At 34.2% G+C, this 144,179-nt stretch overlaps 1 pseudogene; it reads left to right on the forward strand.

The window, feature by feature from the left end:
• The first annotated feature begins 55,338 nt into the window (after window positions 1–55,338).
• LOC122469027 lies at window positions 55,339–55,674 on the forward strand (annotated as a pseudogene).
• The last annotated feature ends 88,505 nt before the right edge of the window (window positions 55,675–144,179 follow it).

The following is a 144,179-nucleotide window of genomic DNA, read 5'->3' on the forward strand; positions in this document are numbered from 1 at the left end:
TGGCTTATTTGTTTTTCAGGTGTGGAGTTTGGTGAGTTCTTTATAGATTTTGGATACTAGCCCTTTGTTGATATGTCATTTGCAATATCTTTTCCCATTCTGTTGGTTTCCTTTTAGTTTTATTGATTGTTTCCTTTGCAGTGCAGAAGCTTTTTATCTTCATGAGGTCCCAATAGTTCATTTTTGCTTTTAATTCCCTTGCCTTTGGGGATGTGTCGAGTAAGAAATTGCTGCGGCTGAGGTCAGAGAGGTTTTCTCCCTGCTTTCTCCTCTAGGGTTTTGATGGTTTCCTGTCTCACATTCAGGTCCTTTATCCATTTTGAGTTTATTTTTGTGAATGGTGTAAGAAAGCGGTCTAGTTTCATTCTTCTGCATGTTGCTGTCCAGATTCTCCCAGAACCATTTGTTAAAGAGACTGTCTTTTTTCCATTGGATGTTCTTCCTGCTTTGTCAAAGATTAGTTGGCCCTACATTTGTGGGTCCAATTCTGGAGTCTGTATTCTATTTCATTAGTCTATGTGTCTGTTTTTGTGCCAATACCATGCTGTCTTGATGATTACAGCTTTGTAGTAGAGCCTAAAGTCTGGGATTGTGATGCCTCCTGCTTTGGTCTTCTTCTTCAGTATTACTTTGGCTATTGGGGGTCTTTTGTGGTTCCATACAAACTTTAGGATTGCTTGTTCTAGCTTCGAGAAGAATGCTGGAGCAATTTTGATTGGGATTGCATTGAATGTGTAGATAGCTTTGGCTAGTATTGACATTTCAACAGTATTTATTCTTCCAATCCATGAGAATGGAATGGTTTTCCATTTCTTTATCTCTTTTTCAATTTCCTTCATAAGCTTTTTAGAGTTTTCAGCATAAAGATCTTTTATATCTTTGGTTGGCTTTATTCTTAGGTATTTTATGATTCTTGGTGCAATTGTGAATGGGATCAGTTTATTTCTCTTTCTGTTGCTTCATTATTAGTGTATAAGAATGCAACTGATTTCTGTACATTGATTTTGTATCCCGCAACTTTGCTGAATTCATTATCAGTTTTAGCAGAGTTTTGTTGGAGTCTATCGGGTTTCCCACGTATAGTATCATGTCATCTGCAAAAGTGAAAGCTTGACTTCATCTTTGCCAATTTTGATGCCTTTGATTTCCTTTTCTTGTCTGATTGCTGATGCTAGAACTTCCAATACTATGTTAAACAACAGTGGTGAGAGACATCCCTGTTGTGTTCCTGATCTCAGGGGGAAAGCTCTCAGTTTTTCCCCACTGAGGATTGTATTAGCTGTGGGCTTTTCATAAATGGCTTTTATGATGTTTAAGTATGTTCCTTCTATCCCTACTTTCTTGAGAGTTTTTATTAAGAAAGGATGCTGAATTTTGTCAAACGCTTTTTCTGCTCGATTGCCAGGATCATATGGTTCTTATCTTTTATTAATGTGATGTATCACATTGATGGATTTGCGAATGTTAAACCAGCCCTGCAGCCCAGGAATGAATCCCACTTGATCATGGTGAATAATTCTTTTTATATGCGGTTGAATTCAATTTGCTAGTATCTTGTTGAGAATTTTTGCATCCATGTTCATCAGGGATATTGGCCTGTAGTGCTCTTTTTTTGCTGGGTATCTGTCTGGTTTAGGACCCAAAGTAATGCTGGCTTCATAGAATGAGTCTGGAAGTTTTCCTTCTCTTTCTATTTTTTGGAACAGCTTGAGAAGGATAGGTATTATCTCTGCTTTATATGTCTGGTAGAATCCCCCAGGGAAGCCATCTGGTCCTGGACTCTTATTTGTTGGGAGATTTTTGATAACTGATTCAATTTCTTCGCTGGTTATGGGTCTTTTCAAATTTTCTATGTCTTCCTGTTTGAGTTTTGGAGTGTGTGGGTGCTTAGGAATTTGTCCATTTCTTCCAGGTTGTCCAGTTTGTTGGTATATAGTTTTCATAGTATTCCCTGATAATGCTTGTATTTCTGAGGGATTGGTTGTAATAATTCCATTTTCATTCATGATTTATCTATTTGGGTCCTCTCCCTTTTCTTTTTGAGAATACTGGCAAGAGGTTTATCAGTTTTGTTTATTTTTTCAAAAAAACAACTCTTGGTTTCATTGATCTGCTCTGCTGTTTTTTTTTTTTATTCTATATTGTTTATTTCTGCTCTTATACTTATTATTTCTCTTCTTCTTCTGGGTTTGAGGTGTCTTTGCTGTTGTCCTTCTATTTCCTTTAGGTGTGCTGTTAGATTTTGTATTTGGGATTTTTCTTGTTTCTTGAGATAGGCCTGGATTGCAATGTATTTTCCTCTCAGGACTGCCTTCACTGCATCCCAAAGCATTTGGATTGTTGTATTTTCATTTTCATTTGTTTCCTATATATTTTTAAATTTCTTCTCTAATTGCCTGGTTGACCCATTCTTTCTTTATTAGGGTGTTCTTTAACCGCCATGATTTTGGAGGTTTTCCAGACTTGTTCCTGTGGTTGATTTTTGTTTCATAGCATTGTGGTCTGAAAGTGTGCATGGTATGATCTCAGTTCTTTTATACTTATGAAGGGCTGTTTTGTGACCCAGTATGTGATCTATATTGGAGAATGTTCCATGTGCACTCGAGAAGAAAGTATATTCTGTTGCTTTGGGATGCAGAGTTCTAAATGTATCTGTCAAGTCCATCTGATCCAATGTATCATTCAGGGCCCTTGTTTCTTGATTTATTCTCTGTCTAGATATTCTATCCATTGTTGTAAGTGGAGTAAGTAAAGTCTCCTGCAATTACCACATTCTTATCCATAAGGTTGCTTATGTTTGTGATTGTTTTATATATTTGGGGGCTCCTGTATTCGGTGCATAGACATTTATAATTGTTAGCTCTTCCTGATGGATAGACCCTGTAATTATTATATAATGCCCTTCTTCATCTCTTGTTGAAGCCTTTAATTTAAAGTCTAGTTTGTCTGATATAAGTATGGCTACTCCAGCTTTCTTTTGACTTCCAGCAGCATGATAGATAGTTCTCCATCCCCTCATGGTATTCTCTTATAGTTGTATCTCTATGGTGTTGATTGTGATCTCTTCTCTTTCATTCATGATATTATCTATTTGGGTCCTTTCTCTTTTCTTTTTGATGAATCTGGCTAGGGATGGATTTATCAATTTTGTTAATTCCTTCAAAGAACCAGCTCTTAGTTTCATTGTTCTGTAGGTTTTTTGTTAGTGTTTCTATGTCATTTATTTCTGCTGTAATCTTTATTATTTCCCTTTTGCTGGCTTTAGGATTTATCGCTATTCCTTTTAAAAAAATTTTTTTTAATGTTTTAATTTATTTTTGAGACAGAGAGAGACAGAGCATGAGCAAGGGAGGGACAGAGAGAGAGGGAGACACAGAATCCGAAGCAGGTCTAGGCTCTGAGCTGTCAGCACAGAGCCCGATGCGGCGCTTGAACTCATGAACTGTGAGATCATGACCTGAGCCGAAGTCGGATGCTTAACCAACTGAGCCACCCAGCGCCCCTATTTGCTATTCCTTTTATAGGTCCTTCAAGTGTAGGTTAGGCTGTGTATTTGGAAACTTCCTTGCTTCTTGAATATAGACCTGAATTGCAATATACTTCCCTCTTAGAACTTCCTTGCTGCATCCCAGAGGTTTGGGACTACTGTGTTTTTATTTTCATTTGTTTCTAGTATTTTTCTTTGTCTTTAATTTCCTGGTTAATCCATTCATTCTTTAGTAGGATATTCTTTAACCTCCATGCATTTGAGGGCTTTCCAAATTTATTTCTAGTGAAAAGCTAGAAACCTCAAGTTTCATAGTGTTGTGATCTGAAAATATGCATCATCTGGTCTCGATCTTTTTATACTTGTTAAGGGCTAATTTGTGACCCAGTATGTGCTCTATTCTGGAGAATGTTTCATGTGCACTTGAGAATGTTTATACTGCTGTTTTAGGATGAAATGTTCTGAATACATCTGTTAATGTATGTCATTCAAATTCAGTCCAGTGTGTCATTCAAATTCATTGTTTCCTTGCTGATTTTCTGCTTAGATGATCTGTTCATTACTGTAAGTGGGGTGTTGAAGTCACCTACTATTATTGTATTATTTTCAATGAGTTTATGTTTGCTATCAGTTGATTTATATATTTGGGTGCTTTCAATGGGGGGATATAATTATTTATAATTTTTAGATATTCTTGATGGATAGAACTCTTAAGTATTATATAATGCCTTTCTTCATCTCTTATTATAGTGTTTGTTTTAAAATCTAGTTTGTCTGATATAAATATGGCTATGCTGGCTTTTTTTGACATTCATTAGTGTAATAGATGGTTCTCCATCCCCTCACTTTCAATCTGCAGGTGCCTTGAAGTCTAAAATGAGTCTCTTATAGGCAGCATATATATGGGTCTTATTTTTTAAATCCTTTCTGATACCCAATGTCTTTTGATTGGAGAATTTAGTCAATTTACATTCAGAGTAATTATTGAAAGATATGAATTTAGTGCCAATATGTTACTTGTAGAATTGGTGTTTCTGGTAATGTTCTCTAGTTCTTTCTCATCTTTGTTGCTTTTTTTTTTTTTACCTTTCCACTCAAAGAGCCCCCTTAAAATTTCTTGTAGGGCTGGTTTAGTGCTGATGAGCTCTAATTTTGTGTGTCTGGGAAAGTTTTTATCTCTCCTTTTATTCTGAATGGCAGCCTTGCTGGATAAAGGATTCTTGGTTGTATATTTTTCCTATTCATCACATTGAATATTTCCTGCCACTCCCTTCTGGTCTGCCAAGTTTCAGTGGACAGATCTTTTGTTAACTTTATGTGCCTACCCTTGTAGGTTAAGGACCTTATGTTCATATCTGCTTTCAGACTTCTCTCTTTATCTTTGTATTTTGCAAGCTTCACTATGATGTCATGGTGTGACCTGTTTTGTTGATTTTTGGGAGGAGTTCAATGTGGCTCTTGGACTTGAATGCCTGTTTCCTTCCCTATAAATTTTAGGATTATTTGTTGTAGTCCTGTAAAAAGTGCTCTTGGTGTTTTGATATGGATTGCATTAAATTTGTAGACTGTTTTGGGTAACATGGGCATTTTAACAATATTTGCCCCTCCAGTGCAAGAGCATGGAATATTTTTCCATTTGTTTGTGCCATTTAAATTTCTTTCTTTCTTTATTTTTTTTGTTTATTTGTTTGTTTGTTTATTTAGAGAGAAAACATGAGAGGGGGAAGGTCAGAGAGAGGAAGAGAAAGAATCCCAAGCAGGCTCCATGCTCAGCCTGGAGCCTGATGCAGGGCTTGATCTCATGACAATGAGATTATGACCTGAGCTAAAATCAAGAGTTAGATGCTTAGCTGACTCAGACACCCAGGCACTCCTTGTTTTCCTGTTTCATTATTTTTTTATATCTATTACCAGTTTTTGACTTGTGGTTACCATTAGGTTTAAGTATAACATCATATCCATATAGCAGTGTATATTAAGTTGATTGTCACTCAAGTTTGAATCCATTCTAAAAGCACTATGTTTTTTACTCCTTCCTCCCTGCCCCTGCCCCCCCCCCCCAACATTTTAGGTGTATAGTGTCATAGTTTACATATTTACATTTTGTGAGTCCTTTGATTGATTTTTATAGATATACTTAATTTTACTGCTTTGGTGCTTCCTACTTTTTTACTTGTTTATGGTCTATCCTTTCCACTCAAAGACTCCCCTTTAACATTTCTTATAGGACTGATTTAGAGATCATGAATTCCTTTACCTTTTGCTTGTCTGGGTTACTCTTAACATTTCCTTCTATTCTGAAAGATACCCTTGTCAGATACAGTATTCTTGGTTGCAGGTTTTTTTTTTTTTTTTTTAATTTTAGTACTTTGATGTATCATGCCATTCCCTCTGGCCTGCAGTGTTTCTGCTGAAAAAGCAGATGATAGCCTTATGGCATTTCCTTTGTATGTAACTGTTTTCTTTTTTTTTCCCCTCTTGCTGCTTTTAAAATTCTCTATGACTACTTTTTGCCATTTAAATTCTATACGTCTTGGTGTGGACCCCCTTCGGTGGATTTTGTTGGGAGGTTCTCTATGCCTTCTGGATCTAGATGTTGGTTTCCTCCCCCAGATAAGGAAGTTTTCAGCTATTATTCCTTCAAATAAATACTCCACCCCCTTTTCTCCCTCTTCCCCTTCTGGGATCCTTATATGAGATTATTATTGTTGGAGTCATTGAGTTTTCTTAATCTATTTTCACTTTTTATTCTCTTTTTTCCTTCTCTCCTGTTCAGTATGATTTCTTTCCATTACTATGTCCTCCAGGTTGCTGATCCATTCTTCTAATTCCTGTAATCTACTACTCATTTCCTGTAGTATATTTTTCAGTTATTTAATTCCTCATCTCTGATTGGTTCTTTTTTCTGTTTTTTTTTAATCTATTTCTTGAGGGTCTCAGAGGTTTTTCACTCTTTTTTTCAATTCTTGTGAGTGTCTTTATGGCTATTACTTTACATTCCCTATCAGATATATTACTTATCTCTGTTTTGTGTAGCTCGCTGGCCATGATTTTGTCCTTTTCTTTCATTTGGGGTAAGTCTTCTGTGTCTTCATTTGGACTACTCTCTGTGTCTGTTTCTATGTGTCAGGAGAGTCAGCTACATTGTCTGCTCTTGGAAGTAGTAGTCTTATAAAGAAGAGGTGCTGTAGTGTCCTGCAGTTGAATGTCTCCTGTTCATCAGAGCCTGACACTTCAGAGGTGTCTTCTAAGTTTGTTGTGTGTGCACTACTGTTGTGGTTGAGCTATGTTTGCCTTTGGTCCAAAGAGAGTCTCTGATGACTCTCTTTGCTTGTTGTGGGCAGGATTTGGTCCTTGTGTTGTTAGTGGACCAGTTTGTGCTGCTTTGGGCTTGAGTTGAATTGGACCAGAGATTTGCCAAAGCTGCAGTGGCACCAAACTATAACACTATCACTCTGTGTTGTCCCTTGTAAAGCTCTCAGTGGGTGGGTAGGGCCTGCAGTCAGACCAGATGCATGCCCCCAGCCTACTGGGGGCGTAGTCAGACTGGTGTATATGGTTATCTTCCCCTATCCCCAGGCAGGAGTCACTTTGGAATGATTCTGGCTCCTATTTGGGCTGCTTGTACAGCCTCATTTGTGTTTGGATGGATTAGCTGAGTGTCGGTCTGTAGGAGAATGAAGGGGCAGGGCATGTGGTGCTAGCAAGTTTTGTGTTGTCTTCTGAGGGAAGGGACCTAGGATGTTTTATAAAACTCCTGCTGCTGGCAGGAGGTGGTGAGTATGCAGGAGAGCACAATGGGAGTGCGTGGTGCCAGCAGAATTTGTGCAGGTTTGCTAGGGGAGGGGAGCTGCGGCTGCCTGAGAAAACTCCTGTCAAGACTGGCTGGATTGGAATGCATGGATCCTCAGAAGTGCCTGAAGCCTGGACACACTGTTAGCAAGCTAGATGGAGAGTGTTTCTTCTGTGCTGCTTCCTGCAGGTGTCTGTGTATCTAGGCTTGGGTGCAGGGGTGGGCCATGGCTCCCACCAGCTTTTTTGTTGTTGGTTAAGTCTCCTAAAGATCTCTGCCCCTCCAGCACATGCTCTGAGATTAGTAAATAAATCTTCCTGTATATCCCAGGTATTTTTCAAACTGCTGCATCTATGCCATATCTCAGTGTGGCTGTTTGTCGTGCTGTCTTTTTAAAAGTGGGGACTCAGTTTCCTATCACCCTCTGGGTCTCCAAGAGCTGAGTCAGCTTTTAAAGTTCTAGGTGTTAAGCTTCACTGATTGTAAGAATTGGTGACATCCAGACCCTCTGGTTTCCAAAGCCAAATGTTATGGGGATTCATCTTCCCAGTGTGGGTTCCCGGTGCCTGGGGTGCCTGGTGTGGGGATCTGTTTCTTTCCCCTTTCTATGTCTGCTGAGTCCCTCCTTTTTGTGGAGAGTCCCATGGATCATTTTGCCTCTTGAACACATTTCTACCTTTCCTACCCTTTTCAACGTAGCCTTTTCTCTACATTTCACAGTGGGGAGTCTGTTCTGTCAGACTATGGGTCATTTTCTAGGTTTACACTGATAGGGGTATTATCTCAGTGTATCCCTGGGATGAAGTGAGCTTAGGACTCCTATTCGGCCATCTTCCCCGGAAATCCCTACAACTTCTAAGTTTTAACTAACATGTAGATGGTACTATTATAAGCAAATCAATACAGATAAAATTTATGTGGAGTGAATATTTTTTAAAGATATTACTGTTCCTGCTTGGTGTTCAATTTAAGGACAACATATTTAAGAAAAACATGTAGTAAGATATCATAATAATATCTCTAAATTTTAAATATGTTACGCTTCATTCAGTTATGCTATATCAAGGAAAGGCATTTTAAAAGTTAAGGTAGAAATTTAAAAGAAATGAGAATACAGCCTAGGTGTTTGATAAATAAAAATGAAAAAAAAATGCAGTGCTTTCCTTCAGAGTTTAGTAGCAGACATACAGAGTTTTGTTTGCTCAAAAAAATGTTTGGAGATATGAGAAAACTAGTAGACATTATATGGCTGCTATTTATTACATAACAGGGATTAGAGAGAATAACATAATGTTATACAATATAAGTAAAAAAATATGATATTTGTTGGGGAAACAAGATAAGAAAGAAGTATTAAGAGAAGGCATGGAAACCCCAAGTGCTCACCATTACACAAAAACACACAGGTGATTTCAACAACCCTTGATCACCCTTCTTATACAGTGAAACTTAAAATGACCTTATTTATGGATCCATAGTGAGATGCCAAGCATTTCTATATTTTGACAGGTGTGGTATAAAAAATCAATTTCCCATTACTTGGGGATTTGGGTGGCCCATGAAGAAGGGTCCAGTACAATCTCACGAGCTGAGAAAGAACACAAAAATTCTAAGTGGGGATAATTTCAAATGCGATCCCTTCCATTAAATTAAGGGAGGAAGACTCAGTGTAGCCAGTGCGTTGTGTAGGTAACCCAAAGTAAAATCCTTGGATCCATTTCAGAGAATCATTCTTGTTGCACCACAAGAAGAAAATTTAGGAAATCAGCACCACTATTTAATTTCTTAAAAATTGTAATTTTCATTACATGCTTCATCTCATTCCTTTTAATTATCTCACAATGGTATAAATGGAAAAAAAAACATGTATGCTTGACTTGATGCACAGCAAGAAAAGGAGTGGCAGATGAGAATGAGTTTCCACTCTGTTGACGTTTTTGCTTGAAGAATTCTGTAGGTGATAATAGGTGGTATCATGATTACAAAAAGGAGTTATCAGATTGAAATTTCCCAATGTAGAAAAGGAGAGTTTACACAGCTTTTCTGTGTTCTAGGACATAGGCCTGAGGCCTTAACTATTGATAGGCCCATTGGATGTTTCCTCATTATGTTTGGAAATAATTGAAATGAGAATCTTGAGATTTAGAAATCTCTTATACTATGAATGAGTTATAAAATAGCTTATATTACATGTCATAATCTATTCTATCCAGAGATAATGAAATATATTGAAAAATGTTAAGATAGAAAACTGAGAAAATTTGTGGAATTTCCTTCATTACTTAGGACTCATTGGAGATATAAAATGAACTAGATATAATTAAGTTAATAGCTGCATTTTGATAAATATATGCATGATTTTTATGTTAAATAACAAAAGAAATGCAAAAATAAATATGATAGAGTCCTTCCTTTAAAGAAGAAAGACGAGACATGTGCCCATATGGGAATTACTTTTATAAAAACTAATTTCTTCAAATGTATTATATTCATGTCATGAAAAGTACCAAAACTCAGAACTGCAGTAAAGAGAAATATGATACATATGTTTTGTGTATAAAATGCAATTTATTCCAGAATCAGAATAGAAAATAAACATAAAGGAAAGCAAAACCATAGAGATCTAGTATTTATATAGAAGCTTTTATGTTAGTGTCTTAAGATTTCTAAAATATTAACTGGGCTCTTTGATAAGAAGGGTTTTATTAACACCACTTTTTCTTTCATAAATGAGGATATCAGATTGTAGACAGTTTGATATAAGGCATTAGAACAGACACTGGCTTAAAATGGTTCAGAAATTTCCTAGCTCAAATGTTGGAGAGATATTTCAATTTACAACATAATAATAATGGCAGGGGTAGAACAAAAGCCTGAAGGAAAGGATAAAGATAGGATAGTTCTGCATTCAATATTAAACTCTAGAGTTAGTCATTTCAAAAGTACCTATTGACTATCTGTTATATCATGTCAGAAAGACATGAATAAGCACAAATATATCATATGAAATATTATATCAAAGATTTGAACAAAAATTATGAAATTGTAGCTGTGATAGTAGCTAATTTTCTTAGATAAATGGAATCTTTTGAGAGGAATTGATCCTTGAAGGGTGAGAACTTGACTTTCAAAAGCCAATGGCTGGATTCTCTGCCTCAGATCTGCTGGCCACAATGAGGCAATCTCGCGGTGCTATTGCCACCAACAGATCGCAATTAGGAAAGCCCATCTCTGGACACATGGCAACCAACAGCCGTGGCAATAATAAAACTCAAGTGGCTGGCTCATGCCCCACTTCATACTTGCTGGTAGTGCTGGATCTGATATGTCCCCAGAGGGACATCTGTAAAGCCAGAGAAGGTGCCAGAAAGGACATGCTAAATCTAAACAGGGCAAGTTCCTGCTAAAATAAAAAAAAAAAAAAACAATTATATAGGACCAAACATCTCCTAACATAATATTTAAATTATACATGATACAATTAAAAATATCTTGTCATACAAAGAACCAAGAAAATCACAAATTAAATGGCAAGAGTTACATTACATACGTGAATCAAATATTAGAACTGACACAGATTTTAAAGGTGAAATCCTGAAATGTATTCAATATGTAGTTATGAATTTATTATCAGTAGAGAAATAGAATTTATAAAAATAAACCAAATGGAAATATTGAATTTAAAAATCATAATAACTAAATTAAAAACTTATTGTAAGGGAACCATAGTACAGTGACAATGATAGTAGAATCTGTAAAGGTGAGGACCAATCAATAAAATATATTCGATTTGAAAATAGAAAAAATAGCCTGAAAAAAAAAAACATACACACACCAAAAAAGGCTCTTAGGGACCAGTGGGAAAATAAAAAAGATTTAATATTTGTATCTTTGGAGTTCAAGAAAGTAAACAGCAAGAATGTAGGGTTGAAAGGTATACAAAGTAATAATGGATGAAAATTTCCCAAATTTGGTGAAAGGTATAAACATATATTCCCAAAGCTAAGTAGAATAAATGCAAAAAACTGCACCAAAACATATCACAATTAAATTTTTGAAAACTAAAGACAAAATATTAAAAGAAGTTAAGGAGAAACAATGCATTACTATAAATAAAGCAAATGAAAATGAATTTCTCATTAAAAATCATGGAGATTGGAAGAAAGTGGAAAAACGTTTTTCAAAAAATAATTTTCCACTGTGAATTCTATGTTCAATGAACAAAATCCTTTATGATGGAAGGTAAAATCAAGATATTACAAATTAGGGAAATTAAGAAATTCACCATTTATAGACCTACTATTAAAGAATAGTTAACTGAAGCTCTCCAAACAAATGAGAATATAACAGAAGAAAGATTGGAACTTTAGAAAATAATGAAGAGAAGGAAATGGGTGAAAATATGGGAAACAGACTATAATTCTTGTGACTCTCTTCAATTGTTTTTGATGCTCACAGCAAAAATTACAACATCCATCCTATCACTCATTATATGTAGAGGAAATTGAGATAATTATATTTAAAGTGGGGAAACTAAATGCACCCTGTAATAAAGAGTCTGACTCATAAGATCTCTCAACAGCTTTCACAAAATCCCTTTATGACTGCCTTCTTTGAGAGGCAGGCAGGAGCCCTGCTTTTATGAACTGCTTTTGCAGGCAATACCTTAACCACGTCCAACTCTATCCAGAACATACGATAACATTGATGGTATCCTTAAATGAGATTTATTTGATACATTCATTCAGTATATACAAACACTAGCAGGGAGCTCACACAAAGGGATGAATCCATACCCTAGACATAGAAGAAGCCTCACCAACTTAGTTCATATTGGACACTGTCAAGAAATGGCTATTTAACCTCTCTGCATCCACAATGTTAAGACAAACCTAATATCTTTTAAGTCTTTTCAGGAACATATTTTTCATTTGAAAAATTTACTTGAGCTCATTTAGGCCTTTACAAATCAGACCACATTGAATGGGAATCCCTACAATAAAAGTCTTTAGAATCTGTCCAAATTTTAATAACACTAACAATCCCATCAGGGTCCACCTGACAGTCCTTTATTATAGAGGCTTTTGAAACTTCCTCTTATATTTCCTAGAGTATCTGTACCCATGATGGCAATAAGTGCTCATGGAATTCTGGTGCAAGACACTGATCTCTTTTTTAAAAAATATTCTTTTAAAGTTTATTTATTTTTGAGATAGAGAGTGAACAGGGGAGGGGCAGAGAGAGAGAGAGAGACACACACAGAATGCAAAGCAGGCTCCAGGCTCTGAGCTGTCAGCACAGAGCCCAACGTGGGGTTCGAACTCACAGACCATGAGATTGTGACCTGAGCTGAAGTCCGGCACCCCTATACACTGCTCTCTTTAGCCCCATGTATCATACCATTTATGAGACAAATGCTGTGTGCATATTGGGCTCTGCCGGGAAAACAGGTTCTGACACACTCTGAACTTATGACTCTGTGTACCAAATGGCTCCTTCTGTCCTGTGTCACGACTGATACACTCTGCAAGCTTTGCGTAGCCACCAATACCTACTTGCTAAAACAAAAATGATATCTACAGAATAAAGTTAAGTATGAGCCCTGTGTTATACTCTATCTATAGGAGTGGGTGGCCACCATTGTCTTCAGTACCTTACCAGATGTTGCACTAGAATAGGTCATCCCTCTCCAGACTTCTTTGAAATCTCGAGAAGTCTTTAGGATCAAGTGGGTGAACAGCAAAAGAGGTAGTAGACTATAGATGATATGTATAAGATATGATGGAGCTTACTGAAGAGCTGCTATGTCCCTAATCAAGGACAAGGCCCAATAGTTAGGACAAATGGTCTACATTTAGAAAGTCCTCTTAACACTGGGTGCCCTGAGAAACAATTAGTCCCACCTGCACTTTCTTAAAAGTTCTTGGGAAGTGTCCACTGATCTTACCATCTGGGCCAGCCAATGACATAAACAACAATTTCTTATCAAAGATTTCTCCCTTTTGGATAATGAACCCTTGGAAACTCTTGTCTCATAGACACCCAAAATATAAGTCTAGGTCATGCATGTCTCTGCACATACTAAAGCCAAAATATGAGACTCCACTAAGATACTACATGCCCCTTCTGGATTCCAGACATTGTTGGTCGTGCCCAACACACACATTTCACTTCACAGAATACATAAACCTGGCTCTTGAACAAGATATTCTGCATTTTCTACAGAAAATTCACCTTCTATAGTTCCTTCCTTCTCTCCCTTCCCTCCTTCTTTCATATTATTTACCAGCCTTGGGATACGAATACGTGCCAAATGGCTTACTGACACAACTTCAAATAAAACATGGTACATTTTAGTCAGCCATCAAACATTAGGCCTGAATGTAGTAAAGAATCAGAATCTATTTTGACGTTTATTAACTAAGAGTGTTTAAGCCCCAACTCTCCCTCTCCTTCTGCTCCACATCTGGGGAAGGTGATGAAAGCCCAGGTACTACATTCTTTGGGAATTTCAAACCATGTAATCCTGGACCATATATAGGAACCTTCAGTAAAAGCCCAGTCAGCATCCTTTCCCTGTTTTCCCAAGTTATCAAGTAATCACTAAAAAACTGTACAAAGTGATACACTAAAAAAAAAAATCTAAAGCAATACAGAATCCTAAAAAAAATAAAAGGATATTGAAGTAACCTGTATGAAGACAAGAAAAGAGGAACAGGGATATGAGAAACAGAGGAAACACACAGAAAACAATAAAATACCAGATGTAAACTCTAACATATCAATGAGTGCTTTAAATGTAAATTATCTAAACACATCACCAATAAAACAGAAATGTACAGAATGGATTTTTTTTTGTAAAAACCCAACTATATGCTTACTGCCAGAAATGTAACCCAAACACAATGACAGAGCTAATGTAAAAAGATGGTAAAATGTGTATCATGCTAACATCAATCAAAAAATAAGCAGGAATCATTTTATAAATATCATTTAAAGTAGGCTACACAGGAAGTATAATTACCAGAGACAAAGAAGAACATTACATTATGAAGATATGCTCATTTCACCAAATGATCCTAAATGTGTATGCACAAAGCAGAGCCTCAAAACAAATGAATAATAATAATAAAAAAAAATAAAATAATAATAATAAAAAATAAAAATAAAAATGGAAGTGAAAGAGGAAATAGACAAATCAACAACAATAGTTGGGGACTTTAGTACCCCATATTCAATTGCACTACTAGAAAGAAAATTAGTAATGATATAGGATAACTGAATAAAACCATCAACTGAAAGGTTTTAATGAACATTTTTGGAAATTTTCACTCCCCCAAATTTAGAATACATGTTATTTGAAAATTCACCATGATAAACTATATCATGGTTCATAATATATACATCAACACATTTATAAAAATTTAAATCATATGGTCTGCATTCTCTGACTATAATGAAACCAAACTAGAAATCAGTAATAGAAAGAAAACAAGAAAATATAAGAAAACGGGATAAATAACACAAAAATTCTAAACACCTGGGATTTAAATAGCATGCTTCTAAATAACCCATAAATCAAAGAATAAGTCCATATATATATATATATATATATATATATTTAAATAGCATGCTTCTAAACAACCCATAAATCAAAGAATAAGTCCATATATATACATATATGAACTTATTCTTTGATTTATGGGTTGTTTAGAAGCATGCTATTTAAATATTTATATTAAATATTAAATATTTATATTTATTTATTTATATTTATTTATATTTATATTAAATATTACATATTTATATTAAATATACAATATATTTAAAGTAAAAAATATATATATAATACATATACATATAAATACATATAAAATATATGTAAAGTAAAATTTTGTCTATCAAATTTGTGGATGCCAGTAAAGCAGTACTAAGAAAAAAATTTATGGCACTAAGTGGTTATATTAGAAAATAAGAAAAGTCTCTAATTGATAATCTACATTCCTATGACATAAAATTAGAAAACAAGAGCAAAATGAACCCAAAGTAAGCAAGAGGAAGGATAATTATAATACAAATTAGAGCAGAAATCAATGAAATTGAAAATAGGAAAACAGTAAATAAAAATCGGTACAATCAAAAGTTAGTTGTTAGAAAAAAATCAATAAAAATTATATACCTCTATCCAGACTGTTAAGATAAAAAGAGATAACACAAATCACCAATATGAGGAATGAAACAGATTTCTCAACCATTAAAAAAATTACAAGGGAACACTATAATTACATACCCACAAATTTGACAACTTTGTAAAATATCACAAACTACTTAATCTTAACCAACATGATATAAACAATGCAGTTTATCATATTAACAAGATGAAGAAGAAAAACTAATATATCAATTGTTACAAAAAAAGCTTTTTATAAAATTTAACATTTTCATTTCATGAAAAAATTAAAACTATTCTCAGCAAGCTAGAGAGAGGAACTACCTCAATTTGACATAAACCATCTATAAAAACCCTAGAGTTAATATCAAATTAATGGTGAAAAAAACTAATTTCCCAAAGATCATCAACAAGGCAATGAAGTCTATTCTCACCATTCTACTTAATATGATACTAGAAGTTCTAAACACTGCACTAAGGCAAGAAAAAGAAACAAATACCCATATAGATTAAAAAGAAAGAAACAATGTTCCCTATTTGCCAATGAAATGATGTCTACATAGAATATCTGAGGAATCTACAACAAAATTACAAAAAATGATAAATGAATTCAAGAAGTTCACAAATACAAGATCAATGCAATAAAACCCCCAAAATTTCAGATGCTGACTAAATGAACATGTGGAAATCAATGGTAAAAACACAACATCACTTAAACTTGCTACTAAGAAAAAAGACATAGTGGGACAGGTGGGTGGCTTAGTCAGTTGAGTGTGCAACTTTGGTTCAGGTCATGATCTCACAGTTCATGAGTTTGAGCCCTACTCTGGGCTCCGTGCTGATAGCCCAGAGCCTGGAGTCTGCTTCAGATTCTGTGTCTCCCTCTCTCTCTGCCATTTACCTGCTTGTGCTCAGTCTCTCTCTTTCAAAAATAAATACACATTAAAAAAAAAGAAAGAAAGAAAAAGACATAGTTATAAAGTTAACAAAACATGTACAGGATCTACATGCTGAAAAATATAAAATATTAATGATGGAAATCAAAGAAGATATAAATAAATAGGTAGACATACTGTGCTCATAGATTGGAAAACTAAATATACTAAAGGTACAAATTCTCAAATTGATATAAAAGGTGTATGTAATTTCTATTAACATCTGAGCAAACATTTTGTAGACAAACTTTTTCCAATATGCACTTAGAAATGCATAAGTCCTAGAATAGGTAAAACAGTCTTCAAAAAGAAGAATAAAGTAGGAGGAATCATTCTATCTGATGCTAACTCTTAACTGTGTAACTAAATTAATCAAGTTAGTTTGTTACTGGTAGAAGCTAGTTTGTTGCTGTGTATCTCTGGATAGACACAGATTAATGGTAGAGCACATATAACCCAGAAATAGGCCCACACAAGTATTTAACAACTGATATTTGACAAGTTGCAAAAGCAATTCAGTGAAATACCGGGAGCCTTTTCAGCAAATGATTTTGTTACCATTAGGTATCCATAGATGAAAAGCAAAAACAAAAACAAAAAACAAGAGCAAAAGCAAAAAAGTGACCTTGAACTAAATCTCCATATTACCTAAAAATTAACTCAAAATCGACCATAGACTTAAAAATAAAACTAAAAAATGTAAATATTTTAGAAAAAAATATGAGAGTGGGTGCCTGGGTGGCTCAGTTAGTTAAGCGTCCGACTTCAGCTCAGGTCAGGATCTCGCGGTCCGTGAGTTTGAGCCCCGCGTTGGGCTCTGGGCTGATGGCTCAGAGCCTGGAGCCTGCTTCGGATTCTTTGTCTCCCTCTCTCTCTGCCCCTCCCCCATTCATGCTCTGTCTCTCTCTGTCTCAAAAAGAAATAAAACGTTAAAAAAAATTTAAAAAAAAAAGAAAAAATATGAGAGAAAAATTTCAAGATATGTAGCTAGGCAGAGTTCTTAAACTTTATACAGAAAGCATAAAAGAGAATGTTGATAAATTGGGCTTTGTCAGAATTAAAAACTCTTGCTTTGCAAAAGACCCTACTAAGAGCATGATAAGACAAGTTAAAGACTGGGAGAAAATATTTTCAAATCTCACAAACTTTTCATTTCAGAGTGGAGCATATTCAGATGGCAAATAACACAGGAAATAATGTTCAACTTCATTCCCCATTTGGCAAATGCAAATGAAAGCCACAACAAGATATATCTCTACATACCTACCACAAAGACTAAAGTAAAAGATAGTGACAACACCAAATGTTGGTAACATTTCAGAGAAACTGGGTCACTCAGATATTGCTAGTGGAATGTCAAGTCATATAGCTACTTTTTTATATATAAAACTAAACATATAATTACCATATGATCAGCAATTTCACTCTTCACATTTATCCCAAGGAATTAAAACTTATTTTTACACAAAAACCTGGACATGAATATTCATAGTAGCTTTATTTGCAGTAGCCAAAAAGTGGAAACAATCCAGAAGTCCTACAACCGGAACAGGAATGACCACTCCTCTCAACTGGGAGATTCCAAACCTAAAAATTTCACTGAAAATAACACATAGTTACAATAGGTCTAAAAATAAAGGAATGATGAAAAATTGGCCTTTTCAAGGGAATTAAGGCTTGGAATAACTAAACAATGTAATTTTCTTTTCATAAAATAAACAAAGACAGTAAATCCTGTCTTTAATTGTCAATAACTTTGCTGAGATCTGCACACTACAAAAAAAAGAAAGTGTTCACTTTCGTTTTAAGATTACATCAGTAAGGTATACTAAACTTTGATTTCTTTGCTAGAAAATTCTCAATGAGATTACAGCAGACATGAATGCTCAGAGTGCAAATTCTCTTCTAAGTCTAAAAGGAGGATCACAATGGGCCAGTGTTGATGAGTAAAAATCTTGTGCTTTTCCACAATGGAAATTGTTGATTGAAGCATTCTTACCCCCAACTTACCCCATCAGTATTCACTCATATTCATTTATTTATCCATTTGCATATTATGTATTTATGACAAATTAGTGAAAAACACAGAAAAAGCCCTGCAGTCGTGGAGCCTATGCCCCAGTGTAGGGGACAGCCAGGATGTTAAATAAATGAGTATAGTATATAGAATGATAGAAGGTTATACATGTGATGGAGAAAAAATAAAACAAGGAAGGGAATAGAGAGTGTGATGAGGAGGAAAAGTTTGCCTTTTAAATAGATGTGGAGGGAAGACCTCATCTTTTCTAGAAAGTGTCATTTGAAAACAGGACTGCACTGCATTGAAGATAGGCTCTGTGACTTTGCGGGAAGTATTATATTTGACTTACCAAAGGCTGTGACAGGAAAGGGAGGCCTTCTTTCAGTCTGCTAAGTATTGGAAACTGTCACACAGCCAGCTGGGGCAACCAGTGCAAGCCAAGATCAGGAGTCCAACTGGAAGGACCTTGAAGACAGTGAATGTCTGGCAGGCACAGACCCAAACCCAGGAGGTTAGAAAGCACAGATATTGTAACTCCAGAGAGAGATGACGTGCTTTAAGTCTAATGACTTCGTGGCAACAGGAAAGGAGCAAACAGGGCGTAAAATCCAAGTGCACAGTCTGAGGTCATCTGCAAGATTTCCAAATAGAGTGGGAAGAAATACAAAACAAAGACCAAATTGAGCAATTTAAGTGCCAGGGATTCAAACTAAGTTGAAAGTGTGTGGTAAGAGGTCAAGTAAAAAAAAGTAGGCATATGTTAGCACACAGTGACAGAGGAAGCAAGTTTCTAAAAATTCAGGCAGGTCCACCAGAGAAGCACAATAGGGTCCTGACAAAGATCTGAGATAGAGATCAGCTGCCCCACCCCTTATATTCAATATGGTAATTGTCCTCTGTGTGTGTGTGTGTGTGTGTGTGTGTGTGCGCGTGCCTGTGTGTGTTGGGGTGGATTAGAGAAAAACACAACCAAATGCTTAGCTTCATGAGAGAATTATAGATGCTTCTTTTTGCAGTGAAATTGACTTGCCATTGTGAGTTAGGAGCTAGGAGTGCATTATACCTTTGATTTATTGCTGTTATTTTATGTATGTCAATTTCTTATTTTTGTATATGTTTAAAAGTGTTTTATATCATTCTTTAATCACAAGTGTCATTTAAGGTATATAGAGAGTAAAGGGGTGCCTGGATGCCTAGGTCAGTTGAGTGTCCAACTTCAGCTCAGGTTGTGATCTCATAGTTTGGGAGTTCGAGCCCCGTGTGGGGCTTCCTGCTGTTAGTGCCGATCCGACTTCAGATCCTCTGTCTCCCTCTCTCTCTCTCTGGCCCTCCACCACTTATGCTGTCTCTCTCAAAAATAAACATAAAAAATATATAGAGAGAGTAAAATATACAGATTTCTGTATATTTACTACTACTATATTCAAACTTAGTATTTCACAGTAAATATTAGATGGAAACCTAGTCCCAAGGAATATAAAGAAATATTATATAAAAACGAGTCTAGCAGTAAAATACACCTGGGAAATATTGAGTTAAATAAGTAATTTGTTGGCTTTTAACTATAGGAACTATAAGATAAATATGTATAATTTAAATGTGTATTTTTATTAATATAATTTCATTAACAATAGTGTTACGGCTTAGAGAAGTTTTAGGTTTACAACAAAATTAAGTATAAAAAACAGAATTCTCCACATATAAACAGTATCCTGTATGGTCAACATAACACACTAGAATGCTACATTTATTACAAACAATGAGCCTATATTGGCATATCATCGCACAAAGTCCATATTACAGTAAAGTTACTTCTGGGTGTTGCACATTCTATGGGTTTTTGACAAATATATAATGGTACATATATCTATCATTATAGTATCCCACAGATTAGTTTCAATGCCCAGAAAACTGTCTGTGCTCCATCTATTCTTTCCTGGCCCCCACCTCTGGCAATCTCTGATCTTTTTACCATATTTATAGTTTTGTCTTTTCTAGAATGTCATATAGTTGGAATCACACAGTGTGTGGCTCCTTTCCCTCAACGATATGTGTTTAAGTTTCCTGCATGTCTGTAGATAGTATAATTGTTTGTTTTTAGCACTGAATTATATTTCATTGTCTGGATGTACCACAGTTTATTCATTCATTCACCTATGGCAGGTGAAGGACATTTTGGTTGCTTCCAAGTCTTGGCAATTATGAATAAAGCTGTTATAAATACTCATGTGTAGGTTTTGTCTTGTAAAATAGTTTATGATCAGGGCTAGCTTTGTTAAAAAGAATAAAACCTTCCAATTTCAAAATAGTTATTCTTCTCTCTCTGCCTCTCAGAAGTCTGAAGGCATTTTTCTCTGATCACCAATGTGAGAATTTGATATTAGAATAATGCTGGATGTAGAATGAGTTAGAAAGCATCCCCTCTGCTTCTGTCTTCTGGAAGAGCTTGTAGAGAATTAATAAAATTTCTTTCCTAAATGTTGGGTAGAATTCACCAATGAACCCATCTAAGACTGGGGCTTTCTTTTTTAGAAGCTTATTTTACTAATTATTGATTTAATTTCCTCAAAAGGTTCATTCAGATAGTCTATTTCTTAGTGTGTAAGTTTTGACAGATTGTGTCTTTCAAGGAATTGGTCCATTTCATTTAGGTTATCACATTTGTGGGCACACGGTTGTTGACCATATTCTTTTTTTTTAAATGTCCATGAGATATGTAGCTATATCCTCCCTTTCACTTCTGATATTGGTAATTTGAGTCTTATTTCTTTTTTCTTAGCTTGACTTGAGTCTTATCAATTTTATTAATCTGTTCATAGAACTAGCTTTTAGTTTCATCGATTTTTTCTAGTGATATCTTGATTTCTTGCTTTCAATTTCATTGAGTTTTGCTCTAATTTTCTTTCTTCCTTTATTTTTTTCTTCTTTTGGATTTAATTTGCTTGCTTTTTTCTAGTTCCCTAAGGGAGAATCTTAGATTATTGATTGAAATCTTTCCTTTTTTCTAATATATGCATTTATTCCTATAAATTTACCTCTAAGCATCACTTTGATATTATGTTAATTCAGTTCCCATAATATATGATCATTTTGAAATAATCTTCCTCTGCAATTTCAAAAATTAATATCCCTAATAATTATGGCCCAGCACATGTCAAACAAATCCCTTATAATTGAAATTGGCAATCTATACTACATTTTCCATGCTGTAAGTTACTGTGGAAAAACAAATGGGTTTCAGTAAGACTAGATCTCATGTCTATCATCAATCTTATGCCACATTATCATAAGCTATAATAACACATAATTTATAAGCTAAAACCATGGAAAGTAACAACTTATCCAAAAGTCTCTTCAGTTGCTTAGATTTAGATCACTTCCTAAATCTGGAAGGAGTAAGCACTATTTTTCCTTCTTTGAAGATTAGGCACTTTCAGTAACACATGAGGATGCATTTTATGTCCAAATACAATGGTATTTATAAAGGTATTTTAAAGTGAGGCTAAAGCTGCATTACATATCCAATATAGGTGCTACCATAAAAACAAACAAAACACAATATAAAGCAAAAACCAACAAAAGCAAATAGCTCCCAGAGCTGTTAAGCTTTCCTAGATTTCCTTTAACTGCAATGTATATTTTGCAAAAATATATATTTTTGAAGTTTTATGGAAGAAGACAGAACTGGTAGCCGGATTTTACTTTCCTTTCCCTTATATCTGTTACCTTAAATCTCAATAGAGTTACCTCTCTCCTAAGACTTGCCTCAGAATCAAATCCAGAGCCCCACTGTCTGTTTTGACACAAGTATTAAAGTTCCAATTTTTTTTTGTATTTAAAGTAACACCAGGAATGGGGTGACTGGGTGGCTCAGTTCACTAAGTGTTAGGCTTTGGTTTTGACTCAGGTCATAATCTCACAGTTCATGGGTTTGAGACCTGCATCAGGCTCCATGCTGGCAGTTTGAAGCCTGCTTGGAATTCTGTCTCTCCCTCTCTTTCTGCCTCTCTCCTTTCTCTCTCTCTCTCTCTCTCTCTCTCTCTCTCTCTCTCTCTCTCCCTCCTTCTCTCTCCTTCTCTCAAAATAAATAAATAAACTTAAAACCAAAAGTAACACCAGACATAGAAAATGCATCCTGTATTATTTTGGACTATTTATTCACAGAGATAGAAAATATATTTATAACATATTAAGTGAGTATAAAAATGATTTGAGGTTCACATTTAATAGCCTGAACTCTAAAACTGTAAACCTTGCCTCATATGGTCAAACCAGTACATAGTTTATATCATTATCTTCTATAATTTCATTTTCTACATTATATTATTTTTGTTTGATGCGACTGAGTAGACTTTTCCTCAGAGTCTACATTTCATTGTACTTTTTCAAGGATGATCAAATTTAAGGTAGGTTTATTAAAAATAAAAGCAGAGGTCACCAATGACTTCTACATTTTAGTCTAATGGGTTTTTTGGTTCTTATTTACCTTACCTGATTCATCAACCATTAATAATATGAACTTACTGAATTTCTTTTCCTCACTGGGTTTCAGGACATAATATTCTCCTTATTTTGGCTTTACATTTATGGATCTCCTTCTATACCTTTCTTGCTGGCTCAAGCTTTTCTGGACCCTTAATGTTAGAATTTCTATAAGGCTCCTATCTTTTAATGTTTATTTATTTTGAGAGAGAGAGAGAAAGAACAAGTGGAGAAGGGACAGAGAGAGAGGGAGAGAGAATCCCAGGTGGGGCCTGATCTTAGGAATTATGAGACCACGAACCAAGCCTAAATTAAGAGTTGGACACCCAACCGACTGAGACACACATTTGCCCCTATAAGGCTCTCTTAATATATATCTTTACATATGTGATTTTACTCACGTTAATAGTTTGTTGTATAGTCATAAGTGACAAATATGTATCCCTTCACCAGACTTTAGTGTAAACTCCAAATATATAAAACAACTATTTCTTTGTAATTTCTACTTGCATGTTTCTAAAATCTCTCCAGATATAAAAAGAGCAACATTAATCTTGGGATAGTTACCCCTACACCAATACCAACCCAGTATCTTTATTCTCAGGTAATGATGGAGTCAATCATGAAGTTTCACAGATCCTTGATGTCTCCTTCTCCCTTCTTCCCCATACTGGTGAAAATTCCTACTTATTTTACCACTTAAGTTTTTCTCAAATTTCTATACTTCTCTAAATTAGTGTTGACACTACCCAAATCCACTGTCAACATCTGATCTGTATCACCTCATTGGTTCCAAGTGGTTTCCCTATATTGAAAGTTGCTCCTGACAAATCTATTCTAGCAGCAAGAGTATGTTTTCAAAACTCAAATGATCATACTTTCTTGCTTATAGCATATCACTGGTTTCACATTGCTTTTAGCACAAAGGCTGATAATTCTTTAACCTGGTCTACAAAACCTTGCATGAGGGGCACCTGGGTGGCCTTATGTCAGTTAACACCTTAGTTAACATCTGACCCTTGATTTCGGCTCATGTCATGATTTGTGCTGAGCATAGGGATTGCTTGGGATTCTCTCGCTCTCCTCCTCTCTCTCTCTGCCACACCCCTGCTCATATTCTCTCTCTCTCTCTCTCTCTCTCTCTCTCTCTCCTAAAATAAATAAATAAACATTTATTTATTTTACCAAAAAAAAATTCATGGAACAAAAAGCCTCAAATAGCTAAAGAAATCTTGAGAAAGAAGAATAAAGCTGGAGGTATTACAATTCCAGGTTTCAACATATACTACAAAACTGTGGTAATCAAAAGGTTATGGTAGTGGCACACACACACATGCACACACACACACACACACACACACACTCAAAACAGTATCCAGATCACTTGAACAGAATAAAAGCCCAGAAATAAATCCATGCTTATATGGTCAATTAATCTATGACAAAGGATACAAAAATATATAATAAAGACAATCTCTTCAATAAATTGTGCTGGGAAAACTGGACATCTACATACAAAAGGTGAAACTGGACCACTTTCTTATACCATACCCAACATTAGACTCAAAATGGATGAAATAACTAAATGTGAAACCTGAAACTATACAAGTCATAGAAGAGAACATAGGCAGTAGTTTCTTTGGCATAGAACTTACTTAGCAACATTTTCCTAGATATCTCTCCCAAGTCAGAGGAAACAAAAACAAGAATAAACTATTGAAACCACATAAAAACAAAAAGCTTTTTCACAGCAAAGGGAATCATCGGAATAATAAAAAGGCAATTTACAGAATGAGAGATTTGCAAATCTGATATATCCAATGAAGATTTAATATCCAAAGTATATAAAGAACTTATGCAACTTAACACACACAGAGACATACACACCAATCCAATTATAAATCAGCAAGGGACCTGAATAGAAATTTTCCAAAGAAGACATAGAGACTGCCAACACACACATGGAAAGATGATTAACATCACTCATCATCAGGGAAATGCAGATCAAACTACAATGAGATATCACCTTCCACCTATCAGAATGGCCAGAATCCAAAAGACAAGAAATAACAAATGTTGGTGAAAATGTGGAGAAAAAGGAGGGTGGAGTGTTGGAGACAATTGGTGGAGAGTGGGAGATACCGGCTTCCAGTTATGGGATGAATAAATCATGGAAATAAAAGGTACAGCATAAGGAATATAGTCAGTGGTATTGTAATAGTGTTGTTGCTGACAGATGGTAGCTTGTGGTGAGCATAGCACAGTAGCATAGTGCAAAGTTGTTGAATCACTATGTTATACACCTAAAACTAAAATAACATTGTGTATCAAGTATACTCAACACAAAAGCAAAAACAAAAGTGAAAATCTTACACCATTTGGCCACTACCCAACTTTTTAGCATCCTTCAAAATCACTCCCTTGCTCTCTATGTCCTGTAACAATGGGTTTCTTTGATTTGTCAAACATGCTATGATTCTACTTACAACATAAGCTTAAAAAATACAGTAAAACCTTGTTTTGAAAGCAGAATTCATTCAGAAAACATGCTTGTAATCCAAAGCACTTGTATATCAAAGTGAATTTCCTCATAAGAAATAATGGAAACTCAGATGATTCGTTCCACAACCCAAAAATATTCATATAAAAATGTTTACAATACTATAATATAATGCAAAATAATAAAGAAAATACAAAATATAAAGAAAAATAAATTAACCTGCATTTACCTTTGAAAACCTTCGTCGCTGGTTTGAGGGAGACAAGAGAAAGGAGATTATTGTGTAGGATGACTTTCGTTATCACTAATAGGCTCACTGCTCTCTATTGGCTCAATGGAATCTTTTTCTTCTCATGCAACTTTAACAAGAAGTCTATCCAATGACCTAGAATGAAGCAAAGCATTCCTAAGCTTACTTTTGTATGGGAAAAGCAAAGGACTGGCCGTTGGCACTTTTAAGTGACAAGAAATACACTAGTGTCAGTTGTGGGCACTTCCCAACGTTCTGAAAAATCACTGAATTCTGCCCAACACCATGGCCTGATACCAAGCATCCGAGCATGGGAGACGATCACCCACAATCTCACAGTGAGTGAGAGAGAGAGAGGGAGAGAGAGAATCTATTGCTTAATTGTGATCATGTGATTTTCAGCATCATGTACTACTCATATTACAAGATATCACTCCTTTATCAAGTTAAATTTATCAGAAATGTTTGTCCATCTTAAGAAACACTCCCAGAAAGTTACTCACAATCCAAGGTTTTACTGCACTTGAATATGGATGACAAGGGAAGTGGATAATAAAACAGGAGTGATGTTACTGCAAAGGTGCTTGGGAATTGGTAAAAAGGTTAACAGCATGGATTGTCAGTTCTAATTTGGAAGGAAGATGACAATCTGTAGTGGGACCTGGGAAGTATACTAGTGTAGAGTATTATACTAGGTTTTGATGTACACAGAGATACCCAGGGACAAACAAAAGCTATCAAGCTACGTTTGCAAAGGGAGACTCCTGTAGATACAGATCTGGCTTCCCTGAATATCCCATAATTGCCTAGAAAGGATGAGTGTGAGGTGACTAATACATCCATCATAAGGAGATGAATATTTGGCATACAAATCAAACAAATCCCGAAATATTCCCATTAGCTTTTGTAAATAATATGGAACAGAGGCCAAGTAAGCTAGATTTAAGTATTTGGTAATAAAAGACTTATATTCTATGAAGTATTCATTGGAAATGTCTGTAGCAAAAATCAACTTCCTTGAGAAATCAGTTGTATCACAGGAAGGTGTGTGTATATTTTGCAGGTTTATAGATAAATGAGTAAGAAAAAGACTGGTTTTAATTTAAGTACTAGAAAATTCCTGGAAAGAAGGAAATGGCTGAAAGAGAAAAGTTTATCATCTCTAAAGGAAAAATAAAAAATAACTCACTGCGATTTGAAAACAATCATGGATGACGTGTTGCTCTCCATTCTCTTTCTGTTAATCCTGTGTGAAAAGAAATATGGAGAAAGAAGACTTTAGAGCAGAGAAACAAAGAAGATGCAGTAATTTTATTTCCACCGATAATGTTTTCCCAAAAGTGGTTTTAGTGGAAGACAAGGTACACGAGCAAAGGACGAATCTATGTCAGTAAAACACAAATAATTTTCTTTTTTTTTTATTTTTTATTTATTTATTTATTTATTTTTTATTTATTTTTTGGCTTTTTTAAATGAAATTTATTGACAAATTGGTTTCCATACAACACCCAGTGCTCATCCCAAAAGGTGCCCTCCTCAATACCCATCACCCACCCTCTCCTCCCTCCCACCCCCCATCAACCCTCAGTTTGTTCTCAGTTTTTAACAGTCTCTTATGCTTTGGCTCTCTCCAATTCTAACCTCTTTTTTTTTTCCTTCCCCTCCCCCATGGGTTCCTGTTAAGTTTCTCAGGATCCACATAAGAGTGAAACCATATGGTATCTGTCTTTCTCTGTATGGCTTATTTCACTTAGCATCACACTCTCCAGTTCCATCCACGTTGCTACAAAAGGCCATATTTCATTTTTTCTCATTGCCACGTAGAATTCCATTGTGTATATAAACCACAATTTCTTTATCCATTCATCAGTTGATGGACATTTAGGCTCTTTCCATAATTTGGCTATTGTTGAGAGTGCTGCTATGAACATTGGGGTACAAGTGCCCCTATGCATCAGTACTCCTGTATCCCTTGGATAAATTCCTAGCAGGGCTATTGCTGGGTCATAGGGTAGGTCTATTTTTAACTTTCTGAGGAACCTCCACACTGCTTTCCAGAGCGGCTGCACCAATTTGCATTCCCACCAACAGTGCAAGAGGGTTCCCATTTCTCCACATCCTCTCCAGCATCTATAGTCTCCTGATTTGTTCATTTTGGCCACTCTGACTGGCGTGAGGTGATACCTGAGTGTGGTTTTGATTTGTATTTCCCTGATAAGGAGCGACGCTGAACATCTTTTCATGTGCCTGTTGGCCATCCGGATGTCTTCTTTAGAGAAGTGTCTATTCATGTTTTCTGCCCATTTCTTCACTGGGTTATTTGTTTTTCGGGTGTGGAGTTTGGTGAGCTCTTTATAGATTTTGGATACTAGCCCTTTGTCCGATATGTCATTTGCGAATATCTTTTCCCATTCCGTTGGTTGCCTTTTAGTTTTGTTGGTTGTTTCCTTTGCTGTGCAGAAGCTTTTTATCTTCATAAGGTCCCAGTAATTCACTTTTGCTTTTAATTCCCTTGCCTTTGGGGATGTGTCGAGTAAGAGATTGCTACGGCTGAGGTCAGAGAGGTCTTTTCCTGCTTTCTCCTCTAAGGTTTTGATGGTTTCCTGTCTCACATTCAGGTCCTTTATCCATTTTGAGTTTATTTTTGTGAATGGTGTGAGAAAATGGTCTAGTTTCAACCTTCTGCATGTTGCTGTCCAGTTCTCCCAGCACCATTTGTTAAAGAGACTGTCTTTTTTCCATTGGATGTTCTTTCCTGCTTTGTCAAAGATGAGTTGGCCATACGTTTGTGGGTCTAGTTCTGGGGTTTCTATTCTATTCCATTGGCCTATGTGTCTGTTTTTGTGCCAATACCATGCTGTCTTGATGATGACAGCTTTGTAGTAGAGGCTAAAGTCTGGGATTGTGATGCCTCCTGCTTTGGTCTTCTTCTTCAAAATTCCTTTGGCTATTCGGGGCCTTTTGTGGTTCCATATGAATTTTAGGATTGCTTGTTCTAGTTTGGAGAAGAATGCTGGTGCAATTTTGATTGGGATTGCATTGAATGTGTAGATAGCTTTGGGTAGTATTGACATTTTGACAATATTTGTTTTTCCAATCCATGAGCAGGGAATGTCTTTCCATTTCTTTAAATCTTCTTCAATTTCCTTCATAAGCTTTCTATAGTTTTCAGCATACAGATCCTTTACATCTTTGGTTAGATTTATTCCTAGGTATTTTATGCTTCTTGGTGCAATTGTGAATGGGATCAGTTTCTTTATTTGTCTTTCTGTTGCTTCATTGTTAGTGTATAAGAATGCAACTGATTTCTGTACATTGATTTTGTATCCTGCAACTTTGCTGAATTCATGTATCAGTTCTAGCAGACTTTTGGTGGAGTCTATCGGATTTTCCATGTATAATATCATGTCATCTGCAAAAAGTGAAAGCTTGACTTCATCTTTGCCAATTTTGATGCCTTTGATTTCCTTTTGTTGTCTGATTGCTGATGCTAGAACTTCCAGCACTATGTTAAACAGCAGCGGTGAGAGTGGGCATCCTTGTCGTGTTCCTGATCTCAGGGAAAAAGCCCTCAGTTTTTCCCCATTGAGGATGATGTTAGCTGTGGGCTTTTCATAAATGGCTTTTATGATCATTAAGTATGTTCCTTCTATCCCGACTTTCTCAAGGGTTTTTATTAAGAAAGATTGCAGAATTTTGTCAAAGGCCTTTTCTGCATCGATTGACAGGATCATATGGTTCTTCTCTTTTTTTTTGTTAATGTGATGTATCATGTTGATTGATTTGCGAATGTTGAACCAGCCCTGCATCCCAGGAATGAATCCCACTTGATCATGGTGAATCCTTCTTTTTATATGCCGTTGAATTCGATTTGCTAGTATCTTATTGAGAATTTTTGCATCCATATTCATCAGGGATATTGGCCTGTAGTTCTCTTTTTTTACTGGGTCTCTGTCTGGTTTAGGAATCAAAGTAATACTGGCTTCATAGAATGAGTCTGGAAGTTTTCCTTCCCTTTCTATTTCTTGGAATAGCTTGAGAAGGATAGGTATTATCTCTGCTTTAAATGTCTGGTAGAACTCCCCTGGGAAGCCATCTGGTCTTGGACTCTTATTTGTTGGGAGATTTTTGATAACCGATTCAATTTCTTCACTGGTTATGGGTCTGTTCAAGCTTTCTATTTCCTCCTGATTGAGTTTTGGAAGAGTGTGGGTGTTCAGGAATTTGTCCATTTCTTCCAGGTTGTCCAATTTGTTGGCATATAATTTTTCATAGTATTCCCTGATAATTGTTTGTATCTCTGAGGGATTGGTTGTAATAATTCCATTTTCATTCATGATTTTATCTATTTGGGTCATCTCCCTTTTCTTTTCGAGAAGCCTGGCTAGAGGTTTGTCAATTTTGTTTATTTTTTCAAAAAACCAACTCTTGGTTTCGTTGATCTGCTCTACAGTTTTTTTAGATTCTATGTTGTTCATTTCTGCTCTGATCTTTATTATTTCTCTTTTTCTGCTGGGTTTAGGCTGCCTTTGCTGTTCTGCTTCTAGTTCCTTTAGGTGTGCTGTTAGATTTTGTATTTGGGATTTTTCTTGTTTCTTGAGATAGGCCTGGATGGCAATGTATTTTCCTCTCAGGACTGCCTTTGCTGCGTCCCAAAGCGTTTGGATTGTTGTATTTTCATTTTCGTTTGTTTCCATATGTTTTTAATTTCTTCTCTAATTGCCTGGTTGACCCACTCATTCGTTAGTAGGGTGTTCTTTAACCTCCATGCTTTTGGAGGTTTTCCAGACTTTTTCCTGTGGTTGATTTCAAGCTTCATAGCATTGTGGTCTGAAAGTAAGCATGGTATAATTTCAATTCTTGTAAACTTATGAAGGGCTGTTTTGTGACCCAGTATATGATCTATCTTGGAGAATGTTCCATGTGCACTCGAGAAGAAAGTATATTCTGTTGCTTTGGGATGCAGAGTTCTAAATATATCTGTCAAGTCCATCTGATCCAATGTCTCATTCAGGGCCCTTGTTTCTTTATTGACCGTGTGTCTAGATGATCTATCCATTTCTGTAAGTGGGGTGTTAAAGTCCCCTGCAATGACCACATTCTTATCAATAAGGTTGCTTATGTTTATGAGTAATTGTTTTATATATTTGGGGGCTCCGGTATTCGGCGCATAGACATTTATAATTGTTAGCTCTTCCTGATGGATAGACCCTGTAACTATTATATAATGTCCTTCTTCATCTCTTGTTACAGCCTTTAATTTAAAGTCTAGTTTGTCTGATATAAGTATGGCTACTCCAGCTTTCTTTTGGCTTCCAGTAGCATGATAAATAGTTCTCCATCCCCTCACTCTCAATCTAAAGGTGTCCTCAGGTCTAAAATGAGTCTCTTGTAGACAGCAAATAGATGGGTCTTGTTTTTTTATCCATTCTGATACCCTATGTCTTTTGGTTGGCGCATTTAATCCATTTACATTCAGTGTTATTATAGAAAGATACGGGTTTAGAGTCATTGTGATGTCTGTATGTTTTATGCTTGTAGTGAAGTCTCTGGGACTTTGTCTCACAGGATCCCCCTTAGGATCTCTTGTAGGGCTGGTTTAGTGGTGACAAATTCCTTCAGTTTTTGTTTGTTTGGGAAGACCTTTATCTCTCCTTCTATTCTAAATGACAGACTTGCTGGATAAAGGATTCTTGGCTGCATATTTTTTCTGTCTAGCACCCTGAAAATCTCGTGCCAATTCTTTCTGGCCTGCCAAGTTTCAAAAGAGAGATCAGTCACGAGTCTTATAGGTCTCCCTTTATATGTGAGGGCACGTTTACCCCTTGCTGCTTTCAGAATTTTCTCTTTATCCTTGTATTTTGCCAGTTTCACTATGATATGTCGTGCAGAAGATCGATTCAAGTTACGTCTGAAGGGAGTTCTCTGTGCCTCTTGGATTTCAATGCCTTTTTCCTTCCCCAGTTCAGGGAAGTTCTCAGCTATGATTTCTTCAAGTACCCCTTCAGCACCTTTCCCTCTCTCTTCCTCCTCTGGGATACCGATTATGCGTATATTATTTCTTTTTAGTGTATCACTTAGTTCTCTAATTTTCCCCTCATACTCCTGGATTTTTTTATCTCTCTTTTTCTCAGCTTCCTCTTTTTCCATAACTTTATCTTCTAGTTCACCTATTCTCTCCTCTGCCTCTTCAAGCCGAGCTGTGGTGGTTTCCATTTTGTTATGCATTTCGTTTAAAGCGTTTTTCAGCTCCTCGTGACTGTTCCTTAGTCCCTTGATCTCTGTAGCAAGAGATTCTCTGCTGTCCTGTATACTGTTTTCAAGCCCAGCGATTAATTTTATGACTATTATTCTAAATTCACTTTCTGTTATATTATTTAAATCCTTTTTGATCAGCTCATTAGCTGTTGTTATTTCCTGGAGATTCTTCTGAGGGGAATTCTTCCGTTTGGTCATTTTGGATAGTCCCTGGAGTGGTGAGGACCTGCAGGGCACTTCCCCTGTGCTGTGGTGTATAACTGGAGTTGGTGGGCGGGGCCACAGTCAGACCTGATGTCTGCCCCCAGCCCACCGCTGGGGCCACAGTCAGACTGGTGTGTGCCTTCTCTTCCCCTCTCCTAGGGGCGGGATTCACTGTGGGGTGGTGTGGCTGTCTGGGCTACTTGCACCCTGCCAGGCTTGTGATGCTGGGGATCTGGCGTATTAGCTGGGGTGGGTAGGCAAGGTGCTCGGGGGCAGGAGGGGCAGGCTTAGATCGCTTCTCCTTAGGTGATCCACTTCAGGAGGGGCCCTGTGGCAGCGGGAGGGAGTCAGATCCGCTGCCGGAGGTTTGGCTCCGCAGAAGCGCAGAGTTGGGTGTTTGCGCGGAGCGAGCAAGTTCCCTGGCAGGAACTGGTTCCCTTTGGGACTTCGGCTGGGGGATGGGCGGGGGAGATGGCGCTGGCGAGCGCCTTTGTTCCCCACCAAACTGAGCTGTGTTGTCAGGGGGCTCAGCAGCTCTCCCTCCCTTTGTCCTCCAGCCTTCCCGCTTTCCGAGCAGAGCTGTTAACTTATGACCTCCCAGATGCTAAGTCGCGCTTGTTGTGGGAACACAGTCCGTCAGGCCCCTCCGCTTTTGCAAGCCAGACTCGGGGGCTCTGCTTGGCCGGCGAGCCGCCCCTCCGCCCCTGCTCCCTCCCGCCAGTCCATGGAGCGCGCACCGCCTCGCCGCCCTTCCTATTCTCTTCCGTGGGCCTCTCGTCTGCGTTTGGCTCCGGCGACTCTGTTCTGCTAATCCTCTGGCGGTGTTCTGGGTTATTTAGGCAGGTGTAGATGGAATCTAAGTGATCAACAGGACGTGCAGTGAGCCCAGCGTCCTCCTAAGCCGCCATCTTGCCTACATTCCACAAATAATTTTCAATAGCAGATATATAATTCCACGAAAAAAGTTTCACACTTTCTACTAAAATGAAGACAATAGTTTTCATTTGAAATTAAATGAGAAGGAATTCAGTCAGCATTTACATAACAATTTAAATAGAGATCAAAGAGAATTATAACTAGGTGTATGGATATGTTTTCTTTAAATATTATTTTCTTGGCCTTTCAAAACTATTGTGTTATTTATTACTATGCTTACCTTTCAGAAATGTGTTTTACTTAAGAGGAAAGAGTTTTAAAATAGTGGATTTTCAAGGACAACTTCTCCATTATTAGGGTTTCTAGTCACCTTGAAGAGATTTCAAAATTAAAAGAAAACAATGGCCAAATTAGACCTTTGAAATTGTTAAGATCATGTATTCCACATAACAATAATTTTGATGTTTATCTTATCGATAATGAACTATTAAAGATCCATTTTGCTAAATCCCACAAAAAATGATGAGTATTAAGTACCAGCCCTCAATATGGGTAAACTTAAAGTGTATCAAATGCAGGATTTATTGTATATCTGGGCTTCTTTAAGGCATTTATTAAAGTATTTAAAATAACATTGTAGACGGGAAGAATGGAGACTAGAATGCATTTCAAAATGTTTCATAGCCTCAAGTAGTGGAACAAGTGTCTCAAGATAAAAGTGAAATTTGAGTTAAAAAAACCTAAAATTTTCTTAAGATTGGAGGGAATGATAGATACATCAACAGGTGTTGATTTAATAAAGACACAGGGATTTTAGTTTATAATAAACTCTATATGAATAAGCTGCATGATATAATGGTATAATTATAATTTAGAGAATAAGGAAGATGCAATTCTTGTCCTACTCCTCATTTGTCAGAACACATTCAAATACTATATTCTGTTCTAGGCACCGCACCTCAAAAGGGAGAGAAACACACTTGAGAATATTCCAGAGTGAGGAACCCAGATAGTTTGCAGTTTGGACAAAACTGTAGCACAGGAAACCATGGTTAAAATGGTTAAGTTAACCATAGTTAAGAACTATAAGGTGGTGGCTTTGGGCTAATTTATTTTCAAGTATACTTTAACAGAATCTTGTAAAGAAGTAATTGCATTATCTGGGAAATATCGTTAAATACATGTTTGTGCTTTGTTTCTGTCTGTGTGTTTGTGTGTAGAGGTACATATTTTGTTTCTTGTTTGAACTGACTTTTTAAAATTAACATCTTTCTTGTTTTACTTTATAAGCCACAATGATAATGCATTGTATTTAAGATACTGAATTCACTTAAAATGGTTAATTATGTAACTACTTGAAAACTATAACTTTACTACTTAAAAACTGCTTACAAACCATGAATAGCTACTCAAAAACATAGTGAAGCACACTGAACAGAGCATTTCTTTAACTTTTTATCATTTACTAAATCCCCCAAATTTGCCTTGCTCACCATAATATATTGCATTATTTCTAGAAACTTGTATTATTATTTTCAAAATATTTAACTTCAGTGTATAAGTAGACTGCATGCTACAAATGTGATGGACCATTATAACCAACAGATTCTATTATACTGAAATCAGAAAGATTGGCTCAAACTGTTGACTAGAAGACTAATGGCTATAGTTGCAAGAATAATTGAAATTAACTTTTATTCAAATATAAAATTCTTATAGTGATGATATATATGATATAGTGAATTATAGTGATGATATATTACCCTTTTATGGCTTTTAAAGGAAAGTATTTAGTGTATATCAGACATTTAGCAATTCAGCATGAAAAAAAAATAAACAATTCCTGCTTTCTACCCTTCAGTGCCCAACCATTCTCTGTAAGAATAATTTTTGTTTCTTTGTTTCACATTTTTATTTCAATTCCAGTTCATTAGCAATAAAGTATAATGTTAGTTTCAGGTGTAGAATTTACTGATTCATCAATTACATATAGTTCATAGTATTCATCATCACAAATGCCCTCCTTAGTACCCATTAATCATTTAACCCATTCCCCCCACCCATCTCCCCTCCAGCAGCCCCCAGTTTGTTTTCTACAGCTAAGAGTCTGCTTTATGATTTGCCTCTCTCTTTTCCCCCTATTTTCATTTGTTTTGTTTCTTAAATTCCACATATTAATGAAATCATGTGATATTTGTTTTTCTCTGAGCTATTTCACCTAGGATAATACTCTTTAGCTCCATCAATGTTGTTGCAAATGACAAGATTTCATTCTTTTTGATGGCTGAGTAATATTCCATTATATATATCACATACTTCCTCTTCTATATCCATTTATAAGTCAATGAACATTTGGGATCCTTCCATAATTTGGCTGTTGTTAATAATGCTGCTGTAAACATCAGGGTGTGTATATCTCTTTGAATCAGTATTTTTGTATCCTTTGAATAAATACCTAGTAGTGCTAGTAGTGGATCACAGAGTAGTTCTATTTTTAACTTTTTAAGGAACCTCCATACTGAGGTTTCCAGAGTGGCTGCACCAGTCTGCATTCCCACCAACAGGGTAAGACTGTTCCCCTATCCCCGCATCCTTGTCAATGCCTGATGTTTCCTGTGTTGTTAGTTTTAGCCATTCTGACAGATATGAGGTGTTATCTCATTGTTGTTTTGATTTGTATTTCCCTGATGATGAGTGATGCTGACCATCTTTTCATGAGTCTATTAGCCATCTGTACATCTTCTTTAAAAAAAAAAAGGCCAATTCATATCTTCTGCCTATCTCTTAACTGAATTATTTGTTTTTTGGGTGTTGAGCTTCAGAATAACTTATTTTTTTTCAATTCTTTCTCTTTTTTGGATTTAATTGTAAATAATTTCTTAGTAAGCCCACTATAAATATTCTCTATTTGTGTTCCATAGAGGATGAAGAAAAGAGCTAATATATACTACCAATCACTACTTCTGCCCCAATTCTCTTGTCAACCTGATTTTTGTTGTTTGTATCATTATTTTTTCTTAAGTTGATTGCACTAATAAATTTTAGCATTATACCGAATCCTCAAGTTTTGGATACATTCACTTCAGAAAGTATCTTAAGGATCCCTACAACTGAAATTAGGAATTTAGAGACCTTCTACTTCAGGCTCTGAATTCTGTGTGTGATGATATTATTTTACATTGTAAAAAGTCTTGTAATATTTACCCTCAGGCAAAAAATAACTAAATCTTTCTAATAAAATATGTAATAAATATCCAATATCTACAATTTTGTCCGTAGCTTGATTCTAAAAAGTTGCAAACGACTTTTATAATATGACTGTATAAGTAGAATTTATTGCTGATTCTTGTAGTGTGAAAGAACTCACGAGAAAAGACAAGTATTCTACCAGTCAGAGGAACATTTTACAATTGTTAAGTTCAAATAGATCTTTCTTAAACTGCATCAATTGCTTAATAAATAGTACCAAAAGGGTACACTTCATTTCTGAACTACGAATTTCTTTTCTTTTTTAAGTTTATTTTGAGAGAAAGAGTGAGTGCACAGGAGTGAGCTGGGGAGCTGTCGGCACGTGGGGCTCAGTCTCAAGAACCACCAGATCATGCCTTGGTGGAAATCAAGAGATGCTGAATTGACTGAGCCACCCAGGCATCCTGAACTATGATTTTCTTATTAAAGAAAATATCTTATATATTGTCTTTATGTGTTCACTAAATTTGCTAATCATGTTTCTTTCTCTTAATGACAGAAGAGATTTGTCTTTTTTCACAAGATCAATATAATTTTTTAGCTTCCTGATCATTATCTCTACATTTTCTATTTTCAACATCAAAAGCTTAAATGATACAAATTGACAAGTTTGGGGAAATGAGCCATCAGCTTTTGGTGAAGGATGAATATGTTTTCTTTTAGAATGTACAAGAATACATATTCTTTTTGGGAGATATTCTATTCAATGCTCTTTGGCTAAATATCCAGCAGGGAAATTATCAGATCGTATGGTATTTTAAATTTTTTGAGGAACCTCCATACTGCTTTCAATAGTAGCTGTGCCAATTTATATTCCCAACAAGCATGCACAGGGATTCCTTTTTCACCACATTTTCACCAACACTTATTAATCCTTGTCTTCTTGATATTAGCCATTCTAATGGGCATAATGTAATGTCTTATTATGGTTTTCATTCGCATTTCCCTGATGATAACTAATGTTGAACCTCTTCCCATGTGTTGTCTGTTGGCCATCTCTGTTTTCTTTGGAAAAATGTCCATGGTATTTTCAATCTATGTATGTCTTATTAATAGTATTTTGAGTATTCGAAGATGTTAAAAGGTAGAAATAAGTATTATGAAAGACAAAGTTTCTCCTTACATTCTCATAAAGGGTATTAAGCCTAATATTGGATTTCATCAAAATTATAAGTTACCTGAATTATCAAGGCCCATGAAATTCAAGTGACTCAGTTTGCTGTATCCTTACAGGATGTAACTACAGACACTTTCCTAATCAACAAACAATAGAAATTTTAACCGACAATATGTACTAATGGATACATTTTATACTATCCAGAGGGTTAGTTTTCAATGCTGAGTTCACATAACTTCCAGGAAACTCCCTTCCCATTTCTAACACTTAAAAACCTTTCATTGTTCTTTCTTAAAGAATTTTTTCACTAGGGAGTGTTTCTCTGACTGCCAGGTTAATAGACTTAAGATGGATGAATTTATTATTTTATTGTTTATTTGTGTTTTGGTGACCTTCATTTTTTAAAATAAATATTGGAGCACTTTTTCACATTTAAATACTAAATGATATATAAAATACTGATAAAGTCTCATATATTAAATCATAATGGTTCGTTTAGCCCTTTTGCCTCTTTGCACTAAACTATGCACTGTATTTCATATGCTCTAATGTAATCATCTGTTTTGAATTATGGAGAAAATGACTGAAGTTTACCTGGATTTGGAACTGGTCCAAGTATTTGACTTGTGCAATCTTACACATTATTTCTTTTTAATTTTAAAAGAGAAGCCGTCCAAAAATGTTTGACTCTTTAGATATAAATGCATAGTTGAAAATAGACATATTATTTCACTGTCCCCAGAAATTATAGCTCAGAATAAATTGTAAGAAGCAAGCACTTTAGCAGTGGGATACTAGGGTAAAACTTGAAAAATACAGATGATAAGTAACCCTTTTATTAAGTGCATATCTAGACCAACTTGACTATGATTGCTTTTATACAGGAAGAACATGGTGTGATAAGTATAATAAGCTTTTCTATAATAGAGATTGACAGATACACATGATAAAGCAACAGAAGTCAAAATCATATGTGACAATCATATTTGTATATAAATAACATTTGGTAAATAGAATTCTTTTAAACTCTCTCAAGCTCAGTTACCTTCTATGTAATAAGAGAATGAATAAAATGCCTCTTACTTTTAACCAATATGAAGATAATTTTAGGTAAAATGTATGTGCAGCACTAGAAACCTGGCACATTTTAAGTTTTCAATTATGCTTGTGTTTCTCTAGGTGTTTTGTTTTTTTTTTTTTCTTTTCTCTCTTAAAATACTTAGGGTGGGATTTTGGGCAGAGAGTAGTGCCTTCTCTTTACTGTTTCTATGCTTCTCTTTGTACCTGTGAGTATCACAGATTCTATTTTAACAAAGAGGAAAAGAGAAGATACAGTTGATCTGAAAACAGAGAGAAGGCCCTAGAAAGAATAGAAGAGAAAAATACCCTAAGTAGTTCTCATAGGAGACGGAAGCAGGCCTCCATCTGTTGACCAGATTCTGAGCCTTTGGATAGGTTCTGTTTACTGGGGCTGATCCCAGAAACATCAGCCAAAGTGGCTGACTATGAGAGCACAGAGAAGGTGGTGAGGGCTCAGGGGGCAACTTTTTTTTTTTTTTTGTGGTGGTGGCTGGAGTGGGGGAGATGTCTGTTCTTTGAATTCCAGGTCAATGAGAATGTCTGGAAAATGGATTCCATCTGGTTACATGACTACATGAAGAAGGGAAGGCTGTCATTGTGTACAGACTGGTGAATCAGACCTAAACAAAACCCAGAGTTAAGGGAAGTAAACTTAGGAGAGAAATTTCAGCTCCATAGTAAATGCCAACTAGTGGGGTAAGCTTCCAATAGGAAGTAAGGGGACAGCAAAAGGGGGAACCTGCCAGAAATGAATTCCAGCTGGAATATTTCAAAGTGACAGATGTGTGAGGCCCTGTGCCACAGCTGGTTTGCTTTTCTAGTTATCATTAGGCAGTTGGACACTCTGGGTGAAACCACTCACTGCACGGACTTCTTGAAGGTTCAGTTAAGGACCTGGACAAGGCTAGGTAATCCATTCAATTCCAGGTAAAATCACCATAAGTATTTTCAAATTAGTAAATTTTATTCTTTTTTTGAAACAGTTACTAAATTACTGTTTCCTAGTTTGTATATATGGTGAGCAATATATTTTCAAAAACTAAAAAAAAAGATTTATTAGTAGAAAATCATTGAATGACATTTGCAGCTTCTTTAAAATTAAAGCTCAAACTATGTTGTAGACATTTATTTATATATAGTTTACAGTCTCTTAAACACTATACACTTAAAAACTAAACAGGACCACTTGTCACAGACTAACTCTAACAAAAAACAAAACAAAAAAACTCGTAAATTTAAACTTTGTGTTCCCCATAAAAAATGTTACTTAGATTCCATCATTAAAATCACAGAAAACAAGATACATTGTTCATCAGATCCACTGGAGTGAGCACATAAGAGATAAAGACTTCCAGGCTAGGAATGAGAAGACTGAGTTGGAGACAATGATTTAACACTTATTATGAGATTGATCATGACAAAATTAGCTAGTCACCCATGGACTCTGATTCTTCATCTGTAAATTATTATCTCTAAACTACTTCCTGCCTAAGATTTGATTGTATAACACTGATCTCCATTTTAAAGTGCTTTGTTCAAACTGAACTATAGCTGAGTATAGCAGTGTATATATTACTGATAGTCTGAATGCTGATTAATTTCTATGGTAGAGACATAAAACAAATAGCAGATTATCCCATTTCCTCAGTAGCAATAGTTTACCAATGTGTTAGGCTAGTTATTGTGTCGTCCTTAACATATTAAAATTGTCTAATTTATCATTAACTCTGATGAAGATAGACATCATTATTTTTAAAGTCCATATTAGGACCAGGAAGGCATAGTGGAGTAAATCATCACAGTGTCACTTGACAATGTTCCATTTTAATCTGTGGTGATTTATACACATATACGAATGTGGAATGTGTGCAGGCACTGATGTATAAGTTAAGTGTTAAGTCATGGGCTGCAGCAGATTGGACTAGCTTGGCCCAAATCTGGAAACCAGATTTACCAGGCAGGGTGTTAACAGATGGGGCTAAAAGTAGGATAACAAATCCCAATTAGCATTTTTGGGTAGACCAAGGATCTGTGGTCATACTCAGGAAGAAATCTGAGCCTGCGTCTTGGGTCTCAGATCAAATCAAGCAGGGGAGAAAAAAATTATATAGACATAAAGTCAAACGGAAATGAGCACAAAAAGAAAGTTAGTTTGAAACTTCAGGCTGGAAACAGGACCAAAAGAAACAAGCAGAATAATCACTGATCAGAGAGAGGGAATTGGTATCTCTGGGGTCATATCTGAGGGTCAAATTCTGAGATATTCAATGTTTCCTTCTGTGAAACCTTTGTATTGGCAGGTATGCTGTACTTCACAGAGTAAAACAGGGCTCTTGGTATTTATAACAGAATATTATAGATTAGCTTGAGTGTTGTGTTCACGGAGAAATCCTTGAGTATCTTCAAGATGTGTGTGCATATATGTGTGCATTTACATGAACACCTTCAACTCATTTTGTGACATGGTGTAAAATAACAGATCATTGAAATTATAAAGATTGCCAGGAACCACTAGATTTTTATTTGGTCACACACTAAGGACTTTCTTTTCTTTGTGTATAATACCTGCTGAGATCCCACGCTGATGACACGAATTAGGAGATGTTGCTCTAACTGTCCAAAAGAAGAAACAGACTTCTGAGGAAGATAAGTAAATTTCTCAAGTTCACATATTTCAGGAAGTCATAGAATCAGATTTTAGATTCCAGTCTGACTCCAGAGTGCGTTGTTCCTAATCTCAACACTGATCTCTGTGTTAGACTGGGCCAACATTATTTTACCCAAATGTTCTCAGATATTGTATTAAATCACTTAATACAGCTGCTAACAAACTATGAATTTAAGTGATTTGAATTTTACTTTGTTTTGCTTATATTCTGGTAAAGGGTCAATAGGAAGCAAAAGGGAGAAAAACTAAGAACTCAGTGAAAGAGCACAAAAGAGGACAGTGTTCTATCAATGCCTAGAGAGTAAGATAAAATATGCTGAAGCAAGAGGGGTGCAGAGAAGAGGAAAAAATTCCCTCTTTTGCCATATTTCCTCTTTTTCTTCCCTCCTGTTCTCCACTCAGAAACTCTGATTTATTACTTCTTACGTAATAAAATTCAGCATCTGTATGGTTAAATTTTGAAAGGAAACAAAATTCAACATGATAGATGAGACCTTATGACTTAGATTCAGTTCTACCCTGTCTGGCTAAAATTGAATTGCTTTGTGCATAGAACAACATCTCCCAACCCCACCCCCTTTCTAATTTTAGGGTAAATGTTTGATATATGCAGGTCTAGAAGCCAAGCAAAACTGTATCTTTATGACAGTTTCTTAAAATTGTGTAACTTATATGCAATTTTCTCTCTATCACTCTTATAACCTGACAGTCGGTTTTACTGACAGTAAGTGTTTTCAAAGTCATAAAATGGGACTTCAGGTTTCAGAGGGAGATTATAATGAAACTAGGAAAATAAAAAGAGTTTATAAACCTCTCCCCCTCAATTACGCTCAGTCCTGGTAAATACCAGAAATATAACTAAAGGCCATTGGTGAGAAATTTAGGTTTACATTTGAGGTACACACGTGGCAATTTCATACTTTGAGCGGTATAGTCTGTACATTCTGAAGAACGCAGAAAGCCTCAACATATAGTGTGCACTAAGCTAGAAAGAGTTAACTAAAGCATTGCCTGATTTGACCCCCTTGTCCTTCCTTTTATTCATTTAGTTAAATGTGTCAGGTAAGTATGTCTCTCGTTGTCCAAATATTCAAGGTTACCATCATGACTCATGATCATTGTCTGGATAAGGACACTATTGTTGTTTTAAAAGCAATGTTAGTGTTCCTGAATAAATAGGGGAACATATTATTAAATTGTGTAATTGAAAAGTTATGGTACAAATTCCAAAGTTGCATAATAAACCACCATTTTTTTAAAATTTACTCCTAATTCACTAGATTATAGGCTTTTTGAGCACAAGGATCACGTGAACCCCTTCTTTAGTGCCTTACAAAGACAAGTATTCAATAAGTGCTTTTGACAATAAAGGTTGTGATAGCTTCTGTTTCTTTTTATTTCTCTCTAATGAAAGTAAGTTTCAAAGTAAGCTTTTATGCATCTGAAATCAGGTCAATTGATAATAATCAGATTGTTGCAGTAACACAAGATTATTCATGCAAAACTATAGGTTTCCCTGTTTTACAAGGCATTTAAAAATGTAGGAACATCATTGGTAAATTATGTCTCTGTGTGAGGTTTTCTCTTAAATTTTTTTAATTTTCCTTTCCCTTTCCTTTCTGTTGTTGGTATGACATCTAATCTTTCCAATACAGTTATTGAGAGCCTATACAACACACTGTGCAAATCCTGAGAATAAAATGGTCATGATCTATGTACATCTCAGGGCAAATCTAAAACAAGAGGTGTCAGGACTGGCAGCAGCTCCTAGGGCTTGGGCAGCACACCTGAGCCCCAGCTGAACCTACAGAAACAGTCCTTTGGTATTAGGACTAAGAGAACAATGTGATAAATACCTAATTTTAATCTTTTAAAATTAATCTTATTTACAATTTACAAAAAAAGACTGTATAGATAAAAATCTTTAGTCATGGTTATATTAGAATTAAATATATTCAAAATAATATCTTCCTTTACTAGGTAACATGTTGTTACGAGAAATGTCATATGAAGATAGGAGAAGGAACAGTTGAAGATGCTTTAAAGTTGCTTATTCCCCTTAACTATTTGTTAGCTTTAAAGTGTATTTAAGAAGACTTGGAAAAAGGATGAAGATTAAACAAAACCGAATGTGAAGAAGAATAGAACTGTGAGACCCTGGTACCATAAAAAACCTTGAATAGCCTTCACAACCTTAATTATTGTTTTAAAATGACCCTGTTGGGGGCGCCTGGGTGACTCAGTTGGTTGAGTGTCTGACTTTGGCTCAGGTCATGATCTCATTGTTCCCAAGTTCAAGCCCCACATTGGGCTCTGTGCTGACAGTTCAGAGCCTGGAGCATGCTTCAGATTCTACGTCTCCCTTTCACTCTGCCCCTTCCCCACTCTCTCTCTCTCCTCTCTCTCTCTCTCTCTCTCTCTCTCTCTCTCTCTCAAAAATAAATAAATATTTAAAAACTAAATAAATAAAATGACCCTATGGATAATGATCTGAACATGAGTTCATCAACACCAATCCTCCTTTCTACTTAAAAGCCTAGTAAATGATATAAAAGATCTTTTTAGAAAAGACTTTTCTGGAATAAACAACAACAACAACAACAAAAACAAAAACAAAAAACCTCTCTACTCATAGATAGTATGAATAATTCTGAAGAAGAAAAAAGAGACAGAGAAAGACACAGAGAGAGAGGGAGAGGCAGAGAGAGAATATGATCTATATATAGGTCAATAAAACCCAGATAAAACCACAGTCAATTACAAATAGTGAATACTGTCGCACAGGTTGGAACAGGTAGGAGTGATGCTCGGGAGCTCTAATTCCACCAGGGGAACACACAAGAAAAGGATCCTGGGGCACTCTTCAGGTGACAGTTTGGGAATAGCACTTGACCATTGAGGGCACTCTTTTATCCTTCTGCTTATATCTCTGGAAAACTGGCTAAACAGACTGCTAGGCTAAAAGTGAAAGTTCAAGTTCTAATTTGGATGCTAGAGAAGCAAAGCAGTGTCCTAGGTAAATACTTAGACCAGGTACAGTGGAACACTTTGGAACCACTATTGCAAAAAATCATTTCTTTCCTCAGTAGCTATCAGAGGGGCCAATAATAAACATGACAGAAGGATGAATGGGATTTGTAGCCAAGAATGTGCCACAAAACATTGAGGAAACCAGCAGAAAATACCCCAAGCAGACCAATCGATGCACAAAGAAAAGAAAGTTGTAGTCAGTATCTTGTAAAGTATGCAGTCAGATCCCTTTCAGGGAAAGACTTGGAGATTGGCATTTTGCTTGTTCCCTCTTCAGCTGCAATGATGTAGTATCTAACACCAAGAACAATTTTTATTTTCTCTCTTTCATGTCCATTATGTAACTATCATTTACTCTTCTTCCTTTTTAAGTGAATCTCTGCTAATGCTTAAAACATACACATGCAATTAACTGTTAATATGTATATTTACTATACCTAAAAAGTTTTAAGTATGAGGAAAATATATTTCTTTCAAGAATACTCACTTATAATCACATTTTGTATACATGGTTGTCAGTCCTCCCATACTTTTAAGACATTATCTTAGTTAAAATAAAAACAAAACAAAATGAAATAGAAATCTATGAATAACTACAAGGATTCGTATTCTTTTATTACAGAGGGCAAAGAATCTCTAGCAAAAATTGTGAAACAGAAATTCCGCTATTAATATATTTCAAAAGGTCATTTATCTGTTACTACCTTACTTTTATTCTATTCTACATAAGCTCTAAATGCTCTTTCTACCTCTTTATGAAATCACTCATTACCAGTTCACTCTGTACTCAATTCTTTCAAAGAGGAAGGAAACTTTTAACATAGTAAGTTACATTTGAATATAAATATATTAACATCCAAGGATTGTTTTTATTTTTATGTTATTTTAAAGTTTGTTTATTTTGACAGAGAGAGAGAGAGGCAAACAGAGGAGAGAGAGAATTTCAAGTAGGTTCTGCACTTCACTGTGGAGCCCGATGTGGGGCTTGAACTCACGAACTGTGAGATCATGACCTGAGCTGAAGAGTCAGACACTTAACACACTAAGCCACCCAGATGCCCCTCAAGGATTGTTGTTAGACATAAAAGTTAAACCATAGTAAAGGAAAGGAATAAAACTTAAACACTGAAGTTTCAGTTAGCAGGAGGTAGTTAAAGGCCTCTGAAATGTATGAAACCCTCAAAATTCATCATAACTTGTCAATTGATGATGATTTATGTAAGTTATGAATTTACTATGAAACCTCTGATTCTAACTTCTTCTGTTTTAAAAAAGTTGGAATTATAATCACGGACGTTCAAAACTTGCTACCGTTTTAAAGGTCAATTAAATATCATTTAATGAGATGTGTTAATAAGAATGTTTCTATACCTAGCCACTATAATGACAGGCTGAGTAATTTTGATGACCTTTTCTGATGAAGCTCGTTGATAAATAGGCAAGATCGATCATGTAGTCAAATCAACCTATACTGATGACTATGACAGGTGCAGTGATTTGAACAAAGAGCTATGGAAACATCTATGCTTACTATCTCAAAGATCCCACTTTATAACTTGTCATTCTCAAGAGGTAAATAACACAGGCTGTTTCTTCCATATTTTTATTAAAGACAGGAGTCCAAGTAGGAAATTAAATTTAGGTTCTTTAAGTGATGAATTGTGTAAACATTTATTACATTTTCATCTTAGTAAGACAGCTAAGCTGACCTATTTTTACAGGGATCATATAAAAGAACATAAGGCAATAATCGTGCATGGATCCAAAGGCTCCATCTGTCTTCATGATCTCTTTTTCCATTGGCTTCATGTGGAACTCACTGGTTGCTAGGGTCGGTAGTGCATATTGAAACTTGATTAAAGTTTTAGATGAAATAGCAAGACCTTTTTATTCTTCACAAACTTGATCCATTTAAGACTTCACAAGCTCTTCCCCAGATGATTAATGCCGCTCGCTCTGCCTGGATGGCAGTGTGCTTCCACAGCTCCACTTTCTACTGTAACAGACAGATTCAGATTGAAATGTATTTCCTAGTTATGTGACTGTGGGCAACTAACCCCATCTCACTGAGCTATATTGTTTTCTGGTCTATAAAATGCTGGTACAGTATACCCCCGAAGTACTTTTGTTAAGATAGTGAATATAAAGCACAGACATAGACCTGGCACATAGTAGGAACTCAACAGATGTCAGTGTCTGCCCCCCCTCACATTATTGCAAAAGCAAATATTGTGTCTAGCTATTAATTTTATTAGAAGCATTTTGATTCACATTTTGATTGATTTGTGGAGCACAAATATTATTATCTTTAGCTTAATGGAAAAATAAAGTCCTGACTCACAAACATGGACTTGTACCTACATTTATTCAGGACAATGGGCTTTTAGCTGGCAGCATAATATTTATGAAGAATTATTCTAGGGAAAAAATTATATTGAAGAGCTGAACTGCTCATTATTTATTTTTTTGTTAATACTTTATTTTTTAAAGAACAATTTTTGTCACTCAGCATCTGGTTATATTTACAATATGTTTCTAGGAGGGAGGACATAGCCATCAATACGTGGATACATTTATTTCCCTAAATTTAAGTTCCCTTTAAAATATGTTACTTTAAATTTCCTCAATTTCATTTCCATTGCACTGTTCCAAGACAACTCTATTATCTTTAATCTAGGTTATTGAATACACAAGCCTAATTGGTCTAAACCATTCCCATTTCTCCTTTAATTTATTTTCAATAGTATTTGAGAGATATATTCCTAAGTGTTATAGGATCATTTCTTCCTGTAAATGATCAAGGGAGTAGATGACGGTAGCACTTCTCCACTTCATCCTGTGTTGCTGTTTGCTGTATTTTAATTAAAGACCATTTCCTTGTGAAGAAAATAAAAGCCCAAATATTTTGCTAATTATTTTAAATTCCATTCTGATCCAGATATTTGATTTTTTCCAGAATATCAGTTCCCATATACCCCTACTTCATATTCCAAGACCAGTTATTAATCTATCTTGAATTCATAGGAAAGAATTAAATACATAGGTGAGAACCAATACACTTATATAAATATGACCAGGCTTTCTCTGGTTGATGAACATCATATCTGTACCTCATTCTATTGCTCATTTTACTTAGTCTGGAGATTGTTTCTTTTCCCTTTCTATGGTATCCCATTAATCTGACAATTGGCAGCTCTAATGTTACTCACCCACATAACTTTTGTGATTCCCTTCCTCGTGAGCAGTTATTCTCACGGCCTGCTCTTGTATCACCAAACTAACAAATATTGCATTCTGCTTTGCATGTATCACTAGATGTTTTCCTGCCTGTTTCTCACTAGAAGACTTTTGTTTGTTTGTTTAGCACCAGGACAATGCCTTAGATGCCACTTTATTTTCATAGTGGTTTGCCTTGTGTTATGAATATATGCAAATAATACAAACAGAAAATGTATGTTGCTGATGTAATGAGGACAATACTAATTTACTTTAATTCAAGGATCTACATCCAAGTAAGTTATTTTGCTTAGGGCCATTTATTTTTCGTAAATCAACAAACACATGAACGTACAACAGAACACGCACAGATTCAGGATAGTTAATCAGTCGCTTAAGTCCCATTATGAACCTGGTCACTCATCTCTGACCATTTTTCTTCTGAAAAAGATATTTTTTTGTCTGTAATTTCAAATACATGACAATGAGATCTCCTTTTAAAGCTCCTTTTTTTCATTCAGTGCTTGTATGAGTTACAGAATAACAGAACCTTCCCTAAATGGTTGGTTAAACATGATAGAAGTTTATTTCTCATTCTGGGAAATCTGGATGTGAATAGCCCATGGCTGGTTTATAATTCTTGGCAGTCATATGGACCCCAGGCTGCTTCCAGCTTTCCTTCTGCCACTGCTAGTGTTTGGTCCCAAAACTCATGGACTGAGAATGATTTCTACCATCACTTCCATGCAGAGCCAGCTATATAATTTCTGGGGCACAGTGCAAAATAAAAACATGGAGTTCCTTTTTCAAAAAACAAGGAAAAGATGCAATGAATGGTACTAAATTATAAAGCTCCTTATTTCTTTTGCAGCTTCTCAGTTTCTCAGCTTCTAAATGAAGAAAAGTAAAAAATTTAAATTATTAGCATGAATTTTACCAGTCACCTTTATATCATGCAGTGCTAGTTTTAGATGCAAATATAAAGACATTTACCTCATATATGTAGTCACCAAAAGGCACAATTCATATTCCACACCTCATACATCCAGAGTGATGGAAATATTGCACAAAGCTAACTCAAATGTTTTTGTTTCATTTTAATATGTGAATAATCTACCAAAAATATGTACCTTCCTTCACCTTACTGATGAAAGGAGAAAGAAGTATGGGTGCCTTACTCTCCTCTTTCCTTCCAAATTATCATTTTCAGCCTGAATGTTTGGGTAACACGAGGAAGCGAGGAAGTGATACAAGTAAGAACGTATAGGATAGGGTTCCATGGTTCTCAGTGCTTCTTAGAATGCTACTATCTTCCTAAATTTGAAGCAAGTTCTTCTACAAATACAAATGTATTTTCTTAGAACTGACAGCATTTCCTGCTTATTCAGTCAAACAGGTAACATGTTTACCCTGAACTCACTTTGCATCTCACTGAGCTCCTACACAGCAGCCACTGAAGGGCGCTAAGAATGCTATGTATGAGGAAACCATGAACATCTGAAACATATATCGCACGCACCGCCTCTGCTCAAACATATCCTTCAATGTCCCACAGGACCTCACTTACAAAACATAAGTTCAAATATAAAATTAAAGATTTTATGAGGACTATACCAGGGAAATTAATCAAGCATATGGCCCTTCTGAGCATCAGATCCTATGTAATCACACTGTTTGAATGGCCATGGAGCCAATCATGTCTCCATATTTCACTTGCAGGAAAGATGGATGAAGAAGCTAAGGGGTGAAGAACCTGTGTCAGATTTCATTAGCTTTTTTCTTTTCTTTACTCTTTTCTTTTCTTTTTTTTTCTTTCTTTCTTCCCTTCCCTTCCTTTCCTTTCCCTTCCCTTTTCTTTTTTCTTTTCTTTTTCTTTCTTTCTTTCTTTCTTTCTTTCTTTCTTTCTTTCTTTCTTTCTTTCTTTCTTTCTTTCTTTCTTTCTTTCTTTCTTTCTTTCTTTCTTTCTCTTTCCCTCATTCTTTGAGAAGCTGTCACTTAACAATTCTATTCAAGTCCACAACTTTGATATGAGGCTACAACTAGCTTCAAGGGAGGCTGGGAAACATAACCTTTATTACAGGTAGCCATGAACTCAACTAAAGGTGATAGGTTTGGAGACAGCTAAGTAACAATCTGTACTTTAAGGTTTCTTATGTCAAGACCCAAAATAGAGGGGAATTGGTCAAATATGATTATACCTTTTTGCTAGAAGTTTGTTTTCTTAATACCTTCTAAAATTTTAGGGCACCTGGGTGACTCAGTTGGTTAAGTGTCCAACTTTGGCTCAGGTCATGATCTCACAGTTCATGAGTTTGAATCCTGCATTGGACTCTGTGCTGACAGTGCGGAGCCTAGAGCCTGCTTCAGATTCTGTGTCTCCCTCTCTCTCTGTTCCTCCCCTGTTCACACTCTGTCTCTTGTTCTCCAAAATAAATAAACATAAATTTTAAATAAATTAAAATTAATTAAAATAAAATAAAAGAGAAAAAGTGAACATTCACTTTCTAGTTGTAGGCAGCTTATTAAAAGCAAAGAAAAATAACTATACATTATATTTTAATATTTTGACCCATAATACACATTTCTTTATGAGGAGACTCCATCCAATCTAATAATCTTGTAAGGTCATTAATTTATCTCAGAGTTTCTCCATTACTATTCAGAAATTTGGATTAAATTATAAAATCATCCCTTTAACTCTCACAATAATAACCTTTCAGGGTAGATATTATATGTCCATTTTGTATGAGAACAAACAGGACTTTGAGAGAATATGAAACCAGTACTACAGACAGCTTACCCTCAAATATTAGCTCTTGTATTTTATTTATTTACTTATTTTTCATTTTCCTAATGTTTATTTATTTTTGAGAGAGACAGAGATAGAGTGTAAGCAGGGGTGGGGCACAGAGAGAGGGAGACACAGAATCCAAAGCAGGCTCCAAGCTCTGAGCTGCCAGTACAGAGCCCAACATGGGGCTCGAACTCACAAACCGTGAGATCATGACCTGAGCCAAAGTTGAACACTTAACTGACTGAGCCTCCCAGGTGCCCCTTAGCTCTTGTATTTTAATGTCCTTTCTCTCTTTATTCAGTTTTTACTTCATATGTCACTTTCTCAAAGAGATATAAAGATACAGAGAGACAGAATCTGTATAATTTTGTGAAAGTTAAGTACCCTGAAAGAACCAGCGTATCTGAGTTCTAGATATATTTATCTTAGTGGATAGCTGTTGTATTTTAGAAAATTGTTTTAATCCATATGAGTATAAATTTCTCATTTTTAATTAAGGACTTTGAGACCATTAATTTTCAATTTATGATCTATGGAATTCTTGTCTCAAAGGTCTGTGAGTTTTAATTTACATTTCATTTTTAATATACAATTATCACTCATGTCAGTGTTCTGGAAAGTGGCCAAGAATATTGAATTAGCAAATATTAAATTTAAATACTAATAACTCATTGACTCATTCTGGTAGATACCATTTTCTTTCTTTTATCAAAGAGAAAAATGGATTCAGAAATGTTAGGTTACTTGTCTGAGGCCACCCAACTCCCAAGTCTCAAGAGTTGAGACTCAAACCCCTCTTGCTGGCCCTGGAACAGGAGCTTCTTGCACTACACTGTGCCACCTCCTACTGTCTCCTTCCTCTGCTCTTCTCTGGATGAGAGCTGAAACAAGCAGGCAGACATCTTCTTGTTTGGCTTCAGGTGGGAATGGGCACGTTAGGTGACTTTTTTTTTTTTTTTTGCAGTTCTGCACATGTCCGGAAATGACATGAAAGTGCATTGAGTATTAATTTGGAGATTATAAATAAATTTTAGCAAGTAGATGAATTTGCAAATATAGATTCTAAAAATAATCAGGGTCAACTGTATTAACTTTAAAAATAATTATGGAACAGTATGAATAATCATTGTGTTATAGCTCATGTTAATACAGTGATAAACACCATCTGCATTTCAATGCAAATATGAGTATATATTTTGTGTTCTTGAAAATGTGTCAACTCTGCATTTCTCATTATCTCAATCTCTCATTCTCTTTCCCTCTTAATGTATGCCTGTGCATGTCCACTAATATAAAAATGTACTAGGAGTATATTATCTCCAGCATATGCATGCCTTCCTCAATTAAATGTCAGGCAAGACTCAGATTCATCTGTTTGTTGCATGTTCTTGTCATGGTGTAAGGGGCAATAGCAGTAAGTTGAGTGGAGGAAGAGGTTTGTGAGTTGAGAGTCTCTCATAGATCTGACCTGATGCTGAGGGGGAGGAAGTGGGGCAAGAAACTCTCCATAAAAGGATGAGTAGCATTTAATGAAGGACAAAGAGGGAAGAAAAGGGCTCTCAACAATGGGAACAACATGGAAAAGACCCTCTGGTGATGTGAGTCTAATGTGTAGGAAGAGAGTAAAGAAGGTGGGTAATACTGAGCACAGACAGCTGGAGAAACAGGCAAGGGCAAGGGCATGCAGAGCCTTGCAGGTCTTTATCCAAAGAGCAATAGAAAGATAACATGTGTTCTAGGCAGATGGCACCAAGTTCAAATATGTTTTTTCAAAAGTTCAGTCATATGCTAAGGGATCAAAGAGGGGCAAGAGTGGTTTTGGAAAGATTAGTTAGAACGTTATTTCAGTAAATCAAAGAAGTGATCATGGGAGCTTGGACTAAGGACAAGTGGAGTAGATGAACTAAAATTGATTTAGTGCATATAATTGATTTGTACATGATTTGATTATATTATCACTTGAATTAAATATAAATATCTTTCAGAGGAGTAAATATTTTCTTGGTGAATACTTACATGTATTAGGCAAGAAGTAATTTCTATATAAAATTTTTTATAATCCCCACTTTATTTTTTTTGAGTATAGTTGCCACAATGTTACATTAGTTTCAGGTAATGAATTTGACAAATCTGTACATTATGATATCTATGTTCACCACCAAGTGTAGCTACCATCTGTCCTGTTACATTGCTATCACAGTATCATTGACTTCATTCTTTATGTTGTGCCTCTTGTTCCTGTGAGTTATTCATTCCATAACTGGAAGCCTATAGGCTACCAGAAAATAAAAAGAGAATTAAAAGTATAAATGATGATTGTTGTCATCAACAAAATGTCTTTAATGTTAGGAGCCATTTGGCTATTTGTGGTATTGATATGGGGGTGTGGGGAGTCTATAGAAGTGATGTAACAGTAGTTACAAAAAGCTAATCTCAAGTAAGATCTATTTTTTTTTTAATTTGTAAAATAATTCTATGTGTGTCATATCTATGTGTTTAATTAAATGTGTCCATCTCTTACATACTATTTGGCAGAACTGAAAGTTAATGATAGTCATTTATCAATAATATACTATAAACAAAAAGTTTGGGAATTATTATATTAGCTCCTAATGGGTGTACTATTTTTAAAGTTAAAAGAGTGACCTTAAAATGGTAACAATTTTATGGTCAGATTTCTCTCCAGCTTGTTTAGGATTATTTTTCTTAAAACATCACTAAGCCTGCTTGGCATAATACTGCCATGTGAACCTTGACAGTTCCGGTCAGATTATTAATATTTCCTGTGTTTTCTTAGCAGGAGGTTTAACAACCTAAAGAAGGTTGTGGCAGGCATGGACTCAGCTCACTTTGCTCCACACTCTGTGTAGTGACTATGCATCCCCTTCAAGACCCTAAAATAGAACATAACTTACATGGTGTCTTAGCAAATTGTTACTTATAGGTTTTTTTTTCCTTTTTCTTCTCTTTTCTTTTTTTTTTTTTAATGTACCATTGCAACATCTTCTTTTTAGACTAGAAATACAGGAAGATTCCTGATTCACTCTGAAGACAAAAGCACACTCCATCTCAGCATATCTAGCAGATGTTCTCTTCATAGGCAGAGAAAAAACATGGCAAGTTACTGTATCCAGCTGGTTCCTAAATCATTCTGAAATTCTCCCTGTCTACTCCCAAAAGATGTAAATTGGCCCATAAAGAGAACAGCAGGCAACATGACTATAAATAAAGGCCACAAAAGAACTCATATTGCAGGAAGAAACTAATGGAAACTAGGACAAAATGACCATTGTTTGAGTAAAGTAGGTAAATTAAGACCTCTCTATGAATTTACTGCTATATACGAAGGGTTCAATATTCAATCAGTCAGGAAATATTTATCATTTACTTCTTTCTTTCTCTCTTAATCTTACATTGCTTTTATTTCCCAATTTTCCAGATCCTTATTTTGACTTTGTCAAAGGGTCTGCAACAATGAAGTGCAGTGAGTAATTGCTATGGGCAGAGATTTTAAAATTAAGATGCAATTCCTGAAGTTCTGTGGACAGAACTTAGAAGTCATTGCTCTCTACTGGGTGGCTCAGTTGGTTGAGCATCTGCTTCTTGGTTTCAGTCAGGTCATGATCTCACGGTTCATGAGTTCCAGTCCCACATCGGGCTCTGTGCCAAGAGTGCAGAGCTGCTTGGGATATTCTCTCTCTCTCTCTCTCTCTCTCTCTCTCTCTCTCTCCCACTCTCTCTATGCCTTTCTGCTGTTCTAGCTCTCTCTCTCTCAAAAAAAAAAAAAGGAAGTCATTACTCCCATCCTCACAACAAGAACAAATGTGAACAAACTGAAAATCAACAACTCTTCTTAGATGAGAGAATTGAGCTCGTAGGGTAAATATCCTGGACACCAGAGAGACAGATGCAGAGAATCACAGCTTATGGGGAGGAAAAAGAGCCTGGGATCAGAAGCCTAAAGCTGAAGGTAGTATCAGCAGAAACACATTACACTGTAATTGACAAATTGCTGGAGGCTTACTGTGGATTAGATCCAAAGGAGCTTCATTTGTGGTCCTCTACAGTTTCCTAAGTTTTACTTCCAGGCATCCTACCTGTTTCTCACTGTGAAGATCTGAGAAAATCCCTTTGCACTTAAAGCAAGGAGAGGGGGGAAAGTAACCATTTCAAAATAAGGCTAGAGCTTTCTGTTTTCATTAATTAGGCCTGTACTCAAGAGAAACTATTTTACCACAACCTTACCAACTAAGGTTTAACCAGTGCCTAACCAACCTGGAGGAAAGAGAATTCCAGCCTACCCTAGCTTTAATGTGAAAGAAGAAAGATTTTCTTTTTTTTAATTTTTTTAACGTTTATTTATTTTTGAGACAGAGACAGAGAATGAATGGGGGAGGGTCAGAGAGAGGGAGACACAGAATCCAAAACAGGCTCCAGGCTCCGAGCTGTCAGCACAGAGCCGGACGCGGGGCTCGAACTCACGGACCGCGAGATCGTGACCTGAGCTGAAGTCAGCCGCTTAACCGACTGAGCCACCCAGGCGCCCCAAAGAAGAAAGATTTTCAACTCAAGCTCACTAGAACACTAAGACCTAATCATCAGAGTGTAGGATGCTTCCCCCACACTCGTTCTTTGCATCAATAAGGCTCGTATTTACTAATAGGAGATTATAGCTAAAATTACCCTCAGGCCCTATTTTAGGACTCTATAGGAAAGCCAAAAGACAACAGTGGAGACAAAAAAGAATACTAGAGAAAATTGTAGCTTCTGACGCTCTAGCTACAGCAACCAGCAAACATAGCCTAACTCCTCGCCAGAAAAACACAAAACATCACACATTAGGCGTATTTACCTTAGTTCTTTACTCCCAATATATCATGTCTGGCTTTCAACAAAAAGATATAAGGCATGGTAAAAAAGCAAAACACACACTCTGAAGCGACAATGTAGCTATCAGAACCAGACTCATCTATGGCAAGGATGTTGGGATAACCAGATCAGAAATTTAAAATATCTATGTTTAATAATGCTAAGAATTCTAATGGAAAAAATGGGTGACATGCAAAAACAGATGAGAAATAAAAACAAAGGGATGGGAATTCTAAGAAAGAATACAAAGGAAGTGCCCCTGAGGATCAGACTGCGGGTTTTCTTGCAGGTGGGTGGCAGGAGCTCAGGAGCAAAGTACCAATGGCAGCAAGTTGGAGTGATGGTAAGATTGGCATGTAGAAAGTTTCTTTCCCTCTTCGCCTGAATTTTAGTTAAAAGGAGTGCAGCCAAAACTGTAACCAAAGGAGGCATCATGCTTCCAGAAGAATCTCAAGGAAAGGTATTGCAAGCAACAGAAGAAGCTGTTGGATTGGGCTCTAAAGGAAAGGGTGGAAAAAAATTTTAAAAATAAAGGAAAGGGTGGAGAGAGTTAACCAGTTAGCATGAAAGTTGGAGATAAAATTCTTCTCCCAGAATATGGAGGCACCAAAGTAGTTCTAGGTGACAAGAATTCTTATTTAGAGATGGTGACATTCTCAGGAAGTATGTAGACTGAAATAAATCATTATTGAAATGGTATCGAGTGAAGCTGTCTGTTCCAGTGAAGTTGTGAAATCTTTCATGTCAATAATTTCCATGTCTCTCTTTCATAATAAACTAATAGTATCCAAACTAAAAAAAAAAAAAAAACGATGTTAAAATTCAGAAACATTCTTTGATGGTTCATCAGTAGACTGGGCACAGCTAAATCACTGAGCTTGCCACAGATATATCAACAGAATCTTCCCAAATGAAACCTCAAAGGAAAAAAAAAATAAACAGAATATCCACGAACTGTGGGCAATTATGAAAGGTTTAACTATAACAGAAAGAGAATATCAGAAAGAGAAAAAGAAATAGAAGGAATACTTGAAATAATAATGTTTGAGAATTTTAAAAAATTAGTAAGAGACTTTAACTACAGATCCAGGAAACTCAGAATACACAGGATAAATGCCAAACAAACAAACAAACAGAAAACAACTAAACCTAGCTATATCATAGTTTAAATTGCAGAAAATCAAAGCCAAAGAGAAAGTCTTGAAAGATGTGGTAGGGGGAGAGTGGGTAAGGGTAAACTTTAACTATAGAAGAGGGAAAGAATTCCATTATGGAATGCCTGGGTGGTTCAGTTGGTTAAGTGTCTGACTCTTGAATTTCGGCGCCAACTACGATCTCATGAACTAATGACATTGAGCCCTGCATGGGGTTCCCATGCTGACAGCACAGAGCCTGCTTGGGATTCCCTCCCTCTCCTGCTCTGCTCCTCTCCCCCTACCTTAAAATAAATAAAATAAATTAAAAAAATAAGAATCACATTGGAATTCAGAAACTATGCAAGGAAACAAAATGGGGTGAAATATTTCACGTATTAAATATAAAATGTTGGGGCGCCTGGGTGGCGCAGTCGGTTAAGCGTCCGACTTCAGCCAGGTCACGATCTCGCGGTCGGTGAGTTCGAGCCCCGCGTCAGGCTCTGGGCTGATGGCTCAGAGCCTGGAGCCTGTTTCCGATTCTGTGTCTCCCTCTCTCTCTGCCCCTCCCCCGTTCATGCTCTGTCTCTCTCTGTCCCAAAAATAAATAAATGTTGAAAGAAAAAAAAATTTAAATATAAAATGTTAATAAATAAAAGTCACCAACCTAGTATTCTGAATCTACCAAATTATCCTTCAGAAGTGAAGGTTAAATAATGACTTTCTCAGACAAACAAAACTGAGTGAACTTGTCACTAGTAAAATTGCCTTGCAGAAAACATTAGAAGTTCTTCAGAGAGAAAGAAAACTATAAGTCAGAAACTTGGATAAACATAAATAAAGGAACAATGTTGAAGAAGGAATAAATGAAGGCAAATAAAAAGCTTTTCTTTTTCTTATTTTGAATGTAATAATAATTCAATATATAGAAATAATGTATTTGATGATTATAGCTTATGGATATGTGAAATGAATGACAGCACACTATAAGATTTGGATAGAAGAATAGAGAATACTCAGTTATAAGGTACTTGCACTAGCTGTGGAGTAGAATAGTGTTATTTATAAGTGGACTTGAAGTAGTTGTAAATGTCTGTTGTATACCCTAGGGTAACCACTTATTTAATATAAAAATATAATAACATGTTGGGAATATTTCATTTTGGTGTAATCCCAACAGGGTAATTTGCTTTTGTTTCCCTTGCTGAGGAGATATATCTTCCACAAGTGCTTCCACACCACAAGATGCTTCTACAAGTGGTGTCAAAGAAATTACTGTTTATGCTTTCTTCTAAGAGTTTTATGATTTTAGGTTTCACATTCATGTCTTTAATCTACTTAGAGTTTATTTTTGTGTATGGTATAAACGAGTGATCCAGTTTTATTCTTTTGCATGTGCACAGAGAAGGAGGCCATCAACAAAACAAGGCAACCTACTAAATGGGAGGACATATTTGTAAATATTATACCTGATAAGGGGTTAATAACCACAATATATAAAGAACTTATATAACTGAACACCAAAAGTCCAAATAATCTGATTGAAAATGGGCAGAGGACCTGAATACACATTTTTTTCCAAAGAGGACATTCAAATAGTCAACAGACACATGAAAAGATCTCACTAATCAACAGGGAAAAAGGAACTCTCATGCACTGCTGATGCAATGAATGGGAATACAAATTGGTGTAGCCATTGTGGAAAACAGTCTGGAAGTTTCTCAAAAAATTAAAAATAGAGTTAACATGATCCAGTAATTCCACTACTGGGTATTTACCCAAAGAAAATGAAAATGTGAATTCAAAAAAGATATGTGTACCCCTATGTCTATTATAGCATTATTTATAATAGTCAAAATATGGAAGCAACCCAAGTGCCCTCCATAGGTGACTGGATAAAGAAGATAGATAGATTAGGTACTAGAATATTATTCAGCAGTAAAAAAAGAATGAGAAATTGCCATTTGTCACAATGTGGATAGAAGGTACAATGCTAAGTGAAATAAGTTACAGAGAGACAAATGCCATATGATTTCATGGAATTTAAGAAACAAAAAAAGTTAAAAATAAAGGAAAGAGAGAAACAAACAGAAAAACAGACTCTTAAATACAGAGAACAAGATGATAGTTGCCAGAGGGGAGGTAGGTGAAGAGATGGGTGAAATAGTTATACGGGATTAAGAGACACTTATCGGAATGAACACTAAGTAATACACAAAACTGTTGAATGACTATATTATACATCTGAAACAAATATAGCACTGTATGTTAATTATACTTCAATAATTTTAAAAAGGAATTCTAGTCTGTAGCTTCTTGAGGATTTGTTTCCCTTCTGTTTCTGAAATTATATATTTCTTCTGGTGTCAAATTTTTTCTCATGGGTAAGCAGTCATATTGCAAGTTTTTTGTTGTTTTTTTTTCAAATGCCTGCTAATTTCTGGATTTGTATTTGTATTTAAGAAAAAGAGAAGAAAACTACCAGGAAATAATGTATGAATATAGGACTGGTTGAATATCATTTGGAATTTCTAAGTGAGAAGGCTTTATCCTGAGGTACTAGCATTCTCAATATCTGCCTTTGTTATCCCAAGATGATTTATTCACTCTCTTTATGAAAGAACACACCAAGGTATTTCCTAGATAAATAGCAAGAAATTAAAAAACTATGGTGATAAAGATGCTAAGGCTAGGCTTTTTTATTTATACTCCTTTTCAGTTCTACTCTTTCAATATGCAAATTATACCCACTGTCTTTGAGTTATCAGACTCTTGGCAGATAACATCACATTTGACTATTTTTTCCTTTGTGCATAATCAAGACTATTTTTCTACTTTTGTATTTTGTCCATTAACCACTCGTCCATCTGATATATATATATATATATATATCATATATATATGTACATATATATATGATATATATATATGATATATAAATATATATGTATATATTTCCAGAAATTTGTGCAAGTCTCACATTTATTGATGTCCTTTCTCCTATTTTCTTTATAATTAGAGATTATGGCTTTTGGATTTCCTTACTATCTTTTCAGTTGGTTATCAGATAGAAGGAGATAAATGGAGTATTTTATCATGTTTACACCATCTTCAAATGGTGATACTGTATTTTGTTCAAGAAGAAAAACTTTGGCAACTAAACAAAGCAACTAAAGGTTAGTGGTGTAATTTAATTAAAAAGAAACATTCTGCTTCCACAACATAATTTCTTCCTTCAAATAATTCAGTCAAATGAATCATTCATTTTGCACATTTTATATAAAGGAATGAATGGATAAATGGATAAAAAATAAAATAAAAAGAAAGACTGAAACCCATGGTTTCTAATTCTAAATCTTATGCTATTTCTTTTAGTTGGTGACATTGAATGTTTTATTCAAAGCAAACAGGTAAACAAAATAGCTTTCAGTTCTACCATCTCGCTAAGCCAAAAAAAGAGGAAAATAAATTGTGGCTAAATTAAATTAGATGCAAAGATTCAGTATTGATTCTTTGAAGATAATTAATCAGAGAAGAACTTATGAAGCTGTTTAAGTGTAAAGATTTGCAAAGAGGCATCTGCTTGGTAGCAGAAGACTAGAGTAATAGAAATCAATAAAATTATTGAAAACACACACACCTACACATTCACTCACTGCAAGTATTTTTTTGCAAAGCATTATAAGTCTGGTGAATCTGTGTTCCCCAATGTAGTATATCCATTCTCTGAGATGGAAATTATTAGTTAAGACAACTTCATATTCCTTCCACTCCCCAAAGTTGTTCTTCAAGGGAGTAACAAAAAAATGTATGCTAATAAGCCTGGGGAGGTGTAAAGATCATGAATTGATAGATGGACTGAAATTTATTGTTTACATTTTATATAAAGAGGAATGAAATAGGGAATATATACAATTTTGAGACTTTATAGGGTACATTATCACAGGGTACTGGAGCTAGAAAAATGAAAATGAATAGGATATATAAATGTAGATAATAGTAAACTGTGCTATTTTACCAAATATTTTAAAGGCATTTCAGGGAAATCTGAAGAAAGTAGAATATGTGGGTGCCAGTTTTGGTGAAATAGAAAAAAAAATAAACCTGGACTTAACATCTAAAGATACGTGTCTGATTCCCAATGTTCCTGTTTGCTATTTGCTTCAGAGTAAGTCATAATATTTCTGAGTTTGACATCCACTTCTATATCATAACAGAATATGTAGTACTTTCCTCTTGTCAATGTGAAATTAAAGTTTTCCAATGTATAGAAGCATTTTATAAAATATTATGTATATTCTAAGTTTTATTCGTACTTGCAAAGTATGTGTGTCAGCTGGCCTGAACTGATTGCATGCTTGACTCTTGTCCAAACCATGAAACTATGGAACAAATGATTTCTAGTCTGTCAACATTGTTTAGCAGTAATAGTAAATTTTATAGTATCTGGTTTTTATGGAGCCTAAGGGTAGGGGGAGTTCAACAGTTGGGGCTGGTGACATAGACAGAATAACCATACATGTCTACATAAGCTGTTCACCATAGAGCTCTTCAGCACAAGCAAAATTCGGGCTTCCTGGTACCAAGGTCTCTTGCTGATGGTTCAAGGTCAGATGAAAACACACATCTTTCTTTTTTGATCTGGCCCAGTTGTGGGATGACTGATAAAAAAATTGAGTTACACACAAAAAAAAACTGAGTTAATCAAAATTTAAGGTTGAGATTCTCATAAAATTTTCAAGTAGGGTGATCAAGGATTTCGTTTCTACACAAATCTGAATGTCAAAAGAACGTATATAGTGAACATGGATAAGGTCCCTTAGCCAAATATTGTAGAATGACAAAAGAGTCCAGGAGATTGCCAAGGGGAATTTTACAAATTTTAGAAGACAAGAGAAGAATCTTTTAAGAAAAAGAGAGGGCTCACTTATCCTGGGTATGGTGATCATTGGTACCTTAATTATGGAAACCCCTGCATCATCAGGCTTGAAATTATAGCCAAAAACTTAAATCAAGGCCAGATCATATAACATAAACATATCAACTCACCTCTTACTAAAATAGAGAACTGGTAAGTTGTTCTCAGATGAGTGTCAACAGAAAGGTGAGAGTAGGGAGGACAGTTGGCCCCCAAGGTATCCACACCATTCTCCTGTCTGCCTAAAGGAAAAATTGAAAAAACAAACAAACGAACAAAAACCAGCAAATAAAAAACAGAAGACAATTGGTCATTCTCCAGTTTCAAAACCATTTCAAGCTTGTTTTCTTGTTTATCACTTCTGCCTTCAATGTTTTTAAATCTTCAACTTGTTATTTCTTGTTCCTCACTGTGCAATTCTGTCAACCTGAGCAGTGCATACTTATACTCCAGGTTATGGTAAGAGCTTCACCATCCCCATTTCCTCTGTGTTGGTACAGGTTGCTGCCTGGTTAACACATTGCCTGCCTTCCTTTCTTCCTATCACTCCCACCTAGAGAACAATATTGGACACCCACAGTGCAAAGATACAGGTCAACCAAATGAAGGAGGATAAGGGGTTACCACACAGTGAAACACATAATGCTCTCACTTATGTTTCCCACATGTGAAATCTGTCCTTTAAAGACCTGACTTAATGCACATGCTTGTATTGTTTAAGTCATAACATTCTCCACTTTTCATTTTTTTATTTTCTTAGTTTTCGAAACTAGCATAAGGATGTTATAACACACCATATGCACATTATTACCCTCACTGTAGGTGTCTATTGATAGTATGCATTCTTCTATGATTCTAGAATGGAGCAGAAATATTGTGGTTAATATATAATCTCATTGTAACTGAGGAAAATATTGTAAAAAGATTTTATACTATTCATCTGCAGATTAATGTTTCCTGTGTTTTAAAAGGCATGTTACCCAGCAGCAGATGAATGGTATAAAATGTTTAATTAAAGTCAGTCATAGCCTGCTGGCAAGAAATGACCTTACCTTCAACTCAAAACTCGGACCCAAAGCATCTATTGTTTTCATTTTAAAGGAATTCAATGAAGAATATTATTTCTTGGCTTCATCAAAAGAAATTTATTGAGTGCTTATTATATGCAAGTATTTGAGGGGACTAGGCACTGGGGAGTTTCAAACATGAATATGAAAGCATTATGTCTAGAAGAAGCTCTCAGACTGGTTGTCCAGACAAGCATATGCCACAAACTGTGGTGTATGTCATACCAAGGTAAGTGATACTATAGAGACAAGAGAGTCATGTTGAGGATGTGGAGGGAAGATCTCAGCAATGCTTTCGCTAACGTGGTATATATCAGATGATATATACAGAAATGATTTTATTCCAAATAGAAAATAAGTAGGAAACAAACAGTCACACAAGTAAATCTGCCTGGTACTTTGCAGTGCTGAGCTCATGGCTGAACTTTGATTACTTACCGAACCTCTTCCTCTTGGACATCCTGATCTCATGAATGACAGCACCCCTAGGGAATTTTCCCAAGTCAGAAATTTAGCAAGCCTCCTTGATACTTCATTTTGAATTATTTCCACACAAAATTCTCTGTCACCAAATCCCATTCATTTTACCTTTAAGTATTTCTCAAAAATTTCCCTTCCTTTTTAAACCTAACCCTCTGCCACTACCTAGCTTCAGACAATTCTAATTCCTCATCCTTGCTACTTAAAACAGGCTCTTAATCAATCTCTCCGTCTTTAATCTATTCCTAGCCATAATTTAACTTCTACATTGGAGCCAGAATGAACCTTAAATTGCAAATATAAGTGTGTCATTATCCCACTCAAAATCCTTTAATGACTTTCTAATGCCTTCAAGGCTCCATTTCACTCTTTGATCTGATAGAAAAGGCCCTTTGTGATTCGGCTCCAACTTCTCAACTTCATGTTATTTACTCACTACTTTTCAATGTGTAGAGTCCCATGCTCTTCAGTCTTCAAATCAGTCTCTGTCTCTCTTTCCTTCTTTCTCTTTCTTTCAACACACACACACACGTGCATGTCCCATTCCTACACCTCTGTATCTGTTCATTTACCCAGAACACCATCTCTCTTGCCATTTCACTTAGATGACTCATGCTTTAAGACTTAACTGTTCTTCACAGACAGCACCTTTTCTGGCATTTGGACCCCTGAAACTTACCTCTAAGTTATATGCTCCTTCTATATGTCTCCATAGCACATTTTTCATACTTCTGCCATAACACATATCACAGTGTATAACAATTTGTTTTTTACTTGGTTGTCATGATTAATCTGAGAGTATTGTCATATTAAGATTTTTTTGTTTTAGTTTTTATCTCTAGCACTTCATCCATTATTTCACATAGTAAATATTAAGCATCTTAAGTACTAATGAAAGAATAAGTGAGCCAATAAAAGGATGAAAGTGGTTACCTGTTTTTGTTTGCTCTAAACATTTTCTTTGGGACCTAACTTTGTTCCATTGTTGAAATTGAATATCACAGTCCTTCATTTTCTAGATATAGAGATAAGCATGGAGTCCAATCTGTTTTACATGGGAGATGTCAACAGATCCTTGATGACCACTTATTAGAATATTTTAGTAATAGTCAAGCATCAGAGATGTCAAATTAAAATTTAGATGATTTAATAAAGGGGAGTTTGGGAGAAATTTAGCTTGGTTGTTGTAGTAGGGACTGGCTCTTACCTACCCAGAGACTATTCACCATGCCATCCATGTTGACTCACTTCAATTTTATTTAGGTACCCAACCTCTCCCACATGATTTAGACTTAAATTCCTATTAGTCTGAGCCAATCATGCAGTTCAGTTTCACTATCAGTGATTTGTTAAGCGGTCAAGGTAATATGAAGAAATATCTCTTGGACAGTTGCTGAGAAAGACTGTATGCTCTTACTTAGGAAGAAGGTGTCCTTTTACATGAGGTAGAGGGTTTTGCCTCTTTCATGTTTCTCCTGGAATGGTGACAGTCACCCTGAAATGAAGTACAACAGCCTGAGGCCACAGCCACACATTCAGAATGGCAGAGTGAATAGATTCAAAAGAAGTGCATTTTGATGATTATATTAAGTTGCTGAATTAACTGCCTTGGGTCACACAATGCTGAGAATCCTTGTTATATAAGATGGTAAATTGTCCTTATTGTTTACTCCAGATTAAATGTGATTTTATGTTACTTGTGGCAATAGTCATCTTAATTGATAATGATAATATTAAATTATTCAAAGTGATGAAATTAATAATCATGTTTAACTGGGGGTTGTAATTTTTTTTTCTGTTGGAATCACAAATTTAACTGTCCAAATATTTTTATAACCTTCCCTTTTCTCAAAATCCAGTCCAATTACCTGAATGTTAAGTAAAACAAACAAAACTTAGTAATATATATAAAATGACAGGGTATGAAGTGTAGAGAACTAAACTTAGTCATCTGATAAATGTGTGATACGTTAAGATTTGATAGAGGTTTCAAATATATATTTGAGGAAACATGATCATAATCCAAGCTTCTCTTACAATATTCAACTTGAGCTATAGTACATAATCTCACTTCACTAAAATATGAATTTAAGATGAAGTATCACAAAGCAATCAAAAGTAGTATGACTGAGGAAATATAATTTTCCAAATACTAGGAAATTATTGACTATGTCATTTCATTTTTATTTTAAATACGTAATAAATATCACATATATTTACATATTATTAATTAATCAGGGCAAAAGGAAACAGTATTTCATGTATAATAATAATTGCTTAAAGTAAATTTGCTTTATACCTGAAACAGTGATATCTATATCTAATCTATATCTATATCTATATCTATATAATGTTGAACATAAACATTAAATTAGTTTTATAGAAACAAATCTATAAATTGGGATAATTACCAATTGGTAGTATGTTATTTTCTAGGAAGTAAGGAAACTAATAATCATTGGATCCAAAATAATCACCTTTAAAATACTAATGATTTTCCATTTATGTGCTGAATGAGTTCAGAAATATTAAGGACAATGTTGATTTTGGTGACCAGTAGCCAAATCATGAGTGAAACCCAGGTTTGTCTACCTCCAAAACTTATGTACTTTCCATCTATACTCCACCATGTAGTATTAGGTGGGACATCTATTGTTTAGTATGATCAGTAAGAACTTATTTCATCCTGTCTTGATAGACACTTTCTTTGCTAATATTGTAGCAAGAGTACAAGTAATTATGGCTTATTACAAAGTTGCATTCACAAATCATGAAGGCACAGAGTTCATTTTGGAAGAAACCCATTTGGCCTGGAGAAAGGCAAACCATTAAGTGTTGATTAGAAAGTGGTTGAGACATGGAAAATTATAATGAAATACTACACGGCATTTAAATAATTTTAATAGTCATCATTATTCCATGTATGCAAGAATAAAGATAGCTAGTACATTTATCCTATACCAAATATTTCACTTTCAATTTCTTAAGATATTTCATCATGATAAGATGTTGAACTTTATACCAAAATGTCAGTTAAGAAAATTATTTGCTATAAAGAAAGTTTTCTATAACACCTATTTTTCCATAAAACCATAAAATAAAGAAAACTGCACATGTTGAATTTTTAACTTAAGTTATATTATTATACTTTTTGTTGTACTTAAATGGTTGGAAAACAGAACATGATTAATACAGACTTTTGTTTAAAGATGGAAGATTGAGCCCATATATTTATCTTGATTTATATATATTACAAAAGGGATTTTTTTACATATCTGAAAGTTTTGTGAATTTATAGAAAATAAAAAGTAAGTGGCATTGGAAGTAGACTGTAGTAAAACTGCAAAATTCTAGCTTACATTCTTTAGATTCTATAGTGACCATGAGGGTAATTAATGACATTCCTGTGGAATGCTTCTTTTTTTCATCTGTGAAAATCAGTCCCCTAATAATCAGTGATTCACCTTTGATTATTTACTAATTTACTGTGATTGTAAACACAGAAAGAAAAATAAGTTTCAGCCAAATTAATTAATTAATTAAAGAGTCCACTTATAAATATATTGAGATTGATATAGATGTGACACATCTATGAAAAGACCTCCAGGCAGACCCTACAGTGAATATTTTTGTGCCTCACTGCCAATTTTAGATCCTACAGGTTCCTAGTTTCATTTTTCTTTAGTCTTAAAATAAAATGCATTATATTTAACCTGCTATGATTGAAAGCTTGAACGATGCTTTCTTTATTTTTTTAAGTTTATGTATTTTTAGAGAGAGAGAGAGAGACAGAGAGACAGAGAGACAGAGAGAGAGAGAGAGAGAGAGAGAGAGCACAAGTAGGGTAGGGTCAGAGACAGGGAGAAAGGGTCCCAAGTAGGCTCTGTGCTGTCAGCACAGAGCCCAATGTACGGCTCAATCTTACAAGCCATGAGATTATGATCTGAGCCAAAACCAAGAGTCCAACACTTAACCAGCTGTGCCACCCAGGCAACCTAAAAGCTTGAACCATGCTTTCAAGATTAATGTTTTTGAAATCTGTCCATGAATCACAATCAAGTGGAATTTAATTCTGGAATTTAATCCTGGAATTCTCTCCAGAAATTCTGACTTGGTAGGTCTGATATAGTAATCACTCAATAAACATTAATGAATACATAGAATGGAATATTATCAGATGAGTGGAAGAATAAATTAATGGATGAAATGAAATAAGAATATCTATATATGTATTTGTACTCTTATGGATAGTAGTTTTATATAGGTATATATACTAAGAGCTATTTTTTTCCACCCATAGTTTAGGTTTTTATTCAATAGAAATGAGGGTTGTTATTGCCTTCTTTGATGTCTGTGTTATGAGTTGAATCAGAGCATCTTCCAGTATAACCAAGTGTTGAAATTACCAACACTATTTACATCCAGAGAGAGCATCATTACAGCTTGTAACCTGGAGACATCAGCAATCTGATTGGCAACATTTTGTGAGGCAAGCTCTAACTCAATTAATCTCTCTTCCATCACCATAATTGATGAGTTCTCACATAAATTATAGCTTTTTTCTTCCAAAATTACCTTGTCAACAATAAAGGCAAGGGAAGTATGAAAGAACAAAGCACTTTTATAAGTTCCAAAGAATCTGAAATGATTTTTATCCCCTCTTGGTAGACACTTTCTTTGTGCAGTACTTCTTTTTAGTAGCACATCTGACACTGGACATCTGACCTATGCTACTCTAATAGTTGTTAATAGAAACCTCACCTCATGCAAAGATAAAATGGATTTTTGGCAGCTGTGAGAGATTATGAAGAGTAAGACCAATCTTAGTTGGAATAAGAAGAAAAGAAGGCATCTGTACCTTAAACTCCTCAGCTGGTTTTCATTATACATCAAGCCTACATTTATTACAAAGAGGGTAGCCAAGAGACAGACATTGATAGGTCTTTGCACTTAGAGTAAGAAGGCCAGTACTTGATAAATTCTACTTTTCATCTTGACTTGAGTTCAAATGACTCTTAAATCTGTTTGAATTATACAGCATATATAGGGGAGACAAACTCAAGAAGACCTCTAATTTTGCCCTTATCTGATTGGTTTGCCCCTTATTTTTATCTTGAGTATAGTGAAATCTTAGTTCTTCGAACTCATTAAAAGAAATAAGTGGTTCTATAAATCCCTAAAGTTTTATAAATAAAACTCATTTAAAATTGGTTTTATGATATGCTTTATATATTTATGTTCAATATGGTTTTGTTTGATGTATTGAGAATTTTCAATATGACCAAACAAAGAAAGAGGCTACGTACATAGTGCTGATATAGGAACAGCTTGATATGAACCTAATTTCCACAGTAGAGAACAATTACATTATTATTCTTAAGATCATTTTTTGTTGTGTTTTGTAATGTTTACATATTTAAATATTGGTAAGGTAAATAAAATGCTGTGTCTTAAACATTTTCTAAAGCATTAATACAGCTGCAGATCTAGAATATATAATATTTTAGAGGACTAGAAGAGGGAGGAGTTAAGGATTATCCCCATATATGTAAATCAAGGGAAAAAATAATGCAACTAAAGATCTATTCATATTACATATTTGAGTTCAAAGGAAGAATGGTAGTTTCAGAGGTAACATATTTAGAGAAATTTTGATTTACTTTGAGAGAAGAGTAAGAGAAAATGAGGACAGAAAACATTATAAAACATCTATTTATGAAGAAAATCAGGGGCATCTGAGTGGCTCAGTTGTACTGTCAGCCCAGAGCCTGGAGGCTGCTTCAGATTCTGTCTCCGTTTTTCTCTGCCCCTCCCCTCTTCGTGCTCTGTCTCCCTCTATCTCAAAAATAAATAAACATTAAAAAAAAAACTAAAAAAAAGAAGAAAACCAGTTAGCTTTATTCAATTCAATAAAATTTAAATAAACATTTTAAATATATATGAAACTTATTGTACACCAGATATTGTATTGGATAAATATTGAGATGGATAATAGGATATGATCCCTGTCATTAGTGAGTATATAAACTAATGAGAAGATAGAAAGGTATAGATGATTTTACCTCACTGAAAATTGGGAATATGAGACTATGGCTAAGCTTCTAGAATTAAGTTTTTCTTCCTTTCTTTCTGTTTTTTTTCTTAATTTCATAAGATTCACATAAAAAAAGATATAAGTGGATATTTAATGAAAATAAATTAAATACATTAATGAAAAGTCCTCTTTCTGTATCTGTCTCCATTCCTCTTAATGGGAACAACTTCTAGTAATTTTTAATTTATATTCTAGAAAATTTTATTTACAAATGGAAGCTAATATAGTTTTATCCTATTTCCCAATGTTTACAAAAATTGTAGCATACCATATAAATGTTCTGCATTTTGGTTGTCTTATTTTACAAAAGATGTTGAAGATATTTCTATACTAAAGGATAAAGAGCTTCTATTTTTGTTTTGTTTTGTTTTCCAGATACATGTTATTCTGCTATACAGATATGTCATAGTGTATTTAATTGCTGTTGAAATATGTTAAACACACACACACACACACACACACACAACAATGCTGCAATGTGTAACCTTTTAAACATATTTTATTCTCTTACATACCTGCGGGTATATTTTTATGATGAATTTTTATGTGAAATTGCTGAAACAATGGGAATATGTATATGTAATTTTGATAGTATGATAGTGACTAGAGTTACTCATCAATGTTACTATTCTTCCTCCAAGTACAAAATGAGATTGCACTTGCTCATCCTTTGAGTGACATCTAGAGTGACCTGCAATTTCCTGAGATAATTATGTAACATAAAAGATCAATAATCTATCGTTTTAGACACTGGGCCTATTCTGCTTCATGTAGATAAATATTTCCTAATTGACTTTCATGGGGATGTGCCAGTGTACATGCCTACCAAAACCATAGTCTGTAAAACATTGTTGATCTTTTTTATATCAGATTTTTAACAGTTGTATTACAATGGAGTTTTAATTTGCATTTTCATTGATTAATATGAGTGAAATCAAATATCTTTTCCTATATTTCAGAATGACTGTCTTTTTGCATGGATTATCTGTTCATTCTTTAATACATTCAAACACATAATTTTGAACACTTATGTAGCAGTCATTCTAAGTGCTAGAGAAATTGGAAATGAACACAGTAATAAAACTTTTCCTTATTTAAATATACAATTCTAGTAGGTATGAAAAGATAAGAAACGGATTAATAAAATACAGGTATTTAAGTCATGGATTCCTGCCATAGAGAAAAATAAAGCAGGGGAGAGATATGTAGATAATAGGATGAAGCTGGTTTGCAGTTATAAAATGTAATCTGGAAGCATAGAATAGAGGAAGTGAGGTGGTGAGTCATGTGGATATTCAGGAAGAACATTCCAGAAAACAGAAACAGCAAATGCCAAACACCTGAGTAGAATACACTCGGTGCTAAAAGAGCTACAAAGAATAGTGTGTCCGAAAAAAAGATTGAAGCAAAGCTAGTAGGAGATGAGGGCACAGAGGGATAATTTCTAATTATATAGAGCTCTATAGGTCATTTTAAGGACTTTGGTTTTTATGCTACTGGAGATGATTGACCAGAAGGGTAAAGTGATTTATGCTTAAAAGGATCATTTTGACTACTGTGTTCACATTCCTTAAATCATTGTTATTGATGGTTTTAAAATTTTATTTCTTATGAATTTGTAGCAAGTATGTATATATCAGGGAGATGAACCTTTTGTCATATGAGAGGCATGCATTTATTTCTCACTTTATCATTTGTTTTTGTGTTTTTAAGTTTTTCATTATTGTTTGTTACTTTCTGATGCAAGAGCTATTTTTAATGTAGTCAATATTATCAAAATTGTATTTTCCAATTGTTGGATTTTAGTTAGAATTAGCTTCTCCAAAGTTATAAAATATTCTCCTTGGTTCACTCTTATTTGTCTGTGTTTTTTTTTTTTATTTTGGAATTCATCCTTGTATGAAGTATGGATCTATCTAATTATTTTCTCACAGATTGTTTTTTAGTTGTCTTAACAATTTCTATTCAATTTTATTGAATAGGCAGTATTTTTACAACTTATTTTTAAAGACCGCTTTTATCATAAAGTCATGTTTGTATAGAGATTATTTCTGACCTTTGTCCTCTGTTCTGTCAGTTTGTCTGCTTAATCATACTCTAATTTAGCACTATTTTAATAATGGAGAATTTATAATATGTTCTAGTAATTGGTATATCTAGTCTTTATTACTTTCTCTTACTCCTTTGGAGCTATTTTCTAAATTTTTAGTTTTCTATATAAACTTTAGAATTACATTGTCTAGTTCAAGGGAAAAGATATATTGATATTTTTATTGAGATCACATTAAAATTGTAACATAATTTGGGAATACTTCTGTTAGTATGACATTACGTATTGTAACCAAGATTATTGTTGTCATTTTTCTAAGTCTTTTGTGGATGCCAAGGAGTTTTCAAGTTTCCATTACAAATTTCTTTCTTCTTGTTAAATTTACGATTTAGATATTATGCATTGCGTATCATTTGTAAATAAGATCTTCTACAAATAAACTTAAGAAAAAAAAACTGTATAAAAAACGGGGCACCTGTGTGGCTCAGTTGGTTAAGCATCCAACTCTTGATTTCAGCCCAGGTCATGATCTCATGTTTCTTGAGATTGAGGTCAGAGTGAGGCTCTGGACCTACAGCATGAAGCCTGCTTGCGATTCTTTCTCTACCTCTCTCTCTCTGCCCCTCTTCTGTGTTCTCTCTCTCTCTCTCTAAAAATAAATAAATAAACCTTAAAAGAAAATAATTTCAATAGTGTACCAGAACCTTGCCGCTGTATAGCTCCACTCCCTCCGACTTCTTTGATCTGCTATTGTCACACAAATTACGTCTTTTTATGTTGCATATACATTGCTTCATATGCTATGTCCATCATCACAGATTTATAATTATTGCTTTATGAAGTCGTCTTTTAAATACTGTAGGATAAAATAATATTACAGAAAAAACATTAATAGTGTCTTTCATATTTACCATGTGTAGTTATCTTTACCAGTATAATTTATTTTTTCATTTATATTCATGCTATTTTTTAGTGTCTTTTCATTTCAAAAATGAAAACTAAAACTTTCTTTAGTATTTCTTGTTAGTAAGATCTGGTAGAGATCAATTCTCGCAGTTTCTGTTTATTGAGAATGTTTTAATTTATAGTTCATTTTGAAAGATAGTTTTGCTAATATAGGATTGTTGGTTGACAATCTTTTTTTGTTCAGCACTTTGGATATCATGAAATTGTTTTATGGCTTCGGTGGTTTCTAATTTGAAATCAGCTATTAATTTTATGGGAGTTCCCTTGTATATGACAAGTTGTCTCTTTCTATGTCTTTCAAGATTTTTTGTCTTGTCTTCCAATATTTAGATTATGATATTTCTATACATGGATCTTTTTGAGTTTATCTTTCGTGGAATTGTTGGGTTTTTTAGAAGTTATGACTATTATTTCTTCAGACATTACTTCTGGCCCATTTTTTTGTTGTCTATCCTTGTGGAACTCCCATTATATGTATGTTGGCACATATTATAGAGTCCCACAGTGCAATTGTGTTCATTTTTCTTTATTCTTTTTGCCTTCTGTTTCTCAGACTGGATAATATCAATTGGCTTCTGTTCAGTTTGTCTTTGTATGCTTTCTTCTGCCTGCTCAAATATTCTATTGATTGTAGTGAATTTTTCATTGAATATGCTTTATGATTTCAGAATTTCTATTTGCGTCATTATGTTTTTCTTCTTGCTGATAATCTCAGTTTAATGAGACATTGTTCTCAAACTTTCCTGTAGTTCTTTAAGCATGGTGTCCTTTAGTTGTTTGAAAATAGTTAAAATAGTTGATTTAAAGTCTTTGTGTAGTCTCTGGTTTCAGGGACAGTATCTTAACGTTTCTTTATTTTCTATGTCTTTGTTATACTGTTTACTTGAATATTGTGTAATATTTTGATAAAAAGTGGACATTTTAGATAATACAATATGGCAACTCTGAAAGTCGATTATAGTTTTTATAGCCTTTTATGTTTGGTATTGTTATTGTTGCTGTTCATTTGTTTGGTAACTTTCCTGAACTAACACTGTAAAGGGAGGATTTTGTCATGTGTGACTAATGATATCCCTGGCCAATTTGCTTAGGATCAGTTAGTGACTCCACAGAGTTTTTCTTGAATGCCCAACACCAGTCTCCCAGCTTTTGCCAAGTGGCTCTGGGTACATGTGAGACCGATCTTCACCATCCAGCCAGGAAATATAAACTCTGCCTTACCCTTCACTTCCTGTTTCACAGTTCTTCATGGTTTCCCTGGTCATGTGCAAAGACCTATGCACTTGTGTGGCCTTCTAGATTTCCAGGAATATGTTGGAGTTTTTTAAAGCCCTTACTGTAGACTTTTTGACTAATACCCCTAGGGAAAAAAACTGATCACTTGGGTCAAATAAGCTTGGGTCAAATCAAAGACACGTTTTGAGAATAGGCTTTTCTGCATAATTTCCTGGCAGAAAAAATAATGGCAGTCTTCTGAGAAAGGGGTTTTGTAAGAATTCTAATTCTATTTTAACTCCTTTAGAGGCTGATAGGCTGCTGATTTTCACAATGGTTTCAGGCCTTCAAGATTTTTCCTTGGAAATTGTTGGGAGAAGATGGAGATAGAGCAAGTTAAAATGCCCCCAAAGCTTGCCCTTCCCAAGATTCATCCTTTTCTTTTTGTATGAATATTTCCCAGAATGTTGTAAACACTTTTTTCTTTTCTTAAATGAGTTATGACCTTTCATAGTTTTTGATAATACAGATTTTTAAATTTCTAGAAAAATAGTTTATGTTTTATTTACTATATTTCAATTTTCATTACCAAATGGTCTCAATGGGTATAATTACATAATTAATATGGTCCTTCATTTCTGTCCTTTTTATCCCCACTGGGCAAAAATAATATATTTCAGATTTCACTTTTGCAGTGTAACATACTGTATTAAACTATACTAAGCTACAATTTGTTCTATTATTTTCCAAGCTTTTATTACTTTTACATGTATGCTTTTTGTTATTTGTATAATTTTACAATGTTATAAATTATTTTTTCTGTAACTCATCTCCCCAGTTGATAGTCTATTATTAATTACATTTAAAGCTTTGTACCAGTGTTTTACCATAATTGCCTAGTTATTCTTTCATTGGCTGAAGTTTTTCCTCTTTTTCCTCAAATAAAGCTTGTCCTGATATATTACATGTTCAACTTTATCTTCAGTTTTGATGTCTAAAAGGCATTTTCTCTGAATTAAAACATTCCACATTTGCTTTCTTTGAATATCTTTAAGAGATTGATTCATTCTTTTCAGACATTGGGTTTCACTATAGAGAAATCTAAGGCCATGATTACTTAATTTTCTTATTTATATTACTTTTAGCCTACCTTTCTATAGAGGGAAATTTGTTTAGTTTGGAAACCTAGTACTTTATTAATATTTTTCTTACTGTTGACTATAATGGCTTAAATTTTACGGCATGTGGTAACCTTTTATGTATAAACTCATTCTTTTATTTTGGGATTTTTTTTTCTTATTTGAATAATTAAACATTTGCTCTGTAACATGAGTTTGTTTTTCTTTTTGAAGATTTACAAATGCATATGCCAGAACATCTTGCCTGCCTTTGATGTCTCTTTTTTTCCTCGAATTAATTTTTTTACAAAAATTTATTTCAATTGTACTTTTTTTCTTCATTGTGACTTCTGTACACTTTTTTTTCCTAAAGTGTCTCTTCACCCTTGCATTCATTCTATTTTTATGTTTATCTGTGATTTAAGAAAAAAATTTTACAGAGTTCTGTTAGGTTGCGTTTTACTACCTTCTCATATCTCATTATTACTTCCTTAAGCTCTCCCATTTTTGTCTTAGGGATTTTCTTCCTATAGCATTTCACTGAATTATTGTAATGCATTTACTTTCCTCAATTTTCATCTATTTAGTGGTAATGTTGTTCTAATCAATGTTCTTCATTTGGTAATTCTTTCTTCTAATTCCTTTTCTTATTGCATGTATTTCTAGGTGCTTTACCACTTGTTTTTTTATTACTAGTTTAAGCATATTTTGGTGTCTTAAAAACAGCTATTTTAAAATATTTCCCTTGTGGGGAATGACCAGGGTAGTATTACAAGATAATTGTTTTCCTTAATTTAGTTAAGATGCCACAAACATACTTCTTAGATGCCACAAAGATACTTCCTTGCAAATACTGCTATGTGAATAATTTTTGCTTTTGATAGGTCTAACTCTTATGTTTCTCCAAAACTTTCATCTGTTTTGCTTCCCAGGGTGTGACACACAGCTTCAGAAATATATTTGAATTTTAACACTGTCCATATTTGCCTCTGCTTCCCTCCACTTAACATTTCTTACCAGGTGGTGTTTACATGAACTTACCTGCTTTCACCAGCCCTTACAAATAGTATAGACATATCTTCTAGTTTTGCTGAAAATGGAGTCTGAGTTTTTGTCTTCTTCTTCGATTTTGAGATTTCTATGAAAAGAGAGAATGCCTTAGCTTATACATTCATATTCATACTGGGAGTCTTATTCATATTTACTTATCATCTAATGGTTATATGGAAACGTAGAAAGTTGACATTCTAATTTTTATATTTTTCTTTTGCTGTCTAAACAAAAGACAGGAATATTTTTAGAAACAAAAATTATATAGATTTTCAATTAATAAGATTTTAGAATGTTTCACAACCAGCTATGAATTAGTCTCAAAACATGTTTAAGTTACCAAACGTGAATGCTTAAGAATAAATTCATAGTAATTTTAAAATTAAAAAATTAATAAAATTATAATGTGATTAAAATGCTGGTGAATAAGTTTTATTTGAAAATCCTGTCTAGAAATGTAAAAACAAGTTTAAATGGGACCTGATCAACTAATTTAATCTACCTTATAGACACCTCATCTTACACTCTGAGTCACAACATCCAGCAATTGACAGTAAAATTTGTTTTAATGTTTATTTATGAGAGATTGTAAGTGGGACAGGGCCAGAGAGAGAGAGAGTGAGAGAGAGAATCCTAAGCAGGCTCTATGCTGTCAGCACAGAGCCTGATGCCAGGCTCCATTTCATGAACCATGAGATCATGACCTGAGCTGAGATCAAGAGTTGGATGCTTAACCAACAGCCATCAAGGCTCCCCTGACAATAAAATTTATCAAATAAATACAAACTACCAAATAAGGTGATTAGAGGTTATGTACTTACTAATTTATTAATTCACTCATTAGTCATTCATCATGTATGTATTCATTCCACAAACAATTTTTATATCACCCATTATATGTAGCTGATTAAGGTACTCATGGCCCTGCCCTTGAAGAACTTACAGACTATAGGAGAGACGAACACCAAGGAAGTAGTTGAAAATGTGATATATATATAAAAAAAATAAAAATAAGATTAATAAAGAACAATATAATAAGATTATATACTGTAAGAGTATATAAAACTAGTTTTCTCTTTTAAACTGTTACATTTTATGAAAGAATGGCATTAATATTCTTTATAGTCATTTTCCTTTGTTAGACTGAAAAACAATAAAATAAAAACTGTGGGAAAATGTAATATTCAATAACAATCAAAACAAGCTAGGAATTTTATCAACAGAACTTGAAAACAGGGTTTGATAAGGATTACTTTCCTATTATGTTTTTGTTAAACTTTCAATATTTCCTATTCTAAATATTCATGAATTCAAAAATATGACTCATTTTTCTAAACACTATTTTTGGAAACTATTGTATATGGAACAATAAAATTTATAGGGGAACTATTGAAACAAGTGCTGATTTAATATTAAGTTAAATATTTTATTGAGTTTTAGTTCATTCTATAAACATCCTCTTCCCTACAGACAAGTACTCACTAAAACAAGAGAAACGAGTTGTTTTAAAATTAGTTTTATTCTGTTGTACAGTGTCACTTATTATCAATATCCCCAACTGCCTATGAGAATTAAACAAATTGTATATTCTATGAAAGGAAATTGAATGCATATATTTTGATTTGGTGACAGGGGAATGGTTATTAGCAATTATCAACCCTTAGTAATCCCACCTAGGTTTCAGTAACAAAATACAATCATGGCCTCTTCCTTTGGTGTGGAACATAGCAGTATCAATGGCATTATTATTATTATTATTATTATTATTATTATTTTGAACTGTGGCTTGGCTGTGTGGTCCTCAACTTGTCCTTCCACGATGAGTTGAGGGTTTCAGGGTATAACTTGAAAAGTGTAGTTGTAGCATACCAAGACGAGTAGTTCGAGTTTGACTGAGATTCTGAAATTTTTTGCACACTTATTTCAAGTTAAAATCAATCAGAATAGGGTCATTCTTCCAGTATTATTACCTGTGAATAAACAACTGGTTCTTTATTAGTGTATTTATTCTCAACATCTAATCCTGGGACTTAGAAGTCTAAATAATATAGGTTCTTACCATACTTAGTAGAAAAATACTTAGTTAATATTAACTTTATTTTTTCAGACACAAGCCACAAATACTGATTTTTCTTTTTGAATTGAAATATATTTAGTATATAATGATAGAGGATATTTAGAATTATGTTTATTTCCCATTTACCAAGAGGAGAAGACAGTCTTAATATTCTTTAGGATTGTCCCCATAATGTGTGAATACTTGTTTTCCCTTTAAATTACCTATACCACTCCACATTCTTGCCCCATAAGAAGAAAAAAGTAATCACAACTATAACTGCAAACAATCACGTAAATAGTGACTGCATTCTACACAGTTGTGACCATTATTTCCTTTAACAAATATTTAGTTATCACCTACGAAATGACAGAAATTTTATTTAAAAAAATATTCATTTTAATTAATGCTGGCAATCTGTGGAGTCGTTTTAATAGGTAAGATGTAATCATGAAAAGAAAAAGTCAGGGAAGTCTTTCTGTGGAAGTGTTGATTGAACTGAGAACTGAAGAAGGAATAGAATGTATGTGAGTGAAACAGGAAGTGATCTTCCAAGAAGAGAGAAAAACAGATAAATGAGCCCTCTGTGGATGTTGTGGGTAGAGAACTGGAGGAGTTTCAGCAGATACAGGGGTAATGGCCCCAATAGAGAGTGAATGATAGCAATATTGCTGAAAGCAGAGAGAATGTTGGTGTTCGGTGCAAAATCAGTTGAGGTGTTGGAGAAGGGTCAAGCCCTCCAGGGTCTTCTTACAGGCAAAAATGTTGGGCTTTATTCTTTAAAAATTTTTTTTGTTTAAGTTTGTTCATTTTTGAGAGACAGAGAGAGATAGAGCACAAGCGGAAGAAGGGCAGAGAGAAAAGGAGACACAGACTGAAGCAGACTGTAGGCTCTGAGCTATCAGCACAAAGCTGGACAAGGGTGGGGAGGGGGGTGTCCATGAACCACCAGATCATGTCCTGAGCTGAAGTTGGATGCTTAACTGACTGAGCCACCCAGGTGCCTCTGTTACACTTCATTCTTAAAGAACTTAGAAATGATTCAGTCTTTAAGCAAGGAATGTGTGGGAAGGTGGGGATGTGGTAATAGATTTTTTTTAATGTTTATTTTTGAGAGAGAGAGAGAGAGCAAGTGAGAGTCAGAGAGAGAGGGAGAGAGAGAAAATCCCTCTGCACTGTCAACACAGAGCCCAATGCATGGCTTGAACTTACAAACACTAAGATCATGAGTTGAGCTAAAATCAAGAATCAGACGCTTAACTGACTGAGCCACCCAGATGCCTCCAGATTTATATTTTAAAAATTTCTCCTTCTCTGAAGAAGGACAAGAGTGAAGAGAGATAGACACCTGCAGTAGTCCTAGTGAGAGATGAGATGTAATCTAGGTTAATTCCCTGAAATAAGGAGAGAAGTGGACAGATTCAAGAGAGATTTAGCAGGTCACCGGCCAAGATGTGATGTATTAAGGATGAAAGGCAATGAGGAGAGGGAAGACTAAGGAGGATAGTCAACCAAAAGAATAATTTGTATAGGATATGAAGAGAGCATGCTGCCTTAAATTCAGCCCAACTTTCCAAGTTTGGGCTTTATTTTTCTAGTAGCAGATAGATTAATAGGCCTGTGTTGTTTTTTTTGTTTTGTTTTTTGTTTTGTTTTGTATTTGTTTTTGTTTTTGTTTTTGTTTTTTAAAAGCTGGCTTCACCATAGCAGACAGTTTGTCTAATGAAGGAAGCTAAATGTCTGAAGAAAAAGGGAAGTTCTAGATGATTATATTTTTTGTGACCCAAGGGACAGTAGGTTTCAAGTGGGTGCACATCTGTGGTCTGCTCCCAGGAAGGACCCTAAGAACATAATTGCCCTCCAAATTGGGTATTGCCTTAAAACAGGAAGCTAAGCAACAGGAAAAACAAAACAAAACAAAAAACAAAAAAACCTGTGAGGGAGATTCTGGCAGAGAGAAAATAGATGCCAAGGACAGCAAAATGTGCTTCAAATAAAACATGTATTTTGGAAATAAGCAATTTGGAGGTAACTGCAGTGGGCTGAAGTCCTAATACCTTACCCCAAGATTCTTAATGTTGTCTCTTCTTTGAAAGAGAGAGAAGGGGGATGTCTACAATGACTCAGAATTGATTTCCAGCCAACCCTGTTAAGTATAGTCTTGATCTGATGTAGGAAAACCTGTTCCTGCAACTCAAATGTCATGCAAAAAATATTTATTGGTCACCATAGAGTGACATTTAATGTGTCTGTTCTACTTAGTAATGGATTCTTTTGTAATTGGCTTTCTAAGAAATCTATTCTCCTTCTACCAAGTTGAGTATAAAACCCACCCCCCTATTATAATAGGAGCAGAAGTCTGACACAACACACATATGCCAAAATGCAGAGCTTCAACTGGCATATTACTGATAAACCAAAATAACATATTCACAAGTTTCAATGAGCAGAATATAAGTCTCAGTTTTTGGAGAAACAAAGCACTGAGCAAATGGAAAAAGTTGCTATTAACATGTAATAAGTACCTGGGGCAAGATATACTGCCAAGCATATTGAGAAAAATTCCTTAAAAATATTGTTTAGGAAAACATGGTAATTTAAAGTTTGAGCAAACGTGGATGGAGAGACAGTGAAATCTTTCTCAGTAAAGTGAAACTAATATCACCTAGTTTGCCTGCTCTCAGTAATTGAGGGAAACTTGCCTTGAGCTGCTCATGTCATAGTCTGGGTATTTCCAACACTCTTTCCCTTGATATTTGTAACCCCTGCCTTCATCTTCTGTCTCTGCTCTGATACCCTATTTAGAGATCAACTTCCTCCTGGAAGTAAGATTTTAGTCCTGAATGCTGAATGCTGTACATTGTATCCCCATGTCTTATTTATCTTATAACTGAAAGTTTGAACCTTTTAATCCTTTCTCTTAATTTACCCTTACCCTCAACCCCCTCCCCTCTGGCAACTACCAGATTGTTATCTATATTTATGAGTTGGTTTCTGTTTTTGTTTGTTTGTTTGTTCATTTGATTTTTAGATTCCACATACAAGAGAAATCATATTTGTCCTATGTCTGATTTATTTCAGTTAGCATAATATCCTCTAGGTCCACCCATGTTGTTGCAAATGACAACATCTCATTCTTTTTTTTATATATATTTTTGTTTTTTACTGATTTATTTTGAGAGAGAGACAGAGAGAGTGAGTGGGGAGGGGGCAGAGAGAGGGAGAGAGAGAATCCCAAGAAGGTTCCACACTGTCAGCATGAAACCCAATGCAGGGCTCCATCTCACTAACTGTGAGATCATAAACCAAGCTGAAACTAAGAGTCAGATACTTAACCGCCTGAACCACCTAGTCACACCGGATCTCATTCTTTTTATATGATCTTTATATATATACATACATATATATATATATACACATATATATCTTCTTGATATATGTGTATATATATTTATATATGCCTCTGTTTTATATATATATATGTGTGTATATATATATATATACATATATATATATATTAATGACATCTTTATCCATTCATCTATTGATAGACACTGAAGTTGCTTCCCTATCTTGGCTATTATAAATAATGCTGCAGTAAACATAAAAGTGGATATATCTTTTCAAATTTACGTTTCTTTTTTTTAATTTTGTTTACTCTTGGTAAATACCAATAGTGGAATTACTCAATCATATGATATTTCTATTTCTAACATTTTGAAGAACCTCCATACTCTGCAACAGTGATTGTACCAATGTACATTACCACCAACAGTGCAGAAGGGTTTCCTTTTCTCCACATCCTAACCAACGCTTGTTATTTCTTGTCTTTTTGACTGTAGCCATTCTGACGGGTGTGAGGTGATACTTTATTTTTGTTTTGATTTGAACGTCTCTGATGACTAATGATGTTGAGCATCTTTCCGTGTGTCTGTTAGTCATCTGTATGTCTTCTTTGCAAAAATGTCTATTCAAGTCCTTTACCCATGTTTCATCGGGTTAATTTTTCATGTTATTTAGTAGTATATGTTCTTTGTATATTTTGGATGTTAACCCTTTATCAGTTATATTATTTCCAAATATCTTCTCCCATCAGTAGGTTCACTTTTGTATTGTTCATGGTTTCCCCTGCTATAAAAAAGCTTTTTATTTTGGTGAAGTCTCAATAGTTTATTTTTGCTTTTTTTCCCTTGCTTGAGGAGACATACCCATATATATGTTGCTAAGGCCAATGTCAAAGAGATTACTGCCTAGGTTTTTCTTTTAGGAGTTTAATGGTTTCAGGTCTCACAATTGGGTCTTTAATCCATTTTGAGTTTATTTTTGTATATGGTATATAAAAGTGGTCCAGTTTCATTCTTTTGCATGTAGCTGTCCACTTTTCCCTACACCATTTATTGAAGAGACTGTCTTTACCTCATTGTATATTCCTGACTCCTTTGTCATAGATTAATTTGGCCATATAATCATGGGTTTATTTCTTGGTTTTCTATCTTATTCCTTTGGTCTATGCCTATTTTTGTGCCAGTATCACATTATTTTGCTTATTATAGTTTTGGAGTGTATCTTGAAATCTAGAATTGTAATACTTCTAATTTGGTTATTCTTTTCCAAGATTGCTTTGGCTATTTGGGATCTTTTGTGGTTTCATAGAAATTTTAAGATTATTTGTTCCAGACTGAGAAAAGTACTATTGATATTTTGATGGGAACTGCACTGAATCTGTAAATTGCTTTGGGCAGTATGGGCATCTTAACAATACTGATTCTTCCTGTCTGTGCACATAGAATATTTTTGTGTTATTCTTTATGTCTTTTATTAATGTTCTATAGTTTTCATAGTATAGTCTTTTACCTCCTTGGTTAAATTTATTCTTAGGTATAATTTTATGCCTTCTTGTATAATAGTTCTGAAAATTTCATTTTCCACATGTTTTACTTAATAGAAAAAAAACCAACAGAGAAGGAGAAAGAAACATTATTCTTTGTCCTTTTGCATTTCTAATTTTGCAAGCTGTTTCTGCCCTTGCTTGTTTTCTTTTTTTTATAATTTAAGTTTATTTTTTATTTTTTCTTAAATTTACATCCAAATTAGTTAGTATATAGTGAAGCAATGATTTCAGGAGTAGATTCCTTAATGCCCCTTACCCATGTAGCCCATCCCCCCTCCCACAACCCCTCCAGCAACTCTCACTTTGTTCTCCATCAAAATAAAAAGCTTCTGCACAGCGAAGGAAACAATCAGCAAAACTAAAAGGCAACCGACAGAATGGGAGAAGATATTTGCAAATGATATATCAGATAAAGGGTTAGTATACAAAATCTACAAAGAACTTATCAAACTCAACACCCAAAAAATAAATAATCCAGTGAAGAAATGCCTTTACTTGTTTTCTAATGGCAGCTTCACTGTTTATTTTTCATTGTCTATTCATGTGAGGTTTGTGAATAGACATAGCCATATAGAGTTTTAAAATATTTTTAATGTGAAAAGGATTTTTAACAAGATTTTATTTTTAAGTAATCTCTACACCCAGTGTGGGGCTTGAACGCCTTCAACCTCTGAGTCAAGAGTCTCATACTCTATTGACTGAGCCAGCCAGGTTACTGTAAAAAGGATTTTTATTGAGCATGGTTTAGAATTACATTTTAATTTATCATCTATTGTCTTTTACTTATATTTTCCTTCTTTGGTGTATTAATTTTATGATTTCCTAGAATGAAACTATCTTGTATTCCCAAGGTACATGATTCTCGATTTTATAGCATCAGGTTAAATATTATTTGGGGTTATAAATTAAGATTTTATTTAGCATGACTTATTTTTTATTAATAAGCAAATAAAACCATTGTTTGTTGTAGTGCTATATACTTCAAAGTTGTATATTAGAGTTGTTCTTGAATGATAAAGGGAGTTAAAATTATCTATGTTACAAAACTGTTTAATAGCAAAATAGTCATCATAAATGTCATAATTGTTTGAAAGAACTCCCTTAGCATTTTATTTAGAAAGGAATGTTAATAAGATTATTTCATGCAGGGCTCCTGGGTGGCTCAGTTGGTTAAGCATCAGACTCTTAGCTCAGGTGATGATCCAACAGTTAGTGGGTTTGAGTCCCACATGGGGCTCTGTGCTAGTAGCATGAAACCTGCTTGGGGTTCTCTGTTTCCCTCTCTCTCTGACCCTCTCCTACTCTCTCTCTCTCTCTCTCTCTCTCTCTCTCTCTCAAAATAAATAAATAAAAATTAAAAAAAAAGATTCTTTCTTGCCATTTCTGTTTAATTTTGTATAAGTTGATTTATTAATTTATTCAAGGAATGTTGATTGAGTGCAGTTTGATAGTCCTAGCTTTTAAATAGAAAAGTTTCCTTCTGCTATCTTCCCATTATCACATTGCTCTTTGATTTATTTACCTTCATCTTATCATTTGCTCCCATGTATTAAAAAACACATTCTTATACTAATTATCTCAACAATGCTACAACCTGTCATGGTGTAGCAAGTCTCTTAAGCACAACATAACAGGATTCTCAGAAGGTTTCCAATTCTCCATATCACAATCTTTTACCTTTTACCACAATAAGAGATGAACCAGTGAGGATACATTATCTTCTATTTATCAGCTTTACACTTTCTGTTATCCTTTTTCATCTTTTCTTTAATACTGCATTATATAGCACCATTCCTAATTCTTTAAGATGAAATATAAATGGGTGGAGATTGGGGTCTTCTTTTTATTTGAGAGTGACCTTATTTGTTTTGATATATTTTTTTTTCAGTTTATTTATTTATTTTGAAAGAGAAAGAGCAGAAGAGGTGGGGAGGGGCAGAGAGAGAGGGGGACAGAGGATCCCAATGTGGGGCTCGAACCCACAAACCATGAGATCATGACCTAACCTGAAATCAAGCTGGGCCACTTAACTGACTGAGCCACCCAGATGCCCCTTGATAGAATTATTATTATTTTTTTTAAGAAACCAAAGAATAAATAAAATGCTAACATAACCGTTTAAATGTCAAAATAAATCTCATTGTATGCTGTCACATTTTACTACAGCTTTTCCAAAGCTGTTATAGTTTAACCCATTGAGGTGGAACCAATAAAGACTACTGTACTGTGGGAACAGGACTAGAGTTCTGGGTTAGGTGATGTGAAGTCTCCTGTTTTCACACCTATATCACTGTTTTCTTAGAGTCTTTTTCTTGAAATCTTTTATCCTTCACATTCAGAGAAACTTACATAAATAGTGGGCATACTAAGTATTCGTGTAAGAACATTTCTTCAGCAGTGGTTCAGAATATCTGAAAATCAATAATGGAGATAAATTTCTCTGTCTTTGAATTAAAAATAACCTCTTGCAAGCCTCTTATGGTTTATTAACTACTGTAATCACTTTTTATTTTAAACATTAAACAGGATAAGCAATAGTCAATATCATGGTAGATTATTTAATATCAAGCCCCGTATATATGGTTTTGGATGTAAATATAAATCTGGAAATATCATTCTACATCCAAGGGGACATTCCTTCCAGAAGAAAAAGTAAAAGTTCTGAAATTACTATTTGTTCCTAAGAATGTGAATCCTAGATCTTTCCTAAAATTTTCTCCTTGGGTAGTGGTAGTTTGCATTTTGAAATAAGCTTTTTAAAACTTTTGACAGAGTTTCAGATTTAATAATAAATGTAGGTAAATTACTATTTTTTATATACTTGGGAGCATTTACAGTTAAATTAAAATTTTAAAATAAATGCATAAAAATGTCTTTTCTGGGCGCCTGGGTGGCGCAGTCGGTTAAGCGTCCGACTTCAGCCAGGTCACGATCTCCCGGTCCGTGAGTTCGAGCCCTGCATCAGGCTCTGGGCTGATGGCTCAGAGCCTGGAGCCTGTTTCGGATTCTGTGTCTCCCTCTCTCTCTGCCCCTCCCCCGTTCATGCTCTGTCTCTCTCTGTCCCAAAAATAAATAAACGTTGAAAAAAAAATAAAAAATAAATAAAAAATAAATGTCTTTTCTGCATACTGAAATTATTTTCCTTTGGAAGTATGACCCTGGGACTGTAACAATTACCTAGTATTTAGAAGTCAGTTTTCCCAGGTATTAGGGTTTACAACTTGTATGTATGCCTTGATATATAGCTATTTTTTCATACATATTTTCCATTTTTTACTGTATGTTATTTTATTTTTTATCAAATAGAAAATTTACATACTGATTTGTGGGCTCTTATAATAAAGATTTTTTTCTAAAAAGAGAGAGAGAGAGAGAGAGAGAGAAAGTGGGGAGGGGCAGAGAGAGATGGAGAGAGGGAAACCCAAGCAGGCTCTAAGCTTTCAGCCAAGAGCCCTATGCCAGGCTCAAACTCCCAAACCATGAGCTCACGATGTGAGCTAACATCAAGAGTTGGACTTAACTGACTGAGTCCACCCAGGTGCCCCTTATAATAAACATTTCTTAAATGTTAATTTATATTTACTTATGCATTTATTTTTATGAATTATCATTCTCTTTTTGTTTTTGTTTTTGTTTTAGACTTAGGATTTATTTTTTGAGGAAATAAAGCAAAGGACAAATAGATGATTTCTTCAAGTTCCTGAAATCGCCCCACAGTTCTTTAGAAGGCCAGTGCCATGTAAACATGTGTTTTAATCGTTTCTATGATCATATCTGTTCTTGTAAGATTAAGCTGAATTTTATTTATTTTTTTCAAAATTTTACTTAAATTCTAGTTAGTTAGCGTACAGTATAATATTAGTTTCAGGTATAAAATATAGTGATTCAATACTTCAGTATAACACCTGGTGCTGACCTTGACAAGTGCACTCCTAATCCCCATCCCCTCTCCTCTACCCCTCTCCCCGCTGGTAACCATCAGTTTGTTCTTCATAGTTAAGAGTCTTTTTCTCTGTTTGCCTCTCACTTTTTTCCTTTACTCTGTTTATTTTGTTTCTTTAAAAATTGTTTTTGGCTTTTTAAGTTTCTATTTTAATTCCAGTTAGTTAACATACAGTGTTATATTATCAACTATCATTATTATGCATATGTACAAAGGAAATTACAAACAAAATATTTTGATGAAGATACTTAAGACACCTCTTAGCTTTCAGAAGCAGCTATTCAGAGTGACCTTTTACTCTAAATCATTGATGTGTCTGTTTTTTTACACATTATTTTTTCTTGGCCAGCAGTTCTACAGAGAATGTTAAACTATTGCCTGTTACTTTCTTCTAGATCTCTGATAATCATTTTGCAATTTAATAATCATTTGATCCTTACACCTTCTGGATCTCCTGGCAGGTGTCTATGGAAGGTTTTGAAACAAAGAGTTGGATCCATGTTTTTTTTCTCAAATGTTCTTTCAGTAGTTTTGTCTAAGCATAGAGGGTTTATGCTCCTCTGGTAATGCCTTCAGTACAATATCCAAGTCACTACTCTATTCTGTGAGGCTAATTTTTAACTGATGAATTTCTTTAACCCTCAGTCAAGCCTAGCCAATAGCAATTTTAAGATGCAGCACAATTTTGGATAAAATATAAATACCATATGTATCTGAGACTCCATAAAATGTAACAACAGCCTTTTGCCAACAGCAATGTCAGGTAGAAAACAGTTTTCTGCATGGTAACCAGCAGCCAGTGTTACTAGATATTCAAACCCATTGTTGTAGCAGCAACCACCACAAAAAACTGCCCTTTGTTAGCAGTTTGGAAACCCATATGGAACAAAAGGAATGCTCTGGAAGGAACTGAGAGTGTGATTTGATTGATGGACATAAACCAAGCAGTTCATGTTTTGCTGGTGTCACAGCTAAGCTCTTGAGTCCTTCTGGGTACTGCAGTTTGGAAAAATACTATAACATTTCATTAAAACACAGCTAATTTTTATTGCAGTTTCACACTTGCATATCACAGCAATGTGACATTTTAGTTCTGTTAAATCACACTACATCTTGAATAATTTGCAATAATATTTTCTACCGTGTTTCAGATTTTTTACTTCTTATTTTATTCTGCTTGTGACCAGAAAATAAATCTAGACAAGGCCATAAATATTTATTTTCAAATCATTTACTGATTTCCCTTATTTTTTTCTATTATCATTTTACTATTTCACTTATGTTTCTATTTTTGATTAATTGGGGAAATTTGTTGAGTCTTGAAACAGTATAGCTCTTAACAGATTATACAGTAAACTATAAAAATATAAGTATCAAAAGGTAGAAGTAGTCTTTATAAAGAAACATTTTATAGTGCAATTCTTCTTAGGGGAGGAGACAAAGCTGAGTATTAGATGAGTAATAAAAATCACCTGGGAAATATTAAAAAATGCCTATCCTGCTTTCCATCCTTTGAGATTAATAATTAGCATGTCTAGAAAGAGGGGCAAAGGGGCGCCTGTGTGGCTCAGTCGGTTAAGCGGCCCAACTCTTGATTTCGGCTCAGGTCATGATCTCATGGTTTGTGAGTTTGATCCCTGTGTCATGCTCTGCAATGACAGTGCAGAGTCTACTTGGAGTTCTCTCTCTCCCTATCTCTCTCTGTGCCCTCCCCCACTTGCTTGCTCTCAGTTTTTCTCAAAATAAATAAACATTAAAAAAAAGGAAAGAAAGAGGGCCATTTGTACATATATATTTTAAACCTAATTAGGAGGTCCAGTTTTATAGCTTAACTTTTCCCGTCTGATTAGATCCTCTGTTGTGTTCTTTTGCTTTGTTTTGCCTAAAAGAGGCACCAGAATCAACTAACGTTGTCAGGCAATATCCATCTGGCCCAGAACGCAGGCATGAAATGAAATGGGTTTCTTTCTTTTTTTTTTTAATTTTTTTTAACGTTTATTCATTTTTGAGACAGAGAGAGACAGAGCATGAATGGGGGAAGGTCAGAGAGAGAGGGAGACACAGAATCGAAACAGGCTCCAGGCTCCGAACTGTCAGCACAGAGCCTGACGCGGGGCTCGAACTCACGGACCAAGAGATCATGACCTGAGCCGAAGTCAGACGCCCAACTGACTGAGCCACCCAGGCGCCCTGAAATGGGTTTCTTTAACTTGGGATGATTCTGAACATTTTCACATTCAAATAAAACTAGTTTAAGAATAAAATGACAATTGTTTGGAAGACTACTGAGATTTATAGGGCAGAGAAAGAACTGTAGGATCTGGGGCAACTTGGGATTTTAGGAAGAGGGAACTTGTGTTGCCAGAATCTCCATCTCTCTTTCTGTCTCCCTATGGCTTTCTTGTCGCGGCCGGCATGACAAACACCGAGGTCAGGGTCCTGAGGGTAGGGGAATGCAAGAAAAAAAGAGAGAAGAGAAAGTTTGGGAACAGGAGGGTCCCCTGGGCTGATGGCTCAAGTGACAGCTTTATTGTTGCTGTACACAATCTTTTATAACCAGACTCTTATGGGTTAGGTCATTCTAAGAATAAACAGGTTTCACATAATTGCTCCCCACCAAAACATTTAGTTCTGTGTTTCTTGTGCATTTTCCGGACGGGTCACAAGACCTTGTTGATAAGATTGCTAGCAAAACACAATTCCCATGTTTGTTTCTATCTGACTCGGGGTAGAAAAAGGGAAGTAGCATTACTGCCAACACCTGCAGACCACAGTCTTCAGGAATTAACTTTCTCAGCCTTGACAAGGCTTTTGTATGCCCTTGAAAATGGGGGAATGGAAGGGGGAACCACCGGGTTGGCTTGAGTCAACAGGGAACGTTGCTCGACCCGGTCTCAGCCTGGCGCCGGGGCCGGCCTCCCACATGAATGGGAGGGGGAACCACTGGGTTGGCTTGAGTCAACGGGGAACATTGCTCGACCCAGTCTCAGCCTGGCACCGGGGCCCGGCCCCCCACACTTTCTGTTACTTATCTCTTTGTTACTCAGTTCTGTTTGTCTTTGCCTAGATAAATTCTCTTGCATAGGTTTTATCACAAATGGGACAACCCTACATTGACATCCTCGCTCTGTGACTTAAGAAGCAACGGCATTTACTTTACTGGGTTAAGTGGAGAACAATCTTGGGAAACAGTACTAGTTGACCAGGACTATGTTGCTTGCTCTCCCTGTGTGAAACCCGGTGGACAGGGATACAATTGGCCAGGCCTGAATCGCATGCCCTCCTCTGAGATCAATGGTATGTGGCCTGTTACTGGGAAAATGGAGAAAGGCAGCATGTCAAGAAGGCTAAAGTAATAGCCAACCCAGGAGTTTAGGAAGATACTTGAAAGATATGTTGAGAACAATTTAGCCCACAACTTAGAATAAAAAATATATTTACTTTATTAGAATTAACATAAGTAGACGACACTTGCTATATCTAAGACATGAGATTTTGATAACACATCCCAGTTTCCTCTTTCCTCTCCTTATTCATCTGATCTGGTTTCTTTAGCTTCTTTTCAGGATGTTCCTTGGGGCATATTTCCTCTCATTGCAGGATGGACTGTGTCATTTTATGTGGCCCCACAGCTTTGACTTCTCTACACTGAATGGTGTTCAATAACTAATTTTTGATCAGCATCCAGTGACTTTTTTCCTATACCCTTTCCCATGAATGTAGAGTTTTATCAGTCTTCCTTTTTAGTAAAAATACTTCACCTATTGTTCTACCTTGACTAATTAATTTTGTTAAATGTTCATTTATTTATGTTGGTGGGGGGGAGAGCACAAGTAAGCAGGGGAGTGGCAGAGAGAGAGAATCCCAAGCAAGCTCCATGCTGTCAGCACAGAGTTCCAAATGGGGCTGGATCCCAAGAACCCTGAGATCATGACCTGAGCAATAGTCAAGAGTGGGGCACTTACCTGACTGAGCCATCAAGGTTCACCATGTTCTACCTAAAAATAAAGTCTATCACCATAAAAAAGTATTGGTACTGTAGCAATGCCTGCATGTCAACACACACAGGACCCTTTTTCTTGCTTGCTCATGGTCTGTGCCTTCAATAATGGCAGCTGAATGCAAAGTATGCTTATTTACACAACTTAAAGCACCAGCCAGATTTAGACTGAGTTTGAACATATCTCCTATTTTGAAAGTGCTTCTTGCTCCTTTATCCCTTATCTTTTTATATTTTTGTTTGTTTTCTCATTAATTTAACAGATTCTATCTATCCTTATATCTCCTTACCTCAAACTCCCTTTACGTTTCCAAAAGTGTAATTTATTATAGGGGCACCTGGGTGGCTCAGTCGGTTGAGCTTCTGACTTCAGCTCAGGTAATGATCTCGTGGTCCATGAGTTCCAGCCCCATGTCCGGCTCTGTACTGAGAGAGCTCAGAGCCTGGAGCCTGCTTCGGATTCTGTGTCTTCCTCTCTCTCTCTGTCCCTTCCTCACTAATGCTCTGTCTCTGTCTCTGTCTTTCTCTCTCAAAATTAAATAAACATTAAAAAATATAATTTATTATGTCATATATTTATTTTTAATGTTGTTTTTAGTTAGAATCAGGTTACAAAGTTGTGTATATTTTAAGTGGTTTGTCCATAGCTCTCTTCAGCATGCTGTGTTATTTTAATTAATAATTTTGCATAGTACAAAATGTTCAGGAATACATGTATCATAGAAGAAATAGTTATGTACATAATCTAAATTACAGATATATTATTTAATAGTATCCAAACATATTAAGTAAACATCATGATATATTAACAAAGGGAGAAATGGTAGAACTGTGCTAGCAACTTGGGATATAAAGATGAGCAGAGTATCATGACCTCCACTCTAACAGAGAGTGTGTTCCATTATCTGAGAATATATCAATCGCTCAAACAAATAAACGTTAAGTTCCAGTGATGAAAATGGTTTTGGAGTTGTGTGAGTTGCAGATATCAGTTTCAAAATTAAGGAGTTATTGGGGCGCCTGGGTGGCGCAGTCGGTTAAGCGTCCGACTTCAGCCAGGTCACGATCTCGCGGTCCGTGAGTTCGAGCCCCGCTTCGGGCTCTGGGCTCATGGCTCAGAGCCTGGAGCCTGTTTCCGGTTCTGTGTCTCCCTCTCTCTCTGCCCCTCCCCCGTTCATGCTCTGTCTCTCTCTGTCCCAAAAATAAATAAACGTTGAAAAAAAAATAAAAAAAAATTAAGGAGTTATTGATGAGAATGCAAAAGACAAGGAATTATATAGCAAATGGTGTCTTTAAACCATGCACCATATTCAAACATCATATTTTTTAGGTCATGCCATTTATTTGGATGGCTAGTCAAAAACTGGCTTTCTATTCTGTTAAATTTATGGACTTCCTAATATATAATAATATACAAGTATGGGATATTGTGTCATGTAGTATCTTGGCTTTTGAAACTCTGTCACTTATTTTCATTTTATTTTTGTTGTTTCTTAATTGTATTCTACTTTTGATATGTAATATCAAATATTACATATCTCTAAAAGCCACTTGAAATCATTTTTTAAACTTAAATCATCTTTTTAAACAAGGCATAAAATTTTTAAAAATATTTTTTAAAAGCATTAAAAACTGAGTAATTACTTTATGCCAAAATTGTGAAACTTTTCTGCAGTTTCTCAGTATATTTCTACGCGTTGTTTTCAGTAGAGCCGTGGAATAAATCAAGAACAGAGTGGCCAGGAAAAAAAAAAATTGTTTTCAAGATAGTCTGCTATACTAATGTCTTAGATTCCTTGCATATACCTCAGCATGAATTTGTATGGTAAAGACAATTTCCTTATGCTTCTGGCTGGTGTTCCCTGGGTTACCCTTAATGAATATATCTTGCCTAACATTTGGAATGGCTCATGTGTGATACTGATAGAGCTTCTCAAGATGCCAGATGTGCCATCTGTGTTAGCCCAGGTTGTGAAAATCCATTTATTTAATTTTGACATGGTCACTGGTTTGGAGAACTTTCCTGTGGGTTTTAATTTAATGCCAGTTTGGTCTGCCAGTCTCTGAAAGAACATGGTGGCCTTTCTTTCTTTATAAAATTTATCACATCAAATATCGCTGAATGAAATGCTTTAAAAGAATCAGAATATGTAAAAAACTTTTAGCTGTATACTATCTTTTCTTATCTAGTGACTTATTTTTAAAACCTCATACTTCTAGTACTAGCCAAACTGATTCATGTTTAACTTTTTCATGCGTTTCACTATTTCAGTGATAATGGAGTGAAAATTCACAGTGAAACATTTCTAGGCCCTTTTGATATATAAGAATATAACCAGACAAAGCTAGCATCTCTGTCTTTTCTCTGTTTCAGTCTCTTTCTCTTTTTCCTTCCAAAAGCAGAAATTAACCTACCTCCTTAATTAGGCATGGAGAAAATGTAGATGCATAGCTTAAAATTGTTCTTGATTTTTATGTGGGAAAAAAAGATAGACAAAAGTATCTCTACCTCATTTTCCCCCCTGAAACCAATGAAAAAGAAAAGAAATAACGTTTTTACAATTCAAGCCACAGTTTGCAAAGAAGAGCTGCCAAATACATGAAAAGTAGACCCAAGGAAGGGACAATTCAGAGAACACATGTATCTCAATAAATCTTTGGCAGCAAAAGATTTTTTTTTCCCCAAAAGTATGTCTCATGACTCAGTGTTGTCAAATATATTACTTGGAGCCATAACCTAGGAGTAAGTAGCAACTACAGAAATGTCCCTAGGTTTCATGCTTCAATATAGTACAGCAGGGAAAGAGAAACTAAATAACTATAGAGTCAGCAGAAAGTCAATGGGCACAGGGGTGGAGTGGGAAAAGAGTAGGTGGTAAACTAGGTTTTGAGCTGCTGATCACAGGGAGCTGAAGGGAAATAAATAATTGTTAAGTTATTTCACGGAAACACACACACACACAAATACAAAACTGTAGCTCTCTGACTTTGTGAGTTAAGCTAATTTCCTGATTACTCAAAAGCATGGGTATTATGGGGAATAAACTCATTGGAATGATTGCACAGAAGAGATGATTAAGACTCTATACGAGATTATTAGTACTCCATACATGATTTGAAGATTTCTGTATTTCCCAACTAACTTCTGTGGCCAATCTATATATTATTTGTCAAAGAAATATCTCCAAAGGTCTTTTATTTTCAAAATTAACAGTCATAAAGAGACCAACAGGAAGCTCTTGTTGACTACAGAGTAAAGTAGAAATTTTCATCCACTCACCTGAACCTGGGAAAAATATTGTTTAACTATTTTAGATACATCATTGTGTCAGCAAAAATAGAGAGATATAAGATATAAACCAATAATTATCAGTAATTACATTAGATATAAACAGTGCCAATAATAATTCAAAGACAAAAATTGTCAATTTTAAACCAAGGCATAACAAATTGCAAAAATCACAACATTGGTTTCAGGAATCCTTCATTAAATATTAGGTTAATGAAAGTTTGAAATTTAATGAAGGTTAAAGATTTTTTGTGTATGCATTAAGGTTTAAAAAATAAAGATAACACATCTTATATAATTGACTAAACTCTACACCCAACTCTGACAAAATTCATAGTTTCTCAATTACGGATGAAACCTGTTCAAAATTGATTATATGCTTTGACTTAAGAAAACTCAACAAATTTCATAGGATTTAAATAATTCAACTCTTTTTTTTTTTCGACTAGAGTCTACTCTAGTACTCTTATCTAAAAATTAAAAAAAAATGTATAGCTACAAAATGCCGAAATATGTGGACCTTTATAAACTTCTCAGCAAATGATAGGAAAAAGAATAAATAAAACAGTAAGTATGAAAATATTTGAAAGTGAGTGATAACAAAAGTAACATATTCACACTTGTGGTATAAAGCTATAACTGTACATACAGAGAAATATATAGCCTCACTTGTATATTAGCTGATAATCCATTATATAATCAAGAAAAAAAGGAGCACATTGAAACCAATGGAGTTACATAAAAAGTAATTAAGATAAGTGTATGCTTGAAAACACTGATAAAAATGACAAAGAGGAATGAACAAAAAAATATTCATTTTTTACAAAGACAAATAAAATTGACAGTTATCTGGCAAGAATGATGACAGATCAAGAAAGAAAAAAAAATAAAAAATACATTATTACTACAGATCTTATGAAGGAATTATTATGGATATTAAAATTACTAATCCAGGAAATATTAAAATAGATTAGAATGATGAATCATATAAATGTTCACTTTTAAAAAACAAACATAAGAAAGACAGAATCTGAATATTGCTGTATCGTTTAAAAATTAAATGAGTCTGTTGAGTCTCTGAGAGGCATATGCTAAAGCATTATTAGGTTTTTAAAAAGATTTTGTGAAATAATTATTGGGAAAACATAATAAAGGAAGTGTAAATGATCTCATATTGTTTTACTAGTGAATTCTACCAAAATTTCAGAAAAAAATGACAGGAATCTTACACAAACACTTCCAGAAAATAGTAGAGGGAGTATTTTCCAGCTCATTTTGTGAGACCAAAAAAACCATGACATTCAAACGTGATGAAAACATTACAGAAAAAAAAAATAAAGAAAGAAATTACAGACCAATTTTTTCATGAAAATATGCATAAAATTCATTAACAAAATGTTAATATAGGTAATCTAGCAGTAGACTAAAAGTTAATACCTCATGGCCAAGTGAGATTCATTTTAGAAATGTTAGAGTTTACCATTCAGAAATTGACCTGTTGAATTTTTCATGTTAATTGATTAAAGAGAAAAGTGATATAATTATTTCAATAGATACAGATAAAGCCTTTTATAAAATCCCCATTTAATATCCCATTATGTTAAAATTTTTCACCAAACTAATAAAATAAGAATCTCTCAATATTATAAAGGGCATTTACAAAATGTCCCTGGATGTTCTATAGAAACAACAAAGTACATCAATCACTATTCGCATCATGACCAAACAATAATTTGATTTGTATCACAGAACTAAACATAATAGCTAAAACTATATATTTTGTAAAGGAAAGTAAAAGTGAATATTTAATTGACATAGCAGTAGATAAAGGTTTCTACGACAGGAAGCATTAAGCAATTACCACAAAAATAATAAACTAGACATCATACTTAAAAGGTGGATATCACACCAATAGAGGGGGACACAGAAAAACTTCTGGTCATAAAACAAAACAAAACCAAACAAAACCTTTAAAAATAAGCAAATGGGCAAGATACCAGGGAAATATTCATAAAACATATGCTTGACAAAGGACAACCTCCCAGGATCTATAAAGAACTCTAATTTACATTAAAATACAAACAGCCTAATAAAAATTGAGTAAACATATAAGTTGATACTTTACAAAGGATATTACTTTACATAGGATAATGTAAATGTGGAAATGTGTTAATCTCACTAATCATCAGAGAAATGCACTTTAAAAACATGATAAAACACCACTACATAATCCCCAGAATAATTAAAAAGATTAACAATATCATATATTGTCAAGAATGGAGAGAAATTAGAAGTGTCAAACATTTTTCATGGGAGTGTAAAATCATACATTTATTCTAGATAAAGTTCTGCAAAAATTAACACACACACACCTAATAATACAGTAATTTCAATTATTATTTGCCAAAGAAAATTAAAATGTATGTCTGCAACACGACTTGTACAACAATATTCATAAAATTTTTATTTATAATAATAAAACGTAGAACCACATCATGTGTTCACCGATAGCAAAATGGGTAGTTTGATATATTTATGCAATGGAATACTATTCATTAATAAAAAGTTTAAAGTCCTCAAACACACAATATCATATAGTAATCTCGAACCATATGATGAGTGAAAGGAGACACACAGAGTTCATACTGTTTATTTTATTTATATCAGCTGTAGGAAAGGCAAAACCTATCTGTGGTAAAGAAAATTAGAAGAGTAGTTGCTTGAGGGGGAGTGAAAGTCAGGGCACTGCAAAAAGATATGAGGGAATTTTCTGAAATGTTGATACTGATTTATATTCTGATTGGAATTTGTCACACTCTTGTCAACACTTGCTTAGTGGTAAACTTGTGCATTTTCATATACAAATACATTTTACTTCAAAACAATCTGTAAAATATTTAAACTTTTTTAAAAAGTTTATTTTGAGAGTGCGTGCGTGAGACAGAAAGAGAATGCGAAGGGGAGGAGGAGAGAGAGAGAGAGAGAGAAAATCCCAAGCAGATTCCCCACTGTCAGTGCAGAGCCCAATGTGGGGCTTGAACTCACAAACTGCAAGATCATGACCTGAGCTGAAACCAATAGGTGCTTAATTGTCCGAGCCACCCAGGTGTCCCAATCTGTAAAATATTTAATTCTACCTTAATGATATGTATGCTGAAATATTTAGGGTTAAAGTTTACTGATCTTCAACTTAGTTTAAAATTCAATACAAATAAGATGGATTGCATGAATAGAGAGATGCAAAGTTGTGTAAATTATACACAAATATATTAAAATATTAATTTTATGGTTTATGGTACAGTATAGGTTTTATGTACAATTCTTTCAATTCTTTGTATATTTGGAAATTTTTGTAATAAAACATTAAAAGCTACCCTGAGACTGAGAACAAATAACAATATATGCCATTATGAGTTTTTTTTTTCTGGAGGTTGAAACCAGGATAATAAAGGGTAGAGAACAACATAATGAATATGATTGGAAGTGTGAAATATGTGTCCTATTATTCATAGACAGCATTATTCATGAAAGAATCTGGTGGGATTTATTGATAAAATATAATAATAGATGTTAAATAACATAATAGATGTTATTTAACATCTATTATTATTATTTAATATATTATTTATATAATTATTATATAATGATATTATAAATTATATATAATATATATTATATATAATATATAAATGTAAATATATAAATGTATATAACATTTACATGTATATAAATATAAATGTAAATATATATAATATATAAAATTTATATAAATATATAATATATAATATTATAAATATTATTAGATTATAAATTATATACTATTTAATAACATATATAATAACATTCTGACCATAAGTCAGAATAAACTACAAAATCCTATTATATTTGCATAAATTACTATAGAAAATGAAGAAGTATATTATAGTAACATAATGAAGGTATGTTTATATACACAAACATCAAATACTGAAGAAAAGTATATTTACTCTAAGTACATCTGTGGATTCATAGCAATTCCAGTCAATATCACAGTGTGTTTATTGTAAACATTGACAAGCTTATTCTAAAATTTATGTGGAAATAGAAAATGCTATGATTTCCTAGAGCAACCTTGAAAAAGAACAAAGCTGGAAGACTTACACTACTAGATTTTAAGAGTTATTTCAAATTTGCAATAATCCAATCTGTTTCATAATGCATAAGTTTTGACCATTTGACCAATAGCCAATGACAGAATAGAACTTTTAGAAACAAACCTTAGATGACAAAGTCATCATTTTAAGGAAATTGGATAAAATAATAGTCTTTTCAATAAAAGACACAGGCTCATACAAGGAAAAAAAAAACCTGGAAGACAATTAACACCATACACAAAATAATTGAATACTAAATAGACAGTATCTCTAAATGAGAATAGAAATACAATAAAATTCTAGAATAAAACAAAATATTGTCATGGTTTTGGAGATTGCTCAGTGCTGTTATACAGGACATTACACACTACAAGCAATAAAACCATTGATGTCTGCACTGATATGAAGAGCTCCTCTTTCTCAAAAGAGACCTTTATGAAGTGAAATTATGTAGGATGAATAAATCTGGTGATCTAATGTGACTGTTGTTAATAATACCTTATTGAAGACTGGAAATCTAAGAGAGTAACTTTCTAGTTCTCTCATCACACACAAGGAAATAGTACCTATGTCAGGAGAAGATATGTTAATTAGTATGATTACAATAATCAGTTCACAATATATATATGTATATCAAATGATCATGTTGTACACCTTAAATAAATGCATTTTTATTTAATAAATAAAATAAAGAGTTAAAGTTAAGATGCAGGGTGAAAGACATTAATTGGTCATAAATTCAGAAAAATCCTCTTAATTATAATTACATAATTAGCACTTGCAATTTAAAAGAGAGAGAGAAAAAAAAGAAAGGAAGAAAGACAGAAAATAACAACCATGGAAACTAAGAATATTAATTTGTGCTCATTTATCACTGATAAATTTGAATGCCTAGTAGAAATGAATTGTTTTCAAGAAAAAAACAAAATATCATACTATAAAAATAAAAATTTGGGTTCTTATCTCAGAAAATTTTGAAAGGGAAATTATTATGTCATAATCTGAGAAAATTTATGGCAGGGACTATGGTTAGTTATTTTTTGTACCTTCGTGAGTGTTTAATGATGTGTTTCATATGTAATCAGCACTTATTAAAAACAAGACACTTTAAAAAATAGGAATGAAATGATGAATATATTTCACATGATCCCTCCTTCTGTGAAGCTTATGCTATAGTGGATTAACAGAATAATAATTAACCCATCACCTTTAAATCTAATTAATTAATTAAATTAATTAATCATATATCAAATTAATACATGCATATGAACAAAATTAAATAGTACAGACAAGATGAAAATGAATACTATCCTTCTCCCTTCCATCTGTCAATGGGATTTACTTTTAGTTCTTAATGTCTTATATTTGGTGGTGAGTGGTAGTAAATGCAATATTTTCCCTAATTTTTCAAAAATTATCAATTAGCACTCTTTTAAAATTTTTTTTCCTTTTTCCTCTGAAGTAATATTTTGGCAGCTGTTTAACCTAATCTTTAAGCTTTTGCAAAAATTTGGTGGTCACTGTTTGGCCTTTATATTAAAAATTAATGCAACATAAAAGCTGACTGTGAACTATTTCTGTGGGTTAGGTTTCTTGACTGGTAGTCTTCATTTGAGAGTAAATGAAAAGGAAGCTGATATGTGCATGTGTAACTCAAAGTAGCAAATATAGATATTTTGGTCTAGCACATCAAGAGCACATTAGAAGCCCTAGTTCTCCTGGAAAATCTGATTTTTTTGAGGGGAGTAGTTTTGAGGAGTTGATACTTGTTGCTGATTAGGACTGATGGTTAAGTTTATGTGGGTAATGAGCAGTGTCAATTCTTCCATTTTCAAACCTTGATTTAATGTCTATTCTTTGAATTCCATTAGTTCACTTCAACCATCCAACTCATTTAACTTTTCTGAGTCAAGATCCATTCATGGGGAAAAATAAAATCATTTAGAGCTTTTCTGGATAGATTTTTTTTTTATTTCTAAGTCATGATCTCTTCTCCCTCTTTATAGTCATGGTTTCCTCAAAACTTTCTTTTACTTACCACACCTCCATTCTCTTTCTAGATGTCTCCACTATTTTTTTTCTGTGTTAATAAGGAAAACAAATGTCCTCAGTAGATACATCGTATTCAGTTGTCTTTCTGGCTGTGTTTAATTTATATAGTAGTGATTTTTATTCATTTCTACCATTTTAGTTGAATTTCATTTGAGAGAAGAGACAGTATATATACTGTTTTGAATCAGACACATTCGTGTTATATTTATTGACATAGATTACTTTTGATTTTTCATTATTTTGTAAGGAATGAGTAATTTATAATAAAATTACTACAGCTGAGAAAATAAAGTTTTAACTTCTATATGCAAAATTTCTCAAATCATGTAACACAAAATAGTCTATAACGGGAACAGTCTGGTAATCTTGTATCATTATATAATGCCAATTCCTGGCCCTTTGCTTAATAGATAGCAGGCACTCAATAAATACTTATTGGATAAATAAAAATATATGGAAGCATTATTATGAGACACGATTTTAGAAATCCTTTATGTCACAATGCAGTCTCTTTCCTTAATTAAATCTTATGCAGTCTGAGAAGTCTGGAGTTGTTTAACAGAGGTAATTCTAGTAATGTACCTAAATAAGGTAGAAGCCTTAAGGTCAAAACGTGCGTTTTCATTTTTTAAAATTCTTCCATCAACTCTAAATACAGAGAAACTGACACAACAAAGTTTTACAGAAGATATTTCCAATGAAGAAAAGCTGTGTAATTATGCAAAGAGATTTTCCACTAAATGGAATCAGGAGAAGCTTAAAATTAAACTTTCCATTAAATAAGAGCAATGTAACTGAAGACATGGTTTTAAAAATCCATTAAGTGACTTTGGAAAAAGTCAGTAAACACAACTTCTGGAGACTAGCAAACTCCATTTGGCAATCTATACCATTAGTGATAACATTTCCATTAAATTACATACATTCATACCCTATTTACATGCCTTCTTACAAAACACAATTTACACAAAGTTGTTTTGCTTTATTTCTCAGCATATGCTTGAAAGGATTTACAATGAAAATGAATACTCTTTTTTTTATAGCAATTTACATTGGAAGACGTCATTTATGTCAGCACCACTTAAAACACAACTTATTTTTCTATTGTTTCATCAAAGTGAGGTTCATTAAAGTAATGTTGCTATATTAGTATGAAAAATAAAAACATCAGAGGGGCGCCTGGGTGGCTCAGTCGGTTAAGCGTCTGACTTTAGCTCAGGTCATGATCTCGCGGTCCGTGAGTTCCAGCCCCAAGTCAGGCTCTGTGCTGACCGCTCAGAGCCTGGAGCCTGTTTCAGATTCTGTGTCTCCCTCTCTCTGACCCTCCCCGGTTCACACTCTGTCTCTCTCTGTCTCAAAAATAAATAAACGTTAAAAAAAATTTTAAATAAATAAATAAATAAATAAATAAATAAATAAAACATCAGAAAGAAAATAATGGGGAAGTGGTTTGTCAACAAATTTCATAGTATTGTTAATTATAGAAATGGTAAGATATGCAATTAATGTATTCCTATTTTTCCCTTTTTTAATGGTGAGATGAATTGATGATTCATATGTTATAGGAAGTTAACGTGCCATATATATCATTTCAAATCAGGTCATATGGGTTATGGGCATTTTTTTTCCATAAAGCAGAATCCGATTATTGTCGTGGCAATACATTTTCTCCAGAGCTTTTGTGTAAATGATTTGTCAACTCAAAGTTAGATGACCCCCAATAATATCAATGACATTTACACTTCTCTTAATTTGATCATAAAATACCATAAGGTATTTTAAATTCTTGTCACCAGTAGTTGCCTGTGATCTGAGAGAAACATCTCCAATATACATGGAATGTATGTTGCTTACTGTAAAACTTATTTTCACATGGTTAAAGTATAAAAACTGTACTTCACAGTCATTTTCTGCAAGTGTAAATTGTACTTTCCAAAGTTCCATATCTCACAATGAAATGTCACTTCCTCATGATCTAAAAAATAGTCCACTCTGCTGGCTTTGCAAAAGATAAGATGTTAATGGTTGGGGCTTCAAAATAGAGTTTTGAAAGTTTATTAAGGCCAATGTATGGTGACTTATTTTCATTCATGACCTTAGCAGTATATGGATATTAGCTGTTAAAACAGTCATTATATTTAGATCTAGATCACTGTTTTTCCTGCAGTAATATACCACAGGCAAGGAAAATCAATCACAAATGGTAATCATTAGCTCTTACATAGGAATTCACTGTGACATTAAACTATGGCTGATTGTAATTAAATAATTCATGGATGGGGAAAAAAGTGCATGAGAATGAAACAATTATCCTACCGTTTAATGAAAGTTTCTTATTTCTTCCTATTTTCAGTTAAAGTGCACATTTATTCTACAACATCAGTAAATAATGTATATCTAATTTAAGAACAAAGCCACTGCCTGTGCTTCTGAAGTCCTTTGAAATAATAGTCATATTATTCATGTAACAACACTTTTTTTTTTAATTTTTTTTTCAACGTTTTTTATTTATTTTTGGGACAGAGAGAGACAGAGCATGAACGGGGCAGGGGCAGAGAGAGAGGGAGACGCAGAATCGGAAACAGGCTCCAGGCTCCGAGCCATCAGCCCAGAGCCTGACGCGGGGCTCGAACTCACGGACCGCGAGATTGTGACCTGGCTGAAGTCGGACGCTTAACCGACTGCGCCACCCAGGCGCCCCGTAACAACACTTTTGTAATGTTCCCATGAGAGACAATTTCTATCTTATATGGTATTGGACAACACATAAGAATAAAAAGTGTCTATGTTAGAAGGTTATTTTCCATTTGATGAAATCATGATATGTTACCTATACTTTTGCATAGTTTTTATTAATAGTTATGGAAACTACATTCTTCATTGTTGTACATACAATTCCTTTTTATGTTTTGCTTTTAGTTCAAATATTAGTACTGAATTAAATAATTGGCTCATTGATTAATAATGAACCAGGATACTTGATTTCTTTTTTTTTTTTTTTTTTTTTTTTAGTGTTTATTTTGAGGGAGGGAGGGGCAGAGAGAAGGGAAGAGAGGGAGAATCCCAAGCAGGCTCCGTGCTGTCAGCACAGAGCCTGACATTGTGCTCGATTTCACAAACTGTGAGATCAGGTCATGATCATGACCTGAGCCAAAATCAAGAGTTGGATGCTTAACTGACTGAGACACCCAGGTGCTCCTGACACTTGATTTCTTATACTACATGATCCACTTACACCACTTGCCATTTATTCTTTAAAGAGTAGAAGAGTGAAAAATTGGCTTACCCATACATGTCACTACACTAGAGATGTAAATACAGACAGTATTACTCATCACCATTTTACCTCAGAGCATAATCTTCTGACAAAGACTCAGTGATTTTTCTAGTGTAAATTTACCCTTTATAGGGTTTTGGTTATTTTTATTTTGTCCAAGAAAAGCAATGAAATACTGAGACCTTTTATATGTTGAGCCAAAGATAAGAAATACACATGTATGTGGTATGAAGTTTATACATTATTAGGTCTCTGCCTTCATTACCAATGCTATATCAGCCATATGGAGAGTGGAATTTAAATACCAGATGATACATACTTAATGTAATTATATATTACTGTTAATAAAAGGGAAAACACTGTGAGTTGAGGTAATCTAGGAAAGCCTCCTGGAGAGTATAGATGAACATTGGAAAAACAAAAAGAATGGCTACCATTTATGAACATTAATATATAATTTATTTTTAGAACAACTACATAATTTGATATCATTATCATTATTTAAAGATGGAGAAAACAAGGCATAGAGAAGTTAAGTAAGTTGTCCAAAATTACATAGATAGTAAGTGTTTGTCTTGGAATAGGCTGCTAAAAACGACCATAGACAGGTAGTTTATAAACACTAGAAATTTATTTCTCAGTTTTGTATATTGGGAAGTTCAAGATGAAGGTACCAACAGATTTAGTGTCTGTAGGGCCTGATTCCTGGTTCATAGAGAGCAGTATTCTTGTGCCATAATATAGAGAAAGGAGTGTGGAAACTCTCTGAGGTCTCCCTTCAAGAGCACTAATCTCATTAATTAGGGCTCCACCCTGATGACCTAATCACCTCCCCCAAAGACCCAACTGCTAATACCATCACATGGGGAGTAGGGCTGCAACATATGAATTTGGCAGGGATGGGGGTGGGGGCACAAACATTTAGTCTATAACAATGTTGAACTTGGAATATTAATCCCAGGCACTATAGTTCTAACCTATACTGCCCCTCAAACATGTAGAGTTTGAGTAAACACAGTTCATAGCTCACAGTCATTTCAATACGGAATGGTATACTCCAGGAGTAAGAGTTATTCATGATCCTTCCCAGGATAGTTTTTCCTTATGTGTGTCTAGGATGTGTGTGTGTGTGTGTGTGTGTGTGTGTGTGTGTGTATGTGTGTTTGGTTAAAAATTATTCCTAAAACTTAGGTTATTCCTATAACTTAGGTTATAATTCCCTTTTACAAATTTTAATAAAACCTTTTGTTGAGGCTTACATTAGTTAATATAAAACAGTACACAAATTATTTCTCTCATTGTAGAAATAAATTTTATATTTTGAAAAAGTCTTGATGACATTTATGAAATTGTAAGCTTGTTATATTTTATTCAAGATGAATGAAATTTCTTGAAAATAATATATAAATAATAATGGAATTTGCAATGAGAATAATTTTGATACAGGAAAATAATTTCAATCCAAACTGGGCTCCTTATTCTAATACAAAATAATATTTTTAAAATATTCTAAAAGAACAATCCTATTATTAATACAGAACTTCAAAATATTTTTGTCTATGACTAAAACATTTAAAATATTTTAATATCAAACTTCATAAAATAGGGAAGTATAAATTATCAATACAGAAACATTTATGTACTAGTTAGGTAATAAATATCTTTAAGCGAAATTAAATTCACTTCTCATCCATACCCATTATTTTTATTATTCCATCTGTCAAATATTTCCTGGCAAATAATTTTTAAAGAATAGTAGAATAAATGAAAATACCTACATATAATTTAAAGATTAAGATGAGATATGTGGTAGAATTGCATTTCTCATTTCAGGCTCTGCATCTTACAAAAGAGAAGGCAGAAAGAGCATTTGGGATTTCTAAAAATGAGTACTATATTCTGATTTTTAGACTGAAGTTGGAGTATATATGTTAGTCTATCAATTTCATTGCAGAAAACAGAAATGTTCAAGAAAGATTAAGCAGAAAAAGAATTAGTACTTGGATTTGCATGCTATGACATTTTTTGGAGAGCTGGTAGAGGATAATTTATATGCTTATTACTTGACTTTTAAATCTAACCTGTAGTGCAATGCAGAGGTGAGACACAAAATGACATCCATTTTTTAGTTAATTTTGGCCAATGTTATTGACCAAAAACTCTGAATGATCCAACCAATAGATATTTATTTTACATCTATGAAATAAGATATTTTCCAAAGTGATCAAAAGATACAATGATGATGATGACTGGTGATGAAGATAGCAAATACTTAGAAAGTGATTGCTATGTCACAGGTGTCATTCTTTCTTTGTTTTAGAGAGAGGGTGAGAGAGAGCACATGAGTGGGGAATAGGGTCAAAGGGAGAAAGAAAGAGAGAGAGAATCTCAATTAGGCTCCATTCCCAGAGTGGGCTCGATCTCACAACCCTGGGATCATGACCTGAGCTGAAATCAAGAGTCAGATCCTCAACTCACTGAGCCACCCAGGTACCATTCTCTATATGAAACATTTCATCTAATCCTCACATCAACCCTGTAAAGCAGGGAGACTAGTAGTCTTATTTTAAAGAAAGACAGTTGAAACAGAGAAATTAACAGAGTTGCCCACTATCACAGGCTAGTCAGTGGTGTTAAGTTTTGATTTGAGCTCAAGCAGTTCATGCTTTTAACTACTGTTTCCTACCAGATTCTAGGGAAAAAGATAAGACAAAAATACATCAATTAAATAAAAAATACAGAAGTTATTTAATTCGTAAGAGACAGAAACTAATGATCATGTCAGATAATATATGGGCATATGTCACTTTATCTCCTGGGGGCAATGTGTGATAAATAAAACTCCAGTGACAGAGTTAGGCATAGCAGTTTCCCGCCTTTGAAGAGGCATGACTGAAATTTGAACAGATGCTTTCTTCCACTCAAATTTCATTGCCCAGAAGTTATTTCATACCAACAACTACCTTAAAGACATGTGGCAAATGAAGTCTTTATTCTGGGAGACCATGTACCTAGTATAAAACATATTTTGCTTGAAATATAGGAAATGCCTGTGGTATGATATTATTGATATCCACCATACCATCTGAATATACAGATGACCAACCATCAAATTCTGTATTTATAAAAAAAGAAGACTTTTTAAAAATCAAATCTAATTCTTTTTTTTTTTTTTTCTGAAATTTATTGACAAATTGGTTTCCATACAACACCCAGTGCTCATCCCAAAAGGTGCCCTCCTCAATACCCATCACCCACCCTCTCCTCCCTCCCACCCCCCATCAACCCTCAGTTTGTTCTCAGTTTTTAACAGTCTCTTATGCTTTGGCTCTCTCCCATTCTAACCTCTTTTTTTTTTTTTTCCTTCCCCTCCCCCATGGGTTCCTGGTAAGTTTCTCAGGATCCACATAAGAGTGAGACCATATGGTATCTGTCTTTCTCTGTATGGCTTATTTCACTTAGCATCACACTCTCCAGTTCCATCCACGTTGCTACAAAAGGCCATATTTCATTTTTTCTCATTGCCACGTAATATTCCATTGTGTATATAAACCACAATTTCTTTATCCATTCATCAGTTGATGGACATTTAGGCTCTTTCCATAATTTGGCTATTGTTGAGAGTGCTGCTATGAACATTGGGGTACAAGTGGCCCTATGCATCAGTGCTCCTGTATCCCTTGGATAAATTCCTAGCAGTGCTATTGCTGGGTCATAGGGTAGGTCTATTTTTAATTTTCTGAGGAACCTCCACACTGCTTTCCAGAGCGGCTGCACCAATTTGCATTCCCACCAACAGTGCAAGAGGGTTCCCGTTTCTCCACATCCTCTCCAGCATCTGTAGTCTCCTGATTTGTTCATTTTGGCCACTCTGACTGGCGTGAGGTGATACCTGAGTGTGGTTTTGATTTGTATTTCCCTGATAAGGAGCGACGCTGAACATCTTTTCATGTGCCTGTTGGCCATCCGGATGTCTTCTTTAGAGAAGTGTCTATTCATGTTTTCTGCCCATTTCTTCACTGGGTTATTTGTTTTTCGGGTGTGGAGTTTGGTGAGCTCTAATTCTTAAAATAAGAGAAATTATTTGATATATGTACTATAGTTGACTTAATTTGTTTATTAAAATTTGATCTTTCTAAACTGACCAGTCATTGTGGCCATTAGAATTAATATACAAGAACAAACTTGAGTAGGATTTATTGGTATTTATAATTTTTACTTGAAGAAACTGACCACAGTGATGCTGAACACTTCTCCAACTTCAACTTCACATAGGTAAGAAGGAACTGTAAAATTATGTTTAGATCTGAATGACTCCAGCATTTTGCCATTAAACACTACTCCTCTCAATAACAGGGAAATAATAACGACATAACTGAGAAATTACTTTGAGGGACTCATGGATAAATTTGTTAGGCTATAAAAAAAAGCCTTCATGGAGATTTTCTGTGTTCAAAAAATATTACAAAACTACAATAATTGAAACAGTATGATGCTAGTATAACACGTCATTTAGACTAATGGAATAGAATACCAAAAATAAACCCACCATAAAGTGTCAACTGATCTTCAGCAAAGATTTCCATGAATATATAATGGGGAAATGATAGTCTCTTAAACAAATGGTGCTGGAAAAACTGGATAGCTATACGCAAAAAGGATGAAACTAGATTATCTTACACCATACACCAAAATCAATTTAAAATGGATTCCTAGAGGATAACATTGGGAAAACATTTCTTGGCATTGGCCTTGGTAATGATTTTGTGAATGTGATGCCAAAAGCACAAGCAAGAAAAAGCAAAAATAGACAAAAATTTACTGCATCAAACTAAAATCTCTGTAAAGCAAAGAAAATAACCCAAAGAATATAAAGGCAGCTTCTACAGTGGGAAGAAAATATTTGCAAACAATAAACCTTAAAAATGTGTACAAATATATAAAGAACTTCTACAACTCAATAGCAAAAAGCAAAGAAACAAACAAAAATCATAGGATGGACTAAGGGCTTGAATAGAAATTTCTCCAAAGACATACAAATGGCCATTATGTATATGAAAAGGTGCTCAACATCACTAATCATCAAATTCAAAATCAAAAACATATGAGACACACCTTTAATCAAACCATAATGAGCTATCACCTCACACCAGTTAGGATGGTTATAAAAGAAAAGACAAAAATGTCGTTGAGGATGTGGAGAAATTGGAATACTTGTACACTGTTAGTGGGAATGTAAAATGGTCCAGCTGCTATGGACAACAGTATGGGAAATCCTCAAAAAATCAAAAATAGAACTACCATATGATCTAGCATTCCCACTTCTGGGTGAATCTCCAAAAGAATTTAAATTAGATCTTGAGCTATGTGCACTCCATGTTCATTCCAGCATTATTCACAATAGACAGGATATGGAGAAAACCTATCTGATGAATGGATAAAAATGTGATACATAAATAAAATAGAACATTATTTATCCTTTACAAAGAAGAAATCCCTGTCATTTGCAACAACATGGATGAACCTAGAAGACATTATATTAACTGAAAAAAAGCCACTCACAAAAGGACAAATACCTCATGATTCCAACCATATGACTTATCTGAAATAAGTCAAATTTATAGAGACATAGAGTAAAAGGGTGGTTTCCACTTGGGGGAGGGAAATTGGAAGATTTTCAGTGGGTTCATGTTCAATGGGTATAAAGGTTCAGTTATGCAGGATGAACAAGTTCTAGGATCTATGGTAAAACAGTGCCTGTAGCTGACAATTCAATATTGTACACTTAAAAGATTTTTAAGAGGGTAGAGCTCATGATAGGTGTTCTTACCAAACACAAAATAGAAGCAAAAGTGAGTAAATAAAGGGGAGTAAGAGAAAAATCTTAGAGGTGATAGGTATGTTTATTACCTTGTTTGTAGTTATGGTTTCATGGATATACACATATCTCCAAACTCATCAAATTGAATACATAAAATATGTCCAGTTTCTTTTTGTGTATGAACTATACCTCATTTACTGAGGTAAATGGGTGCAGAGAGGTTACTTAGAAAAACAAGAAGAAGAAATCTTATATTATAAAATAGATAATATAACCACATCTGTGGCACTTCCTTAATATAGAATTTATTGTGGCTACTCTAACAAAGAACTAAATCAGACTTCTCAGCATACCAGTCAATATCTTCATCCAATCAGTCTTATTTTACTACTACTAATTCACACTTAATTTATCCAGTCATATGTTAGTTTTCCACTTCATTAGGAATATTTTATTTCTTCCTTGTTATATATATTAAGCTCACATTTTTCGCATTTATAATTGCTACACATATGGATCCTTTCTTTTCTGTTATTGTAGGTTAGGAATCATAATATATTAATCTCTGACAATTTGACAAAATGCCTCTTATAGAGTAGACATCCATTAATCATTTATAAAAAATTATAAGATCTGGGAAGCCTGGGTGGCTTAGTTGGTTAAGCATCTGACTTCAGCTCAGGTCACAATCTCACTGTTTCTGAGTTGAAGCCCTGCTGTGGGCTCTGTGCTGACAGCTCAGAGCCTGGACCCTGCTTCAGACTCTGGGTCTCTCTGTCTCTCTGTCCCTCCCCTCTCTCTCAAAACTAAACATTAATATATATATATATATATATATATATATATATATATACATATATATATATATATATTTAAAATTACAAGACTGATTTATTCCACTCCCCATGAATTTGAATATCATATTAGCCTCCTCTTTGTGTAGAATGTTCTTCAAATTTATGTTCATTGTCTTAATTACATACAGGGCCTTAGAATTTACCATGATGTCAGAGATTGACAGACACTAGTATCTAAAAGAAGTTGACAGCCTTGTCTAAAACTTACTGATTATGTGTCTGTAATAGTTAAATGGCTACCCAAAACTACCAGGGTTATTGTAAAGTATGATTTTGTAAGCAAACAATCCAAAAAGGACTTTCTAGAAGAACTTAAAAAAAATCTAGTGGTTTTTAGTTTTTAGTCTCAGACCTGTAAGATTTCTGAGGACTAGGCACATAAGATGCTCAATACTGGTTGTTTAAAGATTGGTTGTCTCATTTTATAATTCTTGAATTATTCAGTACTGTCATATCTCCTACTAAATTATAACTATTTTAGTAATACAGTTTATATTTTTTCTTTATGCATGTTTTTCTATAGAACTAATAAATTTATTTTGACCGCATAGCCTATAGATATAAGCAAACAATGTTTTCTGAAAAATTTTTAAACAGGAGTCCCTGTTTATACAAAGCACAAATAGATATTACCAGTTACATGAGAAATCAACTGAATGAAAGGAGGTAATTTTTTTAATTTTTTATTCATTTTTTAGAGACAGAGACAGTACAAGTGGAGGAGGGGCAGAGAGAGGGAATGAGAGAGAATCCCAAGCAGGCTCTGCACTGTCAGCACAGAGCCCAATGTGGGGCTCGAACTCATAAAACCATGAGATCATGACCTGTACTGAAACCAAGGGTAGGATGCTTAACTGATTGAGCCACGCGGGTGCCCTGAAAGGAGGTAAATATATTTAAAAATTGATTCCCCCGTAATTCAACAAGACTGAGTACAAAGTGGGGAGTAGTTTCAGATACTATCTACTGTTCTAAGCATGTAATTCATTTCACTTCAAAGTAAGGAAAGGCATAGTGATAGAGAGCAGAGGGCTTGGTGTCTGTAAGTACAAAAACTTCCACTGCTGATTAATCCATGTAAATTAGTCTCTGTTCCAAAAATTGTAGCTTATTATTCTTACTCTATTTTACTATTTGGCAGATGGCTTTAGAAATCTTTTTCCATTCTCAATAGTAAATAAGACTTGACTCTACATTATGTTCTGTATATTGGTTCCTAACTAATTTATGAAAAATCCTTGGCTTAATACTTTATTAATTTCATATGCCAATGTGGGTTGGCCTTGACTATCAAGTGTTATTTCTTTTTTTTTTTTCATAATAAAGAGACTTCCAGATAATGGCACTATCATGAAACAGGTACTTATGTCAATCAGACCATCTAAAAGGTCCTTGATAATAGAATTCCTATCGTTAGCTCTAATAAATTTAATAGAAGCATATGACTTCTAAATAAAAATAGTATAACATGCTATTAAGAAATTGTTTTTAAAAAAAACGTCTAGGGACACCTGGGTGGCTCAGTCGGTTAAGCTGCAGACCTCAGCTCAGATCAGGATCTCATGGTTTTTGTGTTCAAGTCCTGTGCTGGGCCCTGTGCTGACAACTCAGAGCCTGGAGCCTGCCTCAGATTCTGTCTCCTTCTCTCTCTGTCCTTCCCCACTCACTCTCTGTCTCTCAAAACTTAATAAAAGTTTAAAAAATTAAAAAAAAAAACATAAAATTAACTGAGGAATATGCCATGCATAGAAAATAATTTAATGATTCAATATTATAATGATGACAGTTCTTTCCCAATTGATTTGTAGTTTCAATGTAATTACGATGAAAATTTCAACAGGTCTCATGGAAATTGACAGAATGTATCTAGATTCATATGGACATGCAAAGGTCTAATAATAGCCAAGACATTGCTAAAAAAGAATTGTGAAGTGAAAGGATTTGCTGTATAGATGACACAAAATATTATAAATCTATGTTAAATTAGGATAATATAGTGTTACCACAAGAATATTCAAACATTTCAACAAACCATGCATACAGAAAATTGATTTATGACAGAAGTGTCACTACAGAGCACCAGGGGAAAGAAGGTACTTTCAATAAATGATGCTGAGTCAATTGGGCATGCATAAGGGAAATTAACTCAACACCATACACACACAGACGGACATAGTAGAATTTGTGCATTTAAATATAGAAAGCAAAATTATAAAAATTCTAGACATAAATGTAAGAAATATTCCTGACCTCAGGATCAGGAAAGATTTCTTAAAGAGGACACAGAAAAAAAAATTAACTTACAGGAAAATATTGATAAAATTTACTACCTCAAAAAGACATTGTTAAGAAATAGAAATGAGAGCTTGAATGTAGAAGTTATTTGAAAAACCTATTTTACAACATTTCACCAAAAACATATCTAAGTGGCAACTAAACATGAAAATTTGCTCATCATCATTACTCATCATGAAAAGGTATATTAGAAACACAATCACATGTCTATAGCTCCACAAGAATAGAAAATTGTAAAGACTAAAAATACCAGTGATGGTGTCAATGTGGAACAACAGGCAGTTTTATACACTGCTAATGGGGGGGAATAAATTGGTATATTCTCTCCAGAAAAGTGTTTGGCATTTTCTACTATGCTGAACATAGTCACAGTGTAAAACACGAAATCCCACCAGTAAGTGTATACTAACAGAAATGCATACACATGTAAAACCAAAACACATGCAGAATATTCATACCCGAATTACTTTAGTAGCTAAAAATGCTAACCATCCAGGTATCCATACCAGAAGAATGGGAAAATAAATAAAGGGATGTTTATAAAATGTTGCTATTCTGCAGCAATGAAAATGAATTCATTGTAGCTATATGCAACGCCATAGAGTACTATTATAATCATAATATTGAGAGAAAGAATACAGACACTAAAGTACACATTTTGAATGATTCCAATGATATTAATTCCAGAAACAAGCAAATTATCATATTAGCAGTCAGGATAGCAATTCACTTTGAGGAGAAATTAGGTTATTCATTAGGAGGTGGCACAAATGAAGCTTATAAAATGAGGTCAATAGTGTGTATTTTTGGCCTGGTTTTGGTTATAAAGCTATTTACTTTGTGATGACTCATTGAGCTGTACATTTATGATATGCATACTGTTTTCAAGGTGATAAACACTATAAGAATTTGGTAAAAAATACTAAATAAGCATGTAAACATGATCATATTCACTGATTTTCCTCTAAAATTATGATCCTTCACTTTAAGCAGAGCATGAATTCTATCAGGCAGTTATATTTGATTATGAGGACAAATAAATCCTTTTCTTTCTTGGGTTTTGCATTTTCAATTGTCTTAATCTTAGTAAATTAGAAAAGAATATATTTTGATGAAAATAACAGAGTTTAGTATGAAACATCAACTTGGGAGAAAATGTTTAGAATCCTTCATGTGGGATTTGGAATAGAATTTCATCCAGAGATAAATTAAATTAATGTCATTGCTATAGTATAACAAACATCCTAGCTTCATTTCTAAGTTTCTGTGGGTGAAATTCTTGGGAATATAGACTAAACTCCTTTTAATGGAAAATGTGAGTTCCTTTCTTCCTCCTCTTTCCTCCTCATTCTGTTCATCCCAGGGTGGGTACCAGAGTGCTCTTTCATCCACAGCTTAATTTGTAACAATCGAGTAGTATATTAACATTTCTGGAGCGCTCTAAGCCTTCCCTTGAAGCTGATCAAGCTTTCTGGGTCCTCTTTGGATTGACTGCAGCAAATTTCTTCTTGAATGTTAAATCCGGTTCTTGCATTTCATAGAGGTCAGCTTGTTCACTTTTTTTTTTTTTTTAGTTGTTTGTGACAACAGTTGTTTCCCTGAGAGACTTTCTTAACTGTATATAATCAGAACCCTTTCCTCTGGGTATATACTGGTATCTTCATTTTAAAAAGCTATCTACAAAAGCAAACACAATATAGTGTTAGGTTTTAAAAAAATAAAGTCCTGGCTAAATCCAATGTAGTATTCTTTGTTGGATCCTGGAACAATAAGAAGACATTAGTGGAAAAGTTAGTGAAATCCAAGTGAAGTCTGTAGATCAGTTAACAGTACTGCATCATGTTAATATGTTACTTTCAACAAATGTTCCATGGTTAGATAAGATCCTAACAAGAGACGAAGGTAGATGAAGGGTCTACAAAACAGATACTCTATCCTATCTTTTGAACTGTTTGTAAACCTAAATCAGTTCCAAAACAGAGTTTAAGGTGGGGTGGGGGAAGGTGTTGGAAATCAAACTATCTGTACCTTGTAATAGCAATTTTAAGAAAAGAATAAACATAAATAAAATTAAATTGGAAAGAAACATGTTACCAGATGAAGTAGAATGATTTCTGTGTTTGTTTATTTTTTGTATATTTTCCTTATGTTCTACAATGAGCATGTAGCATTTGCTAAATAAAAATATAAACAGTAACATGTGCAAATGCATAAAAACATATATCCAAAACTTCATATAACTTACTAGAAAAATCTTAGAATTAATATTTCTGAGATGAGGGGTTGTTTTCAAAGCAGAGATAATTGGCACAATGTTCTTCAGCCATACCACCCACTCAGTTCACTTCCTTCAGTCTCTTGCTGTATCTTTCTCAAGCAAGTGTTCTCATGAATGCTAAACATTCAATTTGAACAATACCCAAGTACCTGAAATTGGAATATCAGTGGCAAACAAACGAAAAAAGTAGTGTTTTTTTTTAAATAGAAACAGCTCTGATTCTTAAATCAAGGATGTAACCAAAAACTTAACATTGAAGAGTCTCATATCAATGTATTAATATTTGTCATTCTCTAAAGATTACTTCCTGAAATTGGAATATAGTTACATCCTGCTTTCTTTACCAGATTTATAAGTTTCATAAATTATTTAATAGCATTAGGAAAAAAGCTTTATCTTTCTCATCAGTCAAGGAATGAACTATATTAATATTTCAATTTAAATATTTAATTATGGAAGATGACAAAATTTATTATGACTGGAGTTTCTATAAAATATCTCTTATTGGAGATTCATTATTACCAAGAACATATAAGAATTTGACTGCAAATACAAACATCTATATGTCTTTAATAAGTAGATTTTTGAAATTAAATTTCAATGATGTCAGAAATTCTGCTGAGAAAAATGTACATTTATTATTCTTCAAAAAAAGATTATTATAGGTGTGCCTGGGTGGCTCAGCCAGTTAGGTGTCCAACTTTTGGTTCCAGCTCAAGTCATGATCTCATGGTTTGTGAGTTTGAGCCCCGCATCAGGCTCTGTGCTGACAGCCTGGAGCCTGCTTAGGATTCTCTTTCCCTCTCTCTTTGCTCTTCCCCAATATTCATTCTCTCTCTCTCTCTCTCTCTCTCTCTCTCTCTCTCTCTCTTCTCTCTTAAAATAAATAAATAAACTTAAAAAATGATTATTAGAAAAGAGCTAAAGACACTACTTTCTTATGTCTATGACTCTGGAGTCTAACAAGGAGAAACACAGTGAACTTTTTCTTTTTTTTTAATTTCCGATTTGTTTAATGGAAAATAACCTAAGGAAATTATTTTCTATGTAATAAGAAATCATTTATTATTGAAGAGAGTGTTCTCTGGCTCAGGCCATTTAACTTGGACTTAAATGTTACTTCACTTTGCAGTTTCTAAATAATTATTTTTCTTTTTGAAGAATGACATTAAGGATTCAGTTGTATTTACTTTTTGTTTCCAGACACATTAGCGATTTGTTCATCAATTAAACACATTTACAGAAAACACAGTGGTACTTATTTTTTTTCCATTTTATTTTGTTTCATATCCACACTGATCTACAGGCTTTTGTTTCAGACATTTCTAGCTATAGTTTTCCAAAGATAGGTTTCTCTTAAGCTATGTAAATGAAGAAATTCAAACTTTGTTTTATAAATTAGATTAGGAAAGAAGAAACAACTAGAGCCTAATTTACTGTTTGTTTTAATAACTATCATAAAACATGAGTATATATTTCTTTGAAGTAGATTGTGTAGAGTGACACTAAATATTTTACCATGAAAGCAATGTAACCACATATTGACCTCATTCTTTGGCTATGTTCATAGCTATGTCTACATATCTCCAAAACACTTTGTTTGATTTCTTTCACTGATTTATGGTTTTAAACAGCCCCATTGTTTCAGAGTAGTAGAGAAACTTACTCCACAGTTACTGTAAACATCCTTTTGGCAAAGACTAAATTGTTGCATATGGTTGTAGGTGGTAATGTCTAATAAAATAATTCATCTTACCAGTAGAAACTTTTGATCAAATCTTTTACTTGGAATGATCTGCTATGCTTTAATAAAGGAAATGTCATGTCAAATATTCCTTTGCTACCATTTATAGAGAGCTAAGAAGGCTACTCGAGTACCTAATATTTAACCTGGAATTTTCTATTCAGACTTCTCCGAATTCTCCATGTTACTCCGTATAATACTCCTAATTGTAAGACAATATTCATTAATTAAATAAAATAATAAGTGTAAGTACACAAAATTAAACAAAAAGTTCATTTTTATAATAATACAGTATTATTTTATAATAAACTTATTGGATCAAGTAGAAGAAAGTTAAAGTAAAACCTAAGAGCATAGTTAAGTTGGTTTTATAAGAGATTGATGTAAATCTCATGAAGTACATGGTTTCAATGATTGTCATTGATAATATGCAAACAACGAATGAGAATGGAGTTTATAGGATACTATGAAAGGTAAACTATGATATTTTCAAATCTATCTAAAATCAGTGGCATCACAACTCTGCAGGGCTTATTCTACCAAAGGCAACTTTAGCTACACATATACACCAAATACATTGACGAAAGATATTTGAAATATTGGATATTATGTAGTTGACACAGTTGTGGGTGTTAGGCTGCTACTAATGAATAATGTATAAGACATCTCCAAAGTGACACTTCAAATCCTTTGAGTCCATTTATCTCCAAGGCTCTTTATTTTCTCATTGTTTCCTTCAATGTAGATGTGCCCTAGTGAGTTTCTTCCAGATTATTAACCCTGTCCTCTGCTAAGTCCTATCTACTCTTAAACTCTTGCCTTCAGTTAATCATTTCATATCTTGTATATTTTAGTCCTAGAATGTCTGTTTGATTATTTTTCATGCATTCTCATTCTCTGTTGAATGACTTCATCTTTTAATCTGTTTTGTTCATTTCTTCTTCTATTTTCTTAAACTTCTTATTTACAGTGCATTTTTAATTTTATTATATATATCCTAACTGCAATATTTGGATTACCTCCAAATATTGGTGTGATAAAATAAGAAAATGTTTTTTCTTTTTCTTTTTCATTTTTTCCAAGTTTTTATTTAAATTCTAGTTAGTTAACATAAAGTTTAATATTAGTTTCAGATGTAGAAATTAGTAGTTTATCACCTATATATAACACCCAGTGCTCATCACAACAAGTGCCCTCCTTAACACCCATCACCCATTTAACCCATCCCCCTGCCCACCTCCATTCCAGAGTTCTGGCTCTATAGTTAAAATTCTGTTTCTTGGTTTGCTTCTCTTCCACCCCACATGTTCATTTGTTTTGTTTCTTAAATTCCACATATGTGTGAAATCAAATGGTATTTGTATTTTTTCTGGCTTATTTTGCTTAAAATAATGCTCTTTAGCTCCATCTACATTGTTGCAAATGGCAAGATTTCATTCTTTCTCATTGCTGAGTAATATCCCATCACACACACACACACACACACACATATACATATATATATATATATATATATATATATATATATACATACATACCACATCTTCTTTATCTATTCATCAGTCAAATGGACATTTGGGCTCTTTCCATATGTTGGCTATTGTTACAACGCTTCATCGAGTGCATGTATCCCATCAGATCAGTATTTTTGCATCCTTTGGGTAAATACCTAGTAGTGTAATTACTGGTCGTAAGATAACTCTATTTTTAACTTTTTGAGGAACCTCCATACTGTTTTCCAGAGTGGCTGTACCAGTTTTCATTCCTACTCACAGTGTAAGAGGGTTCTTTCTCTGCATCCTCTCCAATACCTGTTGTTTCCTGTTATTAACTTTACCCATTCTAACTGGTGTAAGGTGATAACTCATTGAGTTTTGACTTATATTTCCCTGATGATGAGTAATTTTGAGCATATTTTCACGTGTCTAATAATTTTTTTAAATAATCAATTACAATTTCAGTAATGAGACTATATTTCAAAGGGATACAGAAGCCACATGAAAGATCTTACAATGGCCAAATTTGAACAAGGTAAATCAAGAAGTGTTTTATTATAGCCCACAGTATAAAATATATAACCATTATTTCATTATGCTATAAGTAAATGATTGATAAACATATATAGGAACAGAGATAAATATCTTCTGCATAAGAATTCCTAATAACTTATGTAGATGTTACAACCTCAGAGAGGTGGTGTATAACTTCCCAATTCTTAACTAGTGAACTGCACTTGGTTGACTTCCTTCCAAATAATAAGTATGTGAAAGGGAGAGAAAAATGAAAACTTCACTGCTGAAAGCCTGACAAGCATTACCCCAGCCAGGTAATCAAGTTAATTCAGAGGTGGCAAGTCATTATGAAAGTATGCACCCTTGATAGAACATGATGAAAACTGCACTTGACCTGTTTGTTCTTCCTCATAAAATCCATACCCCAGTCCAATTATGAGAAATACATTAGAAAAATCCCAATGAAGGGACATTGTTTAAAATATTGGACAAATACACCTCAGAATTGTCAAGGTCATCAAAAACAAGGAGCATGTGAGAAATCATAAAAGCAAGAGAGCCTAAGGAGACAACTAAATGTAGGGGGATATCCAGAATGAGACCCCAAAGAGAAAAAGGACCAAAGATTAATAATTAAGGATATCAGAATAAAGTATAAATTTTAGTTAATAATAATGCATCAATATCAATTTATTAATTGTAACAAATACCCCATACTAATGTAAGATGTTAATAATAAACATTATTATATTACTAGGTATAGGGTGTAGGGGGATTTTTTGTACTCTGCTATTTTCTGTAAAACTAAAAGTGTTCTAGGGGAGATAGGCAGGGGATGGGCTAAATGGTGATGGGCATTAAGGAGGGCACTTCTTGTGATGAGTACTGGGTTTTATATGTGAGTGATGAATCACTAAATTCTACCCCTGAAGCCAATATTACACTACATGTTAACTAACTAGAGTTTAAATAAAAACTTAAAATAAAGTAAATCAGTAATAAAAAATAAAATAAAATAAAATTTAATATATTATACATATTATATAATGTATAGGGTTACATAATAAATAGAGGTATATATATATATAATATATAAACATAATATATATTATATATGTAAAGATTTATATGGTATAATATACACATATATACCAGAACATATATAATGATCTAATTACATGATCATAGTTCCCAAGTTAATATTTAAAAGGAAGTATAACATATATAGAAAACAATTAATAAAAGCTGTGTACTGTAGAGACTATACTTGAGTAAATTTTTGAGCAAGGGAAACTATGTAATAATGAGGATTCTGAAACAATAAGTGGATTCCAATGCAGATTTTATCCCATATACCAAATGATGAAAAATAGTTAAAGTTAAAATTATCATGCTCCCATGAATCATAGTTCATACACCTAAAATAATTGAGTGAACTATGACTGTTTTCATCTTTATTAACAATTTATAATAGCTAGAGTAACCTAGGTGTTAGAATCAAATACATGAATCATACCAAAACACAAATGAACTTTAAATATTGAATTTGGAAAATGTCAGTACTGAAGACTCAATTGTAGTTACATTTCCTTAATTTTATAATTTCCTTTACCTTTTCTTCTTTTTAAATGCAAAATATCAAAGGCTCAACAAGCATATTAATTTCCTAATATAAGTTGTAATTGCACTGGTGAAATTCTTCTTATACTAAACTAAACAGAATAATAATCCACCTCCCAATCCAGATATCTTGGCATACTTCTGAAAATGTCACTGAGATTTCTGAAATACTCCTGAGATTCTTGTAAAGATTTTAGAGACATTAATATTTATAAAATTTCTTCTTCACAATTGGGGCGCCTGGGTGGCGCAGTCGGTTAAGCGTCCGACTTCAGCCAGGTCACGATCTCGCGGTCCGTGAGTTCGAGCCCCGCGTCAGGCTCTGGGCGGATGGCTCGGAGCCTGGAGCCTGTTTCCGATTCTGTGTCTCCCTCTCTCTCTGCCCCTCCCCCATTCATGCTCTGTCTCCCTCTGTCCCAAAAATAAATAAACGTTGAAAAAAAAAATTAAAAAAAAAATTTCTTCTTCACAATAAAAGAGTAAAAATATCTTTGAATCATTTCTCTTGGATGCAAATGACTAAAACAATGTCAAATGAGTTTACCAACTAGGATTCCACTTCAAAAGATAGTTACTTATGCGAGAAATAAATTATTAGTCCTCAAAACTGATGTTAATGTAAAAATAAGAAACAGAATTCTAGCAGACTGATTTTACATACTTAGAAATTCCTTGATAAGATTGCTAATTTTAGGTCAGTATTGTCCTGGGAAGACTTCATTACTATGGAATTACTAAGACCAAATTGTATATTTATTTAAACCTTTTGAGATATACAATTTAAAAAATGGTTGAATTTGGGTATTTAGTCCCACAATCAATAAAGCATTGAATTATATCTTGACACAGGAAAGAGGTACACGCGCAGAAGTTGTAATCTGCATCAAATATGTGGTTCAATGTTAATCACATAATGAATATAAAATATAGGCTTGATTAATGTAATAAAATAAAAAAGTGTTTGTATAGAGACTAGCAACCAATACAGTCATTAAAGGTTATTTACGTTTAATTACTCCGCTACACCAAAGATATCAAAAAAGATTTAATGAGAGTTACAGGCTCCTAATTTAGTGATTAGTTGAACAATCAGGTAGCTAATATTCACAGATTCAGTCTGTATTTTTGGTATGCCTTCAAATTATTCAGATTTCATATTTGTGACAGCCTATATTATTAACAGAATGTTCTGAGGTATTCTGTTGCAATATTATTCTTAAGATATTTATGTTATTTCACCCACAAAATTGTTGAATTTTTTACAAATGGCAAAATATTCTTATGCCTGGTTCTAAATGTGGGCATAACAATCTGGAGTGCTAACAGGGGAATCTAAAAACAATAAAAGTATAACCACTTAGAAGCATTGATTTACAAAAACATTTTATTTTTTGGAGAGAAGTTAAAATAAAACACTTGACAGCAGGGGTGCCTGGGTGGCTCAGTCAGTTGAACGTCAGACTCTTTATTTCAGCTCAGGTCTGGATCTCAGCATGGTGAGTTCAATCTTGGCTTGGGCTGCATGTTGAGCTCAGTGTTGGGCTCCACATTGGGCATGGAGTCTGCTTAGAAAAATACAAAAACAAAACAAAAGAATACTTGACTGCAAATAAAGGCCAAACGTCAAAATGAAAAGTATCTAAAATGAGGAGAATAACAAGCAAAACCATTAATAATCCATTAATTTACTCAGGGTTTTGAAGTATTTTAATTTCTGTTAGCAAAAATTTCCAATAATATCCCCTTACAGTCTAAAAGAAGAACTATGGTAATATTTGCTAACACTCCCAAATGTATAGCACATTGTATAAAAAGAAACAAGAGACCCTGAACACTTATCTAATATATTTTAAGAGGGTTCATAATGTACACTCCTTTAAAAAATTTTGACATTTTCCAAGAACTAATTTAAAGAAAAATTAGCTCGTAATAACATTATTAATTAAATTAAGATGCAGAGAGTTTATTTCACTTTGCCAACATGCATTTCACTCATCTTGTTCTTCATTTGAAATTGGAGGAAAGATGAAGACTTTCTGTTCTCAACAGATGCTTAGTTTTGTCAGACAACAATAATACATTTCTCCAAACAATATGGGTATCTTTTAAGTCACCTTTACAAATAGCTGTAGCAGAGTTCTGTTTGCCATACAGCTGTGTAAAAGCCTATCAGACCCAGCCTCCGGAAGATAATGAAAACAAACTCCGGAGAAATTACATACACAAAGCAGAACAAAATAATTATATGAAGGCACAAGAATACTATCAAGGGTTTCAGTGTTTTTTGTTGATTGTTTTTAGCCGGAAATCACGTTGTCACTGGCCCCAAGATGGCTATAATGCCAACAGAACATCTTTCGCCTTTTAGGCATAAACTGGAGGAGAAAGTTCAGGATGGCCATGGCTGCCAATGTGGTCAACATAAGCCATTCCTGACTCTAAAAGTTAACTGAATTCTGAAAAATTTGGTCTTAAAGATATTTATAATAATTATGACATTTCATAATAGTTTTTCTGGATAAAATAATATACCTTGGATTTCTAGAGTGGGAAAAAAATGTAGAGTCATTATTCTCTTCAATTGTGTCTAGTTTTTACAAGGCTTTGGGCCACAAATTCTATATGTGTAATGTGTGATGCTGACAAGAATTCTGCAAGAGAGAAAGTATTAGTTTCAGATGGGAAAATCCTCAGGAGGTTAATTAATAACTTATCAGAGCTAGTATTTGAATCAAAGTATATGTGAATCTACAGTATATTCTTACCTGTGGACGATTTTACAGTGTTTGCTCCCAAGAAGTTTTTCTTCTCTGGATTAATCTGAACAGAGTAGACCTAATGGTATATTTTAGATATATATTTACCAACTCCCAATTGAGGGATTTAGTTTTAAAATTGTATCACTTGTGTTTATGGGTTATTTCTATGCCTTCAACATAATATCTGCTTAGTCTGAATTTATGGAGAATTCACTATTAAATTTCTCTCTTAAATTTAAGTGTTAGAGTGGACATTTGATCAAAAGACCTATGATAATCTTTGACAATGTACCAAACATGTGTTTTTAACATATTCTGAAAATCAAGAAAGAAAAAAAAGTGTAATAAATATATTCATATAGCATTACATTTATTATGGCTAAGATTTTTAAAAAGTTAATTTGTTACCATTTTGTAATTTTGTACTACATTTAAAGTAAATTTTGTAAAAATTTAAGTAAATTTTGACTACATTTAATATACCTATCACCAATTCTTTCCTTCCTTTTCTTTCTTTTCTTCTTTTCTTTTCTTTTCTCTACTTTTCTCTTTCCTTTCTTCTTTCTTTCTTTCTTTCTTTCTTCTTTCTTTCTTCATTTAATAAACACTTTTTTAGTAAGTACTGTATGCTAGGGACTAAACCAGATATTAGTAACACGTAGTTCCTGCCATCAAGAAACATAAGTCCAGAATTAAAGAAATTCAGATAAAAAGAGAAAATACAATGCAAGCTGTGTTGCCCATCACTTTATTAGTTGGAAAACTATAGTTAGACAAACTAGAATTTTAAATATTCTCAATACACACCTTTAGGCTTATAACCAAAATTAAAATACAGCAATGATAGTTCCTGTGAAAATTCTTATTTTCCCCCACCAGTTCTTAAGGCAAATATGCCCCTTAGTTGAGGTGATAACATTATTACAGCAAATAGAAGAAGCCAAAAATCACACTGCTTTACTTTTATGTCACTGTCAGGAAAGATTTCTGTGTTCAGTGTGAAATTAATCTTCCTTAGCCAATGCATTTATCCTTTCTTTCTTGACTTTGAATTTTTAGAACTTACATCTGAAATATGAAATTTAATTTTAGGGGCACCTGGGTGGCTCAGTTGGTTAAGCATCTGACTGTTCGTTTTGGCTCAGGTCATGATCTCACAAGTTCATGGATTCCAGCTCTGCAGTGGGCTCTGTATTGTCAGCACTGTCTTCTCTCACTCTAGAGAGAGAAAGAAGGAGAGAGAGACAGACAGAGGGAGAATGAGAGAGAGAGAGAAAGAGAGAAGTATGTTGCCCAGTTTGAAATAGGAAAGGAGAATGAATCGATCATGGGCATCTTCCTAGAGAAATTGACACTGAACTGAGTTTTGGAGGATGAGCAGGACTTTTTAAGGCAAGGTTAAGGAAGAATGAAAGGAAGAAAGAAAGAAAGAAAGAAAGAAAGAAAGAAAGAAAGAAAGAAAGAAGATAGGAAGGAAAGAAGGAAGGAAGGAAGGAAGGAAGGAAGGAAGAAAGAAGAGAGAAAGAAAGAAAGAAAGGTGATTTCAATCAAAAGATAAATAAACAAACTGAAAACACATGTGAAACCGTCTAGTGTATTTGGTAAACTACAACATGTAGAATGTGAGGCAAGAGTGGGTGAAGATGTGACTAAAAAATTAAATGAGGTGAATTATTAGGGAGTCTATAGGACATGGAAATTTCATTTTATCTTGTCAGTTTTTAACAAAGTTTGGAGTATTTCGAGGTGGGGAACTGGATAGATAACCTTCACAACACACATAAGGTGGATCTGGAGGGATTTAGGGCATAAATTTAAGAGAATATTAATCAGGGTCCTTTTAGTTGCAAGCTATACAAATAGAACTTGAAGAAGTTTAAGCAAATGTTGAGAATATTTTGTTCCTCATAACCAGACTGGGCAAAGCAGAAGTAAGGCAGGGCTGAGAGGAGAGAAAGTTTGTAGAATCGACTGTATTACTGCTGCTATTCTCTGCAATCTAGCATCAGTTCCTCTCACTGCAGACCTTCTTTTCCCAAAAGGCTGGATCAAGGCAGACAATAGCCTCTAGCTCAATGGCTCCCTAGCTTTGCACCCAAAGAAGAACCCAAGTCAAGCCAGAATTAAAAAGAAATAATCTTAGTTGGGTCCATGCCCAGTTTCCTAATTACTCACTGTGGTGGCAAATACTTAGCACAACATGATAGATTTAGATTAGGCCAAATTCTCATTTTTTATTTCTCATCCAATAACTGTAGACAGGGAGACAAGGTCATAGAGGAAGATGGCAGCTTGTAATTTAATGCCAAAGTGTGTAGGTAAGAGGAAAGAGAGGGAGTACATCTTTTAAAGAGGGGAGTGATTGTAGTACACGTATTGTGGATAGGTACTATGCTAAAAAGCAACAATAACAAATACTGTTATGCTGTTGAAGTTTATTAAGCTTGCTGGGTATCTAAACCATGGCAGTGGTTGGAGAAATAAGTAAGTAAGTAAATAAATAAATGTAAAATAAGTAAAGACATGAAAACAATTGGTTATGGGAGATGTTGGAAAATGAAGAAACAATTTATATTTCTTGCTTGGGTAATAGGTTTAATGACATGCCATACAGAGTGCTGAATTAAAGGTACATGACCAGGTGTAGGAAAGAAATTGAGCATTCTACTTCTAGTTGTATATCTAAGAGTAAATCCTATGTGTATAAAATATAAAACAGAGAACTTAGAGGCTGATGCAGAGAGAAAGAAACCATTTTTTGCTTGTGGAGATACTATTTTTCACTACTTTGCTGCATGGAAATACGTCTTCTTTTTTTGGTTTGTAATATTAGAAGAAATATATGTAAATTAGATAACAGGCTCTGCCATATAACCAGTGCTTAATAAAAGACAGATAATATAAAATCATTGGCCATGTGAATAGTAGAAAATGACACAAAGAGAATGTGTAGTGCTCTCTTTTCTATTTGAGGGAGATTTTATTTATTTATTTATTTATTTATTTACTTATTTTTCATGAAGGATGAGAACATTTTAAGTATAATGAAAATCTTTAAGATCAGAAATGGTAAGAGGCAGTAACAAAAGTAGAGAATATGCCATTGGGCAGGTACTGGGAACCTCTCTCTGTAAAGGACCAGATAGTAAATATTTTAGGTTTTGTGAGCCATAATGTTTCTATAACAACTACTGACTACATTGTAGCAGCAAAGCAGCCACTAATAACACATAAATGAATGAGTAGACTGTATTTCTGAAAACTTTTAAGAGTAAGAGGTGGAGGTCTATATGAGACCAGTGAGTAGTAGTTTGGCCATACTTATCATAGGATAAAAATAAAAAGTGGCATCTGCTTTTATATTTCATGCAAATATGCAGAATAACATGAAATCAAGCAAATTGTATAGTCTTTGATACATGATACATTATTTAAATATTATTGTAGATATCACATAGCATGCAGTTCTGATGAACCGCAAATATAGTGAATATTTTTTTAATCCATACAATACCGTTGTTCAAAAGTATGGCTAAGTATTATAGTGTCTATTTTAAAAAGTAGGAGAACATGACGGTTTGAAAGTTACTGGTAGAAAGTAAAATACAGGATCTCTTACAAAAGACCTAGGCCAACATTCTGTTTACTTTCTGTATTTCATTCTGGAGGGAATGGAAACAATGGGGATTTAGTGTTCACACGCTATTCATTTAAAGGTTATTTTAAACCTAGTTTTTATTATTTGAGTTGTGCCTATGTGAGATTTCTTTCAGGAAAAGTCTCTGTACCATGAATGTTTTAACAATTCCTTTGTTACTGATTTTCATCAGAATTTCCATTGTGCATCCCAGAATTGTCAAGAATTTGGGGGGTGAAGTCATCCTCAGTGACATACTAAATCACATCTATGACGTTAACACCAAATGCTGTGCTAAATGCTTTGCTCCCCTGAAAATTTGCCAAGCTAGTGTATAAAGATGAGTTCTTAGATCTTCCTGTCCAGCTGAAACCTATACCAAATACCTGTATTTGCCAACTTCCGTAGGTAACCAGGAACAGAGTAAGCCCAACTTGCTGAAAGTACTAAAATGGAGATGGAAACCCCAGGTTGTGGTGTTGGCCTCAGAATCCTTTCAACAGCTATTGTTTAGCATAGGTAACATACAACTGTATGTGTAACTGTCTGTATGTAATAAAATGTCTTCTCTACTTACATTTAAAAAGTCTCATTATTGTCTGCGTGTGTCTGCTGGTACCATTCCTATTAGTTTCATTACAATTGTTAATCCTAATATATTATGAATAATGCTCAAATAGTTCACACATTACTCCGTTATCAAGCATTAGCTCTTTCATATGGATGTTTTTATCAGGTGTTTCACATTCATCTTGGAAATAATAGATCCCTGCTTTGTAGCCATGGGAAATTAGGCAAGCAAGTTGTGACAGAAAAAGAGGGATATGTTAAGTTTCAGTTGTAGGACTATTTCTACAACAAAATGTGTTTCAGGAACTTCCAGTCTTCACTCCAGCATGTAAGAAATTTGAAGTTCCTCTCCCATTCTACAATGAGACAAAAGGTGAACAAATTGAAACCTGTTTCTTCTTAAACCTTCACAGAGTTGAGGTCACTGGACAAAGTGTTTCTAAGAAAGCTGGAGAGAGAGAGAGAGATGCAAAGAATCAAAGCATAGGGATCAGAGACCTTAGAAGGAGAAGCTTGCCTCTGGAGCCAGTATCTTAGAAACACCTAAACCATAACTGATGTGTTTCTGGAGGTTCAATGTGGATTAACTTCAGAGTTAATCTCCAATCTCCAGAGATGAGGGTGAATTTAAGTGGGGACCCTATGTGAGGATCTAAGATAAATTTACTCTCGCTTCTGTCAGAGTGAGGTAAAAAAATAACCATTATGAAATAGAGACAGAGCATTCTGTTGTACCTCTGTTCTCTGTAAAGAAAAAAACAAAACAAAACAAAACAAAACAAAAACAAAAAAAGAAAAGGACAGCCCATGAGAGACATTAATAAAGCTATGACATGGGAAAGCACAGACAACTCCAGTACCTCTGGCCTTCCAGTCTCAAATTAAAGGAGAAAGAGAAAAACAGAAGCCAAGGCACTTTTTAGAAGATCACATCTAAGGGACTCTGGTCCACAAAAATAATGAACAAACAATAAAAAAACAGGAAGTTAATCATTAGTTTATAGAACATTTCCTCTATCTGGTATCTTGCCACCACAGCAAAGGACTCCAGGTTAATAACAGTGTGTATGACTAAAAGTGCTTCAAGACAGACTCAGTGTGAGAAAGAATTCCTAGGGAAACCTAAAGACAAATGGGAAGGGGAAGAAAAAAAAAACGGATACTAGATGAAACTGAATTCTCTGAAACCTACTAATAGAGGAAACATTTAATAGATTCTAACTCCTAGCCAGAGGTTATGGACTGAATTGTGTCCCCCAAAATTTCTATGTTGAAGCTCTAACACTCAGTGTGACTGTATTTGGAGACAGGGGCTTTGAAAAAGAAATTAAAGTAGGGGACCTGGGTGGCTCAGTTGGTTAAGTGTACAACTCTTGATCTCAGCTCAGGTCATGATCTCACAGTTTTTGGGATTGAGCCCCATGTCAGGATCTGCACTGATAGTGCAGAGCCTGCTTGGGATTCTCTATCTCCCTCTCTCTCTGCCCCTCCCCTACTCTCTGTCTCTCTCTCTCTTTCTCAAAATAAATAAGGAAACATTTTTAAAAAATGAGGTAGTGAGATAATAAAGGTGGACCCCTAATTCAATATGACTGGTGTCTATCAGAAGAAGAGACACCAGGGATAGGCACACACAGAAGAGAGGCAATGCAAGGACCAGAGGGTGAACAGTCTTCTATCAGCCATAGAGAGAGGCCTCAGGAGAAAGCAGACTTTTTGAAAACCTGGATCTAGGACTTCCAGCCTCCAGAAATGTAAGAAAGGCTTAAGATGTTGTTTAAGCCTCTTAGTCTGTTGTATTTTGTATGGCTGCCCTAACAGACTAATAAACTGGTAAACGTAAAAATATCACACTAAAGGTTTATGTGTCAGATTCTATTACCTGATACATTATGTCCAGCTTCCAACAAAAAATTTCAAGTCATCTAAAAGTGGAGAGAAAAACATAATCTGAAAAAAGGAAGCACTATAAACATATTCAGATATGGCAGAGACTTTGGAATTATCAGACTGAGTATTTAAAATAACTATGAATAATATACTAAAGTCTGTAATGTAAAAAATGAATAATTAAGAATGCAAGTACAATGCCTAAATAAAGAATGACATTTTGAGAATCAAAAAAAAATGGTAGAAGTTAAAAACACTAACAAAAATGCAGAATGCCTTTGATGAACTCACTAGTAGACTAGGCACAACTTAGAAAAGAGTAAGTGACCTTGAGGTCAGTCAAAACATCCCAAATCAAAATGCAAAAAAGAAAAAAAAATGAAAATCAAGGAAAAAAATATCCAAAAACAAAGAAAATTACAAAAGATGTTCCATGCCCATAATGGGACTACCAGAAGGAGAATAACAAAAGGAGCCGAAGAAATATTTGAAATTATAAAGACTGAATATTTTCCAACATTAATCAAAGACACAAAACCAGAGGGTAAGAAGTTCAGAGAACATTAAGTAGAATAAACTCCAAAAATCTACACCTGGGCATATCATGTCCTAACGTCAGAGAAAGAGACAAATAAAATTTTGAAGGAAATTCAGACGTAGGGTTGGGGAGATGAAGGGGACACCTTATCTAAAGAAGATGAAATATAAGAACCATATTAGATTTCTATTCACAGACTATTATAGCATGGAGAAAATGGAATCAAATATTTAAATGTTCAAATAAAAAAAAATCAACATAGAATACTATATACAGGAAAATTATTTTTCAGAATTCAAAGAGAAATACTTTCTCAGGGAAACAAAATCTAAAGGAACATGATGCAAGTAGACTTACCTTGCAAGAAATGTTGAAATAAGTTTTTCAGAAAGAATGAATGAAATATAGGTGAGAACTTTGGATCTACATAAGAAAAGAAGAGTATTTGAGAAGGAACAAATTAAGGTGAAATAAAGCCTTTTATTTCTCTTACTCTTAATTGATTTAATAGAGCTTTCCAAAAATAAATAATAGCAGCAGTGTATTTGGTAAAATTCATAAATAATATGAATGCTAGAACTAATATAAGGCATGGAGAAAGAAAATGGGAGTTCTCTGCTATAAGATATCTATACTATCTGTGAACTTACAGCGTTATGTGGAATTAATTGGAAATGTATACTGCAAACCCTAGATGAGTCACTTAAAAATTTTTAAAAGAATTATAAATGTGAGAAGAGAAGAGACAAATAAATCATACACAACGTTTAGTTAAAGGAAATAAGGTAGAAAAATAGCAAAATATTTTTTTAAAGGATAAAAACATGAGAGAGGCAAATGACAAGAGACTCTTAACTGTAGAGAACAAACTGAGAGTTGGTGGAGGGGAGGTGGGTGGGGGTTGGGCTAAATGGGTGATAAGTATTGAGTAGGGTACATATAAGCGCGCCTGGGTGGCTCAGTCTGTTGAGTGTCTGACTCTTGATTTCAGCTTAGGTCATGATCCCAGGGTCATGGTATTGAACCCCGCATTGGGCTCCATGCTGAGCGTGGAGCCTGTTTGAGATTCTCTCTTTTTCTGTCCTTTTATCCCTCTCTGCTGCTGCTTGCTCTCTCTCTCTCTCTCTCTCCCTAAAATAACTTAAAAAAAAAAAGAGAAGGGCACTTAATATTTTGAGCACTGGGTGTTATATATAAGTGATGAATCACTAAATTCTATTCCTCAAACCAATATTACACTATATGTCAACTAAGTAGAATTTAAGTAAAAACTTTAAAAAAATTAAAAAATGTAAATGCATAATATGATATAGATGATAGATAGATATTAATCCAAATATATCAGTAATCACTTTAAAACTTCAAATATATTTAGAGTGATTATTGATCTCTATATTCCTAAATATACCAATAAAAAACAAAGACTGACAATGTGGATTAAAAAAAAGACACAGCTGTATTGTGTCCACAGAAAACACATCTTAAACATAAAAATATAGAATCACAAAAACTAAGTGGATGGAGAACAATATAGCATACTAACACAAATGAAAAGAAAGCTAAAATACTTATATTAATTTCAGACAAAGCTGACTTCAGAACAAGAACATTTATAAGGGAATAAAGAGGGCCATTACATAATGATAAATAGGTTAGTTCTCTGAGAAGTAATGTGAATGTACCTAATAACAGAGCATCCAAATAAATTATGTGAGGCAAAGGTAATAGAACTGCAATGAAAAATAAAGAAATCCACTATTTCTGAGACTTCAACACAGTTCTATCAATAATAGACAAGAATCCATAAGGACATATTTTAACTAAACAGCATCATCAATCAACTGCTCTAACTTACATTTATAGAATATAACACTGAACAACAGTAAAGTATACATTTTTTTCATATGGAATATAAACCAAGAAAGATCACATTCTGGACCAACAATTTTAAAAGAACAGAAATCATACAAAGTATGTTAGCACAAACCACAATGAAATTAAAGTGGAAATCAATAACAGAAAGATTGCTGGAATATCCCCAAGTATTTGGAGATGAAACACCACGCTTCTAAATAATACATAGGTCAAAGAGGAAATCACAAAATAAATTAAAAATATTTTGAACTGGATGAAAATAAAATACAACCTATACAAACATGGGGGTGTAATAAATTCAGTGCTTAAAAGAGGATTTATATCAATGAATACATATATTAGAAAAGCAGGAAGATCTAAAATCAATAATCTGAGCTTTTACTTCAGGAAACTTGAGAATGAGGAGCATTTTAAAGCTAAAGCAATCAGAAGGAATGGAAAATAAAAATTAGAGCAGAAGGAATGGAAAATAAAAATTAATGAAACTGAAAAGAGGAAACCAAAGAGAGTTAATAGAAACCATGAGCTGGTTTTTGAGATCAATAGGATTGATAAATTGCTAGCCAGGCTAACAAAGAAGAGCGGGGGCAAAGGGGAGGATAGGTTTAGAGAGACCATCACTATTGATCCCATGAGTGAACGTTTAAAAGACAATAATGGAATATGAGCAAGCCTATGTTCACAAATTTAATAACTTAGATGAAATGGACCAATTCCTCAAAATACAGTTTACCAAAACTCAAAGAGAAATAGATAATCTGAAGATGCCAATCTCTTTTAAGAAAATTTAATCAATATCATAACGAACCAAAGCATAAAGCACAAGAGCCTGATGATTTCACTGGTGAATTCTGCCAAACATTTAAGGAAGAAATTATACCAATTCTATATAATCAGTTCCAGAAAATAGAAACAGAGGGAACACTTTCTAACTCATTCTATGAAGCCAGCATTACTGTAATTACCAAGATATTACAAAGACATTACAAGAAAGGAAAACTACAGATGAATATCTCTCCTGGACATGGATACATAAATAATAGCAAATTGAGTCCACCAATGTATACACAGAATTATAATCTTCATGGAGTGAGATTTATCCCAGGTATGCAAGGCTAGTTCAACATTTGAAAATCAACTAATGTAATCCATCACATCAGTAGTCTAAATAATATGTCATATGATCATTTCATAGGTTCAGAAAAAGTATTTGAACAAAATCCAGTATCCATTCATGATAAAATTCTCGGTAAACTGATAATAGAGGGGAAATTCCTCAACTTGATAAATAACATCTCCAAAAAACCTAAAGGTAGTATCATAATAATGAGAAAACAAATGCTTTTCTTCTAAGATAGAAAGAAGCAAAGAAAACCTGTCTCACCACTCCTATTCAACATCACACTGGGGTTCCTAGCTAATGTAATAAGACACTGTAAATAACTAAAAGCATGCATATTGGAAAGGAAGAAATAAAATTCTCCTTATCATATGACATGATTGTTGATTTTTTAAAATACCAAATAATTGACCAAAACACTCCTATAAATTATGTTATTATAGCAAGTTTGCAAGATACAAAGTTATTATACAAAATTCCATTGTTCTCTATGTACCAGCAATTAATAATTGAAATTTGAAATAAAAAACACAACCTAATTGACATTAGCACCAAAAAATAATGAAACACTCAGATATCAATCTAACAAAGATGTATTTATATGAGAATAACTATAAAATTATAATGAAGGAAATCAAGGAATCTAAATAAATAGATATTCCATGTTCATGGATGAGAAGCCAATATTTTTTAGATGTGAGTTCTTCCCACTTGATATATAGAGTCAATCCAACCTGAATCAAAATCCAAGAAAGTTAAGAAGTGATAGTGGACAAATTGATTTTCATGTTCCTGTGGGAAGTCAAGAGACCCTGAGTACCTAATATAATCCTTCTTTATATTATATATATACATATATATATACATACATATATATATTTATATAATATATTTCCTATAATATATTTCCTTCTTTCACAGAAGGAAAATGAAGCTTAAGGGCTGAGTTTACAGACCTCAAGATAAAGTTAAGTCATCAAGATATTGTGGAATTGGTGAAAGAATAGACAAAGAAAGACACCACAGAACTATAGAATATAGATAAAATCGACTGTGATTTTTTGAATTGGCAAGGAGTTATAGATACAACACTAAAAACACAATCCATGAAATAAAAACTTGATTATTTTGTATATGATTAAACTTTAGAACTTTTGCTCTGTGAAAGACTCTATTAAGAGAACAAAAAGACAAACCCAAGCCTTGGATAAAATATTTGCAAAACACATATCTGATAAAGGGCTTTTATACAAGGTATGCAAAGAACTATTAAAACTAAACAATCAAAAAAGAAGCAACCCAATTTGAAAATGGGAGAAAGATCAGAACAGACACCTCATGAAAGAAAATATACAGCTATCAAATAATTACATGAAATATTCAACATACTATGTCATTGAGGAATTGCAAATTAAAACAATGTGTTTTTGAAATGACTAAAATTCTGTCAAACTCATTTATTCCCGATGGAAATGAAAAATGCTACAGCCACTTTGGGAGACATTTGGACAGTTTCTTGCAAAACTAAGTATAGTCTTACCATATGGTCCCATCTTGCATTTGCAACCTTAGGTATTTACGCAAATGAGCTGAAAACACAAAAGCCTGAACATTAATGTTTATAGCAATTTTATTCATAGTTTCCAAATATAAACAAGCAAGGTATCCTTCCATAGGTGAATGGATAAACAAACTGCTACATCCAACCAATGGAATATTATTCAATGTTAAAAGGAAATGAATTGTCAAACCACTGTAAGGCATGGATAAAACTTAAATGCCTATTTCTTAGTTAAAAAGAAAAATCAGGGGGCGCCTGGGTGGCTCAGTCGGTTAGGCGGCCGACTTTGGCTCAGGTCATGATCTCATAGTTCGTGAGTTCAAGCCCCGCATCGGGCTCTGTGCTGACAGCTCAGAGCCTGGAGCCTGTTTCAGATTCTGTGTCTCCCTCTCCTTGACCCTCCCCCGTTCATGCTTTGTCTCTCTCTGTCTCAAAAATAAACGTTAAAAAATTTTTTTAAAAATAAAAAAAAGAAAAATCAGTATTAAAGGGTACTTATTGTATTATCCCATGTATATGACATTTTGGAAAAGGAAAAATTATAGAGACAGTAATTTCCAGGGTATGTTGATGGGAAAGGAATGAATAGGCAGAACACAGGGCTTTTAGGACAGTGAAACTACTCTGTAAGATATTATAATGCTAGGTATGCATCATTAGGCATTTGTCAAAATCTATATAATTGTGCAACAGAAAGTGTGAATCCTGATGTAAATTATAAAATTCAGTTAAAAATAGTGTATCAATATTGGTTCATCAGCTGTAAATAAAATACACAGCATTAATGCAAGATGTTAATAATAGGGAATCTGTGAGAGGGGGAAGAATACATGTGAACTTTCTGAAATATGTTCAATTTTATGTAAACCTAAGGCTGTGCCAGAAACGAATATTAAATTAAAAACAAACAAAACAAAACAAAATTATTCCAGGCAGGAGGGCTGGAAGGAGAGGGAGGAATCAGATACCCACCAGAACAGGACCAAAGACAGACTAACCGGAAGTGAGAATTTAATGATGAAAGACAAATTTACCCTCCTGCAAGGGAAGAGTGATTATAATTTACAACATCTAAGTTTCATGCATATTACCTCATATAATTCTCCTAAGAATCCTCTCACATATAATATTTCTGATTCCTTAGTTGATTAAACTAAGGTTAGTATCAGTTAACTTGTCCAATATCACCTGAATAATATGCAGTGAAGACAGAAATTATTCTATGTTCTCCTGTGACCTAGTAACCGTTATACAAATGTAGGTGATATTCTAAGCTAATGGCAAGGGATTTATTTTCTGCTATAAAATATATACACACACATATATGTGTGTGCATGTGCAAATGGATGTGTGTGTGTGTGTGTGTGTTGTATATCTTTCTAGGGAATAAAAAGCAGTAATCTTGAGTCTTCCTTGAGAAGAGTCCCTTGATTTGCTCCAATAATATATTTATTCTTGTATCTGGGAAGAAAGTAAGGCCCCTGGATTGGCCTGAAGAGGAGAATTTTGGATACAGTTAACATATTTTATATTAAAGGATCAGAAATTTTGTCTCTTTAGTTAGCAATATTGGGGAAAAGGATAAAGGATCCTGAACAAGTAAGACTTGAGTGGGGTAGTTGTGCATGAATGAAATAATCTGGTTGTGATGCAGAATAGATCAAAATGACAGTAGGAAAGGAAAGGAAATAATATCAGGATCAAGAATTCGGCAGTTTCAGGGGCTCAGGGGTGGCTTAGTCGGTTAAGCGCCTTTGGCTCAGGTCATGATCTCACTTCTCATGAGTTCAAGCCCTGTCAAGCTCTGTGCTGATAGCTTAGAGCCTAAAGCCTGCTTTGGATTCTGTGTGTGTCTCTCTCTCTGCCCCTCTCCCATTCATGATCTGTCGCTCTGTCTCTGAAAAATAATAAATAAATGTTTAAAAACTTTAAAAAAGAATTCAACAGTTTCAGAGAGCTGTATCAAGTGTAATCCATCGCATGAAAATAGGAGCACACTACAGAATGTGGTGTGGAGGCTCCAGCTACTTAATTCTGATATGAAAGCAATGCTTATGCGCAGAAGACAGGAGAACGTAGGGTCATCTTTTTGGCATCCTCTTGACTTCCAAATTTACTGAAAGCATTTTAATTTTATCTGTTCTAAGACATGGACAGAAACATTTCCTTTAGCGATCTTAAGCCCCAAGGTTTTCATTCACCTTTCACAAACATATATACATATGGGTGAATTTAAGATATTCAGCTAAATTATGTACACCCATAAAAACATGTCTTTCTGCTTTTCTGTTACCTTGCATAATACATTAGTAGTGTAAACTACATAGGGCCACAGATTCTGTTGTTTTCCTTGATGTGTTCACAATGCCTAGAAATGGTACAGAGGAGTTAAGTAAATATTCACTAAGTGACACTTATGTTAGGTTGCTTCTCTTCGTAAACTCTATATTCTTATGTCTATTCCAAAGAAGCACAATGGATTAGCAAGGTCATTTTGTTTTTTCTCAATGAAGCTCTAATTTCTTATGCAGGGTCTAAATATTGAAGCCATTTATTTTTAGCTCATATCAATTGAAAAGATCTAAATCAAAATGGAGCGGACATATTTGTTAACAAATCACAAGGTAGCCTGGAATTAACCATAACCCCTCCAAAGCTGTATTGTTTTATAGCTTAACACATGTTCAAAACTACTTTTGTTGAAAAGAGTCAAAAGAGAAATTACTGTAAAATCCAGAGATCAGGATTTTGCAACTCAACATACAATGAAACACATGTGCTGGCTAAAAGGTCCCATTTTGTCTCATCATTTTAACTTCTATGATCACATTGAACATGAAATGAATGAATCAGATACTGCACTATCTTGCTCGATGCTTACCTAGTAGTGTCTCTAATTTTGTTAAAATTTTTTTGGAAAGAAAATGTTTGCAAACACAAATTACCAAGACTAAACAGCATTTTCTTTTTACTTCTTTTGAAATTGGTGTTAAGACACAATTCAGTTGAAGATTGGTAAGGTAATACCAGATGGTGAGAAGCTATAGGAGTTCAATGGTAAGATTCGACTTCACCAACAGTTATTTCCAAAGTACTAATAATATTTTACATGTGTGCAGTACTTTGCAGTTTTCAATGCCCTTTTGCATTTGATTCTTATAGCTCAGTTAGTATGGCAGACAGGTTTTATTAACCCAATATTACAATGAAGTCTCAAAGAAGTTAATAATTGTTGGGCCTAACATCACATTTTAAACAGTGGTAAGGCCAGAGTTAGAATCTACTTATTTGATGTACAAAGATAAGAGTATTCACAATTGAATCTCATGTACCTGAAATTTTATGCTATTATTTTGTTTTAAAATTCATTGAAAACAAATGTTCTTATTATAATTTCAAGCAAGGTATACTGAGATGATCATGGGTATTTGCATAATAATAGTAATAATAAAAATAATAGAAATAGTAAAATTACATTTGTTGAGACCAGGGATAATACTGAGTACATTAGGTGATTATCCTATGTAATTCTCTGAACATCCCCTAAAGTTGATGCTATTGTTGTCTCTATGTTTAGAAAGAGACCATAACTGACTTTAGAGAAGGTCATAAAGCTTCTGATGAGGTAGACCTGGGAGTTGAATTCAGACAAGAGGCTAGGTCTTAATCACCAGGTAATTCTGTCTTTTGAATCTTTTAACTATGGATCTCTTCTTCATATTGATAACATGGATGTGATTATAAATCCTGCTTACTCAAAATAGCATTAAGTTTTGAATAAGAAAATGTTCATATAAGTCATTTGCAAACTGCAAGTATGAAGCAAATGTCAGTTTTTAGTAGTTAAAATGCACCTTTTTGGATGTTTGTCAGTGATGTTTATTTTCCCTTCTTTTCCATTTTTCTCTTTGGTCTAATTGATTGCTTTCCCATACCAATGAGTGTAAGTGATGTAGTTAGGTTTCCTGAGCTCCAGTCAGCAGTTTCCCAATAAGGGTAGCTATGAATTAATGAATGTAAATCCATCATCACTGATTCAAAGAAAATCAGTGGTGTATGCTGTATTGATAGTGGGCTGTTAACATTATAGTTGTGTATGAAGGACAGCATATTACTTATTTTATATTTTCATCGAAGCTATTCTTTAATAACTCTGCAACTTTAGAACTCAAACATTGTTTGTAGCATGTGAAAATCTTCATCGATGTTTTCTTTTCCCCCACAAATTTGTTAAAAAGAACCTACACATTCAAGTTAAATATGGTGAGCTGTCATCAGCTTCTAATTGTAGAATGAGAGTCCTCAGTAAAATTGGACAGTGGAACAAATCACTTCTGGCACTTGATTCTTTTTTCCCCTTTTGGCTCTGAATCTATGTTGACAGGGCGACTTAACATTAGTTTTATGCTTTTAGAAAAATGTGGCCCTATTTGCATTTGTTGCCATTTTTTTTGCCCAAATGCAGAAGTTTACCTTGCAATAAGACCACTAAAAATGAAAACTGATATCATAAAATGCCTCTTTTCATAAAAATGTTGAGTAACAACTTGCACTGAAGACTAAAACAAATGACATGTAGCAAAACCTAATCAACATATAACTAAATGTCTTATCTCTTTGTCATCATCTATTAACCTATTTCATTTTCTCCTTTCCTCCCCAAGTTTAATATTTGTTACCTTGTGGCTGCACACATGTTGGTGATCAGCTAATTTATGCCTTATGTTGTATATAGAATTTAACGGCTGCCAATAATTACAGTGGTAGACAAACTAGAGATTTTTCACTTCTCTGCTAAAAACTAACCATGTGTTCTGCTTTAAAGCAATGTGGTTTTATTTTATGAATTTTCTGCAAGAAGAATAAAAATAAAATCAGAGCTGTGAAATTTGCCATTATTCATGAAAAATTATCTGTTGGAAACTTGAGCCTCAAAGAAAGGGAATAGGATTTTTTTTTTCTAATTTGGCTTTAGCACTAGATATGTACATAGAGAAGATGGTATTAGAGTCTAAAGATCCCATCTTTATGTTACATTTTAAAGTGACTCTTCAATGCTGGCTAGTGGGAATCCTGTTACTTAAAATGCCTATTATTGGTTTCTTAATTTAACTCCTTACTTATAGATGAAATTAGAAATTCCTAGCTGACTTAAAATTTGACAAGATACAAAGATCTCAGAGAAGCTTATTCTTTTAGCTAAACATGTAGTCAAAATAAAGAAAATATTATTTTAACATTAAATTGAATTTTAAAATATTTTTAAAAATAAATGAATACCAATTTATTCTTGAAAGCCGATTGATTTATGCCTATCTTCATAAACATTCAGCATACATATCTTCAATAACTATTAATTTAATTGTCTAATGAAATTCAGTGTTTTGTTTGTTTGTTTCCTGGATTATATGGAAATAATTTTCTGCTTATGTTAAAAAAAGGCGATGGAAGAGTTTAGGAGTATATGAACATTTTTTTATTAAAATAATTTGTTTTGAATTGTTTCTCTTCACATAACAATAATTTAGATTGCCCTCCCTTATTTACTGAAATTTCAAAATTTTATACCATCCAGTTTTCTTTTCTTTCTAATTTGTTTCTTTATCCTCTACTTTATTTCTTTCCTTTTCTTTTCATTCTTGGCTTTGTTCCAACTATATGAAAAGGCAACTGATATTTGCAATGTAGAAAATGTGTAGCATTATACAAATAGGCATAGAATTCAGTAACTTTCATGATATTTGTACTGTACAGTAAATGTTATTAAGGCTTTTCTTTTCATTAGTAATTGCACTTTATTACACTATTAGGTTGAGAATAAGTTAAGCTGCTGTTACAAAAAGCCTCTAAAATATTGTGTTCCAATATGCAGAAAAAGTATTTCCCTCCTATGTAACAGCCTAAATTGGCAGAGCAGTTCCCCCATATTTACTACCCTACTTTCAGCTTGTCTTTCCCCACACACCCCGGAGAAGAGTCTTTGTCTTCAAAGGGGTAACTTTAAAGTTACTCACAACAGTATTTCCTGACATACAGTCAGCCTAAATGTACACACATGGCCACATCGGCTTACAAGTCATTAAAAAGTAGTCACTCACTGGGTTAATTAGGAAGTTTTATTACAAAAAGGAAAATTGAGAGAATGGGTACTAAGCAAAAATGAATAGTCCCCACCCACAGAAGAATATTTGTCTTCAGAGTTGAATAAAATGACTTGATTTGCTTATAACACTGCATTATTCAATGTGATACCATTTAATATGGAGAATATTACTAAATAAATAAATTATGTATGTATATATATTTCTCTCAAACTTTTTCCATGGTGAGAAATAATTAAAGCTCATTATTCTTTCTTATTTTTTTCTCTTCCTTTTTTTTCCCTGTTATGCTTTCCATTCTTAAAATGTAAGCAATTTAGTATTCTCAAAAGCACAGCATATATTTTAATCTATTTCCCAATAAACAACCATCGATTTGCAAGTAGCCTGGAAAGAATTAAGAAACTTGTTTTGAGCTTAATTTTCAAACATAGATCCACTAGAGAAGTTACAAACCTTTTCATCAACATTTAATTTAGAGAGATATAGTATTTAAATATGGTTTTATTAATATCATGGAAATTGTTAGTTATCATGTTTGAGATAAATGTATACACAGAGCAAAAATTGTCAAAAATAAACAACTACTGGCAAATTCTTTAACAAAGATGATAAACCATATACTTAGAAAACCACTAAAAACCTAAGCTTTTTGAAGACTGTTAATACCTTTTCAATTTTTAATCAATACATTCCAGTTATATGACATACTTTCTCCAAAAGTAATCAGACTTCAAATATGAGTGTTTTGAATATTTCATGATATAGATCTATTGCTACACTCACTCACTTTCTATTTTTATTCATCTAGATTTTTAAATAAAAGGAAATATGTAGCTAAATGAAAATGTTAATAAAAGTTATACATATTCACTCAGTTATAAAATGTTTAATTTTTTCTGATTAGGATGAATAGAGAGGCAGAATTCTTTAAATTTATTAAATTTTTCCTAGTAAAACTATCTTTTTCATGTTTTGAATCATCAGATATGTTTCATATTGATATATAATTACAAAGAAAGAATCCTGAGATTTTTAAAACTAGTTTCTTTTCAAGTGAAAATTGTCTCTCATGTGTATATTACCCCAAATCATCAACCTCTCCCTTAACTATAATTATTAACAATTGCACCCAAAGGTTATTATCTTTATGGACAAAACATTATGAGGAAAATATGTAAGGTTATTATAATTTTTGGCATCTCATTGAATTAACCCCACTAATAACATAGAGTTAAAGACATTTTTTTTCAATTATGTTATTCTTAGAAACAGAAAAATGAAAAGAAAATGTAGATGGTCTTCCTACTGCTTGCGTTGAAAAGTTTTTTTTTAATTTCATTTTGTTTTTCGATACACACATGGCCTCTCTTATGGACACTGATATAGGGATATCTTATAATTTCTCAAAATTGAAAATGGATATTTTCAAATACTCTCAGGCATTACTTAATTTACCTTATTTCAAAAACTTGGACAAAACAAAAGTCTAATAAGAAGTGTTTTTTTTTTTCAAGAAAATAACAAATTTAATTTATAATCTTGAAATCCCACTGAAAGGAGAATTACAACTCCTAACCTACCGTCTATCATGACAGCTAACTGATTAATTCAGAAATAATGTAATTTTAGCTTGAAACTAGGGAAAATTATTCATTCATCCTACACTATATTTCATTCACATGCCACTTAAGATTGTAGCTACTGATTTTATTTATAGATGACATGAGTTATATTTATTTATAGAAATTCACTGATTATTTCAGATTGTGGAGTTTCAATTACTGTGTCTCAGAAATCATGCACTTTTGAATACAAAACTTTAAACCTCAAATTATGCTTCTCATATTTTCTACTCCTCTCACCTATTATCTAATTTAAGGGTACACAGTAGTATATGATTACTTTTATACCATTTACTTTTCAACTAGTATGTATATTTACTAGTAACACATGGTATAAACAGGAGGGAAGAGGAATACTAAGTGTACACTTTCCTAGAAGAAAAATAAGAAACAAAAATTACTATAAGACACATTAAAAATTTTTTTTCATCTATTCATTCTACAATCACATGCTGAGTTGACACTTATACCCCACCAGGAACAAAGCTATGCACAGCACTGAGTTATTAGGTCAAAATAAATCATCAAGAAAGTTTCTGTCAACCATTGTCAGCACCATAGCTATAGCAGGATGTAGCAATGATTTCATCTAAGTAGAGGGGGATATCTGTAGTGGCAAAACACAATATTTCCTGAACTTGGGCAAAAGTAGTAGAATGAAGAGAAAGCTAAATAAAAACACTAAAAATCTGAGATATATACTACCCAGTAACTACTTAGATATAGGAGATTGGGGAAAGAAAAATGTGAATATGATTCTAGATTTTCCTTTTGGCAACTGGGGAGATGTTAAATATCATAAGTACTCATAAATATCATAATATAATAGTATGCTATTAAAATAATGGTCAAAAAATGAGAGAAGAGATTGGATGTGGTTTGTCATGACCTTTGCCAATCTGACTCCTTTTGGCAATCAGATCAATTCTAGTTCTAGTGTCAGTCTTCTTCACATCCAATCTATCTTTGATATCGCTGCTGGATTAAGCTTATTTAACTACAATTTTAATCATGCTATATACTTTAATTCACATGTCTGTTTAATTGTCCAGAAAGTCTGAACTATGCTGATTTTCAAGACCCTCAATTATCTTGTCTCAAGCTCTTTCTCTTTTTATTTCTGATAGATCTTCAAGTTAGTTCTTTTTATTAAATTAGAAACAAAAGCCCCCATAGCAAAGTCCCTTGCAAGAGGTGAGCAAGGACTCAAAGTAAAAAACAGAGCTATTGGTCACTTCTCATACAGCTAGTTACAAGAGGTGTAGGAGCCAAAAGTAGACATTGGTTTGAAGTAATTGAGTATCAGCTGGAAGAATAGATGCTTGTTCATGTAACACCGGGCAAGTGTAGTTGGGGAAGGTAAAATTTACCTGTCCTTGATAGGTATATGAAGCCTCCTATGTGATATGTTCTACTCACTTCCCAGCCTTATTTGTAATTTTTTAAATGTTTTATTTATTTTTGAGAGACAGAGTATTATCAGGGGAAAGGCAGAGAGAGAGACACACACACAGAATCCAAAGCAGGCTCTAGGTTCTGAGCTGTCAGCACAGAGCCTGACATGGGCTCCAACTCGGGAACCATGAGATCATGACTTGAGCCGGAGTCAGGTTCTTAACTGATTAAGCCACCCAGGCGCCCCTTCCCAGGTTTGTTTATTATCAGCATGTGTCCATTGAGTCTGGTGCTCCAGTCATACCAAACAGCTTGCAGTTACTACAATATGCTGGTCCCTGTGGAAGGTGTAATCCACATTTTGAAATTTGCTCTCAGAGGAAACTCAGTTTCTCAATACTGATCTTATCACTCCAGTAAGTGGAAACCTTGTTTCAGTCTCTAAAACTTGGAATCATTTTGAGCTTTGCCTTCCTCTCACTTTCCACGTCCATTAGCCAATCTTGTTAACAATACCTCATAATGTATTCCGAATCAGACTGATTGTCATTATAGAAGTGTTATTCTCCTGGTTTTAGCACTGGTATACGTCCTGTAGATTATTAGGAAAACAATGGTTGGTTTCCCTGCTTCCACCCCTGCCTTGTACGTTCTAAACATACATTTGCCAGAGTACTTTCAAACTCAAATCTGATAAAAGAACAGCTTTATTCAAAATCCTCTCATCAGTATAAAATCCAGAGTTCATCCCATCCCCTAAAAGGCCATCCATGTTCTTTCCACTTATCTTTTCAGGTCCTGACTCCCTCTCATTCCATGTCAGCCACACACTAGCCTCCTTGCTGTTTCTCAAACACGGTAACTAAACCCCTGCCTCAAAGTCTTTGTCCTTGCTATTTCTTCTACTGGAAAGCTATTGTAGTCTGCTTGTTCTCTCACTTCCTTCACATCTTTACTCAATAGCTTTATCTCAATGGACTAGCCTTATCAAACATACCTCTTCCCCAACCTCCCTCTAGTCCCTTCCTCTGCTTTTCTTTATATAAGTAATCACTGCCGGAGATACTACATTTATCAGTCAACTTATTGATTTATTTTGGCAAGTTTCATGAAAACAGAGATGTATGTTTTGTTCAGGACAGCATCTGCAAGGTCTGACATTCAAAAATCACTTGCTGAATAAATAAAGTAATACATCATGCCTAGCAGGCTGTCCTGGATCGTTGTGTCTCTCTGCCAGCTTTTCCCACTGCCTGGAAATTTCATGTTCTTCCAGGTCCTGAATATCTGGTGAACAAATTCTCCTAAACTTTTCCAGAGAGTTAGAATACTGTCTTCCTTCTAAGAACTTCTCTGGCACTCTCCTCTGGTGAGACTCCACCACTCTTTCCTCTGGTAACCTATGGTAATCTGTGTGAACATCTTTCTTATCTCTTGTAACACTTAGATGTTTTTAATAATTTATCTGTCTAGAAGTACCTTGTGGATGGATAACACATTTTACTCAAATTTGCACACTTGAGGTACAATGCCTGGCATGTAGTAAGCATTTATTGATTATTTGTGAAATCAATATGTAAATGGAAATGATCTATGTTTAATATTGTTTTTTTGAAATGTTAACAGATGAAGAGCTAAAGCTAAAGATCCCTGTTGTGTTAACTTTATGTCCATGTCTCTAATAACTTACATTTGATAATAATGGATATAACCAATAAAAATAATAATGCCAATGACATTGTGCATTTCTT

This window comes from Prionailurus bengalensis, chromosome B1 (assembly GCF_016509475.1).
Source record: "Prionailurus bengalensis isolate Pbe53 chromosome B1, Fcat_Pben_1.1_paternal_pri, whole genome shotgun sequence".
In the NCBI taxonomy this organism is placed as follows: domain Eukaryota; kingdom Metazoa; phylum Chordata; class Mammalia; order Carnivora; family Felidae; genus Prionailurus; species Prionailurus bengalensis.